The sequence below is a fragment of the Tauraco erythrolophus genome, chromosome 5 (genome assembly GCF_009769465.1).
Source record: "Tauraco erythrolophus isolate bTauEry1 chromosome 5, bTauEry1.pri, whole genome shotgun sequence".
Taxonomy (NCBI): domain Eukaryota; kingdom Metazoa; phylum Chordata; class Aves; order Musophagiformes; family Musophagidae; genus Tauraco; species Tauraco erythrolophus.
In genome coordinates, this window is record NC_141469.1 from 57,926,891 (window position 1) to 58,034,551 (window position 107,661).

Below are 107,661 nucleotides of genomic sequence, written 5' to 3' on the forward strand. Positions count from 1 at the left end.
ACCAAACAATTTGGGAAGACATGCAGTCCAACAAACTTTTGAAATGTGAGGGAGATAACTTTTTTTTTTTCCAGAAGAGGGAGGAAATAAGTATGTTAAATATGGAGACCTTCACAGAGACCAAAGGTGAAAAGCTAGGTGGAAACACTTGCATGAAAGTGCTACACCGTTCTGAATATACTGATGTGAACAATTCATTTCCCTGGGGAGGGCCTTCATGCCAAGTGTTGCTGCAGCATCCAAGCTAAATGGGAAAGCACATGCCTGTGTTATCACCTGAAGATACATATATTTGCACAACGAACTGGATCATCAGTGAAACCATGTCCAGAAGGCTGTTAAAAAGCCTAACCTTAGTCTTTTGCTGATTTGAAAAGCCGCCAGAACCACACACCCTGCATAAAACAATGATAAAATTAAGAAAGATGGCATATGAGGCACTGAACAATTTTTACTAATGTTTGCTTTTCAAGCAAAACTGAAAAAATAATGGGTTTTTTGTTTGTTTTTTAAACACATTTGATGCTAAGCAATGGAAATGTGAAGAAATTAAAGACCCAGGCTGAAACTGGGGAGGCAATTCCTGCTGCCTGCTTTATACCATGTCACGTCCTCCCTTCTGGCTCTGCAAAGCCTGATGTTGAACGCAGTCAGTCTGCCCTCTCCTGCAACCACCTCTGAGAGCATATTTCAAATCTGCTTTTTGTTAAAACCAAAAAAGGCACATCAAACACTGATGCCGGTAAGTCCAATGGAAACAGTCTGTCCTTGAGAAGAGCATCCACAGTTTTGGTACTCATCTCCATAACAGAAGAAAACCCATGCAACTTACTTGATGTTTACAGTGTTTAATGAGTTACTAGGTCCTTATACATATATAATGCATTCTTCTTGGAAGAATGGAGGACAGATGAAGAGTGGACTGAGAGCTTATGGATCAGGATTAAAGGGAGGGCAGGGACAGGGGACATAGTAGTGGGAGTCTGCTACACGCCACCTGACCAGGAGGACCGAGTGGATGAGGCCCTCTACAGACAGATAGGAGCAGCCTCACGTTCACAAGCCCTGGTCCTCATGGAGGATTTCAACCACCCTGGTATCTGTTGGAGGGACAACACAGCAGGGCATAGGCAATCCAGAAGGTTCCTGGAATGCATGGGTGATAACTTCCTTCTCCAAGTAGCAGAGGAACCAACAGAGAGGTGCTTTGCTGGACCTTATTCTCACCAACAAAGAGGGGCTGGTGGGGAACATGACGCTCAAGGACAGCCTTGGCTGCAGTGATCATGAAATGGTGGAGGTCGAGATTCTTAGGGAGGTAAAGAGGGTATTCAGTAAGCTCACTACCCCGGATTTCAGGAGAGCAGACTTTGGCCTCTTGAGGGATCTCCTTAGGAGATTGTAGAGTACAATGGGATGAAGTCCTGGAGGGAAGAGAGGCCCAAGAAAGCTGGTTAATATTCGAGGATCACCTCCTCCAAGCTCAGGAGCAGTGCATCCCAACAAAGAGAAAGTCAGGTAGGAACACCAGGAGGCCTGCATGGATGAACAAAAGGAGCTATAGGCCAGGGAACTACAGGCCAGTCAGTCTCATCTGTGTCTGGCAAGATCATGGAGCAGATCCTCCTGGAAACTATGCTAAGGCACATGGTAAAAAAGGAGGTGATTGGTGACAGCCAACATGGCTTCACTAAGGGCAAATCCTGCCTGACTAATTTGGTGGCCTTCTATGGTGAGGTTACAGCATTGATGGATAGGGGAAGAGCAACTGACATTGTCTGCCTGGACTTGTCCAAAGCATTTGATACTGTTCCACACAACATCCTTGTCTCTAAACTGGAAAGACATGGATTTGACAGATGGATTACTCGGTGGATAAGGAATTGGCTGGATGATTGCACTCAAAGAGTTGTGGTCAACGGTTCAATGTCCAAGTGGAGGCCAGTGACGAGTGGTGTTCCTCAGGGGTCAGTACTGGGACCAGTGCTATTTAACATCTTTGTTGGTGACATGGACAGTGGGATTGAGTGCACCCTCAGCACGTTTGCAGATGACACCAAGCTGTGTGGCATTGTGGACATATTGGAGGGAAGGGATGCCATCCAGAGAGACCATGACAGGCTTGAGAGATGGGTCTGTGAGAACCTCATGAAGTTCAACAAGGCCAAGTGCAAGGTCCTGCACGTGGGTCGGGGCAATCCCAAGCATAAGTGCAAGCTGGGCGGAGAATGGATTGAGAGCAGCCCTGAGGAGAAGGACTTGGGAGTGCTGGTGGATGAAAAGCTCAACATGAGCCGGCAATGTGTGCTGGCAGCCCAGAAAGCCAACCATATCCTGGGCTGCATCCAAAAACACATGGCCAGCAGGTTGAGGGAGGTGATTCTGCCCCTCTACTCTGTTCTTGTGAGACCCCACCTGGAATACAGCATTCAGCTCTGGAGTCCCCAGCACAAGAACATGGAGCTGCTGGAGTGAGTCCAGAGGAGGGCCACAAAGATGATCCGAGGGCTGGAGCACCTCTGCTATGAAGACAGGCTGAGAGAGTTGGGGCTGTTCAGCCTGGAGAAGAGAAGGCTCTGGGGTGATCTTATAGCAGCTTTCCAGTACTTAAAGGGGGCCTACAGGAAAGCTGGAGAGGGACTTTTTACAAGGGTGTGTAGTGATAGGACAAGGGGCAATGGATTTAAACTGAAAGAGGGCAGATTTAGATTAGATGTAAGGAAGAAATTCTTCACACTCAGAGTGGTGAGACACTGGAAAAGGTTGCTCAGAGAAATTCTGGATGTCCCACCCCTGGAAGTGTTCAAGGCCAGGTTGGATGAGGCTTTGAGCAACCTGGTGTAGTGGAGGGTGTCCCTGCCCATGGCGGGGGGGTTGGAACTAGATGATCTTTGAGGTCCCTTCCAACCCTAACCATTCTATGATTCTATATATGACTTCTCCTGAGTTTTTAAACTAAATTATTGTACATTCATGTGCAATTTATATTTTTAACTGTAATCTCACTTTTACTTATTTTCCGCTAAGGCCAGGCAGTGTGCATATGAAATCACTTTTAGAAATATTAACAATATGGATAATAATGGTTAACTTATAACAGCAACAGGAGAATACTTGTCTCTTCATATCCTATAAGGAGTACTACTCGTTACCAGGAAAAAATACTTTTCAGCTCTGCGTTTTCTCCTGCTGATGACTGCAGGCAGCAGGGCAGTCACAGCAGAGTAACTTTTTTTTTGGAGATCGTTAATGGAGTCAGAGAGAAACTACTGCTTCATTACCACAGGGTGTCACTGCAGGTAGCACAATAATCTCCCAAACTGACCTTAATGAGGAATTCAAAACCAAAAGCCTGCGGAGTGAAGCAACCCTTTCACACTGCTCAATGTCTGTCAGCTCTGGTGTTCGTTAAATACTGGCACTTGCATCCCAAAGTACTTGAAAGCATCACATTGCCACTTCCCAAAAAAACCTGAAAGCACCTTTCTCATTGCGTATCCAAGTAAATCAGAATCGACAAAACGGGTTGCCTCTGCTGTCCTAGGTGCTTCCAACCATGGAGCATCTCACCCTGCAGATCCCTCCCGAACCACCAATAGTCCTGTAATGTATAATAAAAAACCTCAACACTCCTCAAAACTGCTTCTGCTGTACTTGTGGTGATGATCTTTAAGCAGAAGGATGGTGCAATAACTTGCTTTGCCTGCATCATGAAAGGTGGTTACTGGAAACAGGGAGAAGAACTTTCCTTGTAAGCTCTTAGATTTTATTTTTATGTCTTAAAAATTGAATTCTGAAGTTGAGGTTTTCCTGGAAAGTCACAAACCAGAAAATTAAGACCCAACTTTTCCAATCAAATAGAACATAATGTTTTTTTCTTACTAGAGGCCAAGATGTTCTGTCACAAAGACAGTAGCATAATTAAAGCGTCTCAAAAGAAAACAAGGTGCACAGTAGCCATTTTCCAAAACTGTTTTCATTTAGCATTTGCAGGCAAGATTTGGCATGGGGTTCAACAGCTAACCACTGCTGCACCCAACGTCAGAGGGCCAGCAATGGTGCTCTGCTCCTGCCTGCTGCGCACGAGACCTCAATGTTTTTGCTTAGTTGATCATGGTGAGCTTCTTAGGGACTGATCTGGTGAAATCCGATAGCGTGGGGTGTGTAGGAGACCAACCTAAACGATCTAATAGGTCCTCCTGGCTTCGCATTCAGTACAGAAAGGGGCCATGCAAAGCCATCTCACTACTTCTGAAGCAGGACTAGATAACAGGTTTCCCTGCATATGCATAAAGCTATAGTAATATTGAGTGGTTTGAGAGTCTCTGATGCCAAGATACACTAAGGGTGCCACTGCAGCATTCCACGGCCATCAAGAAAATTATAGCTCTATTTATTTATCTACAAGACCTACAAAGAGAGTGGTGGAAACAACTAGCACTGTGCAATTTACACTCGTCTGTACAAGAACGTAGTTAATGCTAAACTTGACAGCTGACTCGCAGAGGGATTTATTTCTGTAGGATCCTTCTTAACAGATACAAGAGTTTCCTCTTTCTCTCCCTGTCTACTTCCGGTACCAAAACCAGAACGTTTTGGGTTCCCTTTTATCCCGTTCAGCTAAAAGCTTCCTCAAGCACAGAGCCCACACCTCACCTGCATGATGTGATGCAAAAAGGCTGGTTAAAGGCACGTGTAACCCTCCCTGGACAGAGTGGGTCTCCTGCAGAGCCCTTTCGCCCTTCTTCACCTCCTTGTCCTCAGCTGGTTCCCTGGGCTCAGCTCTCCCCCCTTGCCTCAGCTGAGGCTATGGGCTGTCTGGGTGAGGGCTGACCTTCGGCTGACAGGAATGTGGATGCCGCTGCCACCGACAGAGGTCCTGAGTCCAGATGCGCACACCTGGACCATCGGTTCTCCTGATCCCCTTGGCCAGACCGATGGGGAGACTGGTGACTCCACATGTGTGGCCCTCCCCATTCAGCCTGCCTGTTGTTAATACTGAGATCACAGGAAAGCAATAAATAACCCCAAGGGAGCTGTGACCCTTCAGGCCTGACATTTAAAGGAGCATAGGTTCACCCAAGAGTCCATAATTCTTGGTTAACCTTTTCTTGCCTGGAACTGGTTCTATACAAGATTACATCATGCTGTTATGACCAAAATGACTCCTGAAATGTATGGAAGATGGGAGAAGCAGCAAAGGAAGGAAGCAGCTTTACTGAGTGTCCAGCAGCACGATGGGAGCCATACCACCTCTGCCATCCCTGAAATCCTACTGAGTGACAGCATCTAGGGGCGAAATTAACACCAGACTCTTCCCACTCTTTTACTATTCCCCATGTTTTATGCCTGCAATCCTACAGGGGGCCATATGTGATGTATTGTCATGGTTTGATGTGGAGGGGGGGGTGGTTCTGGTGGCAGGAGAGGGGTTTTGGTCCCTGTGACCTCCCCGGTTTTGGAACCGGGTTAGGCTTAGTTCTGGCCACCAGATCAGACTGCCATCCCCCTCGGGGTTGAGCCAATAGGGCGCCTCTGCGAATTGCCCTATTTAAGTCAGGACAAAGGGACCGGAAAAGGTGCTTTGCCCAGGAGCGAGCAGAGAAGGGAGGAGGGCACTGCCCCCGCTCCCTGGCTCCCAGCCGGGCAGCTGCCTGCGTTGGGCCGGCGCCGCCCACGGAGAATGGCGGCGGCGGAGCCAGCTGGGGAACTTGGGGGCACCCCACTCCCGGGGTGCCCACTGGGCTGAGTTCACCTGGAGAGGACTGAGATCTGAGAGAAACAGCCGCATCGACAGCAGGTCAGTGAGGATGGAGCGGGAGGAGGTGTGCCGGAGCCGAGTTTCCCCTGCGGCTGATGGTGAGATAGCAGGCGGCCCCCCTGCAACCAGGACGGCCTCGGTGGAGCAGAGACCCACTCGCAGCCCGTGGGCAGAAGATGCCTGAGCCTGAGGATGGTCGTGTTGGGGTGCACGGCAAGGCAGAGAGGCATCTGGAGTCTGCGTGACGACCCACGCCAGAGCGAGTGGCTACAGCTCCCTAAGTACCCGAGACTGTGGTAAAGCCCACACCGGAGCAATCTGTGGGGAAGGATTGTTTCCAGTGGGCTGGACTCACGCTGGAGAAGTTTGTGGATTTTTTCCTCGTGGGTAGGGGATCCATTGGAGCAGGGGAAAAGGGTGTAAGGACTCCTTCTCCTTTAAGAAAGAAGCAGCAGTAACAGCACGGAATGAACTGACCTGCACTCCCCCAGTCCCTGCCCCCTGTGCTGCTGGGGAGGAGGTAGAGCCGGGAGGAAAAGGAAAGGGGGGGGCAAAGGTGTCGGTTTTAAGATCTGGTTTTGTTTCTTTCTGTCCTCTCAAGTAATCGGTTTTTGTTTCCCTTTGTCCTTCTAAGTAATCATTAATAAACTGTTTTGCTTTGAGAAAAGCCCTGCCTGTTTTGCCCAGGACCATGGTTAGTGGGTGCTCCCTCTGTTCTTGTCTCAACCCTCAGTCCCTTTGTTTTTTTTTCTCTCCTCTCTACTTTACTGGAGAAGGAGAGACTGTGTGAGTTTTAGTTGCTGGATCAGCCTAAAACCACGACATGTATAAGTTTTCCTGGCAAGAGAGTCCAGCTGTAGACCAGCTCTAAGGGTCAGTGTTGCACAGACCTTGGTGGCCCGCAGGAAACTGGGTTTCTGTAGGCAAGCCAAAAAAGTGGCACTGGCTCACTTCTGTAAGTCATGGAAAAACAGTGGGATTTTGGGTCACACTGAAATCGGTTAAAAGATGACAGGTGGCTTAGCTGCCCAAAGTGACCCAGGTCTGTGATAATGGCGGGGACAGCACCCACCTACTGCAGAAACCCTGAGGAGCAGGGAGGGACAGGAGCCCAGCGAGCATCGTCACCTGTGCCACTGGTCCCCAGCTGGGTGTTAGGAGGATTGCGTCCCCCCTCCCCAGGGCCAGACGCAGGCTGGGGGAGCTGGGCAGACCCTTCTGCACTACACGGTGTGCAGGGCTGACCTGCTGGGGCATCTCAACGCAGGCAAGTTTTGATCACCTTTCCCCAGAAGTACCTGTATGGGAGGCAGCTGAGGGGGCTGAGGAAGCGAGAGGGGCATCAGTGGGGTGGGAGACCTGAAAGGGAGGGGGTGCCTCTGGCTCCAGCCTTTAAATACCACCCAGCAGCTCTGGAAACCTCTGGGGGAGAGGAGGCTTTGCAGAAGTGTCTATCAGCTGCTCTGAGTCTTTTCAGTGGGACATTGACCTTAGGAATGTAACGAGAGAGCTGATTATAAATAGCGGGTGAAGTTGTTGATGAGATCAACATGTGCTGCAGCAGGCGGTTGGAAGTGGAGAGTTACTCCGGTGTGTGCTGGGGATGCTGTGCCCTCAGTTATCTTACGGCTGCACACCAAGCCCAAAAAAGGGAAGTGGATGAAAAAAAAGGCTCAGAAAATGGTCCCAGGGATGGGGGGACAGGGTGGGGAAGGAGGAAGCAGACTCGCTTACAAAACCGGGAGGGAGGGGAATGGGCAAGAGGGAACAGGCCGAGGAGCAGAGAAAATTAAGGAGAAGGGAGGACAGTTGCTGCAAGTGTTCAGGGTGGAGATGATGGTCCAGGTATGGAGTGGACTTAGCTGGGAGATAAAACACAAAAATGTCTTGCAAGGAAAAAGACTAAACCAACAAAACCCTAAAACCAGGGAGATGCCCTAAATAGCAGAAGTAAAAACCTCCAGGTAAACCATGGGTGTTAATTTGCATTCCAATGGCAGCACATGATGGATTTTGGGAGAAAGAGAGGGTGAAGGAGGTGGGGAAGGAGATGTGCAAGGTGACACAGCAGGTCAGGCCACTTGCTGTAGCCGAGAACTGCGGCATTACAGCGAGATTGGCACGAAAGGTCCCCAGGAAAGGCCAATTGTATCGGCCACGAGTCTGGGCAGGGGTTGCTGTCAGACCTGAGCTGCCGCAGTGAGCGCAGGAAAGCTACTGCCTCCTGGAAAACCCCAAACTTCACAACCTCAAAGACTTCAGAAGTGAAGGACAGGGAAGGAAACAGCAGGCAGGTCCAGCAGGGCAGGAGCAGGAGGCAAGGAGACGGTGCTGAGCAGTGTAAAAGGCTTCAGTATCAACATGCTATGGGGTTTCCTGCAGTTCTACAGAGTTTCAAAGAGAAATTGGAGACACGACAGGAGCTGTGCAGGATGCTGCTCTAGAGCATCATCCCAATGGGGGTGGCAGCTGGGAAGAAAGTGGAGGAGTGCTCATTGGGCAGTGGGGACAAGGACGGGCTTTGGTGGGCAACGGGGACCAGGAAAGGCTTTGAAAGCAAAGACAACCAGGCTATGTCAGAAACCCACGTTTGGAATAGAACAGTGAAACAGCAGAGAGATACAAGAGGAACGGGATGATGACCAGCAGTGGGCTGGGAAAGCCACCAGTACAGCCTTCTCCAGGAAGCTGTCCATGGGGAGAACAACTTTCGTGGGGCCTGGCAAAGTGTTGGCAGTGGCCAAGATGTGGAACTCTTGAGCAAGTGTTGTAGCTGCATGGATGCCCTGGAAAAGGACAGTCACACGATCCTTCACAGGTGAGTCTGTAGGTAACACGAGCTCTACCTGCATCCCTTGTGGGCTGGTCCCATGTTGGGAGAGGTGCTGAGGTCCCCCCACACTGGTTCCCTGCCAGCTCACAGTGCAGGCAGATCAACAGACAGATATTATTCAGAACAGACAGACGGGAAGCTTCAGGTTCCTCTCTGTCCTGCCTCTGAGGACCACCTGGGTTTTAGTTTGACAGCAGAATGGTACTGGAGCAGAGTGGATCCATCAGTCAGCAGTATGGGGGGATGGAGCAGGGCTTGTGTCTGTGGATGAAGAAATCCTGGAGGAGTGGTGTGTGAGGACAAGAGGAGGAGATAAGCGTGACGTGCCCCTCGTTCGCCGCTGAGAGCTGGAGGATTTGTGAGAAAACTTGCTCATCTGTGTCATTCATAGACAAGAGAATTTTTCAGAGGGAAGCAGCAGAAAAAAATGTTACAAAGGATTAAAAGGAGTACTCTGAGAGATGCTGCAAAGCACATTATTTTCTCCCCCTTGCTTCAAAACAAAGCAGTTGTCAGCCTTGTCCTGGTGATTGAAACGCGTAGGGCAACTGAAGAATGTCTTATTGCTGATGTCTGAGTGCGCGCTCATCGTGACAGGAGTGACTTTCACAGATGCCAAGCTCTATAAGCCCATTTCAACCAATACAATATTCCCATCAAGCCAGTCTTCCCAAGTTCTGGCTGGAGCTGTGTCCCTATGGCCGGACTTCAGCATCCCTCGGTGTGAATCTTTAGGGCTCAACGTTACCAGGTTGTGATAACACGAGAGGCAGAACGTAAAGCAATCCGTAACCTAAAAGAACATTATTTTCCCTACCCAAGGTCTGAGCAGAGTGAGAAAACGAACAAAAACTGACAAAAGACAGAGTGACAGAGCTAGTAAAAATAGTGCTTCTATGAACGGGGAAACTTCAGTCATTGAGTTTCCTGTGGCTTTAAGCTTCCTGTTTATGTTCCTTTCATGCCACGCGGATGAAGCAGTGAGCTCTCCTTGGGGCTTTCTGGGGCCTCTGCGTGGTCCTGCCTGCCTTGGCTGGTGCCCGTGGCCACATGAGGGCTTGCCCTGCAGCCCCCTCCCCAGCATCGCAGCTCCTTCGCACCTCTCCTCCGTGCGCTACTCGGGCAGCAGAGCCAGGTGGGATGCTGAGAGCCAGGGATAAGGGGAACTGACACAATGTGGTCACATATATGGACTTTTTCCTTCAAGAAAGCTGGCTTTTGAACAAAAAATAAAAAGCAAAATACACTTTTATTGAAACAAGTGGCTCCTGTGCACGTTTCTTCTCTCGGGAGAGGATGAGTGTGACAGCTGCCATTGCTGATTTGTCCTTGCACTGCTTACCACGGGGGTCTCCAGTGCCCCAGGCTCTAACATAGTGTTGAAAAGTGCAGTGGAGCAGAGTGGAAGCAGTGCAAAGAGAGCACAACCTTCTAGGATTCGTTTTCATGTTGGAGGTGATTAAAGGAGAAAACCAAATGTACATTTCACAGGATTAATAATAACTCCATTAAACCAGCCACCTTTCTTTTGCTATCTAGCATTTAGGTTACAAGTATGAAGCTTTGGGGAGCCACTAATTTATTTCACTGATTGACTTTACTCTGGGTTTAAGTCGAAAGCCACACCACTTATTATAAGACCTGCAGCTGAACTGTGATAGTAGGGGAGTAAAACTGTGGTGGTATCAAACCTAAGCTCGGTAACGAGATTCCAGCATGGACGCACGTGCAGATGCTGGCACCTAGCAATGAGGCATTTCTGTGCAAGGGCTCTGCAAAAGATTGGAGCAAAACATCACAAACCTCTGGAACTCAAGGATGTGATACGAAAAAGTGTAAAAACACAGAGGCAAGCTTCCTTTGCCTCGGGCTTCTTGTTTTGCCTGTGTCCTGATCTCTCCATAACCGCAGGAGAAAAGATACCTGCAGTGGAGTTCACTGTTCACCTCCTTTCTAAAACAGATGATCGTTTGGTTTGCCATCTTGCAAAATGTTGCAAAACACTCCGAACACTGATTGCAGTAAGTCAACAGCATTGCAGGTGCCGCCCATGTGCAGGCTGCTTTTACTCCACGTCTTGGGGCGTATGAGGGATAGCAGGATGGCCGCAGCGAAACTTGTGCAACTCAACTTGCTGAGGTCCTGCTGAGAGTTCGGTTGGGAAATGGGAAAACTGAAACTCAGATCTAATGAGATTGAAGTGAGATCCTGAAGGAATGGGGGAAACATCGAGGAAAATTTTGCCTGGGATTTTCAACGTTTTTTCAAGGCTCAGGCAGCCCTGCCAGCCTCACCAGCATCGCGCTGGGCCGCGAGGAGAGGTCTTACCTGCATGTCCTCACTTAACTGCCAGGGTACCTGGCAGTGTATCAGGGCTTGCTGTATGCCACGGGTTTCATTTCCAGCCAGGATTAGGTGGCTTTGGCCTGCCAAAATCAAGAGAGACGTGTCGGGTCAGGTGGGCTGAGGGCTGCACCTCCGCTCTTCCCAGTTTACCATAAACAGGGAGTAACAGAGATGGCCTGTGGACAGAAGAAGCCCCGTGATGGCAAATGCTCAATGAGCCCTCCAAGCCTCATGACTTCTGTTCTTTACGCATTTCCTTCAAGTTAGCCAAATAACCAGCAGCTTTGCATGCAAGCAGCAGCATTGAGTTTGGGTGGGAAGTGGGAGATGAGGACATAAGAAGATGAGGAGCAACCTCACAGCACCAGGTTTGTACAGAGAGGTTAGGTCATTCGCCACAACCACTAATAAATAGGGAGAAAGGGGCATTTGGAGCAACCCGACCTCTTTCGCCTTTCTCACGTCCTTAGCAAATTGTGATTACAGCAACCCAGAGCCTGTGACTTGAGGAGAAAAAATACGAGTGCACTTTGATCTTCTTTTTTGGTTGATATTACAGTTTAGCCGTCCTGTCAGGTCAAGCAGCCAAAGAGTGAAGGTGGAATTAAAGTACTTTACTGTGTGAGCAATCAAATGGGGTGATTGGCCAAGTAACGAAGCTCTTCTCAGAGCTATCCTCTGTGCCCATTTCCCTTTACAGCTGAAACCATTTAATGCAGCATCGTTTGACTTTGGCAAAAGGGGAGAAGCCGTTCAGCTGGACAAGCTGTGACTTCTGGCTTGGAGAAGTGAGAGATGTTGCTGCTGAGAGGGCTGGGTGCTAAAAATCACACTGCTTTGGACAACAGGCCATGGGCCTGCGGAGGAGCAAGTACTTGCAGATGAGCTGAAACATTCTTCTTAAGGAACAAGATTCCCCTGGTTGGGAAGTGAGGGGAGATAACTGATAACGTGATGAAAACTTTAAATACCCAGTGGGAAAAAAAGAGGGAAGGCTGTGCAAACACCACTGGCAGATCTGCCAACAGCTTTTGTGCAAATGTTGTCTGCAACTATTCCACGAACTATTTACAACTGGTTTATGTGCATTAAGTGTTCGCTTGCCAAGCAATGAAACATTACCCCTTCTTTGAAGCTGACTGGGAACTATTAACACCTGCTTATCAAGCTTTTACGTATCTAGCCCAAGGTATAATTTTATGATGCTTTCCAACACAGAGAACTCTTGACTCTTCAGCCAGACCCACTCCACAGGTGAACCGGTGGTGCAGGAGGAAAAGAAATGCAGTGAAATTAGACATAATTGCTTTTTCTCCATGTCTTTTACACGGGGCACAGGTGAGTCAGCATTCCCATAGAACTTCTTTACCAGGAATAAGGAGCTTTGCCTGGGCCTGGCAGCTGTCTGCCCTTGCCTTTGCTTTTGGTATCTGCATACTAAAACTTCCCTGCGGGGCTGGTTGCTGCTTATCGACGCCATAACATACATACCTGGGGAGAACTCCTTTCTTCTTTCATTAGGAGGATTTGCCACTCCACATGTAATTATTTAAAGCAAGGTGCAAATGGGCAAACAGTAACCACAAGTGTCTGAGTTGTGTTTTTCAAAATAGTCCCACTGATTTAACGTACTACTGAAGTCCAGTTGAGTTCATGAGTCCAGGTGTCACGTCATGACTTACAGAGCTAAGGAAGCAAGCCTTCTCCTAGCTTTAAATCACCTAAATAGCTGCTTCTGGTCGTTGTTGTTTACTTATTTGAGATACTGAAATCACGAGTACGAATAAAATGTGCTACTGGAGAAACACTGTGCAGAGCAATATTATTTCTTGCAGCACCACACAAGAGCAGAGTTCCTGAGAAAGCAAGACACGCTTGTACCAGGCACTGTAAAACTCAGTAAGACGAGACAGCTGTTATCTCCAGGACCATATCATCCACACGGACATAAAAGACAAAGTCTGAGAGAAGTAAGAGTAATGGGGAAACCTGACAGCGGGCAGGTAATGCCAGGAAGGTAACTTAAATTTCCTGAGCATGAGCTGGCACTGACTCCACCAGCCTACATTTAGAGACAGCCTCTCTGAAGATCAAGGTTGATTGATCTCCTGGTCATTTTTTAATTTGAGCATTTTAGCTCGGCCTATTTAAAACTCCCCTGCACGGCGATGGTTTTTTATCTGCCTGCCTCTCTCCGATCTGCGCTTGGGAAGTCAGCAGGTAGAGCGCACTGCAAGCCTTGCTTCTGCGTTGCCTGTCACTAATTAAAGCAGGCATTCAAAACAAAGCTTCTACTCCTAGTCTCTATTAATAGCCAACGGCTTTCCTCCTCCCTCCCCTCCCACAACCTTTTTCTTTTCAAGTGATAAAGCAACCCTGCCCAGGGTTCTGAGACCCCTTGCACTCAAATGCTGATTCAGCTGCATTACAGCAGTTTCCCCATAGACGTGCCCCATCGATATCCCAGGAGCCTCATCGATACCTCACTAATGATGGCAAATTCTGGGAACAGATGATTTAAAATTGATGCCGGCTTTTACCACGCTACGAAAGGTTTCTTCTTCAGCCTCTGACACCACTTACCCACTTGCGTCTGGCTTAGCAAACCTGAGAGCGGGGCAACGGTCAGAGTGACAGAAATGACTCGTCAGAAGAGAAGCAGGGCGAGATGGGCTGCAGGAGAGATGAGTCACGGCGAGCTGCGCTCCAGAAACAGCTCAGCAGGGCCAGCTGCTGCCTTTCAGAAAACGAACTCTCTGGACTTGAGGGGCTGGCACCGAAAGTGCAAGAGGGGAGCTCAGCTTCAGCTAGTTCAGTGCGCTCAGAAGATGCTGCATCTGCTTGTGCGTTGGGAGGACGGGCACTTGGGTGGGCAGAGGCTGTTGGGAGCAGCTCTCTGGAGGTTGGGGTTGCCAGACGAAGCACACACAGGCAGTCAGCAGACGGGACTCACTATCCAAAAATTACTCTTCTGTTAATAATTAAGCACTGATTAGGAAAGGCAAAAAAGCCAAAGCTTTAAAGAGGGTGCTGACTTGGAAACAGGTCTGTAAATCGAAGTGATCATTGTAACTTTGAGCACAAGAAAAAGAGCTTCAAATTAAGTGTTTAGAATTGGGCCTTTTTTTTTTTTTGAGTCACAATGGGCTGTCACCCAGGCTGTGCTGCAGTATGAGCTGGGGAGTGAACCAAAGAGGGAAGGCTCAAGCTATATTTAAGTAGCTCCCAGACACGTAGCATCAGAGGTTGCTGCAGGGGCAGATGGGTGGGGGAGCACACAGAGCACTGCCCTTTTTGCCAGAAGGAGACCCCCTGAGCAGGACATCACCCTCCCTTCCCTCTTATTGACACTGCTCTGCCTCCGCCACCCTTGAGGGGGTTGGTGAGGTGGCCACGTCCCAGCACCTCCCGCCCCTTCTCCTGGGCTGGGCGATGGTCCCTGCGGCCTGTCATTGCCCAGCACAGGGGCTCAGACCATCGGAGGTATGGGTGGGAGGTGGGATGGTGGTTCACCCACGTGGGCGTGTCTGCCGGGTGATGCCCAGGGCAGCCTGGGGAAGGTCCCATGGGTGGGTCGATTCCCTCCGTCCTCCCGTCCTCCGGCTCTGGAAGGGAGGAAAACAGCCCTAGCATGGAGTGGGACCTTTCTCCCCACCGAAGCCAGGGACCTCGGCAGGATTCGCAGAAGAGCATCGTGTGCTTCAGACGGTGATTGGTGGAAGAATACACCTGGTGAGCATTTCTGTGACAAGTGTCCCTGGAAAGGTTTCTTTATATGTGAAAATCCACTACAAAAAGAAAATGAAAAGAGAAAAAAGTCCCTTCCCCCTCAACAAAGAGAATTGACCTGATTTTAATAATAAATCAGTTTTGGATTAATAAATCAAAGCCTGTGTTTACACATGGTATGAAGCAAAGCTCTTAATATCTCATTATCATCCAGAAGAAAAACTGTTTGTTCTGCTTTGTCAAGCCAATAGGCGATATATCACTTATCTTTTTCTTCTACCTCAGTTTCACTGGGAAAATTGCCATAAAAGCTTCCACTTCAGCTAAACACTCTATTAAAGCTTTCAGGTAGGATCTGCTGAAACAGCCTGGCTCCCGTCCAGGTTTTCTCTGCCAAGCTCCACTCCAGCCCTGAAATGTCAAGATGCTGTATATGTTTCTAAAGGACTGTTTTCCTCCCTAAAATTTGCTGTGAGGGCCAAGAGACGTAAGCAACTGAAAATGTCTCACAATGCTGGTGTTAAGCAAATTCCTTGTTCCCTCTCTCCCCTCCTGCTAAAGAAAATCAACTGCGCACAGCAGCCGAGCTGGCAGAGCGATGGGCTGAAGTACTGCAGCCAAATAAAAGCAGTGGCAAGCAAAATGGATAGGTGATCTGGCCCTCGATGGTGTTTTTCTGTGTTGTATATACATTTTTGGCTCAGAAGGCAGACTCTCCCCACCTATCTGTCCTCCTGGAGCACCTGGGTGCAGCCAGATCAATACAATTGGGAAGCTATAAAAATATCTTAGTAGGAAAGATGTCTGTCATGAGTTGTCACGTTATCTCTTTCTGACCGAATTCCCCAAGGGCTGGATAAAGTGGCGCCTTAACAGGAACACTCTACTTTGCTGAAAGCACTAGAGGTTTCAAGGTTGTGATGGAAAAGCTGTATTCTGCTGCCTTGAGAAGACACCATTCAGAGATCTGGTCTGAGCAAAGGGTTTTCTCCATCCTGGAACACTTTTCTGTTATTATTACTTTACTTATTACAAAGAAAAACAAAGCAACACTCCCACCATCTAAATTCTTCGCAATCAGAAGATCAGCACAGCTGGAATATGAGAGCTAAGAAGCACTCGCTATCTTGGGCACCCCATTAAACCCTCTTCAGGGCAGGTCTCCCCACCAGCGCAATCCAACTGAAGACAAAGAAATTATCCCACAGATGGATTTGCTCTAAAATGCGTTAAGGAAATTTCCCCTTTGTGCTGTGAATAGCGTTGGGGCGGTGCTGCTGGTGTACAACATCGCTGCTGCCGATGGGTCCCTGCCGCAGGAGGCCCTCAGGCCATACTTCTGTACCCCTTGGATGACATGACCGAGTCTCACCAGGAAGGGGCAGGGGACCACATCCCATGGAAGCAGCCTGAGTGAGCTACAGAACACCCTGCAGCTGTTACAGCAGGAAAGAAAAGGAGGAAAGACTGCAAAAAGGTTGAGTTAAGGAACATGGGCAAAAGGAAGGCAGGGAGGGGCAGCGAGGAGGCCCTCCCCATCCATGCTCCAGCGGGCACATGCCACTTCAGGCACGTGAAGACCCTCTGAACTTGAGAGGAGTTGCTCTTGTCCTTATATTTAAGGGCATATCTGCTCAATTGGGACTTAAGTGAGCTAGTTTCTTTCCCCCAGATGCTGGGTAAGGAAGGAGAGACCCAGCTGCATCTCCAGGGCTCGACCTGCGATGGTTTGCAGAGATTTCCTGACAGCCACTGCTCTGCCCGTCCCCTCCCCATACCAAGGCTGAGGTCACAGCAAAAGCAACAAAGCAGCAACAAGTTCTAGTTTCTATGACTTTTAACATAAGTGTAAATACTTTGAGGACACTGCAGAAACACCAAAGACCAGACAATCCTTTTATTTACAACAGTATAAACACAAAGTAAATCAAACAACAAAACCTCCAAATCTTCAATGAATAAAACTGATTTCAGAGGGCAAACAAATTACAAGTCATTAAAGCATTAGCCAACATTTTTTCCTTCATACTCGGGGTGGTTATTTGTGTTACGGTAATATACAAATACTTTAAATTCTTAACTCGGATCAGAAATATTGCATTTTGTTTTGGTTTGTTTTTTTATAAGAAAGATGCCAGTACTCTGTAGTATCTAAAAATATCAGTGTTACAGATTACATCAGCATCGGAATGTTTTTCACGGGACAAATTAAAATTGAAAATAAATGTCACTGTGCATCATGATTAAAAATGGGTGTGGGCACTTGGGAAGATGTGGGTAATAGTATTCAAGCAAGAACTATAGGACTTTTGCAATTGATTCATTTTCTTGATAAGCACTGGCCTGTAATGCAAATTACCAACATGGTTTCTGCTGGAGAGCTTTCCTACTTTAGCATATTAGAAAAATAAACAGGGAAGCTGTGGGTGAGTACATAAGTTTAGGGCCCAACTCCATGAGAAAATCCAACTGCTCGTCTTCAATTCTAAAGATAAAAAGTCACAATGCCTGTGACAGTGGTTTTAAGAACCAAAACGATGGTATAGTCAGCTCCACTTAAAAAAGAGAGAAAATGTAAAAAATGTTATTAAACTTTTCAAAACCATTATTAAACTTTAAAAATAAGCTAAACAGCTTATTTACCTTCTGGAACTTAGATGATTCCCATTTTCAAGTTGTTTGTTTTTGGTTTTTTTTTTTTTTTACAGAAATGAAAGCCAGGCCAGAATAGTGAATCTTTTTGTGAAGGAAAGGCAGGATGCTAATGGAAACAGACAATTTCAGTAGCCGGATCCCTATGGAAGATGATTAAAAGAGTAAGCTGCAAACATTGGCAACTCTGCAGAGAAAAAAGCTGTGGATGTTTGATGCTTCTCGATTAAATTTTCTGATTTTAAAGCTGCCAGGTCTTACTGAAGCAGCAAAGTCACGAGAGGTAAAAGTATTTTTGGAGAGAGTGAGTCACCGCTGAAAGTTAAGTTATTTAACTTCTGGTGTATCCTGTGAACTTGCGATGCTAGAAGAGGTGGAGGGAAATGCCTTTGTCACTGCCTTGAACGTGGCCCACGGAGATCAGCTGAAGGCGGTGGGAAGAAACGGCAAGAGTGAGCTGCAAACTCTGCTCAATGGTCTGGCTAGTGTTTCTCAAGGAAGCCAACTGTGTTTTATTTGACCAAAACGAATTAATGTCATTCACGGCGTTGCCACTTTGTGAATAAGCAGTCCTCCGAGTGCGATATTAAATTATTAATGTGATGGTAAGCACTTTTTCCCCCGCAATATCTGCTGATGCATAAACAACAGTCTTTTCACAGCTGGCTCATTCTGTAAACAAATTAAAAGCACGTACTAGAAAGGACAACAGCCATGGAACATTGCAAAAGCCAGCCCGAGCTGCTCTCCCCTTTGCTCTGAGGGAGGGAGCAGCACTGGGCATCTCCTGTCCTGAGCCTTTTGCAGGCATTTCCATTCCCAGTCAGGACTTTTTCAAGGCTCAGGACAAGGGCATCCTCCAAACAGCTTCCAGTCCCTGGAAATTCATGACTTATGTGGCTGCTTCATGTGGAGTTGGTGTCTTTACATTTAATAGCACCTCCTGTTTGTTTGGTTTTTTTTTTTTTTTCTTCTGTGAATGTGTTGGGGTGCCTTTTTGGATCACCTGTAATGAACTTTTGGCACCTCAAAGCGGGATGTCCCACTGTTTAATCACCTCCTGCTTGAAGATCCACCTCCTTCTGTTTGCTTTAGATCAGCCACCTGCTAGTTTCACTCCATGCTCTCTAGCTCTTATGTCAGAAAAGAAAGCAAATAATCCATCCCTACTCTTCTCCACTCATGATTGTGTATTCTCTGTTATCTGACCATTTTCTGCTGGTTATCACTTCTCCAGCCTAAAAATTCCTGGTCACTCGAATCCTTAAACCACTCTAACATTGATGTCACTCCACATTTTTGCTTATCTTTGCTGCACTTCTCTGGATCTTTGCCATTTCTGTTACACATGGGCCAGAGCGATCGGTGGCAGGCCCTGCCTATGATCTCAGTTGGGCTCCGTCCTGGCATGTCCCAACAGCTCAGCAACATTTTCTGAGTGCCAAACCGATCCTTCCACAGAGTTATTAGGACGGCAAGATCTTATTTCTGAGTGGGAACAAGTAGGTTAGAAATTTCTCACTTTCAATCACTTTACTGCTCTCTAATCACACCTGATATAGTAACCGCCTACATCCTGGTTGGAGTCAGTAATACCATCTTGATATTACCGTTTCCCTAGTCAGACCTTAAGTCTATAAAAATTCAGCTTTAGTTGCCAGAGTTAGCTGATTTCACTGCTCCTTTTGGCCTGTAGCGTATTGCCCCATTCCGTCTAGCAGCAGTCTAGCCTGACCCTCCTATATAAGCTGTGTCCCATCACCACCGTGTCCCGCTGGTTATCTCCTCTCCCTGCACATCTATTCAGTTGACATGCCAGTTCAAAGCCAGGGTGCCCCAGGTCCATCATCCTCATTCCACTGCGGCTTCATGGAAATGAGTCCCTCTGGTTTCTTCTCTTCTGGAAATATCTGCCATGTGAATCTGATCCTTCTTGCAGCTCCTTGCAGCTGCTCTGTGGACCTGTGTCACTCCCCATTGGCGTGGACCTCTCCATCCTGCTGTGAGTGTTTCTGGAGAAGTTTTGGAGGAGACGCTTGATTTTACTGTGCTGCCTGGCACCCCATATCTTGCTTCCAAAACCACTCCTTTGCTCTTTCCTACTTCACTGGCGCACACATGGACCACAGCCTCGCCGGCGTTTTTTGGAAGGCGGTGAATTCCTGACATCTGTGGATCCCTTCCAACCTAAATTATTCTGTGATTATGTTCTCCTCTGTGCAAGGAGAGCACTTTCCAAACCAGGAGGACTGGTTTGGAACTCCCAAGGGCAGACTCCTCGCCCCACCACTAGTTCAGTGTCTTGTGCCTGACCAGGGCTGCTGCCGCAGAGGGTCCTGGAGACCACCTACCTCTCATTTGCCATCCCACCGGAGAGGAGACCACTCTGTAACCATCCCCCTGTGCACTCTCCTGTGCAAAACACTGTGTCCCAGCCTTCTTCCCACTGCTGATGTCCATGCATCATGTAGCTGCACATGTAGGTAGACCACTAGCTTACCTGAATATGTGTATGTACATACGTACAGCATACGTATAGACACACATGCATGTAAGAGGGAGGTGTACACCTCTCCCTCTCTCTGTACAAGACCTTTTGCACTGAGTACATTTCCTATCTCCCTCAGTCCCCCAGTGTTTGAGGCCTTTCCTTCATCATCTTTGGGTAAGGCCAGGAGAGACTTAATGCAACTTCTCTTCAGTCAATTTTATATGCTGTAGTTTGCATCGGGATTCTCTATATTCTGCAGAATACCCTTGGTCTCTCCATAGACTCCATGACCAACAGCAGCTTGCAAAATCTGTTGAAATGCAAGAGCTCCCTCTTCAAGTAATGCTGCTTGGGGCTCGCTGGGTTCAAAGGACCTGCTCTGAAATTGTCCTCATTGTACTACCGTGTCATAGTCCATTTTTAAAGGCAATGACAGTCTGTGGTGAAAAGAGACTCGATTACAAGGTTCAAGCAAATGATTTATTTGAACTACGCTTACAGTTTTAACTGCAAGGTTCGGGCCAACAATCTACACTTGCAGATGCAATGTGCCACTATTGCAGGTTTTACCCATACGACGGCAGAGCGCACTATTGCAATTTAAAAACAAGAATACACTATTACGATACACTGTTACAACACACAAGAGATACGATACACTGTTACAACACACCAGCGATTCACTGAATACACTATTACAACACACAAAATCGCTAGATACTACATGTGTGTTAGCTAGTCACCCATGGTTACAAACTTAAAGCATGCTAAATAGTCACCCCTCCAGGTAAGCGCTCTCAATCCCAGGGAAGTTACCTTGGCCGGTGTCCTGATCAAGGGGGAAGGGTCTTTTGACAGGCCAGTTGTAGAGCTGGAGAAGCAACTCCCAATTCCCAACCCCAATCTTAGGGTTTTTGTCTCCTGATTTCCCTCACTGTGTGTAGGACCATGCCTGAATGGATCATACCATTATCTTATGTTTAGTGCACGCAGTTGACTCACGGTGGGGTTGTAAAAGCAACCCAGCTTTGGATTGTCTTGAGGCCCTATCTCTGCAGAGACAACCCATGAGGAACTGTGTAGATAGCTCAGCCCTGAGTTGTCCGATAAGCCCTAGGCTAACCAGGGCAGTGCTGCAGCACTCAAAGAATCGAAATTTGAGGTGAGCCTTGAAAGCCCTCAACAAATAATATGCCTCGAGTCTCAATCCACCCATTATTCAGTTGCCTGATGAAGTAAGATAAAGAGAAGCTGGAGGGTTTCAGTTTCAGTTTCAGCCCACAACGTTGTGCACTCAGACAATCGCTGATCAGCAAAAAGAAGTAAAAAGTAGAGCATACAAAATCTAACCTCACCCATGGCTGAACAAAGAAAGACAAGGGGAAACTCTACCACACTGCCAAAGAGAATGCAATAATCCACTCAGAGTTGGGAACTGGGAGTCGTTTCTCCAGCTCTACAACTGGCCTGTCAGGAGACCCTTCCCCCTTGATCAGGACACCGGCCAAGGTAACTTCCCTGGGATTGAGAGCGCTTACCTGGAGGGGTAAGTGACTATGTAGCATGCTTTAAGTTTGTAACCATGGGTGATTAACTAACACACGTGTAGTATCTAGCGATTTTGTGTGTTGTAATAGTGTATTCAGTGAATCGCTGGTGTGTTGTAACAGTGTATCGTAATAGCGTATTCTTGTTTCTAAATTGCGATAGCGCGTTCCTCCGTTGTATCCGTAAAACCTGCAATAGTGGCACATTCGATCTGTAAGAGCAGTTCAAATAAATATTTTTTTTGGAACCTCGTAGCCGAATCTGTTTTCGACACATGACAGCCCCAGCATGTGCATGTACCGGACCCAGCCCGGGACTCCCACCTCGGCAGAGGGGGAAGCGACGCAGGGAGCGATGCCGCCAGTGCTGGAGCAGCTGGGCTGCGGGGCTTGTGCATCCCAGGGTACAGCCCCCTCACTCGTCGCGGGTCCGAGCCGTGCCGGGGCCGGCGGCTACAGCTCTGGGGCCAGCCCTGCGTGGGGCTCACCGCCCCCCCCCCCCCCCCCCCGCCCCATTTAGGGCTGGGCGTGGGAGTTATTTTAGCCACCAGTCAAGCCGTGAATAAAATGTAAGGTTTCCACATGCAAGTCTGACCTCGAACTAAAAATATTTAAAGACGCCGCAGGAGCTGACGGTCCTGTAGCAGCACCCGAGAAGAAAGAGCCTTTAGCACCGAAATCACCCACCGCCGAAACGATCGACCGTTTCCCCGGGACGAACAGGGCGCGGGGGGTTCGGGGAGGAAGGGGGTGACCAGGATAACCGGGGTTGTGGGGGGTGGGAAGCGCCGCGCGCGCCGCGCCGTGCCGCGCCGTGCCGTGCCGTGGCGATGACGGGCGCCGCGCGCTTCCGCGCCCGCCGCCGCAGCCCTGCCCCCGCCGCCTGCGCGGCCGGCCCGGCCCGGCGGAGAGGCGGGGGGATTTCCAAGCGCCGGCGGCCTCGCCGCTTCCTTTTCTTGTTTTGCTTTCGATCTGGACCTTTCTCCGCCCGGGCGGAGGCAGTTAACTTTTAGTTTTGCTCCCGCGATTATTCAGCGCCTGTTTTCATTTCCATTTCGCGTCCCCTGGCAACGGCGGTAACCTTGAGGAATTATATAAGGGCGGCGAAAGCGGGCCGGCAAGGTAATTTTTATTTTTTTCCTATTTTTATTTTTTTTTAAATAATTTATATATATATATATATTTTTTTTTTTTCCCGTATTGCTGCTGTTTTCACGTGCGGGACGGCGGGGCTCCCGGGGAGATGCGCATCCGCTTTTAAAAAAACAAAAGGTCGGGCTGCAGCGGCCGGGGCCGAGCCCGGTTCCGCCGTTGCATTTGGGAAGCGGCATGGCGGGGGTGGAAGGAGCGGGGAGAAAGCAGCGGGTTGCGGCGGAGATGGGGTTTAGGCGGAAAGGAGCGGGGGGGGGGGGTATGTGGGGTGTACCCGGGTGGGGAGCTCCGGCGCGCAGACAAAGGCGGGGGCGTTGGATCCGGAGGGCCGGGAGGGCGCGGCGCGGGCCGGGCCCGCGGGGCCCCCGCACTTGTTGCGGGCTTGGAGGCTGCCGGTAGCCCCGGTAAGGAAGGGGGTGGCCGGGGGGGGGGGGGCGGGCGGTGGGGAAGGGGCGGTGGAGCGGCGCGGGCGGGCGGAGGGGCTGCGGGCGGGGGTCGCGCTGTGAGGGGCGGGGGGGGGGGCGCTGCCCCCGCGGGTGCCCGAGTCCGCGCGGGGCGGGGGAGGGGCGGGCGCGGAGGGGGGGCGGGGCCTGAGGCCCCACCCCCCCTCCGCGCCCGCCCCTCCCCCGCCCGGCGCGGACGGTCCGTTACACAAGCGGCGGGGCGGCGCCTTCGCGCCTCTCCCCGTCCTCAGCGGCTTAAGGGCCCCCGATAGCGGCTGAGGCGCCTGAGGTGGGGAGCCGGGGTGGGGGGGGGCGGGGAAGGAAGTCCTGCCGTCCTCTGAAGTGAAGAGGACGGCACCCACCCTGCGGAGGGACGAGGGGTTGGCGCGACAAGATGGAGCGGGGCCCGAGGGGCGGTTAGGCCGCCGCGGGTGGGTTCTGTGGGAGCGGCGGAAGGAGGAAGTCCTGTGAAGCGCCGCACAGGGCAGGCTGCTGATGGGCGGTGGTGTTTCCTCGCTCCTGTGCAGTAAGGCCTTTTTTCAGCCTCTATATCTAAAGGTAAACACACCTCTAGAAAGCAAGCATTTCTATTTTTTTTTGTTTGTTCGTTTGTTTTTTCTCTCCTGCTGTATGATCTCAATGTATCCAGCCTTAGCGAGTGCGTCATTTCGACACATAACAGCCTTGAACTGCGCTCTCCGTTCTGGTTTTTTTTTTTAGTTTTGTTTTTTTTTTGTATTTTTGTGGGTACAGGCAGCGCTGCCGCGTCGCAGCTTGTTGCGTGGCAGTTTGCAGAGCGCTGTCCTGCTCCACGCCAGCAAGCGGAGGGCCGAGCCCTGGACGTCTTCTGCCAGAGGAAATTTGTGAACAGGGGTTTTGTTTGTGTGTAGCACAGAGGGTCAAATTCCAAGCGTCTCGCAATGTCTGAGGTCAAAGTAGCAAGTGCTTGAAGAATTGGATCCCTCAGCCCAGGTTCCCAGAGATACTAAGGTCTTTAATTCCCATTTTGATTAGCATGAGCACTTAAACTGTAGAGTGAGGCTTATTTATTTAGACCCACAGCTCAGATAAAGGAATTTCAGAATGCAGAACTTTGCTCCTGATTAGTGTACGGTTATAATTTATAGCTCAACTTACCATGCTAAGATCTTGCAGACAGCAGACCCTTGAATGTAGGAGCAGTTGTAAACTGCAACCTCAGTTTCTGGAGATGAAATACAGCATGTTTCAGTTTACAGTTATTTTATTTAAGTCTTAATGGGTTTGCATATAACAACCTTTGCAGAATGCCTGCGTTAGAACCATAAAAAGACAGTCAAGTGGAGCAGCAATATTTAAATTCATCCTAATACGGAAATGGTGACATAAAAGTAGCAGAATTGATCTGTGAGGCAAATAGTTTCCATCTGAATTGCAATCTTTCCATGCCACCAGCCCCTTTGGAGACATCAGTGTCCTTCTTTGCCCCCATTGGTAATGTCTCACAGGGGAATTACTTCATGTGCCCCTTGGGTGCAGTGATTCCTTTTCACTGGAAAACGGTGGTGGAAAGTCTGAGAGCACTGATTCCTTTGGCATGGTATCGTTTTATAGTTGTCATGTGCCATGATGCAGTTCTTCAGCTAGATACAGGCACGGCAAGGTGTCAGTCTGCTGACCCTGCTGTTGTCCCTCTGAGGCTGGGGGTGCCAGCTGGTCGGCAGAGGCAGTTAGAGTGGTCAGCCGTTATATCTGAGGCATATCTTTGTGGTGCCACCCAGTTACTTCCTGACTACAAAAGTGACAGATTTCAGATGTCAAGTCAGTCTCGAGAAGAGCTGTTCATCACAGGCCGCGTTACATGGGATGGGGTAGCTAAGAGGTACGAAAAGTAACATATAGGCTGTTAGGAAACGAGGTTAAAGACCTCAATCACTTCCAAGTGCTTGGAAGTCTTTGATATGTGGGACCAGGTGGACTTAGAGAGAGGGAGAGTCTTAATGCACATTTGAGAAAATGATGCAAAAAAAAAAAAAAAAGCTACGATTCAAGAGGGAATGGAAACATTTTTGGAGCAGAAGGAATCTACATTAGAAGAATGGGCTTTATGTAAATAATTTTGCAGCCAGGTTATGTATACTTTGAGTTAAAACATGTATTTGTTTATATATACTATGTATATATTAATATAAGTTTAAAAAACAAATGGTGGGGAAAAGCTGCCAGGTGAAGAATGTAAAGTTTTCCATGACACATCCTCTCTTGAATAGGAGTGTCATCCCCATGGCATTAAAACTGGTATTAAAACATCTCCATGATACAATACTTGGAGAATCAGAAACTTTGTGGAAGCTTGGATTATTGTAGAGACAGACTACAGATGGCATGGAGAGGACAGAGTGGCTTGCACGTGCATGAAATGGGATATTTTCAGTAAAAGAGGAAGTAACTGTTTTGGGAAGTAACACAGGATCTCATGAATTGATGTTGTAGGCCTGTATAGGAAGAGTAGGGATTAGGGCTATATGACTGTCCACCCAACCAAGATGTTGACAATGACTGTCATATATTGCGGGAGAGTAAAGAAGCTACAAAAGTGGGAAATATGATGATAATGAGAAGCTTCAGTTGCCCCCATGTAGATTATGTTGTGCTCCAACACGAAATTTGCCCAGGTACTAGCTTTTTACATGCCTAAAAAAAGTACTTGCTAGGTGTAACTTGTAAGGGTATTCTGCGAGTAACAACTCTGGATGAGGTCCTGGCCAGCAAGAACTAAGGTGAGAATTTTACGTTAAAAACGCCAGCCAGCTATGATGTGACAGTGATCATAATGTACGTAGGCTCAGTGTTGCTTCAGGAGCACTAAAGCCAAGGATTGTTGTGGCGGTGATCAATTTTCCGTAGTAAAGCTTCATAAAGCAAGTTAGAAAAATGGATAAAATGGTAAGAGGCAACCAAAAGTGTAAAATACTTGCAGGCGGTCTGTAATTCTTCAAAGACGCTATAGTAGAGGCTCAGAGCTGTCTCATGGCATGTGTCAGAAATACCAAAAAAGCTGAGCAGGCTGACAAGCAAAGTAAAGATGCTCAGTAGAAATAAAAAGACATCTTTCAAAAAGTTACAGCTTTGTCTCCAAATGGGAGAGGTGGAAAAGAACTAAAATCTGTCTTAAATACAGTAAGGTAGGCCAAAAAGAGTCATGGAGCAAGTTGCTAAAGGCGTGAAAACAATTAGTAAGTCCTCTTTGAAATGCATCAAAAGCAGGAAGCCTGCTGATAAGCGATCCATGCGTAGAAGGAGTGCCCGAGGAAGATAAAGTCATAGCAGAAGAGTGAAGTGAATTCTTTGAACCTTGCTTCGCTGAGGAAGAGTTTAAGGAGATTCCCTTGCAGGAGGCTTTTTTCTTTTTTTAAGCAGTGAGCACGTTGGAGGGTGTCTGTAAGAGAAGGTATTGGAATGAACTGTTGAGGAGAAGGATGAAGTAGATGGCAGGAGGTGATATTTTTGAAGAGTTTTGAAGGGACTTAAAATATGAAATTGCTGATATGCACCCTTTTGTGTGTAACTTGCTGTGTAGCCCTACCTTGGTGCTCCAGGAACAGAAGACGACAAGTGAACTGTTGTTTTTTCAAGGTTTCTGGGGAGACCGAGAATTCCAGGGTAGTCACTTTTGTTTGCTTGTTTGCCAGGGATTAGTGAGTGGGATTAATGAACATGGGTATAAATTGATGGTGATACATTGATAAAGACTAGGCCGGACTTTTGTTGAGGAAGAGTTGTGTGTCACGAATCTTCTGGAGTTCTCTAAAGGTGTTGCTGAGTTGTCTGTCCCGGTCTGGTTGATACAGTCCATCTTAAAGCAGGGCCAGTTTCAAAGTGGGGTCAGATTGCTCCAGGTCGTATATCCATGGTCACTTTGCTCAATGAAAGGAGGCTGCCCGTTTTGTCCCACCACCCCGAGTCTGCCCAGGGTCTAAACCATTCAACGGATGGAGGAAGGGGTAGGTGGTGATGTGACAAGTTTGCTGGTTGTATTATCTCATTCGAAGCAGTAAAATCACAAAGGCTGAACTGCAAAGGCTGCAGAAGGATCTCATATTGAAAGTCCACATGTAAGTCTGCAAATGAAATTCAGTACAGGCCAATGTACGTGTAATACACGTGGAAGGAAATGCGATCTTAACTTTCCGTACACAAGGGTGTACTGACTTTTTACTCGGGAAGAGATCATACAACACAGATAATCCTATGAAAAAAATAAGCTCTGTGCCCAGAAGTGGCTAAGAAAGGAGAGGGCAGGTTAGGAATTATCAGGGAGGAGTAAAAAAAGAAATAGAAAACACCATCATGCCACTGTAAATCCATGTCACTCCCTTCTGAGTAGTGTTAATAATATTCGTTGTCCCATCTCGAAAAGGAGGTAGTGAAAGTTGATGAGCTACGGAGAAGGGCATCAAAGACGATCAAGGGTGTTAAACAGCTTTTGTGAAAGAGTAAGCATCTTGGACAGAGAAGTGACTGAGGAGGATGGGGGGATGTTCTTTAAAATCATTAGTGTCATGATGAAAGTGAATAGGTAACAGTACAGATAAGATAAACGCGACCCAACTGAAACAAATGGGAGGCAGCTTCAAAACAAGACGAGGTGTTTGTTCTGCAATACCGAAGTTGTGTTGCTCATGGCCAGTGCTGTGTGTATGTCGGGAGTTTACGTGGGTTCACAAGTGAATAGGCAGTCCGTGGGAGAGAAACTTGCTGTGCAACTTGGCAGTCGGAGCAGTTCAATATCAAATTCTGGGCACTGACTGCCCACAAAGAATTACTGCAGATGCTGATCGAGAACTGTTGCTGAAAACTGCAAATAGAAACCTCCTCCACTGAGAGGCACAAGCTACGGTCCATTTGCAGATAACACAGAGGAGCAAGACGGTGTATTGCCCTTTGTTACGTGAATCTTGTGGCGTAAGATCTTAGGAAACTTCCAGCAAAAAAATGTTTCTATTATGATCCTATTTAATCCATGCTTGTGACCCCTTGACTTGTTAACCCGACATAAGTTACAGTCAGGTTAAGTGCCTGCTGCATGCATTTAACATTGCATAGGAGTGATACCCCAGCAAAATTCCTGTGATGCTTGCAGGATTAGAACCTTGACTTAGATTTTGTGGATCTAATATTGAAAGTCATGGTCCATTTGTAGGTAAAGAAGTAAAACTGATCTTACTTCATGTTACTCTTACTTATCTCTCTGACTCGTTTAAGATTGCCCCTTTGAAACTCGGTTCTTCAAAGGCCTGCAGTGATTGTGATATGGAGGGCATAAACCATAAGGCAGTGTTTACAGAAGTTTTATTATAGCTTGTGGTGCTATAAACTGTGATTAGCATAAAACATTTCTGGCTTGTCCTTTGCGATCACAAGTGCAAAAGCAAAGCAACAAATAAGCAAGCCAAAAAGATTCTGGTACATGGAGTGAGAGGAGGAACAGATTTATAAAGTTGCGTATTCCTCATGTATGAATAACATTACGGAAAATATCATCCAGTGTAATTAAATGATTTGCGCTTGGTTTTTTTTTCAGAAGTTTTGTTGGAACTGTATGAATGTTCTTCCTTGTATTGACTGTGTGTGAACTCTTGTGTTAAGATAAAAATAGATTAAAACAGCCAGTAAGAAAAACTGGAATCAACAGTTAACAGTTAGTGGGAGGGAATGCATCTTAACAGTTAAGAATTTAATGTCTGCATGTATACATATATGCACACATAGGTATCTACATATATATATAAAAATATACCATTAGGTGTTTTGTATATAGTGTAATTAATAAGTTGTACAGCACACATTTCTTACTGATATACTGTAAAACAGTTTTAAAACTTGCTCTTCCAGTTAGTGCCGGATATGTTTTCAATTTCTTGGAAGTTGATGAGAAATTACTGGTTTTTTGAATAAGCAAATGAGACAAGAAAGAAGCGATAAGCACTGAAGTGGTGTTTGGTTTCTTAATGTGTAATGTACTGCAAGCTGGGCTCCGTGTATGTTGGAAATTTTCTGATGCCTTTGTTTGCTTGGAGGCAGATTGCAACAAATGTACTGCAGTCTTCAGTACAAAGCAGACGTTTTATCTTGTTGCAGCTTGGACACAGGCATCCAGGAGCAAATCCGTGTGCGTGTGGCATGTTGTTTCACCCACGGTACAGAACTAAATTCTAACTTTAAATTATTTTAGCGTTCAGTTATTGCTGTGCTGGTCACTAGCTTTCAAGGTGAGCTTGGAAGTAATAATTTCCATATTCTTGCCCCTTAAAGAGTAGAGCAGATTGTTTTCTCAGCTAACCTTTACAGGTTTGGCTTGTAGCTCTCAGTGTAGCTGGTGTTAGGAATGGAGTTAAGCTGTGGCAAAAGTATTTACATTTGTCCTTTAGTTTGAACTGGGACATTGGATGTTGTCTAGCCATTTCCTTTTTGTTGTAAAATGATTTGAAGTACTTTTTAGTTTAAAGACTTACATGCTTAACATTGATACAGCACAAAAGAAGGAAGTACTGCTTATGGTTTGTTTTAAGAAAGTCTGAAAGCGTGGTTCAGTTCTGCTTTTTGATGTGTAGGGGGGGATATATGTGACTTGAGGGGCTTGATGAGTGCACGGAAGACAAAGTCTGTACTGTAATATTCTTTTTGCTATTGGACGTTACTTGACAGCATTACAGGCAAATCTTTTGCAGCTTTATCTAAGCAAGATAATGCCTTAATTCTTTAATAAGTTCAAGTAGCAGTAAGTTTAGGTCTTTATGTGCATTTCATGTGTGTATATATGTAAAACATACATTTAGTGCATGATGGGAGCTCTTGTGTGTTTGGTGCACTGGTTACTCTTTTAAGGTCTTCTGTTGAATCATGTAAATGTGCTTTATATGCAACTGAGAGATGAATCTGGTGGAAAATACTTAACAACTGAATTTAATTGAATTTGGTGTATAAATGTGTAAAATCAAAATCAAACAATTCCCCCACAAAAAGCATTCCAAAATTCTGACAGCATCTTACAATGTTTATCTAAAATAAAAATAATTCCACAGTAGGAAAAAAGGTGAGATAGGAGACAAATGTTTTAAAATTGCTGCAAGCTTTCCTGCAGGATCTCAAATCCCAACAGTGTGACATGAAAAAGATGAAAGCAAAACTTGAGGATAAAATTGAAACCAAATATAAACAAAAGTGAAACCGACTCCATTGGTTTTCATTTCCCAGTTGGCAAAAATGAAAGAATAAACACAGAGCAAAGAAGCGTAAGAGCTGAACTTGAAAAATTACTTCAATTTTATTATTTATTTCATCTGCTGGTAAATTTGACTTCTGTGTGACAGCACTCCTTCAGCAGAATATACGATAGGGAGAAGGAGCTGCTCTCCCTGGTTTATCCGGGTACCACTTCCCCCACCCAGTGGTTTGGGCAATGGCCCCGCAGTGCAGGAAGTGATGTCTTCTTCAGTCACGGAAATAGTGTTTTGCAATGCTATGGCAAATGCATACAGAAAGTACAGTGGAGGTGATGCCATCTGGTATGATGAAAGAGAGTCATTCAGCTGGTAGGTGCGCTTGAAGTTTATTCTTGTTGAGATGTGAATTGCTGATAGGATTAGGTATAAAATACTGGTGGGCTTTTTTTTTTTTTTTCCTCACCTTTGGGGTCGTCGATCTGGGTCAGATAAACAGTACCCAAAAGATGTTATCTGATGTTAGCTTTGCTGATGACATGAAATGACTGCGAATGGTTTCACTCGGTTTCCACAGATCAGTCAGCAGCTGGAAGGTCCTTTTTGACTTTGAGAACTAGCTGGTGAATTAGTCAAAAGATGGCCCAACATTGGGTGGCTGTGCAATCTTGGATGAATATCCTTCTCGTATGTAGAGACATGTGCTCCTGGGCTGTATCGACCAAAATGTTGGTTGGGTGTTGAGGAGAAGCTTGGACAATCGCTGCTCTGCTGAAGCTGTACTCAGGTAAAATGAAAGACCTTGATTCCAGAGGTCTTATTCTCACATGTTTGCAAACATTGTATTTGAGCAAATCAGAACTTAATTCTTTGGATGCCAAAACTGTTCTGGAGATTTGAGATTGATGAGGGAAGCTGATGAAGACTAGCTTTGTTTGGTTTAATAATATTTATCTGGCTTAGATGAGAAATGAAGATGAGTTCAGTGGTCTTGCTCTAGCTCAGCAGTATTTTAGGAAACTTCCAAGATAGAAATAGCTGCTGCAGATCAGAAATTGAGGTTGTCTCACTGTTGTTGGTGTGTGGTCAACACAAAAGCTTTAAATTAAGAGCACATTTTGTAACCGATCCTATTAACTATTCATATCTCAACGTGAAAATGAGTTAAGATGTGTGTCCTGTGGCAGCGGAAAGAGTAGCGTTTTTATAGAAAGGAGAATTACATCATGCTGTTTCAACAAGCATCAGTATTAAGCATTTAATACTTAGCTGTCTTTAAGTGAAAGCCTTTAAAGTGCATGCACGAAAGAAAGACATTTCTCTGTTAAATTGTCCGGTGTCAAGCGATATCTCTGTAATAACTAATTCAATTTAGTTTTTGTGCTCAACACATCTGCTTCTTTCATGGTGCTATTTTTGTAACCGTAAATAAGTGCATGTGACAGACATGTTTCCAGCTCGCAGTGTGGATGATTCAGAGGATCCCAGCCCCCAAGTCTGTGCCTGCTGTGGTCTGTCTGTAAAGCACACGGCTAAGTAAGCGGGAGAGTGTTTTTTACAAATCTGAAGTAGCGTATACTTTTCTTTAATACCATCTCTTGCAAGTAAAAGAGAAACTGCTTTCTTGAAAAGGCTGGTTTTAGTGCTGACTGTGAGGTTAGGCAGAGGTAGTTTGTCTTTTGCTCTGGGTTCTGGGTGCTGCGCTAGTGATTAGAAGTTCGGGTAGCAAAAGTGTAGGTGTGGGTTAGCTATTAACTCCAGTGGCAGAAACTGCCCTTGCCCAGACAATAAAACGAAAGCTTTAAGCAAATATTAAATCACACTTTAGTGTAGCGTGCAAATAGTTTTTGCTGTGTGTTGCAGAACAGTATGTTATACAAACAAAGGTAGCTGTGAGAAACAAGCCCAGTCCGAGCAAGGTGGATTACATCAGGTGCAGGTCATGGCCGGTGAATATGAAAACTCTTCCTTGAACGCATTTCTCAGTGTTAGCTATCTGGAGTAATTTTTCTGCCTCTCTGAGTGCCTCTGAAATGTCATTGTCTTCTCTGCCATCCTGCCTGAGCCTCACAAGCCACCAGCGTGGGAACATTGAGGTTAAGGAATTTTGGTTTACGATGGCTGCTTTTTTTCTGTATAGCACCCTATAAAGCACTGACCCTGTATTTAGGCAGAAGAATGCTAGACAGGACACAGAGATGGAGTCTGCCCAGGCTTTAAAGAGTATTTTTATGATTTAAGACCCTGATCTTCCAGATACTTGCGCATGCAATTTTCCACTGCTTTCAGAGGGACACATGTAGGAAACATGTTATGCTTGTTTAGGGATGTCTCCTGTAAATCTAGTCACAGAGGACGTAAGAGTGCATGGGTCTAACAGAGCCATGAAGGGAGTTAAAAAAATGCAGTTGAGTTGCATCAGTCTGATAAAAGAAGTGATTCTTCATAACTGTTTGAGCCTTAATAGCCTTCTAGTTTTCATCAGGCTGGAACATTCTTTATGAATCAGGTGTCTAATGCTGAGTTTTCCTGGCAGCTTTCAAGAAAGCACAGGGTTTGGCTTCCGTGGATACCAACTGACAAAGCAGCAGCAGCTATTACCATGTGGATATTTGGCAGTGGATTTGTGTGTGAGCACTTAATTCTGGAATAAAATTGATTTATTGAAGGATAACTGCTCCCCAATGCAAGGAATTAATTATTCTCTGACAACTATGCTGGCAATTTTCTTGCTGTAAAGAAGCTCTTCCCAAACTTGTCTGAATGAAGCACAGCTCTGCTACTGAAAAGCCACCACCTCTTTTCTAGGTAGCTTTTGGGGGAAAAGAGTTAGGCATGCCAGATACTGAAGACAAATCTTGATCAATCATCAGAGGTAACACAAAGCTTAAGAAGGAAATAAATCGGGTAAAAATTATGGCCGCATTTGAGAGTCCTGGCGGTGGTGGCAGGGTAAGAGTTTTCTGCAATCACATGCTGGTCACTATCACTTGTGTTGTCATCCTGCTGCCACCAGAATCTGGCATCTCCATCTTCACTCCAGGAAAGATCTGGGAAAAAAATGAAAGAAACCCTGGGAAACAAAAGCATTCCTTTAAAGCTGAAAGTATAGCAATCATTTTGTGTTGTCCCCAGACTTGCAGACATTTCATGCGTGTGCAGAGGATTGTTGTGGTAGGGATGCTGCGGAGATGATCTTTAACAATCTATTTGTTAGAAGCCTGAGCCAAGTTCCCAGCTGATGTAAGTCACTGCGATGCCAGAGAAGTGAATGGGCTCAGCCGCAGACATCATGTTGCTCAAGTGTCATGATAATGTTGGACATAGGAGCCAGTGCAAGGGAAATTTTGTTGCAGGTATTGAGAGGTTGAAGCATTGTTTTGTTTTGTTATGGCTGAGTCCAGAAGCGAAAAAACACCCTCCTGGTTCTGTTGTATTAAAATAAGATGGCTTTTCTTCGATACGCTTCTAGTCTGCAAATCCGAGAGCTACCTTTAATGGTGCCTTGAGATCACTGCTAAAGAACAGCTCACGTCTCTGCTGCTGAGGGAGAATAAGCTTTGCATGGAAACCAAAGGAAAGAGTCTGTTTTGATGTGTAATGTCTGAATCCCAGCCAGGGCACGTTAACACCCTTTGGGTGGAACAGAAATGCTATAGGGCTGATGAAACACACTCTATATACAGTATGAGTTCCCATTGTACGTTTTCCTGGGCATGTTTATCATGCAGTCTGTAATGCTGATTTCAATACACGTTTGAGGTTTGTGCTGCCTTTGTTTTGTTTGAGGTTTGTTGTTGTTTTCTTTCAGGGTTGATTGGAGTGGTTTTTTGCCCTCTGTCCCTTGAGGACAGCAAGGGCTTTTGTTCATTCTACCTTTGTGTGTCTTTCTTGGGTACAGAAGCAGGAGAGAAGGGCGTGCTGAATGCTTCCCTCCTCCTCCATCTACCTTGCACCTCCCTACAGCCGAGTGGGCACAGTCTGGCCCCCGCCAAGCAGGGGCTTGGGAAGTTGGGAAGCTCTCGCTACCTTGAATCCGTTGCGCAGCAGCCTGGGTTCCCACGTGTTTCACCACCCTGCAGAGCTTTTCCCTTACCAGCCATGGTCCTGTTGTAGCACTGACATGCTTGATTTGGGAACCTAGGGAAGCAGGAGAAGTGTTGCTCATTGGTTGCCTATTCAGGTTCTTCCTAATGGCCAGGCCGTGCCTTACACCGGTCCACCCAGGACCTTCACCCTCCCACCCTGCCTGCTGTTCCAATTCTTGTCTTTCCGGCCTGTCTTGATGGAGTTTCCTCCTTCCTGCAGGCACCTGAGCAAATAAGATACCACCTTTCCTGCCCGCCGTGAATTATTTTTCTTGGTGATGGACAGGAAGGATATAGCATGCTCATGGCGTCTTTGCTGCTGCCACCAAAGTGTTAGGAAAGAGCAGGAAAAATACTGCCATTGCTACAGTGTGGATCAAGTGTTACAGCTCCATAACAGTATGGTTTAAGGGAGCACAAGGCAAGAGGTGCTTAGTGATAAGCAAATCCACCAGCAAAGTCCTGATGTTTCCCCCATCCCTGCCTGTTCAACAGGGTGTCACTGACAGAGTATTCTTAGGGAACAAAAGAGGCAACATTACGTGCAATTAAAAGACTGGAGAGGGTAGGTTTTGCTAACTATGTCTGAATCCAGAAAGTCTCCTATAAGGTTAAGTCTCCTATAAGGTTTTATGTGTTTTCATGTCTGTCTTTGACGCCAAGAGCTTCAGGATTTTATTTTGAATCCTGAACCCTTGTACCTCTGAGAATGGCAGTGCCTAGTTTTCCTGGTTTACTAATCCTACTTTAATTACGTGTTTTGCTGTTGGTTCCAAAAAAGATACGGATATTTGCGTAGTTTGGGGTTATCAGAAAGAAGGCGTATTAATTCTGCTTCCACAGCACCAGCGGTGAGATTCCCGTTCTCCTTGTGGCAGATGGGAAGCGCACTGGGCAGACATCTGTCTCCCCTCTGGGCTGTGGGCAGGGGGATTTCAGGTGTCCAAAACTGGGGCAGCTGAGCAAAGTGCAGTTCAGTTGTATGTGTTTGAGCGTCAATCGCATATTTCTAAAGTGTTTCTGAGGAGGTGAAGCTAACAAGTTTTCTTACCCAGGAAATGTCTCTATCCCTCTGACGAGTTTGAATTCCAAGCAGGGCTTTGCCCTGAGTACGTACGGTTAAACATGTACTGACCTTTGAAAGCCATATCCGCTGTGGAATAGTCGAAAAAGCTGGTCCTATGTGGCAAATCCTATATGAAGGCAGAGTCCAAGCTGTGACCAAGGGTCAGAATTTTGCTCCAAGTACTGTTCCTTAAAATAAGATTGTGTTTCCTTGTATCCTGGAACAGTCTTGGCACAGGGACAAATACAGAACCCAGTTCTCTGAATCCTAAAATTAGCTTATGGTCTCATTTCAGCATATCTGTTTGGTCACACAGGGTGATTGATGCTTTTCTGAACTGCAGCAGCATTAACAAACAAAGGGAATACTTTAAAAGTTTACTAGCAAAGCACAAGATAACTTTTTAAAAAGTAAAATATTGTCAGTTCTGTATTTGCAGAGAAAAGAGAAATAGATACCATGCAATATTCTGTACCTGTCATCTGGGGAACAGATGTTTTTCCACAGCTCTGGGGAAAGGCTGTGATCTACTTCACAAATGCACCTCCAAGTGTCTTATCTCACCTTACCTTCTCACATCATTAATAGTATTTCCATATACTGGCAAATCTTTTAACTGGCTACTTTGTGACGTGGAAAGAAGAATTGCTTTTTCGGATTATTATTTTTTTTTTACTTCCATAGAAATATTTTTTTTTTTAGAAAATATCCATAGGCATAGAGTAGCTTGTGGTTTTGGGATAACCTTTGTGCCAAAGTTATCCAGAAGCTGTCAGAGGGAGTGAAACTGAAGGGTAGAGAACATCTTGTACTGCTCAGATTTAATGCCTGCCATACAGTTGCTTTCACTTTCTGTCTACAGCTGCCGTAGTTCTAATGAAGAGCTCTTCATTCTTGAAGGTTACACTTTCTGTATGGCAGGAGTGTTATCTCTGTCAGATAAAAACCAAAAGTCAGACTTACTAGAATGTTTTAGCAGAGAGTAGAGAGGACTACAAGCTCTTTATCAAACATTATGAAATGAAAATATTTATATGTATATATGAATTGCAACCATCACTTAAATATATTAAAACATCTCTTTAAAGATGAACAGCTCTTGAAAATAATATTTTTCCAATATCTCTTTAAAAATAAATGAGTGCTGTGAGTTTCCTTCAGAAGAGTCTTGCATAAAGAGTCTTAGAAAAATACATCTTGCAAAGAAGTATAGAGCGGAAATTCAGTATGGTTTATTGCATCCTAAGGATGCTGTGGTGACATCTACCTGCTCAATGCCTTTTGTGTAACTACTAAAAATGTTGCCATATCCATGCTTCCCTCTCTTACAGTTATGACTCTTCTTTCAGCCATGCCTATCTTAAGCTGACCTGCGTGCTTCATCCTGGGCTGCTGGTGTGATTTCCTTGTAGAAAGCTCATTTTCAAGTGGGACATGTGGTAGCAGGAGCGGGTGTTATTGACTGGCCTCCTCCTGCTCTCCGTGTTCCTAGCTGGGTCCTGCTGGCCCTGGCTTCAGCAGATCCTGTGCTGCCCGCCCTCCGCATCACCCTTCCTCCGAGTCACGTCTGCAGGATTAGGACAGTTTATAGCTTGTCGGGGGGTAGCCTCCACCATGATTTTGTGGTATCTAGCTGCAAAGTTAAAAAAAAGGCTGAACTGACTGCAGGACTAGTAGCAGTAAATAAATAGTGCAGTAGATAAAGCTTAGAAGAAGGTTGAAATAATCCCTCCGTAAACTGTGGCATCAGTGCATCTGTTGGCCATACTTCTTGTGTGGGGTTTGGCTCCTCGCAGGCTCCCACTGGCCTCCCCTTCCAGGCAAATGCCGTTGAGTTGGGGTTAGTGTCTTGGGCTCTCAGGGCTTGTTTGGGAATAATTTTATTGATGTCTTAAACGTCCATTGATATGTTTAAGCTCCCACCACCAAAAAGGCAACCGCCACTGACTCTGGCCCCCTTTAAGAAAGAGCAGGTGATAAAAATGGAGCGAGAAAAGTGAAATTGTATTCATGGAGCTACCAGCCTTAATACATTTGTAGGAGGTATGGTTAGAAATTGTGATTCTGGAAGATTGGCGTCTTGTTAAGAATGGCAAGTGTTTATAAAATGAATTCCTGGCAGGTAGCGCTGCCTCTATGTCTAAATGGGCTCCTCTTATTGGGCAGAAAAATGCTTTCTAAGGTCTCATCTGCATTAGCAGTTGACTGTGTTTCTTGGCCATTATTCTTCCCTTCCCCCACCGTGGGACAGTGATAAACCAGAAGAAAAAACAAACAGGAATTATTTTCAATGTAATGGCAGAAAGTTTGACTCCAGCGTGGGTCTCTGGGACTGTTAAACATTTTCCTGTGCTCTCCCCAAAGAGATGCTGGAGGTCAGTACTGTCCAAGTTTGAAGCTGTGATCCAAAAGCACAGGAGCTTCATTAGCAGTTTTGGATTAAGGAGTTCCTCCCTGTCCTCCCCAACTGTTCCTTCCCATTCCCATGCCAGAGTGCCTTCTGCTCTCGGTTACGCTGTCAAGCGTGTTTTTGAGCATGATGAGCCATGATCTGGGTTCAAACAGACAAAAAAAGGCCTTACAGAAAGAGATGTTACTTGTCAGCCCATCAAGTTTCCTGGTCTTGTTCACTAAGCTGCCTATGCAAAGAGTAGCGTTAACATGCAGCTAAATTGGAATGGGACTGAAGGTTGGGGGTGATGGAATGATGGAGTGCAAGGTGCTCCTTTGCCACTGGTGGAGCTGAGGCCGCTCCTTCCCTATGCAGCCCCAACCGGCTCCATTCCTCTCCCCTGGCCATCTCCATCCATAGTCTCTCCAAGGTGGAGGAAGATTGTGCCAAGTGACCCATGGTGGGCATAAAGCCATTTTTCTGCTGGTTGACTTGAGCATGAAGGTTCAGACTGGCAAAAGTAACCAGGCTCCTGGAGAGGTTTGCTTAGGCCAGCAGATGGATATCCATGACTCAGGAGCTCATGGTGCTGATGAAGCCGGTGGTAACTGGATGCCTTGGTAGCTCTGAAAGTACTGGTAGAAGTTCACTTGTCCTGATACAAAAAATACAGATAGCTGCAACTGCATGTAGCTGCTTCTCAGTGTAAACGTGCAGGGGAAGTGCGACGTTAATGTTGACGAGGAATAGAAGATTGGTGCATAGGTGCACCTATCTTCTATTTTACAGCCCGCTTTGGATTACAAATGTTGATGTTTCGGTCTCCTTAAAAGGATCGACTCTTCCTGCTTTTTCCTTTCTGCTGGGTAAACACTGGACAGAGGCTGGAGTGAATGAACTTGGCACGCCTGCTGTTTTTGTATGGCTCACCTTAGTTTCTGGCTTTGTAAGTTTGTTTTATAATGTAGTCTGATGGAGGGTGAAGCTGGCTTGATGGTAGGTGATAGCCTCTGAAACTTTACATGCTTTTGCTGCCTATTGTGGAGAATTTCAAAGGTCTTTACAAACTTGAATGACTCTTAATGGCAGAAGGTGATTGTCTAGCTGCTCACTGATGGATGGAGTTCAGGTTCTTCCATCTGGAGCCATCTGAATAAGACTCCCAAGTGCACTCATTAACTCTGCTTAGGGACAGACAGAGGCTACTGTTAAGGCATTGCAGAAGCTGATGTTTCTTTCTGTACAAATAAATCATGCGTTTGACAGCTCTGGAGGGGAGATGTGGCACTTTCATTTCCTGTAGAGTTGATCTGATATTTTCATCACAAGGATAATGTTGATGTGCAACTGTCACAAAACCCACTACATTTTAGCACCTTTGTGGTCAGTGCCGTCCTGAGGCAGTCGGGGTGTCTTCTAAAGACATCAGGCTTTATTTTCAGCAGCACATGCTCTTAGAGGAGCACGGGGTGTGTTTCGATGAGCAGAAGCACGTTGTGCTTGCACCTCTGTGAAGGATGTTGCCCCAGAAGATGCCCACTGTTCCCTCCAACTGGACATCGTTGCAGGTTATTTTTAGCTGGGTTTACTTTTACTTTCAGATAAACACATCTTGGAAGCCACTCCTTCCTTCTCACAAGCCAAACCTCTTTTCTGATTACCTTGGATTAATTTGCCTTGGTGTGGGTGATGGATGTGAAGATGCGTGCTGACAGCTGCAGGTGCTAATCCCAGAGGAGTCCCAGGGTGCCCAAAAGGAGATGAGCACCGCAACATCTGCTGGGGAGCAGCTGGGGAAGCCCCTGGGGACGTGGGAAGGGAGGGATGACTGGCTTGACTGTGCCGTTTTGGGCAAGACTGGCTTTCTTGTAGTAGTGATGTTGGCAGCTTTCTCGTCTCCTGAAACACGTTGCTTCTGCACAAAGACAGCTTCTGTTTCTTCTGTGTTGCCTGTCCCAAGTGGGCTTTGTTGCTGCTGCCTTCTGCATGACTTTTCTGCCTTCTGGCTAATTTGTTCATTCAGATGGGCTAGAAGTCTGGCCTAGGGGCTCATTACCCAGAAGACAGACGAGTCCCACTGCTAAATGGGAGCACTCATATATCGAACGCTGAAGACGCTGCACAGCGTTTCCAGGAATTGTCTCAAAGCACACGCATACCTTACAAAGAAATGCATCTAAGATGATCGTTGCACCTGCTTGTTTCTTCCTTGACAGACGAATCAAAATTTGCCTGTGTTTTTAGTACATTGACATTTGCATTTTTCAGCTTTGACCCAACGTGTAGCAGGGGAAGATGGCACAGATCTCCTGTACATGCCGCAACCTGGACAGTAATCATTGATGCCAAGCAGAGGTGACTGCAGTGGCGTGACTGGCTCCTCACCACCATCCCAGGGGCTGAAAAAGCTTCATCTGCGTCACCCTTGCCCAGAAAATAGCTTCCCTCTTGCACGGAGAGGGGTTTTGCACAAGGGCTCGACTGCCGTCAGGTTCTGCGATTGGCTGTTTTTTTGTCTGATGTGAACCTGAGAGGGAGCTGAGGAGTTGCAACCATTTTCTGAGCTATTTTAGAAATTCATAGGCACTGGAAAAGGCTGCTGCCGAAGCGTGAGTGACCAGCCCATGCAGCAGTAAATGAAATGCCAATATGTTTGCTAAGAGATTAGCGTGAGCACGACTGCTGGTAAATTCTCTGAACACATCAAAGAGCCTTATTGTTGCGCTCAGGTTTTAATTCCTTATTAGTTTCAGGAAATACATGTCCTCAGAGCAATGAGAGGAAACTTTGAACGTTTTTCTTCCTCTTGTGCTGGGTGTGGGCTTGGTACTGCCTAATTGTTAGTCTGTCTGATGCCTGTGCTCCCATAGGAAGCAAGAACAAACCCATTTACATTTGTGTCATTGCTGCATGCTTCCAAATATGTGGCCTACTCATTTTCTTTCTTTCTCTAATTTTTAAACTTTTTTTTTTAAGATCAAAGGTGACAAGAATTTCGGAGCAGAGAAGTTAAGAATGATGCAGAGAACACAGATGTGAAGAACAAAAGAGAGAGGAAAGAGCTGAGCCCGGTGCAGAGGAGGAGAGGAGACGAAGCAGCCTAAATGCAAGTACTTGAACATGGAAATGATGGGTTGCAGGCTACTTAACTGGAGTTTAATGTGATGCTTTAATCTGCCTCTAGTACTAGTTGGGGCTTTCAGAGAGCATTAACCTAAGAGACAGGTTAATGTTTTTAAAATTTTCTGCCTCGAGTTCAAGACTTTGGACTCTTATGTCAATAATTTACAGCTCTAGACAGCGAAGTGGCATCAGGGTCACGTGTGTGAGAGAGAAAGAGAGAAAAAAAGAAGTGAGTTTGAGTGTTAGCTGACTCGTACAGTGTGGCGTACAGTGTGGCGTAGTGCAGCCGAGGGGGCTGTGAAGCACTCACTTCCTAGCTAAGCAGTATCAAAATGTAAAATAGTAGCTAAAAAATAGTGACTGGGCTGATCAGAGGAAGCTGAAGGGAGAGGGTCAAACTACTCAGCCAGAACCAAAGTGGTCTGATAGATTGCTGTGATGTAAAAATGTATTTTTTGTAATTTTAGTCGAGTTTATGGGACAGAGCCAGCCATTTGAAAGCATTCATATTGGCAAGTGCTTCAGTTTAGCTTTTAGTTTAGCGATGCCTCCTGCATGTGAATTTTTTTGGTTGCCTTTTTTTTCTTGGCAAAATAAGGTCTTGTGCAAATGCAGGTATATGGGTGCCAAAAAGAGGTCTCTTAGGAGGGTAATTTTTTTCGTTGCGGCCTCCGGTATCCCACCTGTATCAGCAGACAAGCTTTTACCAATATACTGTGCCTTCTTCAGGTGAAGGTTTTCCCAATCCTGGTGTACCAGAAGAGTGTTTTCTGCCATAGAGAAGACTCTTATCTCAGCTGCTTTTAGGGCAGGCACCTACAAAGATCCAAAGTCACTGTTACATTTATAATTGTTCCATGCCTGCAAACATTTAATAAGCCTGTACTGTGGGGGAGCTGCCTGGGAGTTCTGCCTGGAACACAAGTAACCTCGTCCCTTGTTCGCTGCAGCTCCTTCCTGGGTGGGTAACCATGCCTGTCGAAAGGATGCGGATGCGCCCCTGGCTGGAAGAGCAAATCAACTCCAACACGATACCGGGGCTGAAATGGCTAAATAAGGTAAGGGGGGGTACGTGTGTACATGTGCTGAAGAGGGACTTTACAGCAGCACCTGAGGTTTGGATAGGTAAATGGACTCATTCTTGGTTTTGAGAGGGGTGACATGGGGAGGAAGGGCAGAGCTGAATGCTTCCTGCTGAACCTGTTCCTCCAGCCTCACCTGCCAGATCTGAGGTGTCTTGCTTTGGTCTGGTGGATTTGTGGCTCCTTTGAAAACATTTTCCAACTCTTTGTTGTCAGAGCGAGGGTTTCTGGAGACTCTGCTAGGTTTTTATTTAAGCTGGGAACAGATTGCTCACCAGGTAGTGTCAGGGGGATGTGAACAAAATGCTCTGCTGAGGCAGGAGGCTGCAATTCTGTGTTAGACTCTGGCTTGAAGCAACGATCTCCTGATTCAGACTTGTGTGACTTCTCTGATACTACTCAGCTTGGGAGAAAACGGGGTAACTTTGCCCCTGCCTGACCCAAACCTCGTATTCTTGGTCCTGAGATCTAACTGAGAGCCCTAGACACTTTGAGAGCACAAGCTCCAAAATGTCAGCATTCAATTTGATTTTTTTTTTTTAATTGGCTCAATAAAACTGAGGAATGTGTTAGAGACTTTGAACAGTAATAAACCCCGCAAATATTGCATGCGTTCTGTGGTATGCAGGAGAATAATTCACCACACTGAAAAGCATGAAGCGGTTTTGGCTACAGAGGCTACTTTATTATCAAAATGGGTGGTAATACACAAAATCAGGTGCAGAAACAGAGGAGCTGCCACCCTGGTTAAGACACTAACCCAGAGAATCTGATATCCTCTGTACAGTAGTGGTTGTAGTGTTCAGGTGTTCGTTTTTAGAGCTGAAGAATGGCAATTAAGATTACTACTTTTCATTTCAGCTTTCAAAGCTAGAAATGCTCCTGACTATAAAATTATCAGGAGCCCTTTAAGTTTCAGCTATGAATTTTGTTTCTCAGGAGCTTCCTGCATCAGTGACTCTCACATGCTGTGGCTGGGTAAATAAATATTGCTTTATCCATTCCCTAGTTAGCTGCCCTGTGAATTTGAGTAGGTCCTTGTTCTTGCATAATGGGGCCACAGCTGAAGAGGAGGAAGAGACCAGTTTTTACTGTTGTCTTTGTAATTTGAGTCCCACGTTCAGGTCCCTATGGATTCTTCTTGAGTGTCTCTACTTTGGTGTCAGGTTTCTCCTGCTGACAGTCCTTCTCTGCTGTCCTTTGCTGGGCATTCCTTCCCAATCCTGAAATAATTTCTCTGCGCTTAGCAGGACGCAGTATTTCAGATTTGAGCATATAGCTCTTACATACAATGTTGTCATCCTTAGATTATGTTCACATAATCTTTTTTGATACACCCCAGGGATGTACTTGCCTCCTTTTGCTCTGCAGTGTGAAAACGCTGCCACTGTCCTAAGGGCTTCCAAGTTCAGCCCACCAGCCCACAAAGGCAGTTTGCAAGGCATGTCATGTTGTTTAATGTTTGCAGCGTGTTGTTACAGTGATTTCTGCATTGTGCTTCTGGCATAAAATGTTTGCATGCAAGAGTCAGTAGGAGATTTTGTCCTTAGCATATTCTATATTGACCAAGGCTTGTCTCATAAATAAAGTAGTTTGAAATGTGTGGGGTTTTTTTTCCTAAAACAAAGCCCTGGCTCCTACCAGCAGGATGATACCAGGCTAAGTGGCCTGCCTTGAGGTTTATTAAACTCTATTCCCCACTTCTGCCCTGTGATTTGGCATCTTTCTGGGTTGTCTTTATTGTGCTCAACAAGCTAATTGCACTTCTGAGCATTTCTGCTTAAAAAATGCTTGAACATTCATTCCAACAATGAATCATTAAACCAAAAATATTTCTATTTTTACTGTAAATCCTGACCATAAACAAAGCCATGCATGGAATCAATGATACAGTATCATATATGTCACAGCCTGTTCTGTACCCACAGAATCGACTCCGGAGGCTGTAGGGTTTTGGTATTTGCATATTTTAATCAGAGTTTGGCAAAGGACAGTCCACATATAGAAAAGAAGGTGGGTCAGATAAGCAAGAGAATGGCACTCTCTGTGTGTGCACAGCCTTTAAGGATATAAGATTTAAATACTAAAGAAACCATTGCCATTCTGGTTTTGTCATTGGCTGTCTCTTCTTGGGGAATTTTTCCAGACTGAGAAAGGAATTAAACCTCTCTTGGTTAAAAATGACAAATCAAGTACAGCTGACATCTAATTCCTTCCCCTACTGTCAGTTGATCACATTATACCTCCTGCTTTGTGTTCCCCTCCAGAACAGACCCCTATCTATAGGGCTTAAAGAAAAAATGCTTGTGTACCTCCCTGGTGAAAGTGTTATCCTGCTGTATGGCATGAGGGAGGAAGGGAATTTCTTTACCTTCCTAGAGAGACAAAACTGGGAGGTGTGAAGCAAATTACATGGTTCAGTAGAGGGCAGAGGTAGTGTGAGGAGGGGGATAATAGGAGGTCCGTGTGCTTTATGGATCTGGAAAAGGAAATTGAAGTAGAAACATTCAGAGTAGCTGTAACAGGAGTCAAGAGGCAAGCTGCTGCTTTGATGGGTGCTTGGAGTATTACCCTCCAGACAGATTTGTCCTATGACTTTCTAGCTGGTATGTGATCTCATGCTCATTCACCTGCTTGGAGTGTTTTGCAACGCTAGGGTTGCAAGCGTTCGATACTGTTTTCCTCTTCCTGCCTGTTTCTAAGAATGTGACGCCTTGTCCCTTTTGATGTCCCCAAGCGCATTTGGTAACAGTTCTTGTTACGCTGCAAAAGTTTCGTGGGTTGTGCTTTTGGCTTTAGGGGAGGCTGATTTTTTAATAGAAACACAGGGCTCTTACACAAATGTCCAGTGATGGGGTGCTGTACCAGAGAGTACATGGTTTTCCAAGGCTAAAAGAAAGCACTGATGAGCCTTTTCCTGTTTAAGGTCATTATTAGGAGGCATCGCCTGAAGAAGAAAATAAGTAAATATTTGATGTGTGAAATCCAAAAATTGTGATTTAAATAGAAAGCATCCAGGTAAACTAGAGCAGAACACGCAATCACATGATGCTGCTGCAACCAGCAGTCTTGTGGGATTTCGGAGAAGATTAGATATTTGATAGGTGACGAGAAAATCTGTACTTTCTATACAGGTATGTAAAATTATATATGTAATATAAAATCATAAGACACATGGATTTATGATTTTGTTATTTATATTACAATTTACTATAAGTCTGTGTGCTTTAAGATATCTAGAATAGGAAAGAACTTTCTGTAATGAACAGAAATGCTGTAATGACTGCTGTTGAGAGTGTCCTGGCACCTTCCTGTGAAGCAGTGTGTACAGCTGATGATGACAGGATGCTACGTCTGGAATCTTTTTAGGTCTGCTAGTTTCTGTAGGACTTTCTGAATTCTCATACGGAGTATGAAATCCATGGTATAACCTCCGTAGCACTGTGTAGCATTGTTCAAACCTCTCCCCATTGCCAAGCATGAGAAGACTTTTTAGTTTGGTCAATCTTAAAGTTCTTGTTGATAGAAATTGTCTTCTATGGGAATATGGATTTTTTTTTTTTTCCATTCTCATTATAGTCTATGGGAGAGTAAAGGCAAGGAAGCTTATTCTAGCTCTGATGAATACAATAGTTCTGTGGACCACAGGATAGTGGGATCTTTAGACCACTTCTATGTGAGGAAAGAGCAGAGCGTCTCTGTAGGATGATTTAACTATATAGAGAGGAAGAGTAAAGAGGCAAAAGGCCCGCGAGAGAAGTGATGGGAATAGATTAAGAGGAAGAATGAGAGTGTGAGGGCTTGAAGGGGAATGAGGAATGTGTTAAATCTGTGCTTTCACCAAATTAAAGAAAAGATGAAGCCAAGAAGGAAGGGAAGAATGCAATTCTGAACAAGTGAATGTAAATGAGAGAAAGGATTGAAGACGAGTTGAAGGACAATACAAAATGCAGGCTCAAAAAAGAAAAGATCACATGGAAAAGAAAGGAAATAAACCTAACCTTGACATTAGTGAAATATTAACCAGACAGACAAGGAAGAAAAGTGATTGTTGGAGGAAGGGCAAAGGATTCATCTCACCCAATCACAGACATCTACAATGCAGTCACTTAAATGAGAGGTGCCTGTCTAGAGCTGTTGGTAGTCAATGGAGAGAAATAACATCTTTTAGGGTGCAAATCAGTTGACGTAGCTCAGGTGGCCACATCAGGAGGAGGGTGCATTTTGCCCTGGAAGTGCTTTTTTCAACGAGAACAGACTTAGATTAGATCTTAGGAAGAAATTCTTCAGTACTAGGGTGGTGAGACTTTGGAATAGATTGCTTAGAGAGGTTGTGGATGCTCCCTCCCTGGAGGTGTTTAAGGCCAGGTTGGACGGAGCCTTGAGTAGCCTGATCTAGTTGAGAGGTGTCCCTGCCCATGACAGGGAGGTTGGATTAGATGACCTCTAAGGTCCCTTCCAGCCTATGCCATTCTATGATTCTTCACAGGCTGAGAAGTGAATCTAAACCTGTAGTGACAGCATTTATAGCACAAGATGTCTGCATGTGAAGCCAGATCAGATCTATTGCACTCAATAGGCGAGAAAAAACAGGTGTTGTGGAGCAAACTCCTTTTGTTAGGCTTTGCAGAAATAAGCGTGAAGAGTTCTGAAACAGCTCTGTAGATCATCACATAGGAATTTGTTCCTGTGTTGTATGGCATAAAAACACAGCTGATCCAGCATCCATCTGGCCCAGTATCCTGTGTGCTAAATGCTTATGGAAGGAGTATAGGAAACACGCTGTTCAAGCCCTGAAAGCCATCAAGCCATCGGGCTCCCAGAGCTGGAGCTGCATTCCAAAATTATCATCTTTAATAGTCACCAGCGTACTGTCTTCCATGAGTTTTTCTGATCCCTTTGGGAATCAGTTTATACTTCCAGCACATAAGGCATGCCCAGGTTTAACTATACGTTGTGTGTTAAAAAAATAAATTGTAAAAAAACCTTCCTTTGGATTGCTTTAAATGCACTGCTCTTTGGCCTAAAGTTTATAAACTAAAATGCGTTCAACTATCTTCAATGCCACCCCTTCACATGGGGGTCTTGTATTTTGTATCCCATTGGACAGATGTCTGCGGTTGATATATTCGTGTGTCCGTTTGCTGGACATATAAATTTGAGAGATCCCTTTCCTTCATCATGCTAGTATTTTACTGGCTGGGTTCTAAATCCCTTGAATTTGCTCTGTTCCTATGGTTGTTCACTTTCATATCTAATTTTTCTAAGCATAAAAGTGTCTGTGCTGCCAAAACTAGCCTTCTTTAAAATGTTTAGGAATGTGTAGCAGTACATGTTTTATCCATGTGTCAGCTTGGAAAGATGCCAGGCTCATGGTCCATGAAGGGGCTTCAGAGTATTTCGTATACTTAGGGCTCTATTCTGCTTTCAGTGACGCCAGTGGGTATTTTCCTGTTGAGTTCAGTGGCAGCAGCACTGGGTTAGAAGGAAGCAAAATGCTTGCAGATGCTGAAACTGCTTTTAAATAAGTGACTTAAAGTCATCAGAAGACCCCTCAAGCGAACCAGTGTTGGCATTTCCTGTTTGTTTTCCCTTCCAGGAGAAGAAGATTTTTCAGATTCCCTGGATGCATGCGGCAAGACACGGGTGGGATGTTGAAAAAGATGCTCCCTTATTTAGAAACTGGGCAATTCACACAGGTATTGGAACTCTCTTTCTGCAGGACAGGTTTTCATGTTGTTTTCTCTTTTAAAGTTACATTTTCCTTCTTTCTTGTTTTTGCTTTTACTAGCACAGAGAGTGAATTTAACTTTCTAGATTTGTGGGAGGCTATGTGTTTTTTTTCAAGGCGTGCAATACTCTCCAGCTTTATTGGAGGGCCATAGCTCATTTGCATTGAGGAACATAGTAAAACTTTATTGATTTAAACGTTAACAACGTTGGGTTCAAAACTGTCAAGAGTAGAGCACACTCAGCACTTTGCAGACTTGGACCCTTAGGCTTTTTATGCCTTTCTATGGATCTGAGCCAGACATAATAAAGGTAAATGCTGTGCAAGCTTTTCCACATTGTTGTGGAGTCACATCTGATCTGCAGTGCCCTGGGTCTTTCTTGAGCAGAAACTGTTCATCAAGTGTTCTGGAAATGTGCATGGGAATGAGATCACAGTACTTCTCTTGCAACCTCAGCTATTGTTTGAGTGCTTGTCATGGGAACCGAACGCTGATACCTTGAAGTTAACCTACACTGTTACTAATTCGCCTTAGGTTTTCGATTGCACGTCGTGTGTGCTTAACTTTCTTTTCTTACTTAGGAAAATACCAGTCAGGAGTAGATAAACCCGATCCAAAGACGTGGAAGGCAAACTTCCGTTGTGCTATGAACTCTCTGCCTGACATAGAAGAAGTGAAGGACAAAAGTATAAAGAAAGGAAACAATGCCTTCAGGGTGTACCGGATGCTGCCGTTATCAGAAAGACCTTCCAAAAAAGGTAGAGGGGAGAGCTCGTCCACATGAAAATTGGGGGCATTGTTGTTATTTTGAGGCCTGCAAAATGTGCCAGTTCTACTTCTGCTGTGAAACTAGATGTTTTTATCCAGATGTTCCCCAGAACTTAGGAACAGCTGTATGAAAAATGGGCTACATTCAATTAAGAGAAGAAGCCATGTGGGGAGAGGATCAAGGAGATGTGATACCTCCAAGCTGGTGACGGATGTAAATTGTTTTAGTTCTGTCAAAGCCAATGGAGTTGTGTTCAGATGCTAGTCCCAGGTCTGCTTCAGTCAAGGAAGATGATTAGGGAGATATTAGAGATCAATGCTTTTGACTCAGTAGGGCTCATTCAGAATACGGTGGCAGACGTTTTGGTATCTTTTTTCAAGCAAGGGTAAAAATAAACTGACGCTCTGCTGAGCTGAGTGGGAGCAGTACACTCTGCTCAGAACATTAAACTGTGAAACCACTTCATTAGTTACGTAGCTATACTAGGCCATGAAAAACCAGCCTCCACAGCATGATAATGATGAAATGGGAAACTGTATTTGAATCCCCAAATTGAGAGATTAGGTCTCCTGCCTGCCAGGAGAGAACCTAACCACCAGGTCAATCTCATGAGTATTTGGTTTCTTATGGAGTAGAAACATTGGCTTCTTTATGGCTCATTGCCATCCTTATGGCTCTGTTACTGATTTATGGAGTAGAACAATGGCTTCCTTAATCTTCTGGTATCCTCTGGTGTGTAGGATTTTTGGACAGAAAGATAACCTGCAAACCAAGTGCACGGTGTTCCTCTAAAATCCAGTTCAGTTCACCTGTAGCTCAGTTTGCTGTTTTCTTAAATTGAGAAGTGAAAGGCACATCTTCAGTTTAAGGTCAGTATGGATGGAACTGAGGAACTCTGGCATTTTTGGGGCAGAATCATACTATGAAAGGGAGATCAATCTGCAAAAGTTAGACCATCTGCTTTTAAACTGTTTCCAGTCTCTTGTCATTGGTGTATTTTGTATGTTCAGGCATGTTTCCCCGAACCATAACCTGTCCCATTGTGGTAGATACCTCTCATAGTTGTAAGAACTGCAAAAGCTCATGATGAAAGCTGAGATTCTGAAGGTGAGGGCTGTAGCAGGAGAGGATTCTGCAACGAGTCCAGTTACTATAAAACTGACATATTTTGGGCCCTGCATATATTCTCACATGCCCTTTCTACATGTCACGTGACTAAATTTATGTGTGAGTGAGAGCAAAAGAATTTGACTGCAAACATTTCTAATTCACAGTGCTGTGTTGTAGTAGAGATGGGAGAAATTCCTGGGACACGTCTGTGCAAACAGTGGGGTAGAGCTGAGCTTGCACCAGCAGGTCTGGGCTTCTGCATCGGGGTCCTGTCAGGTCAGAGCAGGGGCAGCAACGCTGGTGTTTGCCAAGACACACGGCGTTTCGTGAGGGTCATATGCTGTGTGGTTTTCTGGATTCTGAAGTCCAGCATGATTGCACAAACCACTTTTGCATGAATTAAATATTTCCGTCCCCCTCAGGTTGCAACTATTTACAAAAATATTTGTTGAAGTTGATAGTGATCTCTTTTCACATAAAATCAACAATCTCCCTTTTCCTATAGCTACAGAGTGTCACAAATGTGATGAGACATATATTTTGACTTTTTTCCCCTTTAAGAGTATTTTTCCTCCCTCTTCCTTCTTTTTTAACAGGCCTTGTTGCTTAGTTTGTCACTCTTCCAGATTTTTCACCTTGATTTTTGACTGCAGTTGCTTTCCTCAGTCCCATCGTGGTTCTTTCTTGTAACCATTTACAAACAAAACACAAAGCCAGGTTGTTCAAGGTGAATTTTTGACTTCCCAGGCCTTAAGTGGGGTTTAAAATAAAGCAAAGCATGTTCTCCTGTTCCTAGGGGTGCTGTCGTTTTAAGGCAAATTTTGGGTCTATTTGTTGGTGAATATAGAAAGTGTGAAGGATAACTCATGGCACACAGGACTTTAAGAAATCTTCCCTCTGTTGTTGCAGGAAAAAAAACGAAGTCTGAGAAGGATGACAAATTCAAACAAATTAAGGTAAGAAGCGGCTGTTCAATAGTGCGAGGGCTTGTGAAAACAATCTGTTGCAAATTTTTTTTAATAACCCCAGTGGTGTGGATATTTGCAAATCTCTCATGCTTGTGGTTTAGTTAAGTAGCTACAGTTACATGGGATGTTTAGTTGTGTTTTTTTTTTTAACAACATGAAGGCTGGTAGAGCCATGACTGACGTCATTGGTTGACACAGCCCTTGTGTTACAACGCCTGGAGGTTGGGTAACTGGCAGCCTCAGCAGTACATTTGCCATTTGTTTGTCTACGTAAGCAGAAGTACAGTAATTACAGAAGGAATGCTTCTAAACAACAGAGCTACCTTTTGGAGCAGTTAATTTCTGTGCGTAAGGCTTTGGAAATTCATTTTCATTTAGGCGAGGGGGAGAACTTCTGTCGGAGCTGCACCTTCTGCTCATGCTTCGTCAGTTAGAACACCTCAGTTGTAAAGCTCCTCAGTCACTGCCTGACACTTCTGCTTGTTCAGAGTATGGACCCAGACCGACATTAGCTTTCCCTATAAAGCGTGGTGTTTCCCAGCTTCTGCAGAGTGCCTCTACGAGGTGGTTGGTACCACACACCGGCAGGATTCGTTCCGCCTTCAAAGAGCAAATCACAAAGGTTTCAGACTTCCAGCCTTCAGTAAAATTGATGTTCCTGGGTTGCATGTAGCAGCCGTGTCCGCAGCAGAAGGGCAACTCTATCCCTACGTCTCACTCATCAAGTGCTGTGCCACCCATGCCTGGGCCCAGCTTCAGCACCTGCTGGCCAGGAGATGCTCTGGGCTAGGTGAAACTGGAGTCCTGGGAAAACTTCTCTGTTGAAATTGAGTTTGGAAGGCAGACACTGTCCCAGCAGTTGTGACTTGCAGAGTTACATCTCAGAATACTGTAATTTTAAATCTGTCTTAAAGGGACCACTTTTTAAGCATCTTATCTGGATCATGCAGCCATGTACGCTTGTTACAACATGACCCTGATGGTTCAGAGGGAGCTAGTAAACCCCTTTGGTCAGAGCAGAGCCGCGTGCTTTGTCATTCCCCTCCTTCATAATCTTTCTTTTAGTCAAAACATTAAATACCTGAAAGGCTGTAGAAGCACTTGAACAATCTCATCTTCTTCATTAAGGTTAATCTCACTAATAGTCTTTGCTGAGGGAGCTCCAGTGATGCCTGGGAGATTAGTACATGCGGCATTAGGTCTGGAGTAGGTGCCAGTGGGACGATGCTCACCACTTTTGGGAGTGCTTTTTCCCCAGCTGGTTTGCTCTGAGCCACACAGAGTGTCAGCCCAGGCGACGCAGGAGCAGCAAACCTCCAGCACAGGCGCCCACCAGTGATACCTACTACGAGCGCATGGCTCACCAGCCACCAACTATGGTATGGCCACCCAGCTCTTGTAGGCTTTGAGCTGGGGCCAGGTAGTCTTCCTGTCTGTTCCCCCTTACTCTGACAAATGCCTTCACGAACTGGCTTCCAGATATGCCTGGGTTTTAAAACAGATGCTCCTTCTGTGCTCAGCTACTGTTAGACTGACTAGTGAATGTTGAAGGCCGTAATAGCAGAGAAGGGTGGTGGACAAATTAATGCAAATGCACGTTTCTGAGCATTGAAAGCTGCTGCTGATTGCTTTGCTCGGTGATGTGAATTCTTGAGATCCCAGTTGTGTGTTTTCCATTGAATGCCTTGCAGTTACCCTGCAAACCTCTCTGTAGTGGAGGCGAGTGGGAGGCGGCTTCACGATCTGCCTGGTAACTGCAGTGGGGTAATAGCAGTGGAGAGAGAAGCTGAGGATCTGAATGCCCATCTGCGAAGGGACTTCAGCGTAGAAAGAGTCTTGCATTGAGCTCTCCCCTGTTGCCACTGCTGCACCCTGTGGGGACCCTCAGGAGCTGCTGATGGGGCTGAAGAACCCTGCCCAGACCTTGCTGAGCTTGAGCAGGGTGCTCAGGGCACTTCACTGCTTGTCCCTGTGGATGTGAGAGACCTGGGCCTTACCGAATCCCTGCTCCATGTTAGGCAAGGGGAGCTGCAAGCAGGTCTCCCACCTCACAGACAGATCTCTGAACCTCTGGACTTTGGGGAAAATGAGGTCTCTCCATTAAAAAGTGAATTCTCAGCCATGGGAGGAGGGTTTAAATGTCTGAGTAGCCTAGATAAAAATAGGGTCTTTCCTTTGAAACAAAAGTAAGGGCTGAACTGCCTGCCTGAGGCTTAATTTCTGCCTTAACCTAGACATATCCTTTTGACTATGCATGCAACTCCCTGTTGAGATTTTTAAAAATCTAAGTGACACCATTCCCCATGTATTTACCTTAGGCTTCCAGCAGGCATCTGGACACTAACTTAGGTGAGTTAACACCAGCTGTGCCAATGTCCAAGTCCCTTTGCTGATCTGGCACTGTCACCTGAGTTCCAGGATGCATATTTGTTTCTGCAGCTCGAAAGGTGCTGCTAAATGAGTTTCCCTGTAACCAAGCCGCAGTAAAGCCGTGCAAGGTGCCGTGCACGCAGCGTTGCCGTGGGGGCTGCCATGTTTGCTGGTGCATCACAGAGCACCAGAGGCTCAGGGCTGCCCTGTGCAGCCCTCACCTGTCTCTGCAGTCAGTGATCCTCAGTGGATCAGTGCACCCCTCACCTGTCTCTGCAGTCAGTGATCCTCAGTGGATCAGTAGCAGCTGATTTTATCTTTTCTGGCTCTCCAGTTCTTTGACCTGCAGGTCGACACAACCAGTGCTGCTCATCAAAGACGTAGTTGTTGTTAGCACTAACTTTGCACTCTTTTGATGTGCAGAGGGGCCTTGGGACAGGGTGCCGTGCTTGCCTTGCTTGCTCAATGGCTGGGAAGGTGCAGACTTGTGTCGAAGGGACATCTGTTTGAGTGGTCTACAATCACAGCAGGCGATTGTGGAAAGACCTGTCCCACTGTCCCTTTTTTTGTTCCTGTGCTAACAGTTCATATGGTTAGTACTGTGAAGGACTGGAACCACAAGTCCTGAGGCTCGCGTTTGGCCTGCCGTTGCTGAAATGCTTTAGAGCAGTGAAAATGGGCATGGCATGGCATCAGATCCAACTTGGCAGCTCTACATCTCTCTGCAGGCGTCTCGGGGTCAGCAGCCAGGCAGTACTTCCCTTGCAGGGCTGGCACTGCTCAGAGTCAGAACAGAAGACTTGAGACCTCGTAACCGATAACCCTATAAGGGAGCCAGTAGCAGGGAGGATGTTGGACCTGCTGCTAATCCCTTAAATGTCCTTTTAGCTTTTTAAAGAAATCCTGAGTTTATGAAATTAAACTTACTGGTGCCTGTTCTGAAGGGACTTTTTTAGATTCCCACTCGAGTGTACCAGACCTGCAGAGATGCATCTTGTGGAGAGCTCAGTCTATGTAGAACAGGTGGTGTTTTCCCAATGCTCTTGCCCTGTGGTAATGTTTATGATGTGATCTAAAAGACTGTATTTAGTGTAAACACTTTGGTTTGCTTTCAGATTTGCTGCAGAGAAAAATTAAGTCTAGAATTTAGTAATTGTTGTAGAGAAGCTAAGGCTTCCTTTCAGAGAACACTAGGAGATACAGCATGTTTGGAAAGGAATGAGGATGAATATTAAATAAAGTACTATTTTAAAGAAATGTTTCTTCCTTGTTTGTTCCAAATGTTAATCTCTTGTAGTAAATAGCACACTAATTTCTTGCTATCTGAAGGCTCACTCTAAATCTGAAAATTAAAAATAGCTTTCGTTTCAAAGCAGAAGGTTTGGAAGTGGAGCAAACTCTGGCTTCTTCTCAGAGGACCAAAATGTTCGTTCTAAGACTGTGTCTAGCAGAGAGCAGGGAGTATATGGCAGGCAGAAGCAATGATTTATTACCACCTCAGAACAACGAGATGAACTGAGTCCGGGCTCCTAAAATAAATCAAACCTGACCCAATTTTACTGTTTTCATTCTAGCAAGAGCCAGTTGAATCATCTTTTGGGATAAATGGGCTAAATGATGTCACTTCTGACTATTTCCTGTCCTCCAGTATAAAAAATGAAGTTGACAGTACAGTGAACTTTGTAGGTAAGTACTCCTATGCTTTTCTTATACGCTAAGCATACAGGTGACTTCAAAAACCCTTTCAACTCTGCCAAACTCAGCTTTCTGTCAGCATTTTACACTTTGGAGAACAACACAGTTATAATCGGGTCGACACGTTTTCCACTAGCCCAGGCCACAAGAGGTCCTGATTGCAGGTCAGCCCCACTTCCTTGCAGGGGCAGCGAGCAGCACCCTGGCAGCGTGGTGGTTCCCCTGAGAGCAGAACACTTACAGGCATGCTCAGGTGGCTTTTCCTGACATGAACTTACTCCACAGGGTAGGCCTCAGCTATGAGAAGCCTGTAGCCAGTGTCACATGGGAGTTAAAACTGCATTTGGATGACGATTCCACATTGCTCAGAGTTAGAGATTTGTAGAGAGTATCATTTTATTTGGGAGTTTAAACCTGCAGACAAAATGGAGGAACCTTGGTTCTTTTTACTGGCATCTCAATAACAGTTTTTAACATCACTGTGCTAAGGACAAGGATCAGCAAAACTGGATTTAGAAACTGGTACATGAGGAATTAGCTGTCACCTCAGCATGTGAGTAATTGGTTCTCAGTAGAATAATTGGGCTGGTTTTTGACAGCTCTTTTTTGGCTGAGATTGTCTCTGCAGCAAGGACTCTGGAAATGTGACCCATATACCGTTTTCTCTAGAATTCTGCTTTTATATTGTCAAAAAAATGTTTGAAAAATACATTAGTCTTCTTTTTGGAGAGATGGCAGAAATTGTGTGGTGACTGTTTTTGATGCCTCTGTCTTGGGTCACAGGGCTTTGTGTAGTCATGCCCCTCAAGTACTTCTGTGACTGAGGAGTTTGTGAGTAGTTTTGCTCTCTTTATGGCAGTTCATTTAATCAGCTGTTGCTTTGTGAGAGTGCTCGAACGTGATTGTTGCTCCTACTAATACAGAGGGGTTTATAACTTGAAGGAACAGCCACTCTAGTGCTGTTAGTGCTTCCTATTTAGTCACTGACTCATAAACAAATCTGAAACACACCCAGGCCAATATGCAGTCCCAGGGAAGAAGATTCGTACACTTTTACTTTATTTACAATCTTAAAGTCAAACAGAGCTCAATTAATAAGTCTTTGGAATGTACCTGATATTCCCCCAAATCCGCTAACATCAGAGTTAGTAATTTTGCAGTGAACATCTCAGTTTTCTACCGTACAGTGTATCCTGAACTCCTGTTTGATTTTATGATGAGATGAATGCACATTGCACCTTAGAAGATTGCAGTAGTTTACAAGACAGCACCCATATTGGCAATGTTAGCTTCTAAAAATGGTCAGAGGTCTGTCATGGAAACCAAGCAAGAGGTTCAGAGAAACAAAAATGAATTTGCACCTTAAGGGCTTTCATTTTTCTCTGGACTCACAGAATCCATTTTCAGGGGTAGGACAGCAAGGCTTGGGTGGATAACTGTCATCCAGTGTTGTTTAATTAATGGCTTGTGAAGCGTGCTGCTTATTCAGACTGGAGAGAAAAGCCCTTATTTAGGACTGCAAGTGAGATTTTAATGTAAACAGGAGGAAAACAGTAAAATAGATCTGTTCCACAGAAAGCAGGAAAGTCAGCTGGAGAGGAGGGAAGACAAACAGCACCTGCAGTGTTTCTGACCTACGTGTGGCTCACTGGAAAGTGGTGGCGTATTGCCCAAGTGAGCAGTAATTTTTGCTGTGCAAGTTATCTCTTGGGGTGGGTAAGAATTTGTCAGGTGTTGAGGAGAAAGATAAAACAGTGCAGATGGCCTGCTTGTAACCTGACAGGGTTGCACAATATTGGTTTCTCCCAGATAAAAATTAACTCTGTGTATGTGTGCTCTTGCCCCTCACACCCTACTCAATAAGAAGCAGGTTGTTTCAGAAACTGGAAAGGTGAAAATACAGTAGAAACTAAGTATCTGGAACAAAATGAGGAGGAGGAGGAGTAACAGTAGTGATTGAACTTCTAAAAAAAAAGACTATCTAGTATTTATGTAACTTTTTTTTATGCTGGAATTGTCTCATGAAATACACATCCAGGTTTGGGGAATTTTCCAGCGGTTACCCAACATTACATAAAGTAAAATGATATGCAGCTTTTCCCTGGGAGAAAAACCTGTCACTTTTATTTTGCAAAAAGTTGTGTTCTAGCCTTCTCTAAAGACAGAAGGCAGAAGTGGCTTGTGTGTGTATGTACATGTGCATTCATGTAAATTTATCTTTATTCATCCAGGAATAGATGCTATCTTTTGCCTTTTTTAAAATTAATAATTGGAGTACTTAGGTCACTTAACAGAAAAATTTCAAGATCTACTGTGTTTCATTGCCTGCATTTTTTCCCACCGTAGGTCTAGAAAAAAACGTGCTGTCTGAATTTCTAACAGCTCTATGTTTGTACAGAATTTGTCTGTATGAAGATTGTTCCTTTTGAAGTTTTATGTTCCAGTGAAAGGACACCTGTAGTCCTTCCCTTTCTCTCGGGCAGCTGTAGATTGAGGTTAGCCATCCTCTGAGACAACTCCATCCCTGTGTGCTCTTTCGATCTAGCAAGTGACTTTCAGCTCCGTGCTGGATTGATGCAGATGTCATGTGTTCATACTGCTGGGATCGATAGGGGAGTGGTACAAGACAGGGAATTGCCTCAGGCAGCTCCAGAGAAGAGAGATTCTTGCTTTCACCACAGTTTTGCTCGGTAACTTCCTGGTACCTTGTTTATTCCCCTGTTTCGAAAGGGTTTTGTGTAGCACAATTAGTGTGTGCAAAGCATTTCACGACACTTGTAAAGCGTCCATGGTGACTTCACTTTGTAGAAATAAATAATGTTCCTTTGATATGAAATATCATGTGCCTGAGGGAATAGGAAAACCCTCTGTTAATAACTAACCAGACTGTAGCTTTCAGTCGCAGGCCATGGGGATTACAGATCACAGGTATAACTATGCTTTTCTACATGCCATCACTGGCATTGCAAGGATCAGTGAGAATAAGCATGTAATCGGAGGAGAAATTTTTCACAGATACATGTGATGTATAAATCAGAGTCCCACCATGTTTTGCATGACCATGTGGCCATTTTTTTTTGCACGACAGCTCTGGTCTTCTGGTGCATAATTTACATGAGAGCATCCAGACGCCATGGGATGTTGGCAGCTTGCTGGTTGAGGATGCTTTCCCAGATTAGGAGAGATTGCTGTGGTTCGTATGTCCTGGCGAGACCACATTTCTGGATGGAGGAGTATGGCTGTGGGTTTCCCTGGGACATCCTCTGGACAGCTGATATGTCAGAGAGGGCTCAAGGACGTTGTGTGTGAGAGCCAGGGGAGAGTTAGGTGTTTTGAGTCATCACAAGTGGGGGAAAAAATGTCTCCAAAGGTGAGGGAAACTAAATAAATCACACGGATTCCCTTATAGAAGTCCCACTGAAAGCAGGTGGTGGCCATGGAAGAAAGGGCTGAGATGGTATTGGAGACTCACTCAAATACCAAGCAGGCTCCAAAGACAGGCTCCTACAGATCCAGCAGGGTTGAGGTGTTTAAGTAATTGATTTTTTTATTTCTAACCCCAAGTTGTAGGACAGCCGCATCTTGATGGCAGCAGCGAGGAGCAGGTGATAGTTGCCAATCCTCCTGATGTTTGCCAGGTAGTAGAGGTGACAACAGAAAGTGACGAACAGCCCCTCAGCATGAGCCAGCTGTACCCCCTCCAGATCTCCCCTGTTTCATCCTATGCAGGTAAGCCTCCTGGTGTTTCTTTATGCTCTTTTTTTGGTAATGTTTGGAAGGCAGTGGGGGAAAGGAGGCTCTTCCAGGGTAGCTGGCAAAGATCCACAAATGTCTGTTCTGCTGCCTTCTGTGTTTTTAACGAAACTCAAAAACTCAGTTCTCTACTCATTTCAGCTTGGGAAACAACTTGGCAGATCTGAGGTTGAGAATGTGAGCTGCAGGTTTTAGCCTGTGACTAATGGAAAAAGAACCTTTTTAGATGTAATACAAAGAGGTCATTTCGTCTTTTATTAGAGGGGCGTTTTCAGGAATACATATGATGTGCTGCAAATATAGTGTGTCCCCCTTGCCCCCCGACTTAATAAAGATGAAAGGTTTTCTCTGCTGTATGTTTCTTTTTAATGGTTAGGGTTGGAAGGGACCTTGAAGATCACCTAGTTCCAACCCCCCTGCCATGGGCAGGGAAACCCTCCACTATACCAGGTTGCCCAAAGCCTCATCCAATCTGGCCTTGAACACTTCCAGGGATGGGGCATCCCACAACTTCTGTGGGCAACCTGTTCCACTGCCTCACCACTCTCAGAGTGAAAAATTTCTTTCTTATATCTAACCTAAATCTCCCCTCTTTCAGTTTAAATCCATTGCCCCTTGTCCTATCACTACATGTCCTTGTAAAAAGTCCCTCTCCAGCTTTCCTGTAGGCCCCCTTTAGGTACTGGAAAGCTGCTATAAGGTCACCCCGGAGCCTTCTCTTCTTCAGGCTGAACAATCCCAACTCTCTCAGCCTGTCTTCATAGCAGAGGTGCTCCAGCCCTCTGATCATCTTTGTGGCCCTCCTCTGGATCCGCTCCAGTAGCTCCATGTCCTTCTTGTGTTGCAGACTCCAGAGCTGAACACAGTATTCCAGGTGGGGTCTCATGAGAGCAGAGTAGAGGGGCAGAATCACTTCCCTCGACCTGCTGGCCACGCTCCTTTTGATACAGCCCAGGATACGATTCGCTTTCTGGGCTGCCAGCGCACATTGCCGGCTCATGTTGAGCTTCTCATCTACCAGCACTCCCAAGTCCTTTTCCTGAGGGCTTCTCTCAATCCATTCTCCGCCCAGCCTGTACTCGTGCATGGGATTGCCCCGACCCACGTGCAGGACCTTGCACTTGGCCTTGTTGAACTTCATGAGGTTCTCACAGGCCCATCTCTCCAGCCTGTCAAGGTCCCTCTGGATGGCATCCCTTCCCTCCAGCACGTCCACAACACCACACAACTTGGTGTCATCTGCAAACTTGCTGAGGGTGCACTCAATGCCACTGTCCATGTCGCTGACAAAGATGTTAAATAGCACTGGTCCCAGTACCGACCCCTGAGGAACACCACTTGTCAAAAAAAGTATGGAACGCTTCACGAATTTGCGTGTTTCCTCCGTGCCTAGTGCAGCGGGCACAGAGTGCTAAGGGCTGCACTAATGGTATGTGATGCAGACGTGGAGCTGAGGGCCCTGGGGCAGTGGATCTGCCTGGTTACAAATCGTCTGCAGACCAGAACAGCCATGTAGCAGAACTGTGGAGGTCTGGCTTCCAACATCTGCCTCTCATCTGGATTCTCTGATACCTAAAAAGGAGTGAGATAACAAGCTTTTCCCTGAGTCAGGGTGCTAATGGTTTCTCTTTTTTTTTCTAGCTCCTTATTTTCATACAACTGATAGGAAGTTAAGAGTCTTTGGCACTCAGTTATCCCTTGTGCAAGTCTGAGGGTGCGTTCAGAAGTTGTTAGGGGAGAACAGACACAAATGCATACATGAGCACACTATATAGAGTCCCTGCAGTCATATAAGCCTTATTTCCATAGGAAGCAGGGCAAAGCCACATCTGAAATTAGAAAAAGTTTCAGATCCAACCTGCCCTTCCTTTTTTAGCATGTTGCTAACTTGCAAGCCTCAGGAGACTGGATAGAAACATAAATGTCATATTTTTAGGCAAACTTAATTGTTCCCTATGCAATTTATTATTTTACACATGGTTTTGCCTTTGACTCATTAGGCTGAAATTACTTTCAGACATGTTTTTGGAAAATGTGTTTAGTAATTTTTATCTTTGAGTCCAGGTGAATAGGATGACGATTTGAATAGCCTCCAACGTTAGTCTCACACATGTTGATAAATGATTGTGCTTCCCAATGTGTTTAGTCTGTAATGGCCAAAGCATTTAGAAGGGCTTTGCAAAGCGTAAGGCAGGGGGACAAGGGTGCTTTAATTTATTAGCAGCTGGGAGACAGGGCCTCTGAAACATTTATCTTCTTTCCATATGCTTCTTGCAAAACTTTTCCCGTCTGCGTAAACGTGACAGTGATGCTTTGTTTTATCCTCAGCTACAGGATCTAAGTTTTTGGAATGCAAGCAAAAGTCACTGTCTTGGTCTGAAAGTCATGGTGTTTGCTTGGGCTGGGACGATAGAAAGGGGTGGTCTGGTGACAGGACAACCACCTTGACTTGAGCAAGTCATGAGCTACCTCCCCTGAAGTGAATGCAATAAGCCTGCATAAGGAAAGCGAGGCATGACTGAAGTACTTCTGCTGTCCCCTGATGTTGTCTTAGCATCCTGATGGCCTTCAGCTGTCCTAACTTACACCAGGACCTGCTAGCCCATAACTCGCATAGAGTTAACACTTTACAACTCTACAAAACTCTATAACTCGCACAGAGATGATTTCATGCCACTGACTTGCTTTTGAATGTTTGTCAAGATAGCTCTTGATGATCTTGGTTACTCTAGCTAGAGGACAGTAAGAAGCAGAGTACCGCAAGGCTCTGTCCTGGGACAAGTCCTATTTACTATATCAATGAGCAGAAGAGGTGTCAGAGTACACACTTGCAAAGTTTACAGGTGACACCAAACAGGAGACACCAGTCAATATGCTTGAGAGCAGGGCCACCATCCTGAGACCTGTAGAGACTGCAGGAATGGGCCAGCACAAACCTTAGGAAGTTCAGCAAGGACAGATGCCAAGTGCTGTGCCTGGGAAGGATGAGCCCTTTGCAGTGATAAAGGCTGGGGTGGTGAGCAGCTCTGCAGAAAAGTGAGTGGGCGGTGAGCTGAACGTGAGACGACAGAGCACCCTGGCCACAGAGAAGGCCACCAGCTTTCAGGCTACTGGATTTAGGGAAGTGATTATCCCCTTCTACTACCCAGCACTAGTTAGACTACTTCTGGAGTATTGGGTCCAGTCTTGAGCTCCCAGTCTGAGAAAGATACAAACAAATGGGAGCAAATGCAGAGAAGGGCGATCAGGATGATCAAGGGCTGGAGCACTCTGTGAGGAGGTACTGAGACTGGGGCTTGTTCAGCCTGGAGAAGAGGTAGTTTTGAGGACCTCATAGCAGCCTGCCCCAGCTGCAGGGATGTTATTGAGAAGAGCCAGGCTCTTCACAGAGGTGCGTGGTGTGAGGATGAGAAACAGCAGGCAAGAGAAACAAGAGAACTTGGTCCAGCTGGTTATAAGAAAAAAATGTCACCTTTTTCGCTACAAGGACAGTCAGGCAGTGGAGCAGGATGCCCAGAAAGGTTGCACTGCCTTCGTCCTCGGAGATTTTCAAGACCTGACTGGATAAGGCCCCAAGCAACTTGATCCAGTCCTGCAGCTGGTCCTGCTCTGAGCAAGAAGTTGGGCTACAAACCTCCTGATATATCTTCCAGCCTGAATTGTTCTATGAACTTCTTTTTATTTTAAACATGCATTTGCCCTTGAGGCAGGAGAGAGGACAGGGGTCTGTGGTTTGTTAGAACCTTGAAACTTGTAGGACACTATTGGGACTATTTCTGGCTTTATCTGCTCCACGCAGACCCATACAGGAGAACACCACAAAAGCCCTGGCCCTGTGCTCATGGGCTTGCTGGGTAGAGCTGCCTGCTCTGTCAGATGCCACCGCTGAATGACAGGAAAGAGTATGACCATAACAGCTGTGCCGGAACAGTTAGTTTAGCTCTTCTGAAACAACAACAACAAAAAGGTAGCCTGAGGTGTCAGCTGTCCTACATAAATCTGTTTTATTTCAAAAACACCTCTAGTTCCTTTCTGAGGTTACTCAGGCAAATGATATGAGTGGCCCTTGACAGTTTTCTCATGTTTCCACTGACGTCTACAAAACCCATTTTTTTAGTACTGAGGCTGTTGTCAACCTCCTCTTATGTTTGACACTGATTCAAATAACCTCTTGATTGAAATAACCTCTCTAACTTTCCATGCCCGAGTGGAGAGCTTCCCTGGCTTTGCTAACTATAGTGCTATCTCTTGCTCAGCATTTCGTTATGTATAAACACCAAGGATGGATTCCTTTTCAGCTGCATCATTCTTTTTTGGTTGCCACATGTTTCTTCATGTCAAGGAATATCTGTTTCTTGTCTCTGAGTGTATTCCTCCTATTGATTCTACCTCTGGGGCCATTTCTCCTTTGCACAGATTAACTTCTGCCTCTCCTCCCCCCAGTATGGCTTAATTAATCAGCTTAATCATGTTGGCACATCCCTCTTTACTTGGGCCAGTGAATGAGAAGCCCTGCACAGTGTTAACTTCACAGGGCTTCACAGTTGGATTTAACATTCCGGTCTGCTCCTCTGCTTACTGCACACTACGGTGGAGACTCTGGCATAGGGGAGGTGCTGGCTTTGGAAGTAGTGGTCTGGAGTAGCTGAGCTGCCCACATTCCTGCTTCAGAAGGACTTGGGGTGCAGTTTAGCTCCTGGAGTCTGAAAGAGTGATTCAGACCATTGGTTTACAGCCTTCTTCCTAAACCTAATGTTTAGCTGAGCCTCGAGAAGGGCAAGGTGCTGCCAGTCTCTCTGCAGACATGCAGTGGCACGATCCAGGAGGCACAGTCTGTACATCCTTAGCACTTGTGTTATGTCCAGCGCAGAGCACGAGGTTGCTCTCTGGGAAGACAGGATCACGGTTTATGGTTGCAGGGGTGCGGGGGCTGTGCAAAGCAGTTTGCATGGGCTAAAATGCATGACAGGAAAGTGGAAATTGGGACTTGAGAGCTCCCTTGCCTGCTACAGTAACTCATCACATCATTCCTTCAGCCTCTTAATATCTGGGCTTCTCTTGGCTCAGGGAGTGGATGAGCCCCATCTGCTCAGCCTCAGGTGGGGCTTGGACAAAGACTCTTCTTAATGCTGGTGGTAGCCTGCTAGATGCCTAGTGTTATCCTCCCAGGAAACGGGAAGGCACAGACTGGTCTTGAAAAGAGGAGTTTGTGACCCATCTTGGATGTATCTGAGGTGCACAGCACTCCGAACTAGCCCATGGGCCAGGAGCCCAGCCCTCAGACACTGGGACACCTGCTTTCAGATACACATGGGCTCGAAAATACTGTCAAAATTCCTGGATTTCAGGCTCTTCTGCAAGTAAGGGCTGCAGGTGCCAGAGGATGGCCGTCCTGCTGGAGCTGCACCCCTGTGTTTGCATGCTGGTGGAAGTGATGAGGGTGAGGGAGGCTGTGCATGGTCGGGGGGAGGGGGTGATAGGGCTGGAGATAGTAGCATTTCTGCAGGCTCCAGTGGTGGATGAAGGGTTGAGAAAGAGGCTGCGGGGGTACGGGGCTGGGCATGGGTGGCAAAAGTGAAACAAGAGCAAAGTATAACAGTAATAAAGCACCAGAAGTGACAACAAGCCCTTGAGGCAGCAGGCTGAGATAGTGTGTTTTTGTTTCATGAACTGTTATCTCCTCTGGGCTGGAGTTGTTGCTGGTTTTGCAGGGAGATAAAAGTAAGGATTTGGACAGAACTTTGCTCTTTGCCAAGCCTGAAGTTGCCAAGAGAGGGCAAGGGAGAGGGGACATCCCTCGCTTGCGGGAGGCTATTCCCTCTGCCCAGAAAGCACAAATCTACTTCCCTCCTTGTTGCTGTCTGCAGCATGTTAACTGTGACAACCATGTGAATTTACCCCAGTTTTTCAATGCAGCTGTGCTGTCTAGCCCTTGGATTGCTGCAGCAGGGGTTCCAGGCTCTCCGTTATTTACTGGTTGGTTGGTGTGACTCTGTTTGCTCCCACTTGTTGAAAGTGGATCAGGTCTCTTGAGCTGAATTTTGCTCTTGTAGCTAGAATAATGTGAGTTTCATTTTTGCTTCTGTTTTGTTTGACAGAAAGTGAAACAACCGACAGCGTTCCAAGCGATGAAGAAAATGCAGAGGTAAGCGTTTTCTGGATTTTTAGCAAATTGGAGCAAGGTCTCAAGAACAATGTCCTGACATATTCTCCCCCCTTCTCCATTTGCAACTCTGTCTACCAGTGGAGTAGAATAGGCTGGATGAACTACTTAGGAATATGGTTTAATGGGGATTAGGGACAGTTGGACTGGATGATCTCTAAGGTCTTTTCCAACCTAGAAATCTATGAAATCTATGAAATGAGTATTCATTTTAATAATAGCTGAGGGAGAAAAACAAACCAGGAAGGTTCAAGCGAGACAGATGTTTGGATGGTTGTCTGGTAGAATGGATATCTCTACAAGTTCTTTCCTCCTCATCTGTCCAAACTACAAGGAAATTAATTTGCATGATAAATAACACGTTCTGGAGAGCCATCAACGGTGCCAGCTGGTTTGTTGATATGGAGCAAACCAGCGGACTTACGTGCACGTAAGTGTGTGTATGTGTGTGCTCGGACATTGCTGGGTGGTGAGCATTTTACCTTGGTTGAAAGTGTGCTTGCTTTGTTTTCCTTAAATGGCACCTGAACCCATACAATTGGAGGAAATGCTTACACCTGTGATAGAAATGCAACTTGAATGTTTTGAGACATGTGAGGCAAAACGCTTTCCCGAGCGGTCAGTTGGGTTTTGCTGTGTAAATGAAATCCTTGGAGAAAATACCCACCCCATGAACTCTTCCTGAACTGCACCTATGCAAAAGCAGCGCTCATCTTTTTTTTCGGGGCTGCCATCAGATGACCAGAATTACCTATCTCCATAAGTACTTAAAGGCCAGGGGAAACTCACTGAAGGCACTTAGATGCCCTGTGCTCCAGCTGCATTTTTTCAGGCCTCTTGCAAATCTCTCTCCTGCTATGTGCGCCCCCCTCCCCCCCCCCAAAGCCCTCTGAATCCTTGAATCCTCCTTCTTGGAGAACTGCAGGTTGTGCAGCTGTATGACAGCAGGCGTACCCCTCTTGGTTTTGTCTCTTGTGCCTTGGTTAGAGAGGAGCCTGTATGTAGACTGCCAGTAAAGTCTCCCCAAACCTCCTTTGACAGAACATGGTGTGGCGGCATGCATGATGGGGAAAGGACTGGATGTTTGTCTTTCCTTGGTGAACCTCCTCCCTGCGATGGGGGACACCCCATCAAGTGACAGTGGTTTTCCCAGCAGGCTCACCTGTGTTGTCAGTTTGGGTGGTGCTGTTTGAGAGGTCTCGGCTCTCTGTGCCTGCCTGTTGACAGAAGGATGCTCTCTCTGGTAATGGAGGAGACACTTCCATTTGAAGCTCTGAGTGTTTGGTCATCTGTGTCCATCTTTGTCTCTGGCATACTGGGGATAAGGCCTTTATTTTCCATCAGAGGAGTGGGCAGAGCCTCTTGAGTGCTGGAGAGCCACCAAGGTTTAGGCACACAACTTCAGAAAGGGAGAAGTGACTGAGAGCAAAGACATTCAAGGCAGTGGCTAGAGGCTCAGGCTTTTAGAGCTGAGGTAATTCCTGTGCAATTTGTGGATGTTTCTGTCTTTATGTTGTTACTCGGAGCACTTTGCAAAGTTGCATTTTCTAATATAGTCTTTGCTCTGTTTTGTTCCCCCTTTTTTAGGGCAGACTTCATTGGCAGAAGAAAAACATTGAGGGCAAACAGTATCTCAGCAATCTGGGAATGAGGAACACTTCTCATATGCTTCCCAGCATGGCAACGTTTGTAGCCAACAAGCCTGACCTCCAAGTCACCATCAAAGAAGAAAGCTGCCCACTGCCTTACAACAGCTCCTGGCCCCCTTTCCCAGACATCCCTCTGCCACAAGTAGTGTCCACAGCCTCCACGAGCAGCAGCCGGCCGGACCGTGAGACACGGGCCAGCGTCATCAAGAAAACGTCAGACATCACCCAGTCGAGAGTCAAGAGCTGCTAAGCCTTTGACAGTGTGGTTTTTTAGCTTTGTTTTGTTTGGTTTTGTATTTTACGTTTCTCTAGGAGAGGTTCATCCCTTGACGCACACAAGACAAACCTAAGGTAAAGCCTTGGCAATATAAAACATTGCTGTGTCCGACTCCGGTGCCGGAGTGTTTTTAACTCAGGACTCCAGCTGTCAGTGTGTACACCTGAACCCAGGCGGATTTCCAAGGTCGCTGCATAGGAAAACAACCCAAGAACTTTGGCCCACTCGCAGGTTCCAGTGTTGTCAGAAGAGGACCAACCGACCACAGGGGAAGTGGTGCTGCTGCGCTTCTTGCTGTCAAGGCTGCGATGGAACTGAAAGCCTCAGAATGGAAGAGAAAATGTGAACTAGCTGGAATATTTTTAAATAAAGAAAAATCTATTGTGAATATTGTACATAGTGCAGTACTAGCAACGTTGCAGTCTGCTTCTGCACCTTATTAAGAAAGCACTTACGAAAGGCCTTTTATTACCTTGCTCTACTTAATGGCACATTGAAGGTCCCTCCCCACCTGTATTCTTTTCCAAGGCTATTCTTGCTAAAGTGTCTTTAAAGAATAGAGGAAAGGAAAGGAAGTTAAAACTTCCCGTGTGGATTTCATACGTTTTAAGACTGCTTTTCTCATGTTTGTTTCTAATCTGCTATGCTTGAATGCCGCGTGGTACAATAGGAAAAAAAAAAGATACCTATTACAGAGATATTATGCAAATTCCCAGATTTAAAAAAAGAAGAAGAAAAATACTCTAATTCTAACCAGAGCAAGCTTTTTTATTTTTTATACAGGGGAATATTTTATTCAAAGTAAAATTCTAAAGTGAATATAATTTTTTTTAATCTTTTCTACAGCAAATTTATAATTTTAAGATTCAGTCCTTGGTTATCAGCAGTTATTACATCCTTGTGGCACATTTTTTTTTTTTAATTTTGTAAAGGTGAAATAGCTTTTATGAGCTCATGTAGCAATCAGATTATCCTGTGGATTGATAATAAATATGGTATATATAGTTAAATTTTTAATAATCCCCTTGTTTGTCTCTCTTTTTTAATCTTTCAGAAGCCCCAGATGGCATGGGTTTGATAGGTGAATGTGACCTCTCGGAGAGGGCAATTAGCATGAGCCACCTTTACAGTTTCTGGAGCACCCATCTAACAGGATGGGAAGTGCTGTGCTGGAGACAGCTCCAGGCGGAAAGAGGAGCTAGCACTTAAAGGTGGTGTGCTTGAGTTCGGCCTCATGTGCAGAGGTTGGGAGTTGAGGCACCTCTTCTGCTGTTATTCCATGGCTGGACTTCGAGCAAGTCACCTCACGGAAGGGATCTTGTGAAAGTCCATGCCCCGCCCAACGCAGGCTCGATTGTGCTTGCCCCATTCCTGGTAGATCTCTGTTTAGCTTACTCGCAGTTTCCTTGTCAGGAAAAATACCCGTGGGCAGAGTTTCAAGCAATAACTCCTCATTAGTGGAATGAATTGGAAGTCAATAAACATTCCCCAAGGCTTTTGACATCTACCACATGACGACAAGTTCTGATTCCTCTGGATCTTTGAGGGATGCTGCTGAGTATCTAATTAAGGGTGCACAGTGGCTTGCAGGGTTGCGTGGTGATGGTGAATGACGAGCTGTGCCATTGACTCGGTTAAGTGCTATATGCTTTCGGCTGCCACTGGCATGGCCAGGAGTTGAGAGCACTTAACCCCTTGCAGTTTTTCAGGCTGTTGGAAGTTGAATGGATTGATTCAGGTATATAGAATACATGGATGCAGAGTGTCCTTAAAGTGTGATTACCGTTCCCATACCAATCCGACAGATATACTGATTTGAGTGCTGTGTATATGGGGCTGATGAGTAGTAACCGTGCATGAAAATGGCTGTATCACAGGAAAATGGGCTAACTGGCTGTGGAAAAGGGAAAGCAAACAGTAGGATTTTGCTGTGTTCTTAATCTGATGCCACAATTCCAAATTTCAACACAAGACCATGTGAAAACTGTAATTTTGTCTTGCCAACCCACTGGCTGGTGGCCTAGGAAGACAAGGTGAGAGCTTTAGTTAGAGTTGGGAGGAGGAAGAAGCCCTGACTAGTATTTGAAGTGAGGCTGAAAACTCGTAACGGTCAAAACCATCATATGTAGATTTTTCTGGTCTCTGTCCCTTTCATTCAGTTGTGCGTTTACCCTCCAGTGGCCCTCTGGATCTAGAGACCGCAAGGTTTGGCCTTCTTCAAGGAGGCTGCATCAACGCACACGTGTGTGCAGGGCTGTTACAGTGAATCTCCAGTGTCCTGAGTCCTTTGCCAGCAGGGTAATGAGGCTTATGGGAGGTTTCTTTTTCTTGGTTTTGGAGCTTGCTTGGATTATTTCTGTATTCTCTTAATTGTCTGCTTTGGTGTTTGAAGTTTTTCCAAACTTCCAGCTGAAGTTTGGAAGTTGCTCTATAGCATCTCCTAACACCTTTAAGATGATGGGCTTGTGTTTGTTAGGGAGGGACTTTATAGGTTCACAGAAGAGCTAGTACTTGAAGGGACCTCTGGAGCATGTTGGGTCCGACCTTCTGTTGAAAGCAGGATCTTCGAGTAGGCTATGCAGGGCCCTGTCATACCAAGTCTTGAATGCTTGTAGCAAGGAAATTCTCTTCTAGGCTTCCTGAATCCCTTTCTTCTAGCCTTTCTTCAAGTGGCAAGTTCCCTGGCCTGCAGCTGACCCTGACCCTCAGGGCAGTGGTGTGGTTGGGGCTGGGAGCTGCAGGTGGAGAGTGACTGGAAAGGGGCTGTCAGGCAGACTTGGGGCTGAGAGAAGAGTTGTCTCCTCATGAATTTGTGTTGTGGGGAAGGAGGAGTTGGCTTAGGCAGAAGAGAAAGAATGCAGTTGTGCTGGGGATGGGAAGGGGCTGCCAAACTCGATGGAGGGCCAATTCTTGAATCCTCCTCTTGGGAAGGCTTGTTTTTGAAAAGGAAGGGCTGCAGCGCCGGGGCTGAGACTGAGCCTCGGATGAGGGTCAGGGCTGAGGGAAAGAGAAAGCCTGGTTGCGTGGGGCTGGGAAGCATCATGCAATGTAAACGAAGTGCTGGCACTCGTCATCTTCTCTGAGGAGTATTTAGTCTGTGGACAGAGAGAGGCTCTTGCCTCTGGTTTAGCCTGGGCTTAGCGTTAAGGGTTAAGGCTGCGAGAAAGCCCAGAGATAGGGTTGTGTGTGGGCTGGAAAGCATCTTCCAAAGTAAACAGAGCTGGCTCAAGGCATTTGCTTTTCTGAAAGCAGGGCTGTTGCTTACCTCTGCGATGGCCTGCTCTCTCCTCACGGTTCAGACTGGCGGTGTCAAATGTTGGCATGTCTCTGCAGGCCTCCAGGAAGGTGGCCATGTCCAGTGCATCATATGCTGCAAGAGGCAGTGGGCTTTCCTCGTTTGTAGCAGTGGTTTGAACTCCCTGCCCCTCACCCACGGCATTGAGGAAGCATCTTGGAGGCCTTATACCTTCCTGCAAAGTCCCTTTTTACATCTGACCTTCTTGCGCAAGTGCTTCCTGACCTCAGTCCCACGTGTCTGTCAGAGAGTGAACGCATTTACCCTTTATGGCGAAGCATTTCGACTTCTCAGTCCTCGAGACTCGCTCAGGTGCCTGCACGGAGCCTGGCCTCCAGCAAGGCTGCTGAAGAGGAGTGAGGACCAGGCTGCCTTTTCTGTGTGTCCTGCATGACTTTGGGTGAGAGCCTGCCCTCAGCAAGCTGTGCTGGCCACTCTGGGGAAAGGAGCTGGTTGCCCAAGGGCTGCCTGAGTTTTTATAGGTATATAAATGTTTGTCTGCAAAGCAAACTGTCACTTGCCAGGAGAAGAGGCTACTCTTAGCTTCAGCCCTCTGAAAATGAGGAGTAATCGATGGGAAAGGCAGGCACCTCCAGTTTAACCCATGCAGTAACCTTTATGTAGCTAAGCCAGTTATGTGGTGGCATCTTGCCTCTGGTTGTTCCATGTGAGCTGACCCTCACCCTGCCCAGTAGCTGCGCAATGGGAGAGGCCACACACATACCTCTGGGAACGACATGCCTACTTGGTGAATTCCCCTCTTCCTAGGGCTTATATGTTTGAAGCTCTTCCAAGAGGTATCCAAGCATGGGAGTTACAGTACGTATCCCTAACACTGTTCCATGAAAGAGAATATCCACTGCAGCGATGCCTCTGTAACTTGCTCAGACCATAAGCAGTTGGCCAACTGTGGGGTGATGTAAACGCAAAGGAGGATTTCTTCTGCCTGGGACATCAGGTGCTTACTCCAAAATGCAATGTTCAATTACATTGTTACTCGTGCTTGCAAAACAATGCAAAGTCATAAAAAAACATCCAGCCTTTAATAGCGCAACTGCCGATTGGTTCCAAAACACTGGAAACCAGATGCCTGTTCGTTAGCGCTATGAGTAACACCAAGTTAATCTTGTCACGCAATGCTGTGATGTGGTCAGTAGGCAAGCCTGCAGGAATCTCCCTGAGTGGAGACTGGGAGGGAGGTAAGGGCCAGGCTCTCTCCTTGCAGTGCCCACACAGCTTGTGGCCTGAGAGAGTTGGGGTTGTTCAGCCTGGAGAAGAGAAGGCTCTGGGGTGATCTTATTGCAGCCTTCCAGTACTTAGAGGGGGCCACAGGAAAGCTGGAGAGGGGACTTTTTACAAGGGCGTGTAGTGATAAGACAAGGGGCAATGGATTTAAACTGAAAGAGGGCAGATTTAGATTAGATATAAGGAAGAAATTCTTCACTCTGAGGGTGGTGAGGCACTGGAACAGGTTGCCCAGAGACGTTGTGGATGCCCCATCCCTGGAAGTGTTCAAGGCCAGATTGGATGAGGCTTTGGGCAACCTGGTTTAGTGGAGGGTTTCCCTGCCCATGGCAGGGGGGTTGGAACTAGATGATCTTTGAGGTCCCTTCCAACCCTAACCATTCTATGTCCATTGCCTGGGCTTGTGTTTCTTGCGTTTTTCAAAATTGACTGGAGTCAGCCTACCTTCACGTGGAGAAGACATCAAAGTATAAATATTTCTGTAGCACCTGAGGAAAAAAGAGGTCAAGTACAGGGTCTTGGTGGTTCGAAAGGTGCAAGTCTGACATGTGCTGTGAGGGTGATTTTTACATGCTCCCCTGCTCCCATCCCAAATGTGAGTTTACTGAGCAGACGGTGCCTCAAGTAGATGGTATTTCTATAGGGGAATATATATATACACATGTGTGTAGGAGATGTATTTACAGACAAAGCAGTTAAGGGAAGCTGGGTTATATCTGTTTGGAGGGGATCTCTTCCCTTGCCCAGGAAAGCTAAGCCCAGGCATGTCCATTTTTTGCAGGAGAGTTAATAAATGAACATAAATTATTTTTTTTCTTAGGTTTGGAAAAGGCCAAGAGAGCTGCTGGAGGACTCCTGTGAAGGCAGGATCATCCTTTCTGTAACTCAACTGAAAAAAAATGAGGGAGAACTTGAAAAAAAATAATAAATTTATCCAGGTGTGCTTATAAGTCACATGTTACAGCCCAGGTTTCCACTGATGTCTGGGGCTGCCACTCCTGATGTCCTCCCGGAGCCCAGCAAGATCCTCGCACACAAAGATATTCAAATCCTGTTCAAAGTGATGATAGAAGAATCAGCTCAAAATTCCCCAGGATCAAGCCCTCATGTTTTTCCCCCAGCGTTTAGCGATGGCCTCGGTTCCCGGTTGTGTGTACCCACCTGGCCATCCCCCTCCTTCCCTCCCTCGCATGCACGTGCTCCCTCGGTGGGCTCGGTGTCAGCATGGGTGGTTAAGCTTGGTTATGTCCCGGCACACGTGTCTGTGGTGGGAGTAAGGGGGAGACAGTAGTTGTACGTAACCTGCATGCCTCTTTGCCACAGGACTGCAAAATGTAATATATTTTCACTCTGCGCTTGGATAAATGAGAGAAAGATGCACCCATAGGAAGTGTGAAAACTGCCCGTCCTGTCCATGCTTTGGGTTTCCTCAGGGCGCCTGGGAAGTCACTGAGTTTGCTGTGGGGCTTCAGCTTGGGCCACCAGAAAGCAGCGTTGCCTTCAAATCATTCCCCTCTCGCCCAAGACGCACCTCTTCCTCTTCTCTTTCTCTCCTTCCCTGTCGCCAGCTCTGGCCAGGCCCCGGGCGCTCCGAGGCGGGGAAGGTGGCTGCAGCAAGGTTTGGTCTGTGTGAAATTCAGCTGCGGGGCCTTCACAGTGCCTCGAAGGAGCTTTTCTCTGTGCCTGGCAGCTTTAAATGAACCAGCAAAGGCAGAGAAGCCCTATCTGAGCTCAGCACGTTATTTTTTGATGAGAAGCTGATGGTAGGTAGCTCGTTTGGGCCGGTTCTGCTCTCAATTACGTTCCTGTAGGCTAAATAATTCAGCAGCAGCTAAAAGGTGCACTGCCGAGCTGCCCGCAGCCGCGGCTCCCACTGCCGCTCGGCCTCCTCCATCAACTTCGTGCCGAGCTAATTTTGGACTGGCAGGAGGAGGTGAAACGTCAATGGAAACAGTTCCTTATTTTATACAGGCTAATGTTGGTGTAGGGATGGTGGAGAGGAATCAGAGTTACTGGTTTTATTTCACTTTTATAAGGACTACCACTTCCAGACCCTAGTGCTGCAGCTCCTCTCCGGAGAATCCCCGGTAGCACTGCCCTCCTTCCCTCCGCTCATTCGATGCGCAGTTTCCCATCCAATTTACACGCATCGTCCTGCCCTTTAAGCTTAGTACTTTTGCGTCTTTTTTTCCAGACTCTTTGTTCGGAGAAGGTGAACTTTTAAGGCATTCAAACCCAGGCAGCAGGCTGGGGATTTGCCGGGGTGCTGCGTTCTTCACCTCTCACAGTTTCTGCCCTGAAAAGTGGGGGAGAAGCAGGAAGCCGGGCGGGTGCCGAGGACGTTCATTCGTTCGCTGTACCACTCGCTTTTGCGTGCGCCCGTTTAAAGATGTTATCTCCCACAGTCAACGGCGTCAAGTTTCAGTTTTCGGTAGTATTTTTACTCTCAGGCAAATCTGTTTTGGTTTTTTTTTCCCCCTTTTTTCGAAGAACTGAAAAAAAGCCACCTAGTGCCACCTGACCCACTGTAAAATGTTTTAAAGGCCATTTTTTCGTTCCTCTCACATGTGACAAGGGGCAGGTCTGTCAGGTGCAGCAGCCAGCATACCTGTCTGAATGCCGTCCTCCTAAGGGAAGGAAAATATGGACACGTAAACAGGGATGCAGGCTTATTTTCTGGAGCAAGCCCCCTGACAGCTAATGGATGTTAGAACCTGCTGAACGCCGGTGGTGGTGGGGTCAGGCTGGCTGCCTGGGGCAGGCTGTGCTGAGTTCCCCTCTCACCACTTTGCCCAACTTTAGAAACAAACGCAGGTGGGAGCGATGGCCTGAGCTCTCAGGAGGTATCAGCCTTCACATTTGTCCACACGGGCATCTGCGGGGCTGCTGCAGCTCCGGACCCATCTCCTCCTGTGTCCGTTTTTGTTTTCCATTTTGCTTTCCCTTGCCACCTGCTTTCTTTGGCTGGGTTTTAACAATTTCACATGTGCACGGTGCGACTCCAGCAGCTGGAGCTGGCTCCATACCCCTTTCAGTCTTTTGGTTAATATTCAGGGATCACCTCCTCCAAGCTCAGGAGCAATGCATCCCAACAACGAGAAAGTCAGGCAGAAACACCAGGAGGGCTGCATGGATGAATAAGGAGCTCCTGGACAAACTCAGGCTCAAAAGGGAAGCCTACAGAGGGTGGAAGGAAGGACAGATAGCCTGGGAGGAATATAGAGAAATTGTCCAGGCAGCCAGGGATCAGGTTAGGAAAGCTAAAGCCTTGATAGAATTAAATCTGGCCAGGGGTATCACGGGCAACAAGAAAAACTTCTATAGGTACATCGGTGATAAAAGGAGGACTAGGGAAAATGTGGGCCATCTCCGGAAGGAAACAGGAGACCTGATTGCCTGGGATACGGAAAAGGCTGAAGTACTCAACGACTTTTTTGCCTCAGTCTTCACTAGCAAGTGCTCTAGCTGTACCATCCAAGCGCAGAAGGCAAAGGTAGGGACTGGGAGAATGAAGAACCGCCCACTACAGGAGAAGATCAGGTTTGAGACCATCTAAGGAATCCAATGGTGCATAAATCCATGGGACCTGATGAGATGCATCTGCGGGTCCCGAGGGAACTGGCAGATGGAGTTGCTAAGCCACTGTCCATCATATTTGAGAAGTTCTGGCAGTCTGGTGAAGAGCTCACCAACTGGAAAAGGGGAAACATAGCCCCCATTTTTAAAAGGGAAAAAAGGAAGACCTAGGGAACGACAGGCCAGTCAGTCTCACCTGTGTGCTTGGCAAGATCATGGAGCAGATCCTCCTGGAAATTATGCTAAGGCACATGGAAAAAAAGGAGGTAATTGGTGTCAGCCAACATGGCTTCACTAAGGGCAAATCCTACCTGACTAATCTGGTGGTCTTCTATGACAGGGCGACATGAACAGTGGGATTGAGAGCACCCTCAGCAAGTTTGCTGACAACACTAAGCTGTGTGGTGTAGTGGGCATGCTGGAGGGAAGGGATGTCATCCAGAAGGACCTTGACAAGCTTGAGAGGTGGGCCTGTGCGAACCTCATGAAGTTCAACAGAGCCAAGTGCAAGGTCCTGCACATGGGTTGGGGCAATCCCAAGCACAAATCTAGGCTGGGCAGAGAATGGATTGAGAGTAGCCATGAGGAGAAGGACTCAGGAGTGTTGGTTGATTGGAAACTCAACGTGAGCCGGCAACATGTGCTTGCAGCCCAGAAAGCCAACCGTATCCTCTGAGAGTGGTGAGGTAGTGGAACAGGTTGCCCAGAGACATTGTGGATGCCCCATCCCTGGAAGTGTTCAAGGCCAGGTTGGACGAGGCTTTGGGCAACCTGGTGTAGTGGAGGGTTTCCCTGCCCATGGCAGGGGGGTTGGAACTAGATGATCTTTGAGGTCCCTTCCAACCCTAACCATTCTATGATTCTATGTATCAAAAGAAGCGTGACCAGCAGGTCAAGGGAGGTGATTCTGCCCCTCTACTCTGCTCTCATGAGACTCCACCTGGAATACTGCTTTCAGCTCTGGGCCCCAACATAAGAAGGATGTGGAGCTGTTGGAGCAGGTCCAGAGGAGGGCCACAAAGATGATCTGAGGGCTGGAGCACCTCTCCTATGAAGATAGGCTGAGAGAGTTGGGATTGTTCAGCCTGAAGAAGAGAAGGCTCCGGGGTGATCTTATTGCAGCCTTCCAGTACCTAAAGGGGGCCTACAGGAAAGCTGGAGAGGGACTTTTTACAAGGGCATGTAGTGATAAGAAAAGGGGCAATGGATTTAAACTGAAAGAGAGGAGATTTAGGTTAGATAGAAGGAACAAATTCTTCCCTCTGAGGATGGTGTGACACTGGAAGAGGTTGCCCAGAGAAGCTGTAGATGCCCCATCCCTGGCAGTGTTCAAGGCCAGGTTAGATGAGGCTTTGGGCAACCCGATCTAGTGGCAGGTGTCTCTGCTCATGGCAGGAGGGTTGGAACTAGATGATCTTTTAAGGTTCCTTCCAACCCAAACCATTCTGTGATTCTATGATTCTATCCCTCCTTGGTCTCCTTCCCCGGCACACTCTCCCATCAGTTTGCATGGCCCCTTTGAGCCCCGCCATCCCAGCTCCTGATTTTCTCCAGTTAATTAATAAAAGAGGACTTGTGTGGCTTGGTGCTTTCACCTTCTTGTAAGTAGCCTCCAGCAGCACTCTGGACATCTGTGGGGAACACACTGATGTTATCTTGTCCCTAGGACAGAGACCAGCATTGTCCATCGCACTATCCAAACCTTTTGCCTCCAGAGGACAGCCATGCAATGGAAGAGGATAAACCAATTCACATGGGTTATAGAAAACACAACACAGAGCAGCCCCAAGTCAGAAGTGTGGGGCTTCCCCCTGCCCCAAAACACTGCCTTGCTCCTCCCAACACGATGCAGGGGGCATGATTTGGGCAACCCTGTGCCGATGGGTGCACCATGCACCCACGCACCCGCACAGCCCAGCTGCCTTCATGGGACGCTGCACTTTCCCGTGGGATGCTGCGGTACCCCGCTCCGCTCAGCCATGCCACTGCCGGCATCAGGGTAGAGGGCCCTGCCGATGACGTTCTTCAAGACGCCTTTCCCTGAAAGCCGTTTCCCTGAAGGTTTCCGTTGCCCCAGCACATGCGCGTGACTCATCCTTGTATTTTTAAGAGTGCTCACTTTTCACAGCTTCCTTTTGTGTTTGCTGTACTTTGCTGGAGAAAATGACGTGATTCCTGTTTTGCTGGAAGGCCTTACAATGCCGTGACACAGTGTGTTTTGGGTGAACATTGCTATGTCGCTGATGACTGTTGTTTGGAAAAGCAAGTTTCTTCCTCCTACGGAGAGAATTTAAGAGCATTTTTGGTTGATTGGTGGAGGAAAATTTACAGGGAAAATGTAAATGATGAGCATGAGCAAAGCTGATACAAGACCTCTTCATGAGCGCTTCAAAGGGCTCTTCTAAAAATGAATCAAATTTCAGCGCCAACATCCTGCAAAAAACCCAAAAGATCCATTTAGGATCCGATACGTGGAGATTAATGACCTGCTCTGCCATGCCCGGTCCCCTCTGCTCTCCTGGGGAGGCTGCCTGGGCACCCGGACACCCTGCACCAGGCTGAGCGCATCCTCCCTCGAGATGCAGCTGAGCTTCCTGACCGGCTCCTGCTGCAGCTGGAGAGTGGCAGCACGGTGCTCCCCGCCGGCACAGCAACTGGTAAATGTGAGCTGAGGGGTCACAACACTGTGACAGCGAGTCTTCCTTTGCATGGCCCGTGTGGCCACCTTTGCTGAAGTTACCATCACCAGAGCCCTCTCGTTTTATGGTTTTACACAGTTTCAGGTTCCAGATGGGATGGAAGAGAAGCGAAACCAGAGCAGTGCAATAGATAGCGAGGAGTTACATTTACGGCAAGTCTGCATTTATTCACAGAAATCTAGTTAACTAGGTTCTAAATAGTTCTACTTAAATCTCTTCAGTTTCCATCTGCATGAGGTCTTTGAAAGCACACGGATGATACTAAATCAAGCTTACTGCGGGCTTAGCTGCGGGAACGAGTTACCCCATCCCACCGATCCGCTCTGACTGTCTGCAGCAAATGCTAATTCGAGGTAACGTAACCTTGATGGAAGGGAGAAAACAGGAATCAGCTAAAAGAGCATCTGTCCCAGCAGGTCAGAGGGATGATATTTTTATTTAGATGCTTTAATTAACCAAACACGATGTCCTTGCATAAGCAGCTTCTTGCCGCTCCAGGGGATGGAGGGCATTCAGGCACAGGACGGCCGGATCCGTGGCCACTTCGTTAGGATCGTCACCCCTCTCGCTCTCTGCACACGTAAACAGCATAAACCAGCCAAGCTAAAACAACGTCCCAGCTGGGTCACCCCAGGTAAAACCAACAGGATGTGTAGTGGCTTCCCTTCCCTTGGCAGCTGGGAGCTGGTACCCTGGCCAGACACACACTGTCCATCAGCAGCTGGCACCCTTTAAACAAGAGTCTTTTTTTTTCCCCCCGTGCTAAATGGGGCTCTCGATTGCTTTACAAAGGAAAGCCTGGGCTCCACGAGGGTGCAGCTGCCTGATTTATTTTTGTCCTCCTTTGGATGTTTCTTTGTATGCTGACTTCAAGGAAGTTGTTATGAAGAAAGGCTTCAGTTTTAAAGAGTGGCATGAGGAAAAGCAAGCTGTCCGCCCTGAGCTGGTTGCCTCCAGTGGAAGAGGGAAGGCTGTCAGGGACGGAGTTGGGCTCCGAAGACCAGAAGTGGGCCTGGACACTGCTGGAGATCACGGATGGAGGAAACTGGGGTTGAGAGTTTCTAGAGAAGTGCTGCCATGAGGTCTGGGGAAGGACATCCTGCCCAGCACCTCCTCTGCTTTTTTGGATGGCTTTGATTGATCTGGAGAAGAATGTGGTTTGTCCCCACTGGCTGGGGCCAGTTCTTCTGGATTATTGGCAGAGACTGAGCTGATGAAGACCTTACTCTTTGGAGTGTCCTCTGGCCTTCAGTTTGGTGTGAAGGTTGTTTACATGCCCCTTATTCTAGCAGCAGCACCTTTCGCAAAGTTGAGAGTCCTTTGTTCAGTCAGTCCTGTCCTTCATCTGGCTGTCCGCACGTCTCCTTATGCATCAAAAAATACCAGTAGGTGTTTTCGCCACAGCACTGCCTTGAAACTCACACTCGGTACTTTCTCCCATACTGAGAACCTCATGCCATACATCACCGCAGCTTTCCAGGATCCAGGGCAGAGCCTGACCTCCTTGTTTCCAAGCTGCCTACCTTCATGCTTACAAATAAAACAGTATAAATAATTTATAAACTTTTTTTTTTAATTAAAGATCATTCCTCTCTGTCCGTGTTTCTATTTAAATCCTGTTGCACCGAGTCTCTCCTGCAAATGCAGGTGCATATACTATCAGATGCCCGACAGCATTGGGCTCAGCTCCATTTTTGCCACAGCTCTGGGCAGCAGTTTTGAGGAAGTCCCACCGCATCTTCCCCAGGGACTGCCCTCTCTCTCTGCTTTTGTGTGTCTCTGGTAGGTGTTTCTGCGCTGCTTGGAGCAAAACTCGTTTTCTTGTTGCTTCCCCTGACTGAGTAAATATGTGCTCAGTGCTGTGGCATTGTTCTTCAGCTTTGGGCTCTTTCCAGCTGATTAATTATTACAGCCACATGGCAGTTGTTACAACAGGAGGACGGGGATGTGCGTCAGATCACTGGCTCGACTAGACCGATATCCTGTCTCCAGAAATTACTTGGAACAGGTATTTTGAAGAAAATTATTGAAGCCAGGGCAAGTTTACGGTGATTTTTTCCTTGCTAAATACTCCTAGCAATTCAGAGAGTTTATGAGGTGGAGGTTGCATCTGAAAAACTATGCTTAGTAGTTCTGATGCTCAAATTTATCTAATTCCCTTTTGACCCTGTTCACACTTTTAGCCACTCCGATATCCCCTGGCAATGAGTTTCTCCCTCCAGCTACATATGTGAAAAAGTACTGCTCTTCAGCTGCTTCAGACCAATTGCCTGATAATTTAACCATAAAACAAGCATTCTGATTTCATCAGATATACAGGTGATGAAAGGGAAAATGTGCTCGGATTTCCCCTAACCCTGCGCGTGGTTTGGGCACACGTTAAATCTCAGTTACCTGGACAAATGCATTAGCAAGTGAGTCTTCAGCGACACTCCCTGGGCACACCTAACTGATCCCACCTCTGCAGGATCCCAGCTGAGACCTGCAAAAAACAGTTTTACTGGGTCACAGGGCCACCAAATGCAGACCGATGGTTGCACGAGAGCTGCTGTTCATCGTTGCATGCTCCTGGGTGAAAGGCAACAGAGTGGGTGTGCAAGGACCCCACTGCAGTGGTGGCAGTGTCATTCCGAGGCACCAACCTGAACCAGGGCTGACCTTTGCTTAAGGGTCCCTTGGCGTGGACTGGAGCAGCATAACCATACCGAGGGACTAAACCAGCAGCTAGGTCATTGGTGCTGGGCTGAGTGCAAGGGGGCTTGTACAGAAGATATAAAGAGGTAAATTTAAAGAGGGTAGATTTAGATTAGGTCTAAGGAAGAAATTCTTCCCTCTGAGGGTGGTGAGGCACTGGAACAGGTTGCCCGGAGAAATTGTGGATGCCCCATCCCTGACAGTGTTCAAGGCCAGGTTGGATGAGGCTTTGAGCAACCTGATCGAGGGGAAGTGGAGGCAGGGGAGTGGAACTAGATGATCCTTAGGGTCTCCTCCAACCCAAAACATTCTGTGATTCTAAGGTGGGTTGAAAGAGCCTACCAACGCCAGGAAGCTAGCTGTTGCTGGCGTGAGCAGTGCTTGTGAGCATCAGTAGCTGAGCGAGAGCAAGTGCATCACCGGTCCCCACTGCTATGGAAAGTGGTCTGGGACTGCCTGCCCTCACGCTACCTGCCTGACCAGGGCAGGGTACAGCACCCCCCAAAGAGGCAGCGCCTGCAAATATCTTGCACAGCTGTACTTCCAACCGTGCAAAGAAAAAAGCCCATCGTGTGCAATGAACAAACATATTTTCGAGAGTTTTTTCAAAGCTCCTCCTTCACACCGTTGTCTGGTTTTCACTGAAGAGTGTTGCTTTCTTTCAAAGAGGAAGCAGGTGCTTGGAAAGGGTTTGTTTTTGTAGGGAAGGGGAACTGCAGGACGCGTGGCCTCAGCTCAGCCCGCTTTGCCTGGCTCAAAAAGCTCCGCTCTCAGCGAAGCCACTTGGACTGAACATCCCTCTGAAGCCCGGGGCGGTGGGCTGCAGCCCACCCTACCTGCCCGAGTGACCCAGGGTGTGCACACGTGTGTGCAAACACACACACATGCACAGGCCGTCCCCACTCTTGACCCTTAGCTGGTGAACAGCCACCTGAAGGGCAGCAAGCTGGCTGTGCTATTTCTGCCTGATGAAAAGCAGAGATAAAAGGCAAGTTTCTAAGGTGACCAAATGGAGTTGAAAACAGGTCTCTGTATACAGTACTCTGTACCTATAGCAGTCTTGCAAACTTTAGATACACAGCCTAGAGATGAAAGGGAAGAGAAGGGAGAGGAGAGAAAGATGATAGCGACCATTTCTCTTCCCTTCTCTCTATCTTCAGACTTCTACTCTTTCTTTCCAATTGGAATGAAAGTGGCCGCCAGGCTGAGAAGTTTTTGAGCAGGATTTAGTAGCCGAAGAAGTAGCTGGCATGGCTGCTTCTCCAGAAACCAAGCTGAAATCAACTTTTTTTTTCCCTCCTAATTCACAGGCTTGTCAAAGAAATAAACACAGGTAATCAGTTTTAACCAGAGATTTGTTTTATCCCGTTGCTTCACCAATACTTTGACCATTTTGTAGCAGCTGTGGATTAAATGCTGTTTCATTATGCAGGATTTAGAAGCCTGGGGAAAGCTCCCACTAGCCACCCTTGCTTTCCTTCTCTGAGAGTGGTTTGCAAGCGTGCTGAACCGGATTGGCTTCCCCACATGTGGCTGCGGCGTCTGTGCCCAGATGGGTGCTCTGTGTGGCCTTGGGGACCGGAAGCGAGAGGGAGCACGCTAGAGACGGACTCATTTCCCGACTGTCCGGTGACCAAGGAGCCTTGGGCAAGACCAGCACAGAGTTGAGGAGCCAGGCTTGGCTCCCTCTTGACACTCCATGAAGGGGAGAACCAAGCTAGGTGTTCTGCTGGGGATGGAGTCTCCCTACCCTGAGCTAGTCCTGTATTTCTGCTTTGCTGTATCATGACTCAAGAGTTCGTGAGCAAATGTTGAGACCTGAATTGATTTTTTTTTTTTTCCTAGCAGCAGTGAGGCAATTTCCAAATGCAACAGAACATGATATATGATACGTACATCTGATGTCATCCCCACTGCACTGGGACAGCGCTAAGACAGGAGTCTGGCACACAGCAGCCTTTGATCCATGTTAAACCTGCATTCACCTGTTTTTAAGCCTGGCTTACGTATCTAAGGCAGAAACATTTCTTTGTGCTTCCAGAGCAGGTAACTACACCCTGTGAGGGTTTATCACTTCCCTGAAGACCTTTGCAATGAATAGTCATGCAAGTGCTTGGGCATCTTGCTTGTTCGTGCCGCTACAGCTTGTCCTGGGCAGGGGCACGAGATGCCCGAGCACGCTGCTATAGGCAACGATTTCGGTCTGCAAAACCTGTGCATTACTTGTGCATTCTGCAGAAAGCAATCGGCCTGCAATATTCCGGTGTGGAATCCGTGAATGTGCTTCTGTTCCCCTCCAGATGTCTGGTATCACTCAACGCAGGGGCTGCCTGGGCATGAGCAGGGGAGGGGGGCAACCTGCTTGGCCCCCCCCCTCAGCGGGGCTTTGCACAGACCCCGCAAAACGGAAGGAAGAAAAGAAACGGGAACTTCTTTCTGGAATCGCATCATTCCAAAACTGAGAGAAGAAGCGAAAGTTAAATAAAAAGGACTGGTTTTAGTAAAGGGTGGTGAACTTGTTAACCTTGCAGCAAGCAGCTCCCACGCTGCGGTCGGTGAAGGAATGGCTGGATTCAGTACAACAGCTTCAACTCCTTGTTTCCAGTCACTAATCTGTATTAAATATCAGCTGGTTATATGCAACATTCCCTTGGTATCTTCCAATGCACAGGCGAATCTCAGGCTACCTCTGGAGAGAAATTTAGGCAAAGAATACTCCTTGAGCCTCTGTTTCTGAGTTATTAGTAAAGCGTTACATGAGAGAATGTGCAGCTTCATGCATCCACTGTGGTTAGTACGACAAATCACATACTTCTCCTAGCCTAAAAAGAAATCGCACTTTGACTACTTTTCTGTGCCTGCATTAGACGTCAGAAAAAGAAACGATACCAAAAGAGAAAGAAAGAGGAAAAAGAATAAATGCCAGACTTATGGTTGTGAAATCACACTTTGCTACTGAAATTTCCCTCAAAAACACCTGACCCACTAGTGGCGTGGGCCTGATTTTCACATTAACAGTTCATAAGGTTTTTGCTTATGAAGGCTGATAGCAGCACACTGGGAACTGGCACCTAGCAGGACTTTCAGAGGTGGGTGGATGGTAGAAACCGAATGGCAACTCAGGAAGGTTTCAGTATCAACTGTAGTGCAAATCTGGCCTGAAAGCCTCACTAAAGCTCTAGGAAGAAAACCTGTTAGCAGGTACCTGTGGCCTCGCAGGTATCACTGGGCACTTGCTAAAAAAAATGGAAAAGGGCCCTGAGGTTTTCCCTGATTTCATCACTGCATCTTCCAGATGTGGTCAAAGGCATTTTTGATTAAAAAAAGAAAACCTGTTTGCAGATGTTAAATGGGGGAAGAATGGAATAAACCCAATTCTTTTTCTGTAGTGTATATGACTAATCCATAAAAAGATGCACTGAGTTACAACATCTTTTGGAAAATTAATAAAAACTATGATATGCTCCCCCTTAGCTGCCATAAGGTAAATCTCCAGTGTGATCCAAAGATCAGAAAGCAGCTTCTCCTGTCAAAGAAACACAGGACAAAGCGTTTCTTGAAATACTAGTGAAAAGTATTGTATTGGGCATTTGACAAGCGTCCCATCCTCAGGATGATATTTACATCTGTTGCTCTGGAAATAAGAGAACATTTCATATTTTTTGAAGAAAATTAGGCAAAAATGGAATTACAGCTGGAAGCAGATTAATAAACTCTGAGTAGAACATGTTACAGGACCATAGCAATTATCTACCAAAACCAAGCGTGCTAAAGCTCTGGAAACATCAGACTTGCAGGTAAATTTAAATGGAAATGTAAATACTGGAACACAGAGAGACACGAGGTCAGCTAGCCAGGCATGGCAGGGGTGATGGTGCCTCTATGAGTGTGATGGCAGTCCTGATCCTCTGTTTTGGGGCAGTGCCTCATGGGATGCCCTCCCTTCATCTGCACAGAAAATGACTATAAGGAGACTCATGATCTTCCCAGCCAAAGTTGATTACCCTGCAGTATAAAGTGTTGCAGGATAAAGAGTATGAGAAAGACTTGGAAATCTTGTACATTCAATATTAGGCTTGTTAAATGCAAGGTGATAGTGACACGTCCAGGATGGTATTTCAGAGAAATAAAGGATAGGTCTACTTTCCTGTTCTTGATTTAGAAGTCATTTGTGTAAAGATGCAAGTTAAAACTGAGTAAAAAAATAATCAACCAAAAGTACAAAGATTGAAGTTGATTAAAATAGACACACATAAGCATACATATTTTTCCAAGCTCAAATTATATAAGTATATATAAATTCAAATTTTCTTCATGTTTAAATGAAACTATGTGTGAAAAATGGTGTTAATTTATTTTCAGCAGGGCTAGATATTATCCTGGAGCTCTTCCATCTTAGCCGGTATAGACACTAGAGTATGTCCATCCAAATCTCTCTAATTTATGATCAGTTCTGTATTCAGCAAGGTCAACTACAGCATCTTTATATGGGAATTAAACCCACTTCAATCTTCTCTCTATTTATGTGGTCCAATGTAAAAAAAAAGAAATTAAAAAACAGAGCAAAGCTTAAAAATTAGTTACCCACTACTGAAAGAGATACTAAGCCGTAATGTAGAATTGCCAGGCTGCCTGTTAAAAAGGTGCATTGATTAAACTAAAGCATTTTATACGCCTTCCACCAAAATTCATCCTAGTCCAACAAATCACTTCAGCATTTCCTCAGACTGACGGAAATTCTCATGGTGAGCATTAGATACATACCTTTGTGCTTGGAAGGATACTGCTCATCAGAACAAGCACAACTATGGCCAGTGGGCTGGTGCTGGTGGCACTGGTGTTAACGAGTGAGCACCACAGGACTCAGGCTGCTGGTTCAGACAAGGACGTCACGCGCTGTTTTTTGCTGGAGATGGTTGTTAATTCCCTACAAGATGTTGTATTAAAATACATGATGATAAATCATACACTGTAAAAGGTTTCTGTATGACTTGTTCTAAAATCCCTGAGTTACCCTCTATGTACTGAAATAAGGATTGGAATGCATTCAAACCATACTAAACCAACTCATTATCTGTATTCAGCCTGGAGAAGAGAAGGCTCCGGAGTGATCTTATAGCAGCTTTCCAGGGGGCCTACAGGAAAGCTGGAGAGGGACTTTTTACAAGGGCATGTAGTGATAAGACAAGGGGTAATGACTTTAAACTGAAAGAGGGTAGATTTAGATTGGATATAAGGAAGAAATTTTTCACTCTGAGGATGGTGAGGCACTGGAACAGGTTTCTCAGAGAAGTTGTAGATGCCCCATCCCTGGAAGTGTTCAAGACCAGGTTGGATTTATTCTTTGAGCAACCTGGTGTAGTGGAGAGTGTTCCTGCCCACTGCAGGGGGAATGGAACTAGATGATCTTTGAGGTCCCTTCCAACCCTAACCATTCTATGATTCTATGATTCTATTTGCATCATACTGACTATGTAGTAAACGGGGAAAAAAATACAGGATTTGCTGCGTAATACAACTCTGGGAATTTCATAATTAGGAGGACTAATTGGCATTGCTGAAGATAAGATTTTTTCCAGGACCCTAACTAGCAATGCACTTGCTTGTATTAGGATGTGTCTATCTGACAGGACAAGTGATCGGTTTGCGATACAAACTGGGTTTGCGTGGCCGATAACACTGGTATAGGGCTGTCACAGTAAATCGCAGTCCTGGCCGCAGGCACCTCGGAGGGGAGCCGCACTGAGGTGCCCAGAGGACTGCCTGGGGGTCCAGACACACTGTGCGGGGAGGCTCTGCCTCCCTGTACCGTATGTAACACTATACATAGCTGTCTCACAGAGCAAGATGCATCGTTGGAGGGTATGGTCACGTTTTAAAAGAATTCTCTGATCACTATCACAATTAACTCTTTAAATTTCGGGGGGGACGGGGATCTCATGTCTTGCTGCATTCCAGAGCACGGCAGCGCCTGACCACGAGCTGCCAACCCCTTTCTGTTGCTCACTGTGATGAGAGCAGTGGGGAAACAGTATGTAGAAGGGGGAGATGTAAATTCAGAGGTTTCTGTACGGATGAGTACAACTGCTTGCCTTCGGGTGACAGGTTTTACAAGAAGCATTTAAAAAAACCCCGTCAAGGTTGTACTCTGGTGCTCCAGCCTCCCTCATGGATTTCTTCTTCCCACAGAAATGATTTGTGATGCCTTGAATTCACAGCCGTGCTTCAGTTTGCAGAGGGTAGGGCTGATCGCCCTTGTGGAGCGTAGCTTTCTGAGCACAGCTGGATTGATCTGATAGCTGCAGACAGCCGTGTCTGGCACAGCAAAGCACATGGCAGAAATTAAAATTAAAAGTGCTTCATCCAGCTATACAAGTGACAAGCTGAGGCTGGAGAAGAGTTAACTCACAATTTTTCTTTCATCTCTTTCTGGCAAGGAACAGCTTCCTCTCCCACGCAATCCTATCTTCTTTACCCCATCTGCTTAAGAGAAACTGAAACAAAAGAAAACACCAAGCAAGCTCTAAACACAAAGAAAAAAGTTGGGAAGATACCGATGAACCACAGCTGAAAGACACAGATTTAGCCACCATTGCCAGACTGCTCAGGAGAGCCTGCCGGCTGAAATACAGCTCTGCGTACTGCTGGAGCTCTTCACTTCATGGCATCACGTCGTGAAGACATATCAAAGCCTTCAACTAGAAGTGAATGGCTCTTCTGTCTCACATAGCTGATGCCACCTTGGAAAAGAGGATGGCTCCTGGTGGAAACACACTCCAGAAGCCCCTGAGGGCACTAAGTTAGACCTTTCGCTCCCAACTCCTGCTCCCTAGGCAAAGGCCAGGGCAGAGGGGATGGGCATCAGCCAGGCTGTTGCAGGCTGCTCCACAGCTGGCCATAGATCCGTTTCCTTGCTTACACTATTGTTTCTCCATAACCTGGTCTTTCTCTGCAAAAATGTAGCCATGATCAGAGTAGAGCTAGGTCTGTGGTAACCTGTCCCCAGCATCCTCCTCTGTCTTTCTAGTGGGCTCCACACCCATCATAAGTCCAGATAAGACCTTCCCTTAGCTTCCCAAGCACGCTGCCGTTTCATCTTTTTATAAATTTATAAAGCTTCATATTAAAAAGCAGCCATAAATTTTGCCCTTATGGATCTCATGGGAAGATTGACCCTAAATCTCTTGTGTTTGATATTTTCTGATGTCTAGGCCCAGTTTATCATGGGTTAGTTACCAACAGCAATCCCACCTACATCATATCTAAGGAGCTGGGAGCACTATCAATGCCTCCCAGCTCCAGTTCTGCCTGCTGACTGAGGAATAACCTCTCCCCTCCCACGCAGGGATTTCTTTAGTCCCAAGCCTGTAAATAAACCTACTTTGAGGTTGGAGTTTCATGTCATTTTTCAGGTCAAACTGAAAAATGCTTCTAGAAGCAATAAAACCCCCTCCACTCTCATTTCAGCTGAAGTCTAAAAGAGATCTCATCCAAGCTGTTTTTGTAAAGAACTTCTCACTCCCTTTCTTGAGTGGTTTTAACAGGGTTCTTACATCTCCTTCTGACCTGCAGGGATTTGTCCCCTGTATATATTTAGCACCTGGTGTCCCTGGGGCAGGTAAGCAGTATTGCTCACTGGCTGGCTGTTGGGCTTCGCTTCAGCTCACTTCTTAGAAAGTACAAACCATGCTGAAAAGCTTGCTGAAAAGTTACTGCATGCCTTAGAAAGTGAAAACCTGCTCCTGGGCAGGCCCTGAAAATCTGGATGATCGTACTGCGCCGTGAAAGCTTGGAGGCGACAGAGCTGCCCCCGCAGCCCCGGGCAGGCGGTGGGTGGATGGAGGGTGGCGGGACACCCCGATCCTACTCCCCTGGCCTCCCATGGCTTCATCAGTAAGTAGCTGCCATGGGGGTTCTTCCACTGAGCATCCATGGGGTCACTTCCATCCCTCCCTCCACAACAATGTCTTTTCACCGTTTCTAAGATTTCAGGCTGTGATCCTCGGTTTTGGCAGAAAACCCGAGTTGTCAGCCCATAGTCTGAGGACTTCTTACAGTAAACTGGTAGGATGTGCTTTTAAGAAGCAGCCAGGGAGTATTAAGATCACTCTTACAATGCGTGTCCTCGAGGGAAACTAATCTTCAAGTACTTATTTTCACTGTATGAGTGTGAGAATACTCAGTGATCTGTTGACATACACCGAAACCAGTATACAGTTGGAAAAACTGCAGTTTGCATCAGACGTTGGCTTGAATAAGATTGCTTAATGAGAGCAACTGGCAGACACAGCCTGTTCTCTGTACCTTCCATATTCACCCGCACATAAAAGTTTGCAGATGGTTATGAGATGCTACAGTCCGCACCCTGACAGCTGCAAGATGTTCAGGTTGTTTATAGAGACTAGGAGAGAACAAGTTCAGCCCCGGCCCTTTCCCCACCTACATGCCAAGCTATATCTGGAACAAAGCATCTGATGTTTGCAGCAAACCTCGTCAACCTCACTTCCACCTGCAGAGCTGAAGATAGGAGGAAACAGAAGCAGAAGACTGCAGGGCCTGAACACAAGTGCAGACCTTCGCATGAGGCTTCTTCCAACGCCCTGCTCTGCAGTATAGCTTTAACCTTTTCATCACTATTTTGATCAATATTTCTTTTCAATAGGGTCTTACTGGGAGAGAAGGAGCTTCATGAGATCTGAAGCTGGGCATCCAGAACACATACACTAAAGTACCTGTAACCTCAACAGGACAGGAAAACCCTTTTCCCTGCCAGTGTATCCCACCAGCCCTTCTCGGGCTTGTCATAACTTGGCAATTTTTGGTGTTCAGACACGCTGCTGACAGCATTGTATGAGCTGCTTAAACAGGGAATCTGTACTTGGATGATGCCAGTGAATCATGATGAAACTTTTCTGGGAAAAGGTTTTCACCAAGTTTAGCCAACAGAACTGTAAAGTGACCTACCTCGGAGGAAAAATGTCTCACATCAAGCTGCAAAGGGGGAAAAGTCTTGGCTAGTGAGGGAAAGGCTTAAGAATTGACATTGCCTTCTGAGGGAAGAGATAACTATCATCTTGGCTGTCGTTTGCTGGCAAATTAATTAGACGTAACAGTTAATAGCATTTATAGAGACTCCCTCCTGTCCCTACAACAGCTATGAATCTCAAGACTATCAAAAAAGCAAAATCTGGAGCTTCTGCTCTGTGCACATTGAAGTGACAGCTCCAAGCTGCTGTCTCTGATGAGTCAGCCTTGCCCTGCCACAAGGTGCGACGAAGCTGACTCTGCGTTTCGAAAGCTGGCGTGGTTGAGGACTGGGAAATGGGAATATCACCTAGTTGAATGAGGTAAGAGCAGTGACGTCTGAAGGCTTGTGTTTCATCCTCCCAGAAAAGGTACTTCAAGGATCAGGAGCCTGGTAACAGGCTGTGTTGCTGTGGGGTGTGAAGAAGATCCCTGGCCATGTAATGGGAGATGTGACTAGGCAGAGGGCCCTGGGGAGAATTCTCTCTCTTGGATTAAAGGAAAACATGTGATCCTCCCAATTTCCAGGAATTAATAGTGAATGGTAGGATCAGCTGGCTTGATTTTTGTGAACATGATATTATTAACATCTGGGAAGAGCAAAAATGTGATAGAAGACCCATCAAAAGAGAGGCTTGCTCAGGATTTCATAAGGGGCACAGCTTCTTTTGGGACTCTGAAAGCAAAATAAATATCAGATGTAACAAACCAGGATGCCAGCTGAATCCAGAGCAACCAAAAGGTCCGCCTGGATTTTTTGAGCCACAGAGGTCACAGATTGATTTCAGGGCACTTCTTGTCTTATGCCATGAAGCAGTGTTACAACTAAGAGAGCGCAGACCACAATAACGCTATCCAAATAAGTGATCATGCTGCAGAGATCATAAATGGCACAAAAGACAAGGAGCTAAGGTCTAAAGTTTTGCCTTGGTGGGTTGTTAACTCAAAACAAGTGCAAGCTCTGTGTTCTGGGAAGACGAGAAATCAAGTCAAGAGGAGAGGAGAGGAGAGGAGAGGAGAGGAGAGGAGAGGAGAGGAGAGGAGAGGAGAGGAGAGGAGAGGAGAGGAGAGGAGAGGAGAGGAGAGGTCAGGTCTAAAAGTTCACCTATGGAAATCCCATGTACTTGTACAGCAGAAAGAAAGAAGAAGAAAGGTGCAGTCACTAGAGGCACAAAGATCAATGCATTAATCTTGATGTTGTTTGAGTAGGGTGGCCTGAAACTTCAGATGCACAAGGCTCTTGTTTCTGTGTCATCGTGGATATCACTACGAACCATGAACATTTTGTTCACTTTGGCATTGAACAGATGGCAAGAAACTGGAAGAGGTTCAAACAACAGTAGACATGATTTAAGAGACACTGGAAGAACTGGCTTGAGCCCCAACTAGAAATGGGAAATGTGGTAAAGCTATTTAGAGAGTATAAAGCCACCAAGAGAGGGGAACTATTTAGTTTTACAGAACAGAATATAACAAAATGAATGCATCATGAGTAACCAAGGGCTCTGGAAAATTAATACTAGCTGGTCTCACTGCACTAAATTACCAGTCCTTTTTTCTTGCACCTCTGCTACAACTGGGATTTACATACTCAACGCTTCCAGGCTACATGTGCGCACCAAACTGTGAGCTTGGGTGGCCAGAGCAGGTCTGACACCCGTGCTCCCGTCCCAATATCCCCAGCGGTGCAGGGATGAAAAGCCAACAGTAGGTGGCAATTTCCACAGCTACCCCAGCAAGAATGCGATTCATGTCATTAACCCCCAGGGGCAGCTTCTCTGCTGGACACCTCAATAAACCTGTACGGAGGTGATGTAACAGAAGCAAGCACCGTGCTCAGGTGTATGTCCTGCACCAGAACCCCCCTTCTTGCTACAGCGTTACCTGCAGTGTGCCGACAGACCCTGTGAGCCTCAATTACTTCAGCTGATCTCTCCTGCTCTTTCACAAGCCCTGTGTGCAGCAGGACAGAGGACCAGCAGGAAGGGTGGGCTGCCTCTGCAGGGAAGCCCACACCTTGAATTGCTGGGCACTGTCTTTCGCTTGTCACCTTCGTGACTTGCACGTGCAGAGAGCTCGCAGCGTGCCGAGCGTCTTTGCAGCCCCACTCCCTCCCTTTCTAACACTCATGCCCATTTCCAAAGCTGGCCAGCAGGCAGAAAGTTGCAGACGCCCACACTGAATCCATGCGAAATATTTTACCACGTTCATGTTGGACTTTTCTGACATGCATGGCTCACCCATGGCTAATGACCATGTGTGAGATGCTCACCTCTGTAAGCAAGCAGAGAGATGCTGGGCCCTGGTGGGAGGGTCGCCCATGCACCCATGCACTCCCACACCCCTGTGCTCATGCACCAGTGCACATCCAGGCACCTGCACACCCGTTCACACATTGCACCCGTGCACCCACGCACCCGTGCAGCCGTGCAGCGAGGAAGCGGCAGCAGCTCCGCCAGCGCTGCGGCAGTGCTGTTTGCTGCCTCCCCTTCAGTGGCCATGGCAACTGCTGTTCTGTACTGAAGCGTTGCCAGGATCAGGGCCAGGAGCAGAGCTTCGTAAAGAAAAAAAACCCAAACAAACGAGGGAAAGGCATGATGCCAAGCCACTGAAATCCAAGAACCTCTCCCGCCTGGCGTCACGCGTACTGTTCGACGCTGGCCCCCGCAACCCAGCCTGGTCACAGCTGATCCCTGTCCCAGCAGCTGAGGAGTCGCTGCTCGGAGCAGTGCATGTGCTCGTTTGTGCTGCTGCTTTCTTTCTCCCCCATGGTAAACAAGAACAAACTGTATCCATGGCTCTTCTAGTTGTTCTTTAAGGAAGTGGCTCTAACAATGAAACACATATCTCTATGCAGTTAAGCCAACGGATCAGGCTACGTATTGCGGGGTGCCAGACGGGAGAGACTTAAATCATTGTTATTCTGAGCCAGAATTGTTGGTGTTTGCTTTGCTGAAAATCCCTCCACTGAAAGACAGGGCTATTTTTAAAAGTTCCAGGCCTTGGAGGTTTGTTTGGTTGTAGGTTTGTCTCCACGAAGGGCAAATTTCCTGAGGGTGCAGGGATGCTGGAGCCCCTTCTGAGCCAGCCAGCTTCATCCCAGGAACTGCATCCCCGTGCTGTGAGCCCTTGCTGGGCCAGAAGTGTCCCAGGCAAGTGCTCTGGCCCCGCAGAGCTGCGGCCCAGCGGGAATTTGGCTGGGCAATCTCTGCCCGCCTCTCGTTGCGCAGCACAAGCACGCACAGCGTCTGCTCAAGGAAAGGCTGGGACTGGACGTGGAAATGAATACATTCATTTTTTTTTTTAAATCAGAAGGTGAAAATGCAGGAACAGAGGTGCGGGAGCAAACGCTTGCTGCTAACCTTTAGTCTCTAATTCTCCATTTCCATGAGGGCATCTTGCCTCTGCAGCCTGAAGCCCTTGCCAGGCCGACTCACCGCAATGTGCATTGGGGATAATGGGGGGGAAATGGGGAAGGAAGGCTTTTTTATAAACAAGAGAAGGGGAAATTGCCTCTGTCCCCAGCCAGAGTGGAAATAAGAGGAAATGTTATTTTTTACCCCAGGCAGTTTCTGTTGTCTTTGCAGGGCTTTTGGTCAACACAAGCCTTGGTTACCAGTGTTTGTGAGCTAAATGCTCTGCAGCAACAACACCTCAAGGAGAAAACACTCAAACGGAGCTTTTACCTAATTGCAAAAAGTACCCTGGGCAGTCCTGTTTCCCTGTCACCAGTTTCACTTCACTGTGAAACCGAAAGCACCTGCTCTGCCTCAGTGTCTGAGCTCAGGACAGCTTGCAGGTTGTAGCTTCTTGGAGGTAACAGTCATATCTGCTTTCTCTTTTAATAGCAACAAAACCCCCAAAGCTGTCAGTCTTCCCCAGCAGGCTCCACCAGGATAGCCTCAGCCTGCCCAAAGATCCGTGCACAGGGAGCAGGGACACTGCTGCTAATTGTCCCCGTGAGACGTTAACCCCCTTCCAGCACTTCTAGGACAAGGGCAGGAACTTCAGGTGGGCACTTTCACCCCATAAAACATGGCATCTTTCAGCATGTGTGAAAGCATGTTTATTATAAAAGGGACTTTGTGGAAAGATGCAAGAGCCTACCCCTTCCCTTGCCGTTGCAACGCAACAAGTCTCCTTCCTTCAGGGGCGAAGACCGTCAATGTAGCCAAAGACTTGCCCAGGCGGCTTCTCCGTGGATTTGTATGAACCTGTTTGCAGTTCAGAGCAGGAGCACTCGCGAGTTTGGGCTGACATCTAGTGTCGGCATGGACGAGGCCAGAGAAAGCAGCTGGCTCGTTTCTCCCAACGTGTCAGTGGTGATCTGCAAGGAAGAAGGACATTGACATTTCTTTGGCTTAGTACTTCTAATTTAGTTGGAGACCTGACCCATAAACCCATGAGTATCTTGCTCCATGAACTACTGAAGAGAATAACAATGATGGGACACTAAAAAATATACGTGAACAAGTAGTTTTAGGCCTGGAAATAACAAATCCAGCTCAAATTGTTAAGGTATACTGTTGTCTCCTCACTTTGAAGCATCACAAAGACTAGCCACTGTCTTGAGCAGCGGAGGTTGTTTATAGGGAGTAAGACACTTGATGACGTACTCTTGAACAGTTGGATACGATTTCAAGGGACTTACCCCATCAAAAGCATTTGGTATGACGAGTTTCAGGAAACCACACTGCTGCTGCCTTGATTGTGTCATTATTCGCTTGCCAGCCACATCTCATGTGGCCTCATCCTTCTCATCCTGCCCTAACCACTGCAAGATTTTTTCCACAAAAGCCAGTGCACAAGTTCAAGCCAGTTCACTGTCATACTGTCTCACTCCTGAGACGCTTTCCTTGGAGATGTTCAGTGTTGGTCAGAAGCCATTCATGGGCTGAGCCCTTCCACAGATGTGTGGTGTATGACAGGGATGGGCATTGCTTATCTGGAGCAAGAGAAGAAGAGCTGCTCTTATGGATACTCAATACATCTCAAAATCATGTATCCAAGGATGAACTGGAAAAAATATGCAGCTCAACTGTGAAAGTATTTCCTGAAAGATACTCTGGTGTACTCAAGTTCCCAGGCTGGAGGAACGACTGAATGAGTTCAAGATTAACCAAAGATAATCAGTGCAGAAAAAGGCTCAGACAGTCCTGAGTTGCTGCAGGCTGGGAGAGAATCTGGGAGAAGTATCCTTAAGTGCTTGCCCGGTTTTGGTACTGTCCCATAAGCATCTGGTTTTAGCCTTTGTCTGAGGGAAGGTGCTGGGCTATAGATGACCTTTTGGTTGGGCTCAGAAGGGCTGTACTGGTACCACCCTGTATCACCATTTACTACCGTTTTTTTTTTTATTTTTAACTTCGGTCTGTTCTAAGCTTTCCATGTGACAGAGGCAGAAAAAAGTATTTTTGTAAAACAAAAGCAGTTTGGGCTCTCTCCTAAATATACCCATTCCCATGTTCCCACCTTGAAAGCTTGATGGGATCTTTGGGGCTCCAGAAATTGGCAAATGGAGAAAAAAGGGGGAGAGGAGAAGGACGTTGGACAAACTTGCTTGGACTGTGCTTGGGAAGTCTGTTTTATATATGCCTTGATGCTATTAGCAGGAATATTGCCATTTCATGCAGAAAGTCATGTCCTATCCCCACGTTCTGAGCACCAGAAGAAGACCTGGCTTCAGTTTTGCCTGACTTCTCATATGCCCTTTGCAGAGTCACCTCACCCCCGTGCACCTCGTTTCTCCATGATGGTCCCAACAGTGCCTTCCTGACCGTCCCTCTTATCTAGGAGACAAAGGCCATCAGCTTTCTTACGGTTACCCCACCTGCCTGGTGTGGTGCAGTGAAGATCCCAGTGGCAGCTTCAGAGGAATGATAACCACATCTCACCTGGTGGCCCTCAGAGCCCAGGCCCTCTCTCTGCTCCTCACCTCACTTTTTCTGGGCAGGTTTCCTTCCAGTTGAAACAGGCATTTTATCCAAAGCCATAGAAACGGGCTTCAGGCTTACAAATACATGAAGGAGAGGAAAATGTGTTCGTGCTCTACTTTCCCCACATAACTGGGTGGGAGTCTGGTGCTGTTGGTCAAAGCCGGTGGTGTTACACAGGAGTCAAGTTTTTGACACTCTGAAAGGGCGCAGATGGAGTCAGGGAGCAGATCTTATCGTGGTGACACCGCAGGCACCCTGCCATTGAAGTTTCAAGCTCAGGAAGTTCCCTGCTGATGCTTAACCTTTAAATATCTGGTCTTCCTTTTGGATTCCCTATCAAAAAGCCATTTCAGACAACCAGGAAATTCAGACTTAAGCTCAGATGGCACAAGGCATCTCGTCCATGCAGAAAATATTTGCTCTGTATGCACACTTTAAGTCCAGAAAGTACATGGAGATACTTTACATAACTTTGAACCATTTAAGGACAAAGTATTCCCTCACATTGTTTTAGCTATAGTATATTTTATTTCATGTAGTGTTCAAATATATACATGTCTGCATTTATAGCCACTATTCATATTTGATACAGCCCCTGTCTTTTTCTTCATGACCACATTAATGATATTATTCTTTGCTGCCATTGTGTCATGTGCAATCCCCTTCCCTGGTATAAAACCGCAATAGCAGAGAGTTGATCTTGGCACATGGAAATGGCCACTGCAAACAAACCTCTGAAGAGGAACAAGCTCTACACCAACTGCTTAGTTATTGAAAGCATCCATTATTGACAGACCTCCTCCTGGTTCAGCCTGATGCTAAGGGGTACATCACTGTGGTGGTGGATTCCCTGGGGAGGAAAAGGGTCTGACGTAGCATGAACATATACATCAAGGGTAACATCAAGGGTTTGGGGTTTCATAATCCTCTTCCATTACAGCAAGACCATCTTAGCACTCAAAGAATTAGAGCCAAAAGCCTTCTTCCTGAGGAGCTCTCCTGCCAGGCAGCTGCTGCTGGAGGTGCCCACTTGGGCCAACACTGCCTCTGCCGTGGCAAACCACAGCAGAAGGGGTTATTTTGAAAGCACACCTCAACTCTAAAAACCGGTTGGCTCAAAAGAAGAAGACAAAACCCACTTCTCTGTTACAATGCATGCTTTTAGAGCAGTTGCTATAAAACACTACTGGTTTCATATTTCGCAAAACCGTATAACGCTTTTGTTTTGAGGAAAGGGATACTAACAGCTGCACAAAGGCCACATAAAATACAACAGCTTTGGGTGAGTAATCATGAGTTTCTGCCTATGCGCGATCCAGAATGAAACTTGGTTCAGAAACTGCTTCTTCCCTTCTCTTCTTAAGAAGAGCTTTCCCGAGCTCTTCTGATCAGTATCCGATGGATGAAATTGCTCAGCCCAGCAGTTTTGGCTGCTTGGAGATGGCAACTTGCTCCCAGGGTTCTTTTGACTCTTGCCTGTTGGCTGGCGGCAGTGATGCTGTTGTAGCAGGGACCCCCTGTGTGGACAGTTTCTAAGGAAACCATCCCACGCTGGGGTATGAGTAGCTTTTCCCCTCCAGTTTCCCATGTTTGGCTTCAGATGTGCTCAAAGCGCTGACACTAGGAAAGCATTTAATGGCTCATGCAATGTATCCTTAATTACTATTCATCCAGTGTCTTCCTGACAGATGTTCATGTCATACGTTTTAAAATAACACACTTGTAAATCATCTTGAGGATGCATTGGTACAATTTTCCACTTGTGGGTTACTCCTGTGGCATATTCCATCGTGGCAGCAGCGTTATTGCTGACAAGGATGAAATGAGCAGGGGGTGATGGCAGACTCCAAGTCACTCGCAAAGGATGTGCCTGACTCCCATGCAATACTAATTCCCAAGTGAGAAGACAAACCAGAAACCACCTTCCCAGTCTGCCATGAAAGCAGAGACATGAAGGATGCCGGAGATGCTGGGCATGAGAGACTGCCTGGGAACAGCGCGGTGATCAGCAATGAGGCAGCGGGAGTTGCCGGCACGTCAGACGAGAGGAGACCATGTCAGGGGGACCCGAGCTGGTGTCGCTCATGATAACATTGACCCTTTCTCCCAGGGAAAGGAGCGGATAATTCCAGGTACCCAGTTACAACTCTGGATAACTCCAGAGCATGGAGAGCAGCTGGGCACAGGTGGTGCTTCTGCAGCAGAGCACCATCTCCTGGATTCGGGCCTCACACTCAGGTGTGGGGACCATGGCACGTCTCCTGTCCAGCCAAGGTGGCAGTGGAGGCAGTAACATTTAGACGCAGTTTTGGATACCCCATTAAAGCACCTTGTAAATCCCTGCCTGCAGCACTGGAAATATTCCCGTTTGCCCTGAGCCTCTGCTGCCTTTTTGTGGGTGCAACTGTTTCCAGTGTATGGAAGAAAGTGCAGCTGTGCAGGAGTATAACAACATGAGCCGAACTCCAAACAAGTGGAGCAAACAAGCTCTTAACCTTGTTTGTTGGGGAAAAACAAAAAAGATGTATCAATTTTCAAATGTTTCTTACACTTGCTAAATGCATTAGCAGCAGTGTTGTATCTTGAACGGGCAGTTGCAATGAAAGAAAAATAGCTTCTTTGTGATGATCTGGGGTGCTTGTGACAGCCATTCAGGAGATGATTTACTGCTCCGTGCTGGAAGCGGGACAGCCACACTCAGTGCTCACATGGCATGAGGTTGCTTTCCACCGCTTCCAAAATTCCTTGAAAGAGCTAAGTACTTTGCCACCTATTTTCTCTTTTAAAAAACCATCAGAGTGGGGTTTTGCACGTGTTGGCCGTGCCAAGGAAAATAAGTCCTTACTGGGAATTGTTGGCAGCGGGCTGTTGGCCCCGGAGGTTATTGCAGGGTGTCCAGTTCCAGCAGCTGACAGCACTGCAGGAAATTTCAGAGGGCTTTTTGCTGCCACGCAGTGGATTAGCACATCAGCATAATGTCGGGAGGGAAAACATAGAAAATATGACCTGGGTGCTATTAAAACAGATTAAACGGAGAGCTTCACTGGCATCAGGCTGCCCCAGGGCACTGGTGCTGGAGGAACAGCCCATGCTTTCCACTTCAGGGCCACCGGCTGCCTCTGCTCTGCCTATGTGGCCTTGGCCACACTTTTCCACTCCACTTTACAGAGGATAGCCAGGGACGTGCCTAACAGGATGCAGTTCAGAGCCTGGTACTGCAGCCCTGTCCGCCCTGGCCCACGGCAAACAAGAAGCCATTTTTTTCAAATAGGTTTGGACTCTAAAAAATGTTGGGGAGCCACAGTTACTTGTGACATGGTATCATCAGAGGAGACAGCGGTGGCCTCCAGCACTCACAGGTGCAGCCCGCACTTCCCTGGAGACAAGGTCAAATGAACTTTGCAGGGCGCAGCCCCAGCTACGAGGCCTGGGATCAGACCTTGGTTTTGGTCACTTAGGCAGCAGAGGTTTCATATTCAGTGCAAGACACCCACCACTTCGCCATGCCTTTCCACGGTGGCTGCTGAGAGTGAACAGTACATCGTTTTGCCAAGATGCACGTGCCGTTTTCATGTGCCATTTGTTTTGGTGCTAAAAGAGGCACGATGGAAGAGCAGAGTTTTTCCTGGTTAGCCTGGGCGGTGGAAGGGGCACGTTTCCCCCTACCTCTCTCTGTCAGCGGTCAGCGTGGTGCCGTCCAGCCCACCACCACTCTTTCCTGCTCCGTGTCAGCCTCAGGTCCCCCAGTGTCCTCACAGGGGATAGTCTGGGAAAATAAGCCCTTGAAGTGATTTGGGTTCATGACAACCTTCCTTGCGCCCTGAAGGATGATCAGGCAGCTGAGGTTGGAGGAGACCCAGAAGAAAAGCACCTTCTGAGGGAAGGGTCTTGAAGCCAGAAAGCAAGCTAAGCACTGTGGGTTCTGGGACCTGCTGGGAAGATAGTTGCCGAAGAAGGAGCAAGCCTTCCTACTGTTTATTTCTCTTCATTCAAGTGATCAGAGCTTTGTTTAGCTTCTTCTCAAAGAAAACCAGAGAGTCATCCAAAACTACCTCCAAGCCATACCAGGAAAAAGGAACAACTCCGGAGCAACACGCTGCGGTGGCTGCTCAGGCTGATACAGTGACAGGGTGCGAGCACAGCCGTGCTTCACACGTGCTCTCCCTTTGCTTCTTTGCCAGCTGAGCTGGCTGGAGGAAAAGCTGTACTTCCAGAAAATGTGCAAACATCAGCGCAGGCAGGATGCTCTCCGCGGAAGCAGGCCACGAGGTCTTTCTGCAGGCAAGAGGTGGCCCTGGCAGTCCAGAGCTGTTGACAGAGCAAAGGGAAAAGGAGAGCACAGGCTGTCCAGGTTTCCAGCTTCTTCTGGCAGCATGAAAGGGAGGGTGGAGCTTTAGATATTTCTAGGAAAGGTGGGATCAGTTGCAAACATGTTGATTTGAGGATGTCCATATGAAGAGAAGAGCATTTTATGTTGGCTAAATCCAGAGGGTTAAGAGGAGCCTTCACACTCGGGACAGATTTCAGGGAAAAGAAAGGTATGGTTTCACTCAAGTGTACGATAAGCTGTTTGAACAGAGAGAAGCAGGGTGTTGAACGATGGATTGTCTCCACTATCGGAATTGGAAGATGTGCCTGTAAATCTCAGGACTGTGGCAGAAGAGCAGCGATCTAAAGCCACTAAGTCAAGGCAACTCACAAAGAGGATGCGGACATGGCATAGTGAATTCAGAGCAGATGAAAGTCACTGCACCATGTCTCCAGTCCTACTGAAGTCCTACAGAAGGCTGCTTTGGGTTGCATTAAGTCAGAGCTAAAGGGGACAGGAATCAAGGCAATTTATCTCAGAGAGTGACCTGTGAAGTACCCAGATGGAAAAATCAGACCATGTTCCCCCAGGGATATCATAGCTCCTGTCCTCAGACAGAAGATTCCTGCAGTCACTGAGACCTCCTCAAGACAAAAGTGAAATGCTAGGATTTCCTAACCTGAGCACTCAGCTAGTAATGCTGACTCTGATGTAAAGATATGACCTTGCCCTTCTATAGGGGAGGATATCATTGATGGTGTTTAGACAGGCATGGGGCCTTACCTGCAAGAAAATCTGACACAGATCTAGCTTTGCTTGAGAAGCTGTAGCTTGCTGACAGAGAAACACCCAAAGCTGGGAAACAGATATCGTGTAAGTGTTGCAGTACCCACAGTACAGGTTGGGTTGTAAAACAGCCGTCTCTTCTCTGTGGGAGCAAATTCTCCAGAGGTGACTCAGCAGTCAGTGAGAGGAGAACCAGACACGTATTCTTTCTTCACGATGGGCAAAGTCAAGACTTTAATTCGTGTCCTCCAGCATAGCCTTACTGATGTGTGAGACACAGTAACTAAAAGCAGGGTCAATGGCATCAAAAACACAACAGCCAAAAGGAAACAAGTGCAGTGGCACGTGACAACAGCAACGGCAACTGCAGGCAGCAACTTGGAAACTCTCTGCAACACAGGACATGCTCACTGCAGGCAGCCTGGCCGAGGCCAGCCTTTGGGGCCCAATAATAAATATTTGCAGGTTAGCTTAAATAACTACTGTCAGAATCAAGGTCTTTTTCTTCGTTAGGTCACGCCGCAAGCCCAACTCCCACAGTCCTTAAGCACTGATGTCAGAAGTTAAAGCTGAACTCTGTATAACCTCCAGGCTATAAAAGGTGCCAAAAGGGAAATGTTTGGGAGTTTTAAAATGACGTTTTATGCTAGCCCTGGATAGTTCACTTTGTACCTATACTAAGTTCCAGCCAATGCTGTAAGTCTCTTTTCTGCTCCGTATAAAAGTGTAGCAGAAAGATCAAACATAGAATATTGTTTTATTCTTGGAAAGTAGGCACATGGGCACTGATTTGCCAGATATTTAGCCTCTCAAGTCACCCCCGTTTAATGGGACAATCTGAAATGTGAATACCTTGCTGAAATAGGCCACAGCTGGCTAGCACTAGGTAACTGTAAGATTGTGCAAGATTGTTAGACTTTAAGCTCATACTTTAATGTTTTAAGGCCACTGCCCAGGCTAGGTAATAAACTGGCAGAAACTGCTTTGCAAGGCACTGGTGGACGTGCAGAATACCCCTCTTGTTCTCTTGGAGGAGCCACTGGCGTACGAATGGACGTGTCGAGTTCCATGTCCTGAGGAACACATTAGCGTCACGGCACAGCAGGATTAGTAACACCTGCTTTATTTTGCTGATTAGGGTTTTACTTTTTGTACTAAATAAATTAACTGACTTTGATCAACTTGCTTAGCTTGCCAAGTTTCCATCCCCACCCACACCATTGGACGTTGACCCCTGTTTCTAGAATAGCAGCAAAATCCTTCAGCACAGTCCCCCACCACACAGGGAAATGACCAGACAGCAGAGATGAAGCAGAAAATACAGTATCCAGTTACTTAGGTCTATCTGGTTTTTGCCATCCAGCAAACTTCACTAGGTGATTTCGACAGAGAAATGCATTGCACAAGGTTTCCTCAATGAGGTAAAAACTCCTGCATTACAGGACATCAGCGTCCAGGCAAGCACGGTCTTGGGGTAATTAAGTAATAACGTTGCAGGGACATGAGTTAGAAATGTTGGGGAGGTACTGGAGGTGGAGATGGGTTGATATCCAAGCAAAACTCAAACCTTCTGGCAAGAGTGAAGATTGGTTCCAGTTCAAGACAATGATACCCTCTCCCTGAGCTGGGCAGTCCTGTGCTCAGGCCAAGGCACCATGGGGTGAAGGAGGAGGTGGTCTCCCGCCACATGCAGCCATGAGATGCCACCACCCTGTGCAGGCTTTCCAGTCTTTCCTGACCTGAGCTCCTACATATCTTGCCGTGGCAGAGGCTCACTGCGTAGTGAGTTTAAGCCCACTGGTTATTAGCTTATTTTTCTTAATTACCTTCATGATCACTAGGAATTAATTCGTGAACCTCCGTGGCTCTGCAGCGTTCAGGCTAAAATTATTCCAACCCACACTAGCCATATGAAACATGCTTTTCCTTAGGAGTGTCTTTTGGGGGTTTATTCCACATGATGTTTGCAGTCTCCTTCCCATCTCAGCCCTGCAGACGTGCAGCCTCTCCTGCTGGGCAGCAGCAACTGGCAGATTTAGGGCATCACTGACTGTGTTCAGTCCTGTTGGAGACGCATCACTCCCTGCTGACATCCCCCCAAGCCTCTTCTTCTCTCCTTCACTGTGAATGTTTGCTGCAGCAGTTCAGATGATTTGTGTGTTTTTGAAAGGAGGAGAATGAGCTGCAATTACTGCCCAAGAAAAACCATGAAGAGAAGATGCTCTTGGAGGCCTGGGTGCTGGTCATGTAACAGCTGGGTTGAGAGGTACTAAGCAAAACACTTAAAAGGTTCTCTCACTGAATAAATACTCCTGTTCTTCACCCTCTTCAAGAACATAAGTGCTAGGATGGCTGGAGCCAGTGCTCTTTGTGTTTCCCAGTTGAGAGCACACTTTTTTCCCTGTGAATTTGTCCCATGTACGCTTTTAACAGTCACAGTCTTCAGGGACAAAGCTTTGCACACCTGAATGGCCCTTTGGTGTGAAGAGCCACCTCCTTTTCTGAACCTGATTTAGTTTAATTTAACAGAAGCACACCTGTTCCCCAAGGGGAACACTGTTGGGGAGCGTTCAAAGGGAAGGGCAATGCTGGCAACAATGCACCAAGCCCACGTGGCTCCTTGCAAGGAAACTGGGAGCCACTGAGGGGACTCCGCTAGTTTGTTAAGTTTCTCATCTCCTCTAGATTATTTTCCAATAGAAATGTTAATAATACGACTGGTGTCTGCTGCAGTGAAGAATGGAGTAAGAGATACGGAGAGCTGCTGCTCTCCAAACATAACAATTGCCTGGACTGAGACACTTCAAAGAACATTTAACCAGCCCCTGGCTGTCCATCAGGGCCACCACTGTCTCACTTTGATGTACTCATTATCCAGCATGTGGATGCTTCCAGCAAGGCAAGTCTCGTACCAACCAGGTAGGTTAGAGGAAAACTGTGCCTTTAGAAGCTGCGAAAGATCACTACTTTTCTCCAGGCAAGCTGGAGTTTCTAGCTTTGAAATGCTCTGTTGCTAACAAGCATGTGACTTTATCCTGTCCGTCTGTACATGACTGACAGCAAGAGCAATGTGTTTCCTGTGTCTTGAATTCCTCATGACTGAACTACTGCACACCAAAAGATTGCAGAAATAACTGGCTTTACGTTAAATAACATCTACGAAGATCTGATGGAGCAGAAGATGTCATGCCTAATGTACCTCTCCATGTAGAAGCGTTGGTTAGAATGCACAGTGCAAGAGCAAAGAAGCTGATATTAACTTCTGCAGCCAATGAATTCTACCAAGGTTAAGACCTTCTGTCAGCTTAGAAGGCAGATGCACGCATTGCCAGAGGTTTTCTGTGGAAGTCACCAGAAGGGCTGGTACCACCTGTGATATTTTCAGCTTGGGTTTGGTGGGGAGAAGAGGAAGAAGGACCTCCAGCAGAGTTCTGACCTTAAAACTTCAGACTGGCACAAATCCTCTTCCTCTTCTTCAAGAAATGCAAGCAACTTATCATTCCCCTCAAGGCTTTTATGTCTGGAGGTGGCCATGCCGCCTTCTCTAATGACAGAAAAGAAACAATCAAACAGGTAAGGCGGGCTGTGTTGGCCAAAGTGTTCAACTACTATTGTGTGTGAAGGAGAACAGGAACTGAAGAGGAACTACAAGCCAACAACGAGTCATAGAATCATGGAATGGTTTGGGTTGAAAAGCCTGCCAAGGTCCCTCCGGATGGCATCCCTTCCCTCCAGTGCGTAAACCACACCACACAGGTTGGTGTTGTCAGCAAACTTGCTGAGAGTGTACCCAATCCACTGTCTATGTCACCCACAAAGATGTTAAACAGCACTGGTCCCAGTACTGACCCCTCAGGAATGTCACTCATCACTGGTCTCCACCTGGACATCGAGTCATCGACCACAACTCTTTGAGTGCAACCATCCAGCCAATTCCTTATCCACTGAGTGGTCTGTCTGTCAAATCTATGTCTCTCCAATTTAGAGACAAGGATGTCATGCGGGACAGTGTCTAACAGAGTCTGGTTATGCCTTGTCTTTCTTCTAGAAGAGAAAGAAGGATGAGTTTCCCCTTTAGATTCTCCAATTCATTGAGGAAAGGGAAAAATATGTTTTACTTCTAGCAGCTTTTGTTCTTGTGTGTGCTCCTGGACCTAAGGGCACAGATTGAGCTGTGCTTCCGGGGAGGCTGGTACCTCTGACAAGTCAGACTGAAATGTTGGTGTGAGCCCAGAGAATTTTCTTTCATTTCTATTGTCATGCTTGTGATTTCTGCAGGACCAAAAAAAAAAAAAAAAAAAAGATATTCAAAACAGAAACCTGCTTTTTGCCAAGAGGATTTCCTGAGCAATCTAAATGGTTGAGAATCTTGTCTCAAACAAGTTTGGATCAGTGGGATGCTTCCTCATGCACAAATTGGGCTGAGGGATTTTTTTTCCTTTATGCATGCTTCTTCCTAAACCTGGTCTTACAGCTAACTAGTGAGGACTGCTGTCCCTAGACACCAGCTCAGGCTCTGATAGCTTTGTAAGAGCATTTGTATCAAAATATTGTTGTACTGGAGTCTCCAAGGCCATCTGGGGCTTTGTGCAGACAGGGTGCTTACAAATGAATGTGAACCAAAGCAAATCAACATTGCTTGGCAGGAATGAAATGTATTGCTAGGGTCTGTCTCTGCCAAGCTAGACTGTTTGGCTCCAGTCCCGCTCTTTGGGGGGATTGTCTGTCAAAATACAATTTGGTATTGTACAGCGTCATGGTTACATGGCTCACTGCTCCTTTAACCCTCTCAGGCTTTAGGCTCTTGTTATTTGTTGGGTGGAAGCGTATGAATCTCCAACTCTTAAAGCAGACCTCGGGCTCTGGTACCTTGGACCAATTGTCCCTCGTGCCGCTGTGCTGGTTTGAGTAGACCTTTCCCTTAGGAGCTGTGAACCAGCAGATTGCAACCCTCTTGAAAGGAAGGCATTAGTTCTTAATGCCATGAAATGATAAGAGGACATATCTTTGTACCATCTCATGATGGTAGCCTGGCTTCTTGGCCTAACCACCTCAAAAACCTGGTCATCCTTTCAAGGTGGGAGTCCAGGTTGGACACTCAATTGGCTCTCCTTGATTATCTTATCCCTTCACGAGTGGCAGCTGCTGCTTCTGCCGAGCCCTGCTGGCAAGCCCAGAGGCCAACCATTAGAGGACAAGCCAAGACATCAGTATGAATGTCCTCATGGGTTTGCTAAGAGGTGTATAATCATATTGCCCTCCCCGCTTCTGGATCTGTTTCCGAGTTCATTCAACATAAGTGCAGACATGGTAATTACCACAGTGGCTTGGCCAAGATCGACACCACAGGTGGCTCCCTACTCATTATGTACAGTTTTTGCTACAGTGAACCTCCTCAGTAAGCACTGGTAGAAGTGCTGGCTCTGAACAGGTTCTGCAGGACCTCAGTAAGCACTGGTAGAAGTGCCTGGTCCTGCAGGTTCTGCAGGACCACCTCCCATCCTGGAGACTTGGTGACGGGCAGCAGGAGGAGGACGTGAGTATTTCCTTCAGGAGGCGGGTGAAGACGCAGATCCTCAGCTGAGACCCCGCCGAGCCTGGAGATGTCCGAGAAGAGCAGGGCTCTCCATAGGTGTGACACATGGCACGTGCCGTCCCTCAGGCAGGCAGCTGCTGCTGCCCAGGCCGTCACGTCGCCTGCCAGCCCGGCACACAGCTGCAGCCTTGTCCCCAGCAGCAGGGCAGCAGCAGCCTTGCACAGGCTGGGACGTCAGAGAAATGCAGCCTGGCTGCCCGGGTCACGCAGCCTTCCGTGTGGCTTTCCCCTTGCTCTGTGGGATTTCAGTGTTTTCCTCCAAAGCTCAGGCTAGAGCATACTGGTACTGCCCGGCTCTCTTGGGCAACATCTGCTCCAGGGCCTGGGCTGGTGGTCTGGGACCTGTTATCGTTCCAGCAGACCAGAGAGAGCTGACCGCTTGCTGCAAGTCCATGTGTCCTTCTCCTGGGCATGGGGCTATACGGATGGCCCCAGGGCTCTGCTTTCTCTGACCTGACGTGCAGCACAACTGTGTGACCCTGGGTTGGTTTTGCTGAGAAAACTGCTGCTGCACTGTGAGAAATACCTGAACTAGAGCCAGGCAAGATAAGAAAAGTCAAAACACAGACAGAATTGAAGTTGTCAAGATGGTAACAACTAGTAACACAAGGCTCCGAATGTAAATGCTATATGAAATGGAATAACCTCTGAAGGGACTGGTTCAGTCACTCTTGCTCTAAAGATCCCAGGGCTGGAGGTTAGAAATGCCCCAGTTCTTGGTGCAGGCTTAACTCTGCTGTGAAGGTACGTCCCAAGTGCTGGGCTCTGAGATGGGAGATGGAAAAATGGGCACATGAAAAAAAAAAAGGAAGAAAATGAGTGGCTGGACAAGTCACAGAGAGGGAGATGTCCAGGAGGAGTGCATTTAATCCACCAACAGGAAAGAAGCATGAGGAATTTGACTGGGAAGGTGAACACGAGCATCACCAGCTGAAGAGCCTGAGCAGCCCTGCTCAACCGCAGGCTCCTCTTCCATCCTCTTCCACCTGTCTTGAACAACTCCCTCCTACAGGAAACCCCAGCACCCCTCCCTGCCAGGGCATCTTCTTCTTGAGCTGGAAGCCCCATGGGAGAAGGGTAGGGACAGTACCCCTCCAGCCATCTCCTGGCAGTGGTGACCTGCAGACACAGCTGCCCTGGCTCATGGATGCCAGCAACCAGCACAAAGCCACTGGAAAGGCAGGCCAGGACACAAAGGGATTCTACACAGGTGTAAATAAGTGTTTGGGGCAAGGGAGGCTGCAGACCATCTGGCTGAGCTTGCATCAGCCCGGTGTTTGGTAAGCGGAGACTAGGCATACTGGACGTGCAACTGGGAGATTCATAAGGAGGAAACAGAGGTTCTGACGACCACATCAGGGTAGCGGCCAGCTATTGCAACCTTCCCCAGGTGTAAACATCTGAGAAGGGCCATTCCCACGATGAGTGAGACACAGGCTGGAAACACCCCTCCCCGGGGCTGTATTCTCCTCCTTGCCCTGAGAAATCCAAAGATTACCCTTCGCCCATCCCAGCTCTGTCCGGCAGGTAGCTCCTCCTCACCTGCAGCATTTCAGAGTTACTGCAGTGCTATGAACTGCTTTTATTTGGGAAAAAACAAACAAAACTCCAGTGAAGTGAGTTAATGTATAATTATAGTGTACAACAAGCACTGGCATTGCATTAGAGACACAGTTGGGCTCCTGTGGCTGACAGGAGAAGTACCTGGTGGTGACTCGTGATTAAAATGTGAACAATTTTTCATTTTTCATATGAAATTTGGCACCACCCAGCTCTTACCAGTAGTGATAATAATACCAACAGTCAGCAAATAAATGTCTAATTTGTTCTGTCCAGCTCCGAAAACTAGATTTTTCTACTAGTGCAATGGGAGCTGGATTAGTCCCACAGCCGCACAGAGTCAGCAGAGAGGACAGGGTCTCTTGTGGGCACCCGGGTCCAGGGGAGATGAGCTTGCTCCGCCGGAGCTCTTGGGTACAGCTGCACCACCAAAACACGCCCGCACCCCACCTCCCCAGCTGGGGAGATGCTTTGCCTTAATCTCAGTCTAAATTTCTATCACAAGCCACTGACAGAAAGACAAGAAGAAAGGGCACGTTCTCATGGCTGGG

General features: G+C 46.6%; 1 protein-coding gene across 7 annotated transcripts; it reads left to right on the top strand.

Annotated features, from left to right (window-relative positions):
* Window positions 1–22,260: 22,260 nt before the first annotated feature.
* Window positions 22,261–67,407, top strand: IRF2 (interferon regulatory factor 2). 7 transcript variants are annotated; one of them, XM_086611778.1, is made up of 11 exons: window positions 22,261–22,481; window positions 39,971–40,193; window positions 40,679–40,812; window positions 41,776–41,883; window positions 47,507–47,606; window positions 48,221–48,397; window positions 50,428–50,474; window positions 54,431–54,542; window positions 58,116–58,280; window positions 64,403–64,449; window positions 66,055–67,407. In XM_086611778.1, the coding sequence occupies exons 3-11, from the start codon at window positions 40,807–40,809 to the stop codon at window positions 66,364–66,366; spliced, it is 1,074 nt and encodes a 357-aa protein (XP_086467904.1). In that variant the 5' UTR covers window positions 22,261–22,481; window positions 39,971–40,193; window positions 40,679–40,806; the 3' UTR covers window positions 66,367–67,407. The 7 variants fall into 7 exon arrangements, with proteins under 7 accessions (XP_086467904.1, XP_086467902.1, XP_086467907.1 ...); XM_086611779.1 differs by lacking the exon at window positions 22,261–22,481 and adding an exon at window positions 23,350–23,512; XM_086611776.1 differs by lacking the exon at window positions 39,971–40,193.
* Window positions 67,408–107,661: the final 40,254 nt, after the last annotated feature.

Bases quoted from the DNA above. Each gene is read 5' to 3' on its own strand.
- IRF2 (XM_086611778.1), top strand. The intron at 48,398-50,427 runs GTAGAGGGGAGA...CTGTTGTTGCAG, and splicing joins AGAAAGACCTTCCAAAAAAG to GAAAAAAAACGAAGTCTGAG. The intron at 50,475-54,430 runs GTAAGAAGCGGC...TTTTCATTCTAG, and splicing joins ACAAATTCAAACAAATTAAG to CAAGAGCCAGTTGAATCATC.